The following is a 144,179-nucleotide window of genomic DNA, read 5'->3' on the forward strand; positions in this document are numbered from 1 at the left end:
TGATCGAGTAACCCGCGTGTTTCAACAATGAAACTCGCGCCACGGCATGATAATTTGATAATATGTTTTGGTAATGTTTAAAATGAAGGGAAACGCCTTATTGTGACAAAGCTGAACTCGCTCCGGCAACGTAACAGTTTTACTAGTAAGACTGTGTCATTCCAGGAGAATGAAGAAACGAAAAAACGGTCAACAATGAACGCCACCAACTGGAGTTTAGGGTTCATCCACTGGAGTTAGGTTACAATTTCAACTATCAAAATATCACCAAACAGGCAATGGTTTCGCTCAAATGTAGAAGCAATTTTCACCCGTCATACCTTAACGGGCGATTTTCTAGAAATGTAGTAAAAATATCTTTAAAGCTGATCTTAGCAGTTTGGAGACTTAAAATAAATCAATAAATGTCACTTTAAAATTCCAGCCTTAGTGGAATCTATCTTCACGTTGCTTTTAATTTTTTTAGGCTAAAAAACACTAAGAACATGCAAATAACCCAAAAAATTTGAAAGAGTAAAGTTAAAACAGCAGCATTAAAGAGCTTCATAATTGAAAATAAGTTAATTTGCATTTATTGCTTTTCAACTAAATTGGAGTTAATTATAGTAATATACACGATTAGAAATATTCATCTTCCGGAGTGTAAATGAAGCTTCTCTTTCAATAGAGTCTAGTTTTTTTTATATTCAATGTGTCGAGAAAATTTCTGGTTCTATGAAAACAAGAGACAAGAAAGACACAATAATTTTGCATGAAAATTTTGTACAACAACTTTAAAAGAAGTTGAAATACCATGTAAAACATTGTAGATACGCGTTTCGGAGTTTGCATTATAAAAGGAACCCTTTTACAATGCAATAAGATGAGAAGTTGTGGAGAGCAGGAATTTAAACTGCAAGTTTCGCTTTTCTTATGCACGAAACCTTTTCCTTGCATTATTTCAACTTTTAAATCGAATTTCTTCATATTTTCTTCACTTAGATTAGCAAGGTCAATCATCACTTATACTTTTAGTTTCTACAAAATTGAAGTTCAACAAAAAATACTAAGTTCGTAAAAAAAATTTTAAATTTATTTTACACAAAGGTTTTTGCACTATACCTTCCCTTATTTATTGCTAATAGCTTCGTAACAGATGAAAAGTTGTTTCTTATCACAGGGTGGTCAGCTGACCCTTTGACTCTCCCCTGGATCCTCCCTTGTTAAGAGCTGATTTCATTTTCCCTGAGCACCCTTAAATAAGCGAATTCGGCGTACAACATTAAATTCTCTGCTAAATCTGTTACTTCATTAATTTTTCTCCACAAAACTATCAATTAGTTCTAACCTGAAGCCCTTCAAAATGGCATTGTGAACACGATTTTCGACCCGGATGAATCATATGTCAAGCAATTTTATGCGGGCGCAAGGTCATGTGCAACATGGAAACATAATCAGGAGATCAACGAAATAATCCTACTGTCGGATAATGACTTTTGCAAAACATGTCAAACAATCTCTTAGAATTGTTAAATATTATTTTACGAATCTTGAATGCATGATGACTTTTGTAAACTATGCCATACAATATTTTGGTTTCATATTATTTTTTAAATCTCGGTCGTAATTAACCGAAACTTAGCATACCTAAAAAAAAATGAGGGATTAAATTTGATTTACACGATAGCGGCCGTTTAGTTTTATAATAGCTATTTTAGCCATCGAGAAAATGAGGTATACTATAATACTGTTACAAATTCTGTAAGAAGTAATTATTTTTATTGAGCAATGACGATTGCTTATTGTTCTCATTTGACTGTTTTTGACGTTCCTATCATTTTATTTTCCCACCGCCACCCTCCGCACCATCACCGTCGACGGGCTCCTCACGATGCTGCACCGACAGCATCGTGAGGAGCCCGTCTCCAGGTTTCATCCATGTCCTACACACACGCGCATACATACACAACTACACACACATACACGCACACACACACACATTAACCTAAACACACACACGCACACACACACATACACATCCCCCCCCACACACATTCATACACACAACTACCCACACACTTATGCCAGCACACAAGACACAAGCACACGCCTACACACACATACACATAACCCCTACACACAAACACATACCCCCACACACAAACACACACGCCTACATACACAAACTCTTGATTGCGAAAAACATAATTTGAATGTGTTAATGTCAAAATTCAATTTTTTTTTTTTTATTATTATTAATTTGTTGTAATCTGGCTAAATTTGGCGTTTATTCTATTATCTTTCATCTAAAATTGTCTTAGTAACGTAACCTGTAAATAGTTTCTTGTAATGAATATACAACTCCCTTACATTCGAATGAAGTATATGGTCCCTCCATTTCTGAATGATAAGATTTGTGAATGAATAAAAAGAAAACGAAAGGAAACTTTGGGAATCAACTGGAATATTTGAGATCTCTCTTTCGAGGTTTATAAATAGCCATGCCGCGTGTTCGAAGCCAGACTGGTCTGAGCCGTGGGCTGAAAAGTGTGTATTTGCCTTCGCGCTGTGTTTTCGCGTATTTCGATGTAAATACATGTGTGACCGTTGAGTTTACGGTGAATTGATATTTACCTACTTGCTATGGTTAATTTAGCAGTTGCTAACGATATTTCTTGTACATATAGTTGTAAATAAATCTCCCGTGTTTTCTCAAGAACTGTGTCGTCATTTTACGAATTTCTTGAAGTGGCTGAACTCGTAACAATATATTACTGTGAAAGACCGAAACTGGAGAAGGTGAACGAACACAGAGATACTTCTAACGCCAATACAAAACTATTTCGAAAATAAAAAATACGCCAAATTTAGCCAAGCGTAATTTCACGCTCTGTATTTTGAAGCTAAATTTGACATCGTGGAAAATGGGAGAAAAAAAGCTGTGGCATTTTTAAATATGATCATTGAATGTTTTCTTAGAAATTTTAATTTCAAAAGTCAAACATTCTAAATGATAAAAATCAAAGCAGTACACTTGTATACATCTCTTCTTTTTCTACCATTTTCTCTTCATCCTCAGAAAGTTAGTTTCAAAATAGGAATTGATCTTTAATAAGGTTTTCACTGTTTTCATACATTTCACACCTCCTAAATTGGTTTACCTCCTCTAAAGAATGACGATATTTCTACGTCTTGAAAAAAAAAAAAAAAGCCCTAGCTAGGAAGAAACTGCTTACACTTACACCCCTAATTTGCTCCGCCACGACGAAAAAAAAAAAAAAAAAACCGTTTCAGATATTTAAATTAAAAATATGGGCAATTAAAAGTGGTTTACAAAAAGCTCGCATAATATTACGCCAAGACGACCTCACGAGAAAGCTACTGTCTTACCACGGATTGTATTGGAAAGACAAACATCCATTTTACCAACCGGAAATGGTCGAATCTATTATTTTTTTACTGATGTCAGCTTTTGCAGAAGCAGAGTCTCATTCAAATGAGCGGAATACGTGCATCAAATTTTTACTTTTCCCACTTATAAACATAGATTCGTCTTATCTGGATGTTTGAAAATTCCATGCAATTTTCAGGGTTTGTGCTCAAAATGCACTTACGGAGGTGCTGAAAAAAAAGTCAACACTCATTTGAGGTGAGTGCAATGAAACTTTAGGTTGAAATTTTGAGTAAAAAGTTTTTTGTGATAAGAATACTTCTTGCCAAGAAAGTTTTAGAATAATGTAATCAGATTCGTCATTTAAATGGGATCGATTGCCCCCCCCCCCCCCCCACCTTCCCAAGGAATTGAAAATTAATGTTTTCAAAGTAGGCGTAGTTTTTGCTGTTTTCCAATAAAATCCGCAGAGTGCACCCTTTGCCCCCCCCCCCTCCCCCCGGAAAAAGTCAAAATGACGGGCCTGAATGTGATGTTAATGTTTTCTGAAAAGCAGCAACGCAAAGAAGATGCTGTCAAAAGTTCGAAATCGCAACAGTAACAAGAAAGCAACAACTTTAATACGTAAAGCGCAAAATTACGGACATCTTTTCTGCATTTGAATAAATTAAATACGACGTTTCGCGAACTGGTTTACATGAGTCATGAATGAAAGTGACTCATCTAAAAGCCTACAGATAATGTTTCGCAATCTGTAGCGAAGTTAGAGTAACCTTTGAATAACTACTCTCATTTTTGAGATCTTCCATAATAATTCACATTTCTCATTTCGTAAAGGTATCTCAAAATGCATAATAAGGAATAACTAAGCAGCTTAGGTGACAAACCTTTACAATGTGAACAAATCACATTTTACAACTCAAGTTTTCACTCTGTCGTTCTTTCGCATTTCTCAGGGATAAGTAGCGATAATTTGTAAATAAATTTTTCCCACCACCATTAAAATATTTTTTATTTATTTATTACCTATTTATTTATTTTATTTCTTAATTTATTAACTATTTTTGAAGCACATTTAAGCAGTATTTATTTTACCAAAAATTTGACAAGTAATTAATTGTGCAATGCATAATGCTTTGGTTTAAAACTTGGAAAAAAAATCAGAAAAATTCCACGCAAAAATCAGTTTTTTCGGTTTGTGAAACCTTATTTCATCACGATCAAAGAAAGAAAAGTTTTCAATACATTAAATTTACAATTAAAATAATTTATACTGATAATACTGACTTCAAAGACACAAACTGAAACTTCAATGTAGTTACAAGTCGGTCAAAAGCAACGCTGCACAGTCGGCCTGATTTTCGGGTGAAGGAGTCAAAATAGGAATTCTAAATCTATAAAATTTCAGGAGTCGGGGTCTATTATTTTCCCTGCGTTTCCTTAACTCTGTCTTGGTGACTAGTGTTTTCAGAAGAGTACGCGGGTAAATCCATTACATTAAAAATATAATTTCTAATACAGTCAACTCCCGACTTACACGAGGGATGCGTTCCAAGACACCTCGCGTAAGTCGGAATTTCGCGTTGTGGAACAAGGTATGTTTAATAATTTTTTATAAGCATACTCAATTGTTTCAGACGTTTGTAAACACCCCTTATATTGTTTCAAACCATTTATTAACTATATATTGCAGTATCTTTTACAAAGAACCAACTTTTTCTGCATTTTAGAAAAAGCGTTATTATTTGACATAAAATTTTGTAATTTAGCACAAAATCAATGATTAATGGGGAAGAGATACTTAAAATAAAACAGTATGGTACTTACAGTATGTACACTACAGCATTATTATAGCACTTAACAGTATAGATATAGTTAATATATTTATAATTTTAAAAATGAAGAAGGTTTATGCAACGCGATCAGAATGTTATCAGAATGTATTTTAGCATTCATATGTAAAATGAAAAAAAAAAAAGTTAAGAATCGGAGCGGTTATTTGTATAAACTAAAGCAAAGCTTTGTTTAGACTAATACAGTGGGTGAACTTCCGCTTTCAGTGATGCTAAAGGGATGAAAGTCCATTCACAAAACGAATATTTAGTGTCAACGAAGCCCATTCTAACTCTCTGCCGCTCTTTTCCGAAAAATTTCATGTTGCAGGCGAGTAATTTGTGTCCGCACAGAAAAATTCATTACTCATGATAAAAACTCGCGTTATAGCCATTTCGCGTAAGTCGGATCGTGTTGTAGCGGGATCCGACTGTATAGCACTATTTTGCTCGTTCTTTTGTCTTCAAAATTCCAAGCGAAATAGTATTTTACATGTTTACTAGAACATTTTATTTTTCTCATCACCAACATTTTCTGTTTTCTTTTGAACAAAATATAGCTGTATTATATAACCTTTTGAAGCATTTGTAACCAAATGTTTTATTTTAGTAACCTGAAAGACCAAAATATTATTTGTACATACATATTAAGCAGTGAAAAGCAAAGGACATTTACATTACAAGTTTTGAGTAAAACGCGTTTAAAGATAACGTCCTAGCAGTGGCGCAGCCAGAAAATTTTTCTGGGAGGGGTTTTCAAAATCAAAAATTGTTGATTTCTTTATCATTCATTTACAATGCGTAATCAAGGGCGCCCATATAGGGGGTAGGGGGGCTCAAGCCCCCCCTTAGAAATGAGAACTTCCTTGCTTTTAGTGCTTTTTTCTTCGCAAAAATGTATAAAAATTTCTTTTCCAGCCATTAATGACTAATATGAGCCAATCATGAATAAGTTATAAAAAAATGTCAAATTTTAACATCTTTAATCTGTACTAAAATCAGTTTCCATGGGGAAAATATTCTGCTAAATCATGGGGAAAATTTTTGAGCCCCCCCTTAAAATTTTGCATATGGGTGCTCTTGTGCGTAATTATTCAATATCAAAGAATTTCTACAGATTAGTAATTATTCATTCTAAGTAACTTCTTAAAAACAATTAATAATTCGTATTGATGTCACTATGAAACGAAGAAAGTGGGAAAAGCACAGAATATTTATTATTAGTTTTACTTTAATCTTATATTCATTTTTTGCGTGTTTTTCGCGAGATCACTTAAAAGCTCCTCCTAAAACACATTCATGTATTTTTGAATGTCAAATGCTAGCTACACTGTAAAAAAAATTCGGAAACGTTTCTGAGTATATCGTGCAGCTGCGGTTCATGAAATTTTCGAAAACGTTTCTGAGTATTTCGGAATTCTCTTTCTGAAATGTCCGGAAACGTGTCTGAGTATTTCGGAATCCTCTTTCTGTAATGTCCAGAAACGTGTCTGAGTATTTCGGAATCCTCTTTCCGTAATTTTCAGAAACGTTTCTGAGTATTTCGGAATCCTCTTTCCGTAATTTCCAGAAATGTTTCTGAGTATTCTGTGCAGCTGTGGTTCATGAAAGTTTCGAAAACGTTTCCGAGTATTTCGGAATTCTCCAAACAATTTTCAAAAACGTTTCCGAGAATTTCGGAATCCTTTTTCCGTGATTTTTTCTAAAATCTAATTCTTTATTATAGTATTGCATACCATATCAGTTTCAATTCTTTCATATCTAAGAGCAATAATACAAGCAATTTTAGAATCATTCGTGGATTTTTTTTTTTTTTTTTGGAATTTCTAATGACAAATAGCATGGTTAACAGCATAACATATGCACAGTTATAATTTTTTGAAAAATTATGAAATAATCTACTAGTTTCATTCCTAATCACAAAATCGTCGGGGAATTGGAGTGGGGGGTACCTTCTGAAAAGTGGGGATTGTTTGTTAAACAATCTTAAACTTCAGTTTTTCTCTCAATATTTTCAAGACAAAACTATCAACATATTGTATTTTTAATGCAGAATTTAAAAACATATCTTGTATCAAACTTGATAGTTTTTATCTTTGGATAAAATTTGACAGGACTTACCTACCCTTCGCGTTCCGGAATTCGTTCACCTCAAGTCAATTTATCTGACGAACAAAGTGTACCGAAAAGTACCAACAGAGAAATTGATGAATTTAAATATGACACCAAGTCCCTCTGCTGGAACCATTCGGGTTGATTCTTCTGTTCTTGCCCTTTTCCAGCTCATCACAAATATAAATACTTACTCAAAATAGGTTACTGATTTTATTTTTATAGTGTGCGCAAAATGCATTATATATTTTATTTATTAAAACATTGAACTCTATTACATGATTTTTCCATTTCATATATACGAGAATACCCCCCCCCCACACCATAAGAGTGATGGTGCACCCATAAAATGCTATGAAGCGCCCCCCCCCCCCTTGAAAAAGCAACATCATATACATTATAAATCAAAGAATCATATACATTATAAATCAAAGTATCATATAAATTATAAGTCAAATACTACTTTAATATGGTGTAAAAATACAAAATTATTTTATTAAGTCTTTTTTTTTTTTTTTGCTTTTGGTAAAATTGAGGCTCGTAAAACGAAAAAAATGAAGACACTTTTAAACACATATATGTATTTATTTGTTAAATAAATTAATACACATTTAACTAATTTAAAGCGTTTCGCTAATGCAAATATTCAAAGAGATATCGTCATTTAGATAATACTGAAGCACTATGTTCCTAATTACAAGAGATAGTTTTTTTTTTTACTTCATACAATCTAGCTACACTGTTTACAAGAGAATGAAAACATGCAACCTTAAAGACGAACTTTTAAACCTGACAATTTGCATATTATAACATTTAATTCATAATGCTTGATACATAAATGTTCAGCCAAATATTAACTGAGATTTCCACATAAAAACAAAGTACACAATAACACTTATTTAAATTTTTTTATAATCTTCAATTCATAAATTTTATAGAATATAACTAGACACACTTGCACTTTAAATATGTGTTCTATGTAATGTAAAATATTTTCAAATTGCAATAGTTCACAACGAAAAAATTATACTGAAGAAAATAGTTTTTTTTAACGAGATTTATATGAACTAAATCTCTTTAAAGTAATAGAGTTGCAAAGCGACTTACCTATTCGTCGGTGGTGGTCTTTTGCAGGCTTTGGTCACCAAAAAGGTGATTTTTATGACAGAATAAAATTCTGCCAACAAAAATTACCCATTTGGTAGAAAGAAGAAAAGTATCCAAGAAAAATTACCTACACAAGTTATGCGACGCAATGAAGTTACATGGCGTCCTCTCGGCAATTATTTGGTTTTTAATTTCAGTTTGTATTCCTTCCGCGAGCATGCGTCGAGAATTTGCACTTCGTACTTAAAAATAAGTGACATAGCTTCAAATTCAATCTCATGACGATACATATGCAAGAAAATATAAGACTTTAACATTATCTTCAGTGAATTCATGCGAGGAACAAAACTTCTACTAATCCCCTTGATGAGTGTTACTTCGCATACATGAGTCAGCAGTTGTTTTCATTGCGTGCTTTCGAAAGTTTCAGTTTAGATTTGCTGCTGAACTATAAAATTGCTGTGTCACCTGCGCATGCGTCGACTCTTACTTTCTTGCTAAACGGGAAACGTTTTTGATTATCGCAGAAAACTGCGGAGGGCGTACGAATCTGTGTATTACGGAAAACTTTTTTGTATATTCAGAGAGTTTTCCGAGATTTTTTACAGTGTAATAACGGTTTCTATCTTTCGATGAGAATTGGTTAAGAGCCTCAGAAAATCGGGTGCGGTAGGCTTCCTCTCACTAGATGTCCCTAAAAAGGAGTTGTGCAGAGATGGAAGTGCTGAGGGACCATGATACCCTGTAGAGCTTTATTGACACCATTTTAGCTATCTTATACCAAGGGGGACGTGGGGTGCTTATCATGAAATACAACTTTTGTATTTAAGAATTGAAAAGCAATTCCTGACTGCTTCCCGATTATTAAAAACAGTAAAATATTTTGTTGAAACCTATTCCGCTTGGAAAAGCTCAAATACTCTGCTTTTTCCCTTGATCTTAATGGAAGAAATGAATATGCTTGTGTTCTGGGAGGGGTTTTAACCCCAAAACCCCTCCCGTGGCTGCGCCACTGCGTCCTAGGTAGGCTTTCACTGATTTTTTTTCTAAATCATGCTATACAGCAGCACCTACCAGGGCTACTAGTTCTATCTCATGCCCCAAGACAGAGGAGAGGTTCTCCTACTATTTGTATCGGTTCTCTAAATATCGAATTTTGCCACTTACATATCCCTTTGCTTCTCACTGCCTCATATGTAATTCTACAACTCAAGCGAAATCCCAAAGTAAGTGATCAAAAGAGGGTTTAGATTACGTATTCACTATCTTTTTTTCTGGGGAGACGCTCGGGTCCTACTGACCCACGGGCCCAGGTGCCATGCAACGATGTGCGCGTCTTTGATAAGTTGAGTCATGATCTTGACAATTCTCACCTTTTTTGCAGGACTTTAGTGAAAAGGTGACGTGTTATTGCCACAGATGCCGATTTGAGTTGGAATACTATCACAAAACTACTACGAAAATAAACCAACTCAAGTCAACCGCTTTCATACGACCCCAAAGAGATATGTTGAGACAAAAGTCATCGCTCAACTTATAAGAAGCACCATCTATGTCGGAACCCTGATTAAAATACATGAAATTTCTACATACCTAAGAACACATCCCACGGCAGTAATCTCAAATCTTGAACACAGTAAATAAGAAAAATTATGTAATCCGGAAAAGTGGAACAGCCTAGGAGCACGTCTTCGAAAGGCACAAAAGAATCCTCCTCACTCGAACCAAGGTAAAGAATGCGATTAGGTCTGGACATTTACAAGGATCCATCCTCTCCCGAAAAGAGAATTTTCCGCGGAAAATACTTTTTAGCTGCATGGGCAGCAAATTCATTAAAAAAAAGTTACAATATTTTGATACACGAGTGTCAATATTGAAGAGTGACGTGAACGCACAAAAACGAATTTCGTCGCTGATAAGTGACGGATCGATTGTCTGTGATGATACTGATAAAAGATAAAACGATCGATTTTGTCAATGATAAAAGTTTGCATTACAGCATAACTTTCTAATGATCTTTTTTGCGACACTTCAGGATTCAATGGAGTGTAACATGTTCCTCTCAAACGTTTAATTTTTCATTGGCTGCTTTTAGAATTAATATTCATATATTAAGATCAATTTCAATTTGTGGATGTCGCGATCAAGAAATCATAAAGGGGAGTGTGGGGCAAAGTGAAATAGCAGAGCAAAGTGAAATGGCGAAGTATTTACTCTGCTTTTAGCGTCACGTCTGGTAATATTTTAACATGTAATAACACATGAAGTCCATTCTAGTCAGGAAAAAATTGCTCCTGAAAATCAAAGAATATGATAATACAAGCAATTTTCAAAAATTGATACGCATATTGCAATATTTTGTTGTAAATCAAAAATTATTTTTGCCATTATTAAATGATAAAGTTCTTGCTTTAACATTTTAATTACTAATTCAGACCTCCTAATACTCGGTGCATTTTATTTATTTTGTTACTATTAAAGTAATTTGTGTTTTAAATATGTTTTGCAATTAGTCAAGCGCAACGGGGCAAAGAGGATGGGGCAAAGTGAAATAGTTCATTTCGTTTACTCATTCAATCATTTACTACATTACTTACCTATTCATTTATTAACAAACTTATTTGCATTCCTATATTTCATAATTCACTTATTTGTTAATTCATTCGCTTTTTTTCTTATTCATTCCCTATTTTATTCTTTCATTTATTTTTCCTCACATGTTTATTAATTAATTCATTTATTTATTCGTTTATTGTTGAATTATCTTTTCGTTTTTTCATTCATTTCTTCATGTACTCATTTACTTGAACAAAAGTAATTTTTGCAATCCCATAGAAAGTATTTCAAAAGAGAAATATTTAATATTTCACTTTGCCCCATAAAAAAAAAGAATGAACATTTTCCACCTTTTTTTTTTTTTTTTTTTGAGAGCATAAATTTACTGCCAAAATAAAAAAGAACGTTTTTATGCAAGTTTTAATATAAAATAGATTGTTCTTTCTTTATGTATTGTAATTTTCAAAACAAAATTGCAATTTGTTCATTTTGAAAAAGCTAAGCCATCTTAACCATTTTACTTTACCCCACATTCCCCTATTTAGTTTATTTCATACTTTTTAGTGCGATCCAAGCTTATAGAAATGGTCTTTAGAATTAAAAAATATTTTTTATATTTTATTGTTTTCTTAATATTATCACAATTCGAGGTATTCATTATGACTCATCGTCCCGTCAACAAAATATATGGTTTCTATACCTGCAGCTGAAAACAAGAAGACCATTAGTGATCCGCCCCAATGATTTACAGGTTGCTTTCAAAATAATTTTCCAGAATTTCTTGTAAGGCTTGGCATCAGATTCAAAAATGCCAAATTTACGCTCATCAGTTGTTTAGAGGTTTTTCCAACGAACGTTTCCCAGACGTTTTCATGCTCCTAGAGGAATTTAAGTCTTCCTGTCTGATTTCGCTTATAAAAGGCTTTTCTCTGATCTTTCATCTACATTGAGATCTGCCTTATGCAGAAGTCAATCTCCATATCACCATCACTCAACTCCTAGTTGATGCATGGGAGATTTCATTCTCCATAAGGCATCAACCATGGCCGACGAGAGGCCATATCAGCCTAGGAGGCCCGGCTCGGCATCCGAATAGTATTTTATGGGCGGAGGTGCCCGAGACAAAAAAACAATAAGGAAGAGCATACTGTCCAACAACGGATTGTATGGAATTCTCAAACATCCAGATAAGACGAATCTATCTGAATAAGGGGGAAAAGTAAAAATTTGATGCGCGTATTCCGATTATTTGAATGAGACTTGGCTTCTGCAAAAGCTGATATCGCTAAAAAATAATTGATTTGTCAATTTCTGGCTGTAAAAGGGATGTTTGTCTTTCCATACAATCCATGGTCAGACAGTACTTATTGTTGATTATATATATATATATATATAAAAGGGTGGGTCGGAAAACAACTTTTTTTTTAGTTCGAAGATGGGTAGTGCGGAAAAGGTGCCATTGTTGGAGCAAAGTGCACAGAAAAATTTTGGATTTTTTTCTGACAATTTATTGATCTGCCGCAATTGGGTTGAAGTTTCGAAAAATGCTGTTTTTTCAAGTTTTTTGCCAAAATTAGTAAAAAAAAGTATGTTTCTATTTTCGATTATGAATTTCACGGAAAAGGTGCCATTGGTGTTACTAAACTGTCATAAAAATTTTGAGGTGCGTGGTGTAGCTCTTTCCTTTACCGCAAATAAGTAGAAGTTTACGTAATGTTCTGTTTTTTTTTTTTTTTTTTTTTTTATTTTTTTTTTACGTTTTCAATAAAAATTTTCAAAGAGTAAAAATTTTGTTTTCGCCATATTTTTCTTCCATAATTTATAATTTTATAGTTTTATCACATGTGATGCATTTTTAAATGCGTGGTGTGTTATAAATTAATTCCTTATAGCTGATGGCATGCGAAAACCTACTTGTGATCATCATTCCAGGTCACCTCTGTCATGTATTTCTACATTGGCAAAAGAAAAGGAAAACACATAACTGATAGTTGTGCAGCTATTTCAACTGGACTGTGTTCTCCAGAGTTACAAAAGAGCCAACCAGGGCCTATTACGTAGTCCAGTGGCTCACTGCTGCCTACAGAACTCTTTGCTCGCACTTAAGTACCTCGATACCCAAAGATGCCTTACGATGTCTCGCACTGTTCGTAATATGAATTGATTTGCATATATGATTCGCCTAAAGAAACGACCAGGGTACGCAAAAGGGATTTTAAAAAGTAAATAACATGGCCTTCCTCAAAATTCGCAACAATGCTACCACAACAATGGAAACTGACGAAAACCAAAGCATGAAAACATTGTGATGAATATTAATTAAATAAATAGATAACAATTAAAAGAAGAAACAAGGATCGAGAAATTCGAGTGTTTGAGGCTTAAGGTTCCAAAATCAAAATTCAGGTTAACTGAATACGACGATATGCTCAGTTTAGTTCCGAACCAATGTCAGTCAACCTCGAATCACGAAATGTCTTTCGTCACAAGAAACAGGAATAAACATAGTGTTACAAATTCTGTAAATAGTAATTATTGTAGGAACGTAACCTGTAAATAGTTTCCCGTAATGAATATACATCCCCTTTTTCATATGGCTAAAGTATACGACCCCTATTTCCTTTTTGTTCATTGATAAAATTTGATAACGGTCTACTACTTTACAGAAGCGTGTGGAATATTTGAGAAATTTCTTTTCGGTATATTTAAGCCGTTAGCGATGGATAAACAGTTAGTTTCGATTGAGGATTTCGAACTGAGAGTGTGTATTTGCTCTGTTTATAGCGAGGCATTTCGCTGTGTTGTTTTCGTATTTGGAAGTAAATACGTGTGTAAACGTTGAGTTGACGGTGTTGTGTGATAATTGCTTAATTGCTAAATTATTCATCAGCAATTAAGCAATTATCACACAACAATCCATTGCGCGAGTAATCACCATAAAAATAAAGTCCAAATTCAAAAAGTCTTTATGAAAAAAAATGTCCAAAGTCACACTTACTCCAAGAAAGTCCAGAAGAAGCCCCACGTTGGGCGCCAAATTGCAACGGATTCGGTCTTCCCCTTTCTTGAAATGAAAACACAGCTCTTGATAAAAACACAGGAAATTTATTTACACTATGTACAGGAAAGAGCGTCAACAACTGCTAAATTATTCATCAGCAATTAAGCAATTATCACACAACACCGTAAACTCAACGTTTACACACGTATTTACTTCCAAATACGAAAACAACACAGCGAAATGCCTCGCTATAAACAGAGCAAATACACACTCTCAGTTCGAAATCCTCAATCGAAACTAACTGTTTATCCATCGCTAACGGCTTAAATACACCGAAAAGAAATTTCTCAAATATTCCACACGCTTCTGTAAAGTAGTAGACCGTTATCAAATTTTATCAATGAACAAAAAGGAAATAGGGGTCGTATACTTTAGCCATATGAAAAAGGGGATGTATATTCATTACGGGAAACTATTTACAGGTTACGTTCCTACAATAATTACTATTTACAGAATTTGTAACAATAGTATCCGAAACAATTTTAGAAATTCAAGTCCTACGCCAGCTGTGTGTAATAGAAATACTGCTAAAATAGCACGGAATTTGCAGATGGCTACGAAGGAAAAGATACTTTTATTGTAGCAATACTGTAACAGAAGTAAAAGCACAAATGCAGGAATTCAACTCGAATAAATCTTTTATTACCTGAAACAATGTAAGATAAAGATTCTCTGTTGAAAGTATAAGCAGAAATTTTCTGTACATCCACACCATCTTAAGTTCTTTGTTGAGTTATGTGCTGTTTAACCTTAATTTTGAACGCAGCTGGAAAAGAATTTTGAAAGAGAAGATTTCAAATTTAAAATTTTATACGCAATAAGTAATTGATTTATGCCACACTACGCATTCAAAATTGCATCACATGTGATAAAACTATATAATTATGGCAAAAAAATATAGCGAAAACAAAATTTTTACTATTTGAGAAAATCTATTGAAAACGTTAAAATACTGAAAATTGCCAAAACTTCTATTCACTTGTAGAAAAGGAAACAGCTATATCACACACCCCAAAATATTTATGGGAGTTAGTGCCACCAATGGCACCTTTTCCGCGCAACTCATCATCGAAAATAGAAACATACTATTTTTACTAAAACATGAAAAAAAAAACAGCATTTTCCGAAACTTCAACCGAATTGCGGCAGATCAAAAAATTGTCAGAAAAAATTCAAATTTTTTCTGTGCACATTGCTCTACCAATATGGCACCTTTTCCGCACTACCCATCATCGAAATTTAAAAAAAGTTGTTTTTCGACCCACCCTAATATATATATATATATATATATATATATATATATATATATATATATATATATATATATATATATATATATATATACAGTAGACTCCCGATTATCCGCGAGCGGTTTATCCGCGGGGCGGATTATCCGCGAATCAATCAACAATCACGAACATGTATTTTCGCAGTAAAAAGCTAATACCAGTGGCTGTTTTTTTTTTTTTTTTTTTTTTTTTTTTTTTTTTGAAAAATTGTAAATTTACACTCAGTTGTTTTTGCTTGATTGATTGATTTGATTTAATTTTATTATTATTATTATTATTATTATTATTATTATTATTATTTTTGTGCGATCTTCATCGTACATACACTTGTTTGTTATTGATGTTAAGTTCGGTTGTGCAAAAATACTGTAACGGATTCGGTGCGACTTCCACTTTCTTGAAATGAAGACACAGTTCTTGATAAAAACACAGGAAATTTATTTACACTATGTACAGGAAAGATCATCAACAACTGCTAAATTATTCATCAGCAATTAAGCAATTATCACACAACACCGTAAACTCAACGTTTACACACGTATTTACTTCCAAATACGAAAACAACACAGCGAAATGCCTCGCTATAAACAGAGCAAATACACACTCTCAGTTCGAAATCCTCAATCGAAACTAAACTGTTTATCCATCGCTAACGGCTTATATATACCGAAAAGAAATCTCTCAAATATTCCAGAAAATGCTAGGACGTTCTACAACTACACTTCCATTGATAAAATCAGTGAATGAAATAAGAAAAAAAAGAATAGGGGGTTGTATACTTGAGCCATATGTTAAGGGGTTGTATATTCATTACGGGAAACTATTTACAGGTTACGTTACTACGATAATTACTATTTACAGGATTTGTAACATTGCCCCCTTCCTAAGGACTGCACGTCCCGGGCAGTACAATCCCCAGAAAGGGTGCCAAACTTCTATCACAAGTTCACAATTACACACATTAAATAATAGTTAACAGATACAGAAAACACAATAATAACAAGAAATATTACTAAACATTAAAAGCAAAAATTATCTACAACTTTTATGTTATCAACCATGGTTGTTTACGTAATACTCATGAACTATGGCCATAGTATGGGGCTAACCGATCATAATGTACAACCCTAGGTTTTGCATTAGGAGATTTTTGGATCCTCACTACGACGTCATTTAGTCGGTTAAGGACTTTGTAGGGTCCATCCCAATGCGACTGCAATTTGGGTGACAGACCAGTCTGGAGACTTACGCGTGGCGATGTCCACAGCAGTTTCAATCCAAATTCACGAGCCACATCTGTCCTAACGATTGTCACATTGGCTCCAGTGTCGACAATCAGTTTGCAAGGATTCCCATTTACATGGGCGTAAATGAAAAGTCCATCACTGCCACTACTAGAAGAGGAAATCTGCAGAGCTCTGGTGGTGGTGATTTCCTTCCCTCGCGTAGCTTGGCGAGCCGGACAACTCCTTCGCAGGTGTCCTTCACTACCGCATTTCCAGCACTTCTGCTCTTGTTTCTTTTGGGCTGTTATGCTGCTCAGATGTCTTGCCAAGTCACCGAGTTGTCTCTCGAGTTCAGCGAGGTGGGACGACCTGGAATCAGACTCATCAGCTTCCAGAGTTCGGATGGGATGGCGATCCACACGGGTTGCTTGCTGGGCGGCCTCCAACTTCATCGCATACACAACAGCAGAATTCAGGTCTTTGACATCCGCCATCCGTAGAGCTTTCTGGATTTCCGGATCTCGAACCCCGTCGATGTAATAGTTGAGTGCCAGGTTGTCTCGAACATCCGCAGGACAGTCGCAAAAAGCAAGATGAGACAGTCTCTCGATGTCCGCCGCTAGCTCTTGCAGGGTTTCCCCGGTTTTCTGGAAACGGGACTTCAACTGGAGTCGACTGAAATCTTTCTGGCACTTCTCACCGAAGCGAAGCTCCAACGCAGATGATGTGAGGGCGGCGAAATCCAGGCGCTGGCTGTCCGGAAGGGTCTGAAGAATGTCCGCTGCGTCACCTCTCAGGGATGCTGCAAGAGGCCTTGGTAGCAGACTCCCATCCGTTCGCTTCCGCCACTATCATGAATTGGGTCTTGTATACCTGCCACGAACTTTTCCCATCAAATGTGGCCAGTTTAATGGACAGTCGAGCAACAGATGTGGGAGCGCCAAACTGTACAGAACTGCTTTCCGCGGTCGCCAATCTCCGTTCCATGTCTTTAATTATTTCTTCCTTAAATGAAGTAAATTTCTTGTCTTCTTCTTCCAACTTATTTTCCACATTGGCGATACGCTCTTCCACAGTATCAAATTTTTCTTCCAGAGCATCAACTTTATCTCCCATGGCGGTTAGTTTATTCTCCATCATGGTTTTCATCGACGTTAGGTCACTTTTTATTTCATTTTGACTTGTAGTAATTTTAGCAGTTAAATCACTATTTAACTGTTCTTGGTTAGTCGCCAATTCATTTTTTAATTGTTCTTGGTTAGTCGCCATATCATTTTTTAATTGTTCTTGGTTAGTCGCCATATCATTTTTTACAGAGTTGATTGCGTCAAGAAGTTGTTTTAATTGTTCATCCATTGCGCGAGTAATCACCATAAAAATAAAGTCCAAATTCAAAAAGTCTTTATGAAAAAAAATGTCCAAAGTCACACTTACTCCAAGAAAGTCCAGAAGAAGCCCCACGTTGGGGGCCAAATTGCAACGGATTCGGTGCGACTTCCACTTTCTTGAAATGAAAACACAGCTCTTGATAAAAACACAGGAAATTTATTTACACTATGTACAGGAAAGAGCGTCAACAACTGCTAAATTATTCATCAGCAATTAAGCAATTATCACACAACACCGTAAACTCAACGTTTACACACGTATTTACTTCCAAATACGAAAACAACACAGCGAAATGCCTCGCTATAAACAGAGCAAATACACACTCTCAGTTCGAAATCCTCAATCGAAACTAACTGTTTATCCATCGCTAACGGCTTAAATACACCGAAAAGAAATTTCTCAAATATTCCACACGCTTCTGTAAAGTAGTAGACCGTTATCAAATTTTATCAATGAACAAAAAGGAAATAGGGGTCGTATACTTTAGCCATATGAAAAAGGGGATGTATATTCATTACGGGAAACTATTTACAGGTTACGTTCCTACAATAATTACTATTTACAGAATTTGTAACAATAGTATCCGAAACAATTTTAGAAATTCAAGTCCTACGCCAGCTGTGTGTAATAGAAATACTGCTAAAATAGCAGGGAATTTGCAGATGGCTACGAAGGAAAAGATACTTTTATTGTAGCAATACTGTAACAGAAGTAAAAGCACAAATGCAGGAATTCAACTCGAATAAATCTTTTATTACCTGAAACAATGTAAGATAAAGATTCTCTGTTGAAAGTATAAGCAGAAATTTTCTGTACATCCACACCATCTTAAGTTCTTTGTTGAGTTATGTGCTGTTTAACCTTAATTTTGAACGCAGCTGGAAAAGAATTTTGAAAGAGAAGATTTCAAATTTAAAATTTTATACGCAATAAGTAATTGATTTATGCCACACTACGCATTCAAAATTGCATCACATGTGATAAAACTATATAATTATGGCAAAAAAATATAGCGAAAACAAAATTTTTACTATTTGAGAAAATCTATTGAAAACGTTAAAATACTGAAAATTGCCAAAACTTCTATTCACTTGTAGAAAAGGAAACAGCTATATAACACACCCCAAAATATTTATGGGAGTTAGTGCCACCAATGGCACCTTTTCCGCGCAACTCATCATCGAAAATAGAAACATACTATTTTTACTAAAACATGAAAAAAAAACAGCATTTTCCGAAACTTCAGCCGAATTGCGGCAGATCAAAAAATTGTCAGAAAAAATTCAAATTTTTTCTGTGCACATTGCTCTACCAATATGGCACCTTTTCCGCACTACCCATCATCGAAATTTAAAAAAAGTTGTTTTCCGACCCACCCTAATATATATATATATATATATATATACATAAGGAACGGTTTTGTTTTCATTTTTCTTATGATATACTTCTCATCCAGTTAGGTGAAAATCTGGTTGTGCGCTGTTTTGGGCTTAATTTCCGCCTGATTATAGGGTTCAAACCATTTCATGATGTTCAATGACTTCTGCCGATGATCTCTGGTATTCTCGCACAGATTTTTCGTATTCATAATACTTAAACTCTTATTTTCTTCACTCAATGCTCGTTTGGCCCCTTGAACTTGACATTTTAATTAAATAAATACTTCCTACTACAATAAATGAAAATAACACAGGGGCACCCCAATGGAAGGCTACGGAAGTTCACAGTGACCTCATAAAAATTTCCTTATTCGGCAACTTTGTCTGACGACTCGGAAAAGTTATCATCATTCGGCAAAATTATCATTATTCGGCAAATTTTGGGTTCCATTCCGTAAATTGAGAATTTCTGTTCATAAGTTCGGGGCGCCCCCTGATAACACAATTGCGGTTCTTTGTCTGCAAAAATGCACAATGCCAAATTAACACGAAGAAAAATACAAAAATAGGAAAAAATATGAGTAAACAAAAGAAACGAATGTTTTAAAAAAATAGTAAACAAAACCTTTCAAATAAATATAGTAATAATCACACTGAAATACTATTTCTCAAGTTAAATCTATATTCCTCTCAGCAATGCATGCTGCCTTTTATAAAACATTACCATATGTATTCAATATTATTACTTTTTGCATTCTGGGTTACACTTTTAGAGACCTGCAGTCTTATAAAGAAAATATAAACAAGAATACACATCAAATATTAGAGACGAACGCTGCAAAAGGAAGTGATCCATAACTTTAAAGTAGTTACATCCAAGGGTCATATGAATTACATTCAAGTTCTGGCGACATGTCTAAATTAAACACATCAATCGAAAAATCGTTGAACTAGAACTGACACTTATACTCGGAAGAAGTACCTATGCATTTATTTCCTCAAAGAAGACGCCAGGGTAAGGCAGAAATACATAAAATACACCGCCAGCTGTCATTCCATCCGAGGACTGCAATCGGATGGAATGACTGAGCTGGCGGTGTACTTTATGTATTTCTGCCTTAGCTCTGACTACAGGACGGTAACTTACTGAAAATAATATGCGTTTCCTTCAACCTTCTGAGTTGAACCAAACCATTGTTTCGGTCACTCGTCTGGTGTGTGCTAATTTTATGTTACCTACCAGTTTGTTTGGCTATCTTGGCTCCCTTAAGAGGTTTTCCACCTCCAGCTCAGTCGCTTCTTATTCCGAGCCAATGAGTGCTAATAAGCACGAAGCTGCAGTCCTCGGATGGAATGACTGCGCTGGCGGTGTAGTTTATGTATCTCCATTTCATTTTAATGTTCTCGTTGAATGAGAAACAAGGTACATCAAGCAGTGGCTTACTAGAAAGTACTTGGAGATCATTTGGTGATTTTCAAAAAATTAAAATTAGGTGCAGAGGCTTGATAATAAAAAAAAAAAGTTTTAAAAATAATAAAAAATTGCATACTATTATGTTTAATAATTAGTATCATTTTTAGAAGTCGACCGTCCCTCTATTTTCTGAAACGTGTCAGTCTTACTTTTATATAGTTTGAGGTGCTTGTTCCAATTTTCAGATTTTATATTAACTGCTGAAATACAAGTGTTTCAAATTTTTCACAACTAAAGGATTGGGATAGTATCATATGAAAAATATGGAAAATAAATGAACGAAAGAAATCTTTTAACGCGGCGCTGTTTTTACATGCAAGACCGACACTGAATATGATTTTTAACCAAATTAAACTTTTTTTATTAAGTGGATCAGATTAAATTTCGAAAAATTTACATTTAGAATTTTAATAAGTATTACTGAATAACTACTCCATTGAAATAGTTTTTTAATCTATACACACATAAGACAAATCATTTAAAAGTAGATTGGAAGGATCAACAGTAGGGGCCTATTCAAATTCTACGGGGTTCCTTGACTGGTCAAAAAGGAATGGGCCCCGACTGTTGATCCTTTCATTTTGCATTTTGAATTTATGATTTGTCTTACGTGTGTATCGATTATAAAACTATTTCAATAAAGCAGGTATTCAGTAATACTTAATAAAATTCAGAACTACTGGGCTTATATTTTTTTCTTTTTAGTTGATTTATTTATTTATTTTTTATTTTTACGTAGTCGGGTTTTTTTGTTTTTATTTAATAATTATTTTTTATTTTACCCTTTTTAGTTAATTCTCATTGACTTAGTTATTATGATCATAAGACGGCAAATTTCACAATCTTGTCATTTTATTGAGAAAGTTATATCGTGAGGATTATTAAGCAACTTGCGGTGGTCGCTACTGATTATTAGTCGCTCTAGGGACCTTACTCGGCTTAAAGTTGCATATGCTTGACCTTTAGAAAAAATGCACGAACTTAAGTCAACCACAGCTATATTGACAGCGCGGAAAAGTCCTGTGAATAAAATCTTTCTCCCCAAACTAAAAAAGCACGTCTAGAGAGTACACGTCGCAAAACTCAGACCCCTGAATCACGACATAAATAAATGCAACATGTTAGAGATGAAAATCGAATTAGTAGACTTAGTAAACAAAACATTCAGGCAGTGAAAACGTTACCTGCATTTGTCGCACGCTGTGTACCACGCAAGTAGCGTGCGACACGATCCCGAACTGACAATATGGCGACTGGTTGTTGATATGGTGAATTTTGATTAATGTCATGTGTTTAGTGACACTCCCAAGTTAAGACAAATCGATTGACGTAAGATTTATCAAAATCGGTCAAGGGGTTTAGCCTGTACAACGCCACACAGGAACAAAGATACATGCATAGACTCATAAAACCATTACCCTCCTTTGCGTCGCGTACGCGCAGTCGGGTAAAAAGAGCTCAAATTCTAATTTTGAACCTGACTTTATTTCGCGAAACATAAGTTCTTCCTCTCCTGCAGCACTGTTTCATGAAAACATTAAAAAAAAAAAAAAACTAATGTAACATAACTGAAATGCATAAACTTGAAGAAATGAAAAAGAATGGGTGTGTGATGTAGTAACTGGTTAAGAGGAGCTTCCTTGCCACTCAGCCACGGGCACTTCAGTCTCATTTCAGCAGCCTGCATCTAGTTACCCCCGTGCGCACGCCACTGCAAGCAGCAACTGTACTGAAGACAGAACTATCATATTTCATGTCTACGTGATGCATGAAATCATCAAATACGTCAGTACTAGCCACCTGCGGCGACCAGTTGGTTCACCTTTTTACGCCATTACCCTTTCTATGCAAGCAGCCGCCTTCGGCGGCTCTTTGGCCTTGTCATTCACCTTTTTACGCCAAGATTGTCGCCTTTGTCGGTTGTTTATTATAAGTTGGCTGCGGCATTAATCAATCTATATCTATCTTTATCAATATGAATATGAATAAAATATTTTCTATATCTATCTCCAGTTCTGTTTTGTGCCATTCACCTTTCGACGCCAAGAATGCCGCCTGCGGCGGCTTCTATCTGCTTATACGACCTATCTCAAAATTTTTAATCCATCTCTATTTATTCTAACCGCCCATTCCCTAACAAAAACAAAGATTTAAAAAAAAATCTCTCTTGTGTTCCCAGTAGTGTGTAAAAAGTAGCATTTGCAAACGAAAAAAAAATCACTATTTTTATTGAATTAAATGCCCTTGCAGCGCCGGGTACCCGGTTAATAGTGAACAAATTTCATGCTTGCTCCAGAGAAGCCTTAGTTCAAAATTTTTATTATGATTGCTATTAATATTGCTGTTGTAAGGCAACGAATTTTGTAACAATGGGTTTTATATTTAATCATTTAATGGGCAAATTGCATGAAACTTACTGTTTTCCATAATTACTTTTTTAAACTACGTTTTTTAGAAATAAATTATAGCCTATATATCTTCCTGAGAATGTAGCTACCTATGGTGAAAAAATGGTTAAAATCGGTCTGAAGGTTACCTCGGAACACACTTATATACAGAAGTAGCCATTTATGTATATAGATTAGCTAAAACAAAGGAAAATTTTGATAACAGCAAGTTAGAGTAACCCATTTTTTCTCTTGTTCTAAATCTTCTAAACGATACAATATTAATATACGATGGCACTTCTCTAAAAGAAAGCTAAATAATATACATGGTTACCAAAGGACCACAAATTCACTTACCAGCAGCTTCCTTGAGCAGCTCCATGACATGAGGTTGGTCAGCCTTCTCAGCCAGATCCATGGCCGTCAAACCAGAGCTATCCTTGGCCAGCAAGTCAGCCTCGTGGTCCAGCAACACTCGAGCGATGTCCAAGTGTCCACTTTCAGCCGCAATGTGCAGCGCCGTCTACGAATTGAAACAAAACTTCGATGCATGTTACGTCAGTAACTCAGGCATTTTTTAATGGTAAAATATTGGTTTAATTCCTTTCGCGGAAATACAATCACGATCATTTTAATGATTCGTAAGCAAAGATGCTCCTTGGTAGGCTGGCTTTCACAGAAAGCCACACGACGTGATGGGCTGATCAGTAAGCCGTTGGACTCGCAACTACAGGATTATGGGTTAGATGCCAGCCGGTCGAAGATTCTCCGTGTTAACTAATGGTGACCCCTGACCGTAAAATCTCTGGTGGTCACAGAGTCCTCCACGTTCCCATTCCGAATCAATATTTTTGGGCTCCCCATCCAATCGGAAAAACCATGTGTAGTGGGAGGTACGGAGGATCGTGGACTAGAGTGTAGTGTAGTGGAAGTACGAATTCTAGATCTAGTAAACGTCGACATCAGCCGGTGAATAACAACATTCACAAATCAGAGGTATCGACGAAAGACGGAATACGTCCAGCGAAATTCCTCATTCTCCGATTACAGTCTGTCATGGAAAACACAGCCACAGTCGATGAACAAAGTACAAACCAAACGCTAAACTTATAAACTCTACAGAATCCTGCAAGTCAGTGGTCTCCAACCTACGGTCCGTGATCTGACTAACATGCTACTTTCATTGTTGTCAGTCAGTTAGTTACCTTGTCTTAACTTTTTTTTTTTAATAATCACCCAAGAAATATATTTTGGGAATCCAATTATACCATTAAATTCAGCCTGAAATGTACAAATAATCTAGGGGGAAACATATTTCGTACTATCTACATTTTGCGTTGTATGTTACAAAATACTTGTTGTTTTGCTGTAAAAGTGTCAGTCCCGTGGAATTGTTCTATTTTCAATAATCTCTATGCCTTGACACATTTTTACTTCAATACTTGTATTTTCACCTATAGATCTTTAGTACATTTCGGTAACTAATCCATATACAAGTCATGAGTAAAAACAGATGTGTACCGTATAAGCGGGGACTGAAGAGGGAAAAGACAGCCTAATTATGCCGCTTTCGTTTAGTGATGGGCATAATCGAGATCTTTTGATAATCGAGATCTCGGGAATCGAGTACTTCTGATAATCGAGTGATTGATAATCGAGATCTTTTTAAGTCGATCACTCGAGTGATTGATAATCGAGATCTTTTGAAATCGAGAACTCGAGCGATTGACTTCTCGAGATCTTCCGAATCGAGTACTCGAGCGATTGACTTCTCGAGATCTTCCGAATCGAGTACTCGAGCGATTGACTTCTCGAGATCTTTGAAATCGAGTACTCGAGCGATTGACTTCTCGAGATCTTTGAAATCGAGTACTCGAGCGATTGACTTCTCGAGATTTTTTGAATCGAGTACTCGAGCGATTGACTTCTCGAGATCTGTTGAATCGAGATCTCGAGATGTTTTAAATCGAGATCTCGAGATGTTTCAAATCGAGGTCTCGAGACGTTTGACTCAAATACTCGAGTAGTTCATTTTCTGAGCTTTTCCAAAATTGAGTTGATTGCTACGGGGGTGCCCACTAAAAGGGGGTGGGGCATGGCGCAGCCTGTGCAACTAAAATTTTTAGAGCCGGTTTTTTGAGAGGGTTTTTTAATCTCATTTTCGAAAGGGGGTAGGGGGTCCATGGCGCAGCCTGCGAAACCGAAATTTTTAGAAGCGGTTTTTTTAGAGTTTTTTATTTTTAATCTCATTTCGGGAGGGGGGGGGAGAGCTCTTTCTAGACGGATGCTCCGTAACATTTGAGAGGGTGCGCCATCGCCCTGCGAAAGGGGGGAGGTGGACTCCCTTGACTTCAGTTGAATTCCCGAGTTGTTTTGGCAGGGGTGCGCTCGAGATAGGAATGTGACATTTAGCCTACCATTTAGGGGTATAATAAGGGGTGAACCCTCCTGGCTTTTAGAAGTTTTAGGTTAAGTTGGGGGGGGGGGATTGACACCCCCTTTTTGAAGGGGAATCAATACCACTCCCCCCAAATTCCATGAAAAATTCTAGTTTTTACATTTAAGTGGGTCTAGTTTTTTGTTGTTTTCCGATAAAATTAGCAGATACACCTTTTGTCCCCTTACCCTCCGGTAAAGTTCGAAATGCAAGCTTGTTTCAGGGGGTCGATTCGATAGATTTTAGTCATCATTTTGGGGTCGCAATCCTTGAGGGATGCAGGTTCGACTAGATTCCCTGTTAACTTGTCAGAAACTAGATGCTCGGCCATTTGGGCGACTGAGTGATTTATTCGAACGGTTATGCATTTAAACTAATGATTTTCATTTATCACGTGATTATTTCGAATGGTTTCGGACTCTCAAACACGAAGTTAATAATGTAAACAAGTAGGGGAATAGTTGCTCTGCGCAAAAGTACTCATTCTTTCCTAGTTTATAGCTTTGCTTCTTTTTTTTTTTTTTTTTTTTGATGTTCTTGTTGAGAGTAGTTGAGTATATTTATCTGATTAATACATGAGGAGGCAGGGTAAAATATTTCTGATTGCGTTTTCCATAGGATTGGGATTTCCGACGCATTGAAAAGTGTACAAGTGTGGCTTGAAGTGCATTGAAGTTCATGATTATTTTTTTTCTTTCTTGATCCGCTCTTTTTTATTTTTCTTTTTCATTCGTCGACTTTAGGAATATGCAATAACAGTAAAAGTGTTGGGAGTGAAGTTGAAATGTTTTTGAGTGCATTAAAAAGAAATATTGAAGTTCGTCGTGTGGGATTAATTTTAGCTTCCACTCTTCGGCCCAATTTTTAAATAAAAATTACATTTTATACAGATTGTTTTTTTTTTTTTTTTTTTTTCGAAATTCCATACGCAAGATATTTGTGACTTCTTGTGTGCGTAGCATTTATTTTCGCGTGGGTAGTTAAATTTAAGTATTTTGCTTGTTTTACTCGCTTCTGTTTATGTCATATTCCTTATAGTTTCGTAAATGTTGATTAGTATATTATTTACTCAACTTCAGTCAATTAATGTGCTGATTTTATGGGTTTTTTTTTTTTTTTTTTTTGTAAAGTTGAGGCAAAACTGCTGAAAATGCTTAGGCTCGCAACGGTCCATTTCGGAACTTAAGGTTCCGTACCTACGTTTCATTTTCCGTGCGCTGGTCCTCAAATAGGTTAAAATTGATTGTCAAGTTTCTCTGTAAAGCAAATTACGTATTCGGTTTTCAAACTATCCGAGATACTCGATAACCGAGCATTCCACAACAAACAATATATTATACAAGAGAGAGCGCGGGGGAGGGGGGTAAATGGCGCAGACCGCGCCATTGAAGTTTTGAAGAGGAAAGGGTAACTTAAGCGGGCTTTAATTTATTTTAGGGGGTTCAACGTCACATTTGAGGGATGAGTGTCATCGTCATGGGGGGGGGGGGGGACACCACTGAATTATAAACACCTTGCGATTAAACATTTCATAAACGTTTCAACATGGCTGTCACAGCGTTAACAATCGCTTTAAAACGTTTACTCAACGAAGTGTGCTCTCTGAGTAACCCCATTAGAAAAAAAGCAGAAGCAAAAATTTGATTCAATAACTTTATAGAATGACAGGGGTGACACATTTGAGAAGCAATTATTTGATTCTAAAACCTTATAGAATGACAGGGGTGTCCGTCCGTCCCCTGTGCGAGCTTTTTATGACAACCCCCCCTCCCCCAAGAAACGATAATCCGAAAAAGGGCTAAGACTACATTAAATTTTCAATTACACGGTTTGTACCATACCGGTCAAGGGCGCACATATGCAAAATTTTAAGGGGGGGGGGACTCAGATATTCTCCCCATGGTTTAATAGGATATTTTCCCCATAGAAACCGATTTCAGTACAGATTAGAGTTCTTAAAATTTGACATTTTTAATAACTTATTGATTAATTGCTGGAGAAGAAATGATTTTACATTTTTGCAAAAAAAAAAAAAAGTACTAAAGGCAAGGATGTCCTAATTTCAAAGAAGGGGGAGGGGGCTTGAGCCCCCACTTGCCCCCCCCCCCCTATATGGAAGCCCTTGATACCGGTTTAATATATTTTTAAGTTTAACAACTCTCAAGTTTAAACCTGCTAGTGTCGCCCAACGACTTGCCCATATTATTATTATCCCTCACTTTTTAATAAAAATTGTACATACGTACGTATTTAATCTTAATAACTGTCAAGTTCAAAACAGTATGGAAAGCGTTTCTCTATCCTTTGCTTCAAGATTTCACCACTGGATCACACCAGGGTGTGATCCAGTGGTGAAAACCATTTGAAGGGGGGTGGGGGTCATGCTGAAGAAAGCCCTCCCCCATGAACGAAATTCCCGTTTTAAGTACGAAAAAATTCTGAAACTTTTTTGGGGGTCAATAAAAAGCCCCAAATCGGTCAGGAATAAGGCACATAATTGGGGATAAACGTTGCAAATTAATTTCATAAGCAATAAAACAAAGTAGTAGTTTAAATATTTTCTTTGAAAAATAATTAATGTATTGAAAAGATAAGATAGTGTCATCGTTTGCATTTTATGCATAAATTATTTGAACACAATGTGTATGGATTCTATTCTCGTGAGTTCAGGGGGGGGGGGGTCATGACCCCCACGACCCTCCATTGTATCCGCCACTCACACAACACTTGCCCCTCCATAAATCTGCTCATATGATAATTAACAATTTTCGTTCTAAAAATATCGTTCGATTATTAAGGAATCTCTCAATTATCGAAAATTCGAAGTCAAACATTCAACTATTACCCCATTCGAATAAAGCAAGAGAAAAGCAATCATTCGATTTTAAAAATCATTCCAAATCTATCCATTTCAAGAGCAAATAGCACCACCTATGAAGCTCTTCCCCCAAGAGCAATACCCTCCAAAGAGACAAAATCCCCTAAAAATTACAATCCCGCAGTTTACGTCAAAACTCCCCCCCCCCCCTCTTATTTGCACCCACAGAAATGAATTACACGAGAAGTTAACCACTTGTTTTATTAAGAAATAACTAAGTACCTTTGTGCCGAGAAGTAACATGAAATAACAAACGTTTTGTATCCCAAATATACAGAGTAATGCAGAAACGTATTTTGGAGTTTTTAAGGTACCCTTTTTTCAACAAAATAGTAAGCTTTTACATATAAGGGGCCATTCCTTTGTTACATATGGATGATTTTGGGCCATTTTTGACCCCTTCCCCCCATGTAAGGGTACGTAAGGTTTTTCAAACTCCTCCCCCTATTCTTAAGTAAGATTCCATTTCGTTTTTAGAAATAATGAAATAACTAATCTAATATCACTGGAATCGAAATTTAATTCACTATTATTAAATTAAACCTTTTTCCGTGAAGAAATATTTACTAAAAAGTTGGAATCTAGACTGAATGTGTTTTCGACATTTTTTTATATATGATGCGATAGTAGTTTAAAATAAAACATGCCATACATAGTGCAATTCTTTTATTATGTTTTACATAATTAATTCTTCGTAAAACAAATAAAAAAGTCATCCTAATACGTTTTTATTTTCCAGACGCAAATGAAACATCGGCTTGGAAAATACTGCTTAAGAATGCGTTTGAACCCCTCTCCCCCCCCCCCCCCCAAAGTATGCAGACATTTTTCCACCCCCACCCCCACGGGACCCTTACGTAATTAATGAATGGTCCGTAAAGACATCCAGTAATGTCCTTACATCCACAATCTCACTATTTTGTGTTGAAAAAAGGGTTCCTTGAAACCCCGAAACACGTGTCTGCAGTGATCTGTATATTTGGGCTGTAAAACGTTTGTTACTGCCTATTACACTTGTATCATTACCCAATCGTATAGTCGAAGGTGAACGTAAGGGGGAAGACGTCCCCTCAGGTTTTCAACTTAAGTATTCCCCCTTTTTACCTGAACTATAATTTTAATGCCTCTCAAGTTAGAACCTTATATAAGCGCCTCCAACCTTTACTTCCACCACCGGGAGACACAACACATGTCTCCCACAGACCCGTCCATGTGTTTATTCATTAACACCTTTCGCTCAAAACATATCATTAGACTACCAAGCATCCCCAAAGAATCATTTGATAATCTAGCATTCAACAGTATACATTCGATTATAACACTATTCGAATGAAACATTCGAAAGGCAATTATTTGATTGTAATACCATTTAGATCGCAAGGGGATCTATTCCTCAAGTGTGCTGGCACACTTTTCAAAATTAGGGATCCTCTCTCCCCCTCAAGAAGGACACTCCCTAAAAAAGCCTAACGTCCATTAGGAATTTCAATGGCTCAGTCTGCGCAATGACCCACCTCCCCTGTGGGTTCCTCAGCGCAGCTCGTCTTTCTGGGGGAAGGGTTAAAAGGTTTCAATGCAAATTTTTGCGGAAGACAGAAAAAAACCATGCTCATTCATAAGTAAAATCATTAACTTTTCAAAGCCAGCCCTTTGACTGCCTAAATGACGGATCCGCCCCTGCAACTAAAACACTTCAGAAGCAAGGGTGCTCACCCGCCCTGAGGTCAAGCCCCCGCCCCCCACCCTCAATATCGCAGAGACCTCCCCCCAACAAATGAGAAAAATACCCCTTAAAACACCCCCCCCCCCTAAAAATGTCAATAGCACAGTCTGAGCCATGACCCCCTCCCCCTCCATAGGTGGGCACCCTTGTCAGAAGTCAACTATATTGAGAGGTTCATTCGATTATCAAATCGATCGAAGAATAACACTGCTCGAGTGATTGACATCTCGAGAACTGAAGATCTCGAGAACTCAACATCTCGAGAACTCAACATCTCGAGAACTCAACATCTCGAGAACTCAACATCTCGAGAACTCAACATCTCGAGAACTTAACATCTCAAGAAGTTCAAAGCGAGAACTCGAGCAGTTGATCGCTCGAGAACTCGGAAAGTGACAATCGAGAGCTCGAGCAGTTGATCGCTCGAGTTCTCAGAAAGTGATAATCGAGAACTCGAGAAGTTCATCGCTCAAGAACTCGAGAAGTGATAATCGAGAACTCGAGATACGATAATCGAGAACTCGTGGTAATCGAGTTCTCGAATGATCTTGAATAATCGAGTGATTCGATTATGAGAACTCGATTATGCCCATCACTGCTTTCGTTCCATCCAACTTTCAGAAAATCTTTTAAAACCTTCTTTATTTCAAAGATCTTTCAAAAAATTCTATTACGCTTAATTAAATTGCACTCAAATCGCATACAACTATAATGATGAGCCTAAACTAAAAATAGCAAGACTAATTAGATAAGCTCGTGAAAACTGATCGATTCAGCAGAGGTTGGAAATTATCCTTCCAACAAAGTACACGGAGAAGAAAGAACAATGCGTATTGTTTGGCACTTTTCCATAAGTCAAAATATGTTTTGTAATTGGAAAAAAAGGGGGGAAAAAGGTTTGTTTCTTTTCATCAACTAAATTTCTCTCTAGTTTTCTAGAAAATGCTGTGAAAGATTGCTAGATTATTTTATAGGTCGACTACAGGAAAAACTAATACTGAGGGGGGGGGGGGCGAACAACTCTCAACTACAATCGCCATAGATTAAAATCTTCTTCAAAATTTCTGAGAGCAATTTTTTATACAAGGATATTGACATTAAAATGAACACTAATTTAGAATTCTGATAAGAATCCCCTATTTTTTCATAGTATGAATGACTTTACTAGCCCCCGTTTGAGCTATTGACACCAAAATTGAATCAGACCTGTACCTGTTAGGGGCAACATATGGACCAAATTTTGTTTGATTCCACCAGTTACTTTTTGGGGAATAGCAGGCACGCATAACTTAAGAAACGTTCCATTGCTCCACCCCCTTTGGAGGAATTCGCGCCAGAAACCAATGGGCAGAAGTTCACATAGCGGTAAATAGGTGTACCAAATTTCGTTCGATTCATGCGGTAGTTTTTGCTGTAGAGCGCGGCCACAAAAAACTGGTCACACACATACGTGACACACACATACACACATACAGACATTTTTTAAAAATGGTCGAAATGGACTCGGCACACCTCAAAACGTTCGAATCCGTAAAAATTAGAAATTCGAAAATATGTACGAATCTAATACTTTCTTCTATAAATAAAGTAGTATAAAGAAAGTGAAAATAGAATAAATCATATTTTCCAGTACACATTATTTTAAATAAATTGACACATTTCACGTGTCTCTAAGTGTTACTAGTGCGGATCCAGGGGGAAAGAATTCATGGGGGTAATAACCCTTCTTAAGCAATCAAATATGGCCTAAAATTGCATTTTTGGGACATATTTGGATAAAATCGCCCTATCCTATTTGCCGAAAATTGCACTCTGATTCCCGCCCCCTCCTTTCCGAAAATGATCCCTTCCAAAAGCAGAAACTGGATCCTCTCTTCCTATAGTGTAAAACAATATTCAAATTTTAAAAAAAAATCGGTTTTTTTTTCTCCCCTTGAGGTACAAGAAGAAGAAATGCACTGGAACAAAAACAACCTACAATTTAAGATACTTGCTAGAAATATTTAACGATTGACATTACATTTTCCTCAGAATATATATTATTTTTCAAGAGAAAGTATAAGCTGGAGACAATACTCTAAATCAGTGCTTCTCAACCTTTTCTACTTTGCGGCACACTTAAGAAATTTCTAGATCAACGGGGCACACTGAACTTAATTTCGCAATGGTAATATAGAAAAATGTTTTTATCATTCATTGGTAAAAAGACGGGGGGGGGGGGACTTTTTTCATATGAATAAAACAATTATAACAAACGTAGTACAGTAAAACCTGTAAAGTTTACCACCCTTGTAAGTTGACCACCTGTCTAAGTTGACCGCTATTTTCAGGCACAAAATTAGATCTATGTCATATAATTCAACTTCTGTAAGTTGACCACCTGTTTAAGTTGACCACTAAGAAAGTGCACCGCAAATGGTCAACTTACACAGGTTTCACTATTTAAATTTATTTAGAAAGCAGAAATACTTCGAATGTATTGAGGTTGATAATGAACAACAAAACTATAGCTATTTACAGAAAATTATGCTTCATATGTTTCAAAGCATTTCTGTCAAACATGTCATTAAAGTGCACACTGCAGTTAAACAATTTATCAAATAATGTTTCAAAGAAAGAAGCAAGCAAGAAATTAAAACCATGCACCTAACTTCCGTTTGACACTAATTTTCGCGAAGACGTTTGATACTCGGCTCTGCTGGAAAGAGCTACACGAAGTTCTTGATCCAGGCTCTTTAGAGATGATTTCTTACTGTTTTTTTATAAGTGCGATAGCTGAGAGGCTGAGTTCGCAAAATATGTAGTTGCAAATGGTAGTGAAACCTGTGTAAGTTGACCACTCGCGGTGCAGTATTATGGTGGTCAACTTAGACAGGTGGTCAACTTATGAAGGGCGGTAATGATTCTTTTTATTTTTTGTCATTTCTCTCATCATGTATTCATTTTTTGAGTAAATCACCCTTATTATTTCTGTTCAACTCACTTTCATTGTTTAACATGATTGAAAGTGAAACAATAATTAAAATACTATTCAAATAATTTTGTTATTTTTTCCCTGTTTTTAACTATATTAGACATTGTAGTTTTCGAAATTCCATGTGTGCCGGCTAATTTTCTCTTGCTCTCTCCATTTTCAATTAATTTTAATATAATATTTCATACTTTTTATTAATCTCAAGTTCAACTAACTTTCTTTTTCAAGCCTTTTCTGTACAACTTAGAGCACAAAGAGCAATAAGCGCGACTCTCCCAGTTCATAAAGGCAAAATTAAACTGTCCTATCTCTTAATCCATTAATCAGAAACATGTAACTTTACTCATTAGCAGGTCCAGATCAGCGTATCCGCAGTGCGAGGGGCTCGCGTCCTTAAAGGAGCTAACGGCCCTAAAAATTGAAGAAAAAAAAGAAAAAAATTAGCACTAAGACTTATTCACTTTACAAATAGACACTGCTGGCCACTAGAGAGGGGCTCTACATATTTTGTTTTAGGCCCAAAATGTATAGATCCGGTCCTGCTCTTTTTAGCACAATTCCTGTGTTGCCACAACATATTGCAAGTGAAAGAAAAGACTTTGAACTTTTCTACTGACACCTATTTTCATTGAACAGGGTACAAAAAGCTATCTCAAATGGAACAACAAATGAAAAACAAGTTTGGAGAATAAAGAGCAGCATAAGCTTTATACTGCTGTTTAGTTAGTAAAATGCTAGTTTGTCATCAGAGCATTAAAAACACTTTTGGAAAGCTAACAAAAAAAAAAAAGAAAAAAGGAAGAATAATAATAATTAATAAATAATAAAATAAAATAATTTGCTGAAAAAAGTTTAAAAAAAAAAAGTGGTCAACTTGCAAAGGGTTTTTTACAATACTCCAGACCAAATTTGGCGTACATTAGTGGTCAAGATAGACAGGTGGTCAAGATAGAGAGGTGGTCAAGTTACAGAGGTTTTCCTTCATTATATGAGATAGGACTAATTCCGTTCCTGACTAAAGCGGTCAACATAGACAGGTGGTCAACTTACAAGGGTGGTCAACTTTACAGGTTTTATTGTAGCAGCACATCAATAGCAAGACGAGAGATGGTGGGATACTCATTTTGAATCAGCAACCAAATTTCTTCCAGAGGCACTTCGCTCAACTTACGTTTAAGAATACGGTCGATCTTGAGATTCATAAATTCTTCTCGCGCCTTCAAAAAAAGATCTTTAACTGATGCATCCGCAGATGAAGAGAATGGAACGCGAATCAAGCCGTACTGTTCCATATTACAATTCTTGAAATAGTGCTGAAACTTGTCCTGAAGTATGACTAAATGTTCTGCCACTATAGTCAGCAGCTTTTCTTCTATGCCATTTTCTTCACATACCATGTTGACGGTCCTTTTGAACATGCCCAAGGAGCCACGAAGTATTACTTCTCTCCGCAGCTGAAGTTTTGATTTGAACCCGTTTGGCTTGTCCATATATGTAACCCGAATTCTCTCACTGTCCTTGCATTTTCCGATTCAATTCGTAAATGTTTTCAAAAATGTCAGCCATGTACGCTAGTTTTGCCACCCTATATTTATCTTGCAAAAAACTGGCGTACTGCATTTCGTTTTTTAAAATCAAAAATTGTCGTACCTCGTCCTTCAATTCAAAAACTCTTGCTAGTACCTCACCACGCGAAAGTCAGCGAATCTCTATATGAAGAAGTAGGGAGTGGTGATCTGCCCACATTTCTTCACAAAGTACGGAGAAAAGGCGAGAATTATGCGGCCTCGAATTTATGAAAATCACGATTTTCATCACGACTTCAGCCAAAGCTGACTTCAGCTCATCTGGTAAATTCTGCCATGAGATTTTCACGATGGAGGAAACTGTACGGTTTTAATTTCTATTTTACTACGTCTCAGAACCGAGCTTTGAGAAACTACGATAAAAAGAAATTAGTATCGGAACTGGAAAAGAGGAAAGCAAAAACTAAAGTTGGGGCTAAAATTCCTGGGGGAGAGGACGATACTCTCGTTTGCGAAAGGTTTAGAAAAAATTCTGTATAACTAGTTGATTTCTTGGAAGTTAAAATCCGTTTTCAAAAACTGAAAGTAATAGGATCACAAGAAGTTTAAAAGAGGTGGGGCAGCAAATAAATCCCGCCTCTCCCCTTATCGGGTATGTCTTATTGCACATGATCGACAGAGTGAATTGAGAAGTTACAGAACGATACAAACGCAATTTGGCCGTAACTTTAAAATAAAATACGTCAAGGCTCTTTCTTTTTGTATAACTACGAAAATACCGCGGCACACTGGGTTCCTTGTCGCGGCGCACCAGTGTGCCGCGGCACACTGGTTGCGAAGCCCTGCTCTAAATGACGGCAATAACTTTAAACCATAAGTCACCAACAAGAACATTTTTTAATAGTTGTTAATAAATTTTAAAAAAATTAAAGAAAAAAGTAAGAGCAACGAACCTTGTATTGTTCCTTTGCACCACAAGCTATGTTTGGATCGGCTGAAAAAAAAAAAAAAATCAATCATCAGTCTCAATCGAGAAAAGCATGAAAACTGCAATTACAAGCATCTTAAAAAACTGAAATACATATCCATTCAGAAAATAGTAAAACTATAAGAGATTATGGTTTTACTATTTTAAATAGCAAAACCATAATCTCATAAACCGTAATAGTAAAACAAGAAATAGTATTTTGAATAGTAAAACCATGATGTGGGCAGGCCCGCGCCAAGTCTGATCAAGTGATCAGCGTCGTCGTGCAAATCGCTTTTGAGCGCCTTTATGCCGTGGCGTTCGAGAAAAATCTAGTTAACACTTGGAGAAAGGTTTTTTTAGTCAAATACAATGTGGAAAAAATAGGTTTGAACTTTAATTAAAAGAAAAAAAAAACAATAAATATTTAATTGTGGAATACAGTAAACATTTTTACTTCATTTCTCGAAGTTATTTCAAGTTCAGTAGCTCAACTGATATGCTAATGCGTTTTGGAAAAAGAAAATATTCTAATATTAAAGTTAACGTCGCTCTAAATATCTCTCTAATCTCTAATTGATGAATAATTAATCAAACTTTTGTGCCTGTCAAAAGACAACAGAATACTGATTATATTTATAAATTGAAGCATAATAATATAGAAGACATTCCACCTTAAAAACTGAAATTTAAATGTTTTTCTGCAAAATAAGTTAATTTTAAAGTACGGAATCGTTAGAAAGGCATTAAATTTAATATCTAAAACATATACATTTTTCAAAGCTCTTTTTTAAATTTAATGCACAAATAGTTGAAGAAACGGGCGGGGGTTAGAGAATCAGGTAATTATGGTCAAGTCGTTATTTTATGGAACTAAAAAGTTATCCTATGGTCTAGAATATATAAGTGTTACGCACGAGTAAATAATATGCAAATGTGCTAAACAAATTTTTAAGTATGATAACATGAAGCAGTCGAATTACCACGAGCAGTAGTTAAAAATCACAAAAATACGTATTGCTCCAAGCAGTCCCTGCACAGTACAAAAAACTAGAATTTGAGTGAATAGAATTCTACGTAATTTCTCTACTTCTTATATAATGCAAGGATCAATCGAATTTGAAAACACTTTTTCCTCCATTTTTCATAAAAAAAACGTAATGATTTGTCAAAAAAATGATCTTACGACCTAAGGCAATTATTCCTTCTGGTAAGAAGCAACTTCAAAGCCAAAGCATGGGCTAAGAATGTCTAAAAACGTTTAAAAAATCAGAAATATAAACTTCTTAAAGGAGTTTTAGCAACATTGGATTTGAGGATATCTGGTCTGGATAGTTTTTTTTTTTTTTTTCCCCGCAAATCCGGAACATTCCGAAATGAAATCCTAGCTACGCCATTGATCACAGGACTTACAGTGGGTAGTAGCAAAGTTCTTGCGCCTCGTATGCTCAACCTGGTGTACAATAGACATAATGAAATAGCATTCATAGCTCCACATTACGAAGAAAAATATGAATGTATGGATTAATTAGCGTCACGTGTTTTTAGTGCAAAAGTTTGCACTTTTGAAAAGCATATTTAGACATAACAAGGCAATAATTTTTCCTGTTAGATACAGGAAGTGAGACGGATGGCTAGTTTCAATGAACAGATTAATATCGTCGCCACCTTTAGATTGAATGAAAGTTCACTTTTTTGGTCGGAGAATTATCTTACCCAATTGGCGCATTTTTGATCGGCAGAGCTCGGCGCCTTTTTGACTCTGGCGCCGACGTGCGCCACATGACTTTGCACATACAGACGGCACGGCCCTGGATGGGGGTTGAGCAATCAAAGATGGTTTACGTTTTTCCTTGCGACAGAGAAGTGCTGTTCCGCTCCTTTTTTAAAACCATCCCTTTATACGCTATCTCTTGGAAAAACAGCTGGGAGTTGTCAAGTCAGGCATGAGATAAAATCGGAATTTCTAAAGGAACCTATTTATTACTTTGAAAGTTTGATGGTGAAAACATAGTCACGAGTTTAAAATTTTGATGCGAAATGAAAGAGCGGGTTTTTTCTGCGTTAGGTGCAATTTGTTAGGAGCTTCTAAGTTAATTAAAACAGATTTCCTAAAGCTATTAACTGAGACTCGATCATCTAATACGAATTCCGGTTTCATTAATTACCATCTATCCACCACTCCCCTTCTCAACGCATAGAAGTTTAAAAATACTCAATGGTTCAAATTTTACCTTAATAGCAAGGTAATAGTATAGCAAGTAAAGTTCTAAATATTTTGACTGCTTGAATCGTCTGAACTGGCAGCTTACTAGTTCCATGGCAACGTGATCAGGCTGTAGGGCTAACGCATTGCGTATCACTCACTCGTTTCTCCATTGAATTTTTCGCATCATCTTTTACGGAGGGCTCACGAGTTTTCTCGTATTCCACGTACAGTAAAATCTCATTAAAGCGTAATATCGTCCGCACGCCACGTTAGCGACGATTTTTTCTCTCTAAAATGAGTTTTTGGTCGGCGTTGCCATGGCAGCAAGTCGAATTGTACGGGACCCGTCAACGTAACGAGAAGCTAGATATTTGGCTTCTGTACAGCTGGGAGTCGCATTTTATTCGTCTCCACAAGATGAGCAGGCTCTCTCTATTCGGTGAGAGTATTGTCACGTGCTTTACGTGCCTTCGCGATATATGTATGCCTCTCCCTTTTCGGAGAACGTAGGTGACGTGACGCGCGGACGATGTCGGAATTACGCTTAGGGATACAGGTCATCCGAATTAATAAATGCAAGGATAAAACAAAATAACTTATAAATCAAGCCAAGGTACACAAAACAAATTAGTTTGAAATTTGACGTCTTGAATTCAAATTATGTTTTTGAAAATCACGAATTGCGATAGGACCCCACTCGTTGGGTTTCTTGTTTCTACTAATGGCTTTTATCGCAACCATCATTTGAATTAAATACGTCAAAATTCAATTGAATGCCACGTGCTGGATGGATGCTGTGTGCTGGATACTGTTTTCGCATAAAAAGGATTGTGTAAAGTCGAGAAGGTCGTTTATAAATTCGATTCCGAGGCATATGGTTCTTGCATTGTAAGCATAGAAAAAAAGGCCGTTCATAAATGATTCGATTCCAAGGCACATGGACGACTGTATTATAAGTATAGAAAAATAAACTCTAAGAATGCGAACGCAGACGTCATTCAACGGTCAAGATAATCAATAAGCAATTCGTGATTGCCCCCCAAAAAAATTCTGTACACAGTAAACATTGTGTTTTGAGTTTAAAAGAATGAAATATAAAACTGCATGAGAGAAAATAACGGCCTACAAAAATACTTTATCGCGCTACCTTTTGCCTCTGATTTACACAGTATGTACATCTGGCTGTCCGGATCAAGCTAAGTCCGGTTTAATAGGGTCCGGTTTAATGAGAGTTTATTGCATGTCCATAACAAAACATTTATTTTGGCGAATGGAAAGAAACCATTTTCCACGATAAACTGAAGATACAGAGTTTGCGCTCATGGGAAAAAAGAGCGAATCTACATACTTATGTAAATTTTGTTTGGTTCCTCTTCATAGAGGGAAATGTTTCACTCAATACGATACCTTAAAAAACGTACTATTAACTTGTAGCTTTTAATTGTTAAATTGTTTTTACAAATAAAAATGTTAACATTCTTGAAAAACAACACCTAAAATGCATTACGATTTAGTAGTTACAATGACGCGTAGTTTGCCCGTTATTTAAATTATTGTAATGAGCAGCATATATGTCTTACATATTCTTGTGCGCTTCACAATGCGTCAAAACAGGCAAGAAAATAAGAAGTGAATTAATTATCTTCGTAAGAATAATTATTACAACACCAGCTGATTTTTAACAACGGTGTGACAAAGAAAAATCAACAACGGGGAACAATAGCGTTTTTATTTTTAACTATCCCAACCCGATGATGTACACTGTTCCTTTGGATTTGTCAGGGATCCAAAGGTGAAAAAGTAATCCTGCTGATACACACGATTTAGGAAGGTTGTCGCCTTCATTCGTTGATGAAAAAAAACGTGGGTTAACAGGTTGGGACTCCCACATATTTAAAGGATTCGTAGAACCGACAATAAAGAAAACGTACAAAGAAAAAAATAACTACTCCCTTCATTTGATCAATTCACTTGTACCTCTCTTTCGGGAAGTATTTTAAAGAGGTGGAGAATTATCGAGTTTTCTTATCCGCTAAACAAAAGTTATATACAACCAGGGTCGCAGAGAGCCAAGGTGGGCCCCTTGTCAGTTATGTCGCTGAGCTCTCCCCCCACCCCCACCCCCAAAAAAAAGAGGAAAGAAAAGTGGTAAGAAAAAAAGGGGAGATAAAAGAAAAGGGGGGGGGGGAGAAAAAAAATCAAAACTGCTTACTAGAAAGCAATGAACTCTATTTTAAGTGCCACAACAATAAATACCAAAAAAGTAAATTTTAGCTTATCTTTATGTTTTCTCTTATTCGGAGTCCCCCCCCCCTTTTTTTCTTTCTTCTTTTCTTTTTTTACTTTTTTTTCTTCTTTTTTTCTTTCGTTCTTTTTTCTTGCGTCACTGTCGCCGGGTCCCCACCCCCCAAGGCCCGGGTCCCTAGTTTCCGACTAGGCTCACATGGCCTCTCTTCGGGCCTGTATACAACTCAAGTCGCCCATCAAAGCCCGAAGAATCATTTGTTTCATTATTGTCCTACCTTTGTGAGGAGATCAATTAGCTCACTTAGACAGGGCCGCCGAGAGCCCGAGGCGGCCCTGTAAGTCTGGTTGGCGGGTCCCCTTCCATAGGGCCATTCCATGGAAAATGGTAATTTTGTCCCGCACCAGACGTTTCATACTTTTCATTAAAAATAATAATTTAAAAGGATAATGAACAAAATTTTGTCGTATTTCGAAATGCTCTTACCTTAATTTTCAGAAACTTTTTTGAGTATTTCGGAATCCTCTTACTGTAATTTCCAGAAATGTTTCTGAGTATTTAGGAATCCTCTTTCTGTAATTTTCAAAAACGCTTCTGAATATATTGTGCCGCTGCGGGTCATGAAATTTTCAAAAACGTTTCCGAGCATTACGGAATCCTCTTTGAAATTTTCGAAAACATTTTTAAATGTTTCGAAATCCTTTTTCTGAGATTTTATTTTACATCTAGATTATTATTTTGTACTATAGCAATTTTAATTGGTTCTTTTACATCAATCAGCAACAGCTATACAAACTTACAATTATAAAATAATTCTTTTTTTTTTTTTGTAACATCTTGTACGATTTTAGTTTGCAAATGTCAAATCATGGGGGGGGGGGGGAGGATTTCATGGTGGAATGCTGAAAGAACCAATTGAAGTTAATACAGTTAACATTACCAGTTAAGTTTTATTCAATATTAAACTCAATATTTCACTATTGAAATTCTAATGACAGCGTAATTAACAAGTAAAACAAACGCCGATTTTCAATTCATTGAAATCAGGGCTGTGGAGACGGAGTCGGACTGATTTTGGAGTAAAGGAGTCAGAGTCGTTGGAAAACACACTGGCCCTCCGACTCCGGGCTTTTTTTTTTCCTCTCTAATTTTCATTTACTGTCCTTATATTTTTACATTCTTAAAAAAGCTGACAAGAACTTGGTTCGATTTATGCATAACGACCTATTAATAAGAAAATAACTGTCATTGACCACTAGCTGACTTCCTTATTTATCGAACTTCCACTTTCTGTAATAGTTACTTCCGCCGCACAGTGGAGTATTTGACTGAAAATCCTGGCCAAAACTAGTTTGAAATTTTCACTCTTTTGAAGGCGACACCCTTGTGTGCGTTTCTGCGCTGTACGGCGAAGTTATCCCACTTATAGACACAAAAATTGGTATACAAGTTGTCTGAAATGTCTGATGTTACAATTTGAAACTCGATTTTTAAAATTTGAATTAGAAAATGAAATATTTAATATTTTATCCACGGTTTAGACTTTTGCATGTTTATGACCGTAAAAACGATCCAAGTAAACGTAGAAAAAAACCCAATGCATCACTAGATAGGAAAAATAATTTTCTTCAAGATTATGGTTTGTTTGAAGTTCTAACGTAATTAACCGAATTTCTAAGAATTTACAAAGGGAGGTCACTTTTTCGACTTTTTTCAATTCTTCAATCAATGTAAACTAAAATTCTTGCATCCAATATTCTAATAATGTTATGGCTCTGAAACTTTTTAAGGAAATAATATAAACACCTTATCTTCATTTACAGCGAAAACGGCGAAGTTATGTTCTTTCACTGATTTATAATGAATTTTTTTTCAATGAGTTGAAATAAAAATTTTCGATAATTTTCACTCGATCCGAAATAAATGCCACGGTTGGCTTTTTGCCAATAATGCTTAGGCAAGTGATAAGTTAACATGTTCGATGCGAATGGCTGTTTTCCTTTGAAGATATGTAATTAAATGCACTGATCGAGGGGGAAAAAAAGCAAAAAGCGGTTAAAAAATCCTAGTATTCTGTACAAAACACTAATTTGAAACCAAAAAAATAATCAATTTTATTCTTTTCGTTTGGTTTCAATCATTAAAACCCTGAGTTAATCATGCACAAAAAGAATTAAAGACAAGGGTTTCGGGGTTACAAAGAACCTTTTTTCTATTGAAAAAAATAAATAAATAAATGAACTAGGATATTATAACTGTAAAAACACTCGAAAATGGATATTCAAAAGCTCTTTGTTTTTGAATTGTATATATTTTACTCGTACCTTGGGTCGATCCTTAGTTTTACATCGCGTGATGTGTCCCGCTAAAAATTGTACGAACAAACTTGGAACTAAAATTTTATCTAACTTTAATTTCACAATGAGTAGGTAAAATGTCTTAAATATGGATAGCTCGCTAGCGTAGGAACGTTAACGCTAGCAAGTGTGGGGGGGGGGGGTATTTTCCCCCTTTTGCTATGTATAAGGGGAAAAGACCCCCTCCCCCGGCACATTATTTGCAGCAATGATCTGAAAAAATATAAATATTTATTTATTTTATCTAAAATCGATCTCAATTTTAAGGAAGAGCAAATTTTCTTAGCGAGATCACAAAATAATTTAATTTATTAACTCATTAACGTACATGAGAAAATTAACATAACTGAACGCAAACACATGTTTTAGGGTGCAATGAATCTCTTTAGCGATGCATAAAGGTAAGCGTTTTCAAAATTAATTGGATGATTCTCATTCCATAACTTACATCTTTACACATTGATGAAGCGGTTTCTCGTAACCATGAAACTCGTGTCTGAAATTTTATTGTTGTTTGTGCGCTCAAATATGTCGATCTTTTCATTCAGTAGTACTTATGATAACTGTTTTACAAATTTATTAAATCTTTGTAAGTAAATTCAGTTTAAAATCATGACTTGTCACAAAAAGATCGGATTATGCACTTTTTTAAAAAAAAAATGATTTAAAAAAAGGGCAGTTGTAGGCGGAAGATTTTTTTGCTGAAATTAGCACTAGAGACTTTGCCAAATACGATGCAACTTTCAAAACAGCCCGACCGAGCCCGACACCCATTTAAAAAGCTTTCTCTAGTTATAAATTAAGGCGAAAAGCCTTTAAAAATCTCACGTACCAAGTTTTCTTTATTTTTTTTCACAAAAAGAAAATAAAAATATTTACTTTGATTTATAATTAGCACTAAGCCCTGACATTTCTTTATATCGTAAAATTGGTTTGGTTCAATTCCATTCATTTAGAAAGCCACAAAAAAATCTACATTGAAACGTAATAATTAAGCTGAAACGTAACAAAAAAGCGAAAATTCCTTTAGAAATCTCATCTTTCACCGAGGCTATGAGCAATTGTATGTGACTCAAGTTTCCAAAACAGGTGCCGATCGATGCACCAGTTAGTCAACTATCATGGAATAAATTTTCATAAAAATCGGGTAAATTTTTAATTTTGGACTTTTGGCCAGGATTTTCAGTCAAATACTCCACTGTGCGCCGACCCGCTAGTTTGCTTATTTTTTAACTTTATTTAACTAATGGCAAATATCGGCAAATGGTTTTTGTAGCATAACATTTCAGAAATAACTTTCAAATAAAAATAATAATATATTTTTTACCTCGATCTCTGTTGTGAAATAGTTAAAAGAATGTATTCCATGAGCAAGTACGTTGGCTCGGGAAGAAACATCTGAGAGTATTCAGTAAATTCAGATAAGTGCTGGTGCGAAATCACGAATCCAAAAAATCCGAAAAAATATATTTGTTTTTACTTCCTTTTTTCAAAAGAGAAAGTATTGTATTCGCGAAAAAACTTTCACTCAAAAATCGGCCTTAATTTCCATTTTGCTCACCCCCGAATGAATGTTGAGTTTATTTTTCAACCCGACCACACGAGGATATATTAGTACCTCCTTCCACCTTCAACTCCTCAGAAATATGGATAGATCCTTTAAATTGTTTATCTTGTTTAGCGGGAAGTTTTTTGCTCACCAAGCAACCACTTTACTTTGAAAAGCTTCCCGCCCAACAGGATAAACAATTTAAAGGATTTATCCATATTTCTGAGGAGTTGAAGGTGGGAGGAGGTTCTAATGGTAGCAGGTGTGATGAAAGAGGAGAAGAGGGAAGATGAGAGTTTAGCAGATACGTACTTGGCGGGCAAACTAGATATCATAACTTTTTAAAAGTTTTCTTGGCGGCCAAATTTTTACAACAGGGTTGTTTTTGATGAGATATCACATCTTTTTGCATTGAAATTGTTACTTTGTCTGTATTTTTAGAATTGAGAACTTCAAGTCAGAAAATTTCAATTGAAACAATGCTGTTTTGTGTTTTTAAGGAACAGTGATGGCAAGCCTAATTTTACGTCAAGTTATTTTTTGGCCATTAGGATTCTATGTTCGTTTTGCGAGAATTGGGCCATTTAAATTTTATTGCAATCCTTGTATCCTCTCTGTTGCAAAGAAAACTTCTTGAGTAATAAAATACTATATTTTAAATTACATTGTTTTCGAGTATTTTACAATTTCACAATAAATTCTGATAGTTTCTTTATTTGACGGATTATTTACCATTTTCATGATAGTTTTTTTAAATGTTTTACAGCTTTCGGGGGATTTAAATCTAGCTTTTCACTTTTTATTTAATGAATTTTTTCTTAAATTGTGGACTATTTTACGTTTTATGGGATAATTTTAATTGTTTGGTGATTTATCTTTTTCTTGATAGAAGTCTTTGTCTTGTTTAATACCTAGTTTTGTTTAAAAGTTCATTTAAAAAACGAAATAACGCATGTTATCACCAAGCACAAAAAAAAAAAAAATAAATAAATAATAATAATAATTTGAACTTTGACATCTTGAATTCAAATTATGTTTTTCGCAATCACGAGTGTGTGTGTGTGTGTGTGTGTGTGTGTGTGTGTAGGCGTGTTTGTGTGTGGGGGGGGGGTAGTTGGGTGTATGTGTGTTTGTGTGGGGGTGGGTATGTGTATGTGTGAGTAGTTTTGTGTATGTGTAGGTGTGTGTATGTGTGTGTATGTGTAGGCGTTTGTATGCATGCGTGTGTGTATGTGTTTGTGTGTAAAGGTGTATGTGTGTAGGTCTATGTGTGTGTGTAGGTGTATGTGCAAGTGTAGGCAAGTAAGTGACGCAACCTGGGGACGGTTTTCGCTAGAGGAGCAGCATTGTGAGGCAGCCGGCCGACGGTGGTGTTGCAGAGGAAGGGGGGGGGGGGGGGAATAAGATCATAGGAATTCGAAAATGTCAAGTGAGAACAATAAGCAATCGTGATTGCTCAAAAAAAAGCCATTAAATATTTTAAATTTGAATGTGTCAGAAGATCTATACAACTGTACTCGACGTCAAATCGCGGATATCCCAAATTTGCCACAGCGACTCCGCATGATGCGCGCGGACTTAGCTCATTAAAAGTCTTGCTTAAATTAATAGCAAAAAATTTGTCTGTCAACAAACTACTGCAAAAACACGGATACCCGCACACGTATTTCATATATTTTCAATTCATAATGTGTTATGTTTGTGAAAAATGCATTAATTTAGAAAATAAGCAAACCAATAAATAACTGCTATTCTTCGCTCTCAATTATAAAGTTAGATGTATCATATCCATACGCGTATAGTTTTATATAATATGTCACGCAAAATATTCTAATGGTTTAACCCCAATTTCGCGCCGACATTTAAAATTTCTTCTCCCCTTAAATATATCAAAACTGAAAAGCAGGGGTAAGGAAATTTACCCCTGCTTTTGGTAAAACTTGGGGGAGGGGGAGAGCAGCATTCTAATCTCATTCATTAATTTATTTCTCTGCTTAAGTATAAACAAACGAAATGGAATCTTAAAACAGAAAGCCCAACGAGTCCGCGCGCATGCGCAGTCGCTGTGGCAAATTTGTGGTATCCGCCATTTAACGTCTAGTTGCAACTGTTGGATCCGTTTTATTAGTTTTGACTGAATTTCATTTCTAAAGACAACTTTTGAATAACTGTTAGATCTTAGATCTGTTCTATCCTTGCAATTGCAGTCAGAGATTGATAAACCCTATAAGCTGAGAGTAAGTGAATATGAATTTAGGGGAAATTAGTATTTTTCAAACTTTAATTACTCCGGCCCATGATGTCCCTGGGAGTTGAATTTTTGTATATGTCCTCAATGGCCCCCCAAGAATATGTATACATAAAATCATTACCATAGCCCCTCGGGGGGCTGCTACAGAACACCGGGAAGGTACGATTTGGGGGGGGGGGGGTAAAAACGAGGGGGAGGGTGATAAATCGCACAAATACACATCAGTAGGGCACAAGGAATGTGTGTGCGAAATTTCAGCTCGATTCCTCTTCTCCTTTGGGCTGTAGCCCTGTCAAAGAAAGCGAAAACTTTTTTTGAACAGCGATTTTCTAACTTAAATTCCTCCTCCCCCTGATGGTCCAGGGGATTGTATTTTGGTTTACGTTGTCAGGGGCCACTAGAGATTAAGTATACCAAAAATCAACTCCGGGGGTCTACATGGGGCTGAGATACAGAGGGTTGAAAAACCCCAAAAAACCCAACTTGTTCTGTCGTGTAAACTGTACTTAGTTGCGTTTATTTTCTTTCGTCTTTCTTTGCGGTGAATTTGCTTTTGTTGGCTGCTTACGTTTGGTTTCCTTGGCGGCCGGGACACTCCGGCGTCCCGTGATAGCATCATACTACAAGAGGTTGAGTTTGGATGCCCTGCATGCAAATAATTTTAAGTAACAAAGCTATATAATAAAACTAAATATATATATATATATATATATATATATATATATATATATATATATATATATATATATATATATATATATATATATATATAGTTATTATTATTATTATTATTATTTTTTGCTCTTGCATAAACATATTTACTACTTTCCTGTCGAATTTCGAGTCGATCGAAGCAGTACTTATCAATTTTTTCGCGTTTTATATCTCCGTGCTTATCTTTTGGCAGTGAGAGCAGGGTTGGTAAAAAAACCAAAAAAAACGGGGTTTTTTGGTATAAACCAGGTTTTTTGGTTTAAACCGGGTGTTTTTGGTTTAAATACTATTTGCGAGAAAAACAATTATTTTTCGGAAGGTAATTAAGGTTCCATGTAATTAACAGTTATTCAATAGTCACATTATACCTAATTTCTCGATTAATTAAAGAGATAAGAACAAAATCTTGTAACTAAATTAAATAATTAAAATAGCTTTCTGCGGGGAAATATTGATTGAAATGTTTGACTTGATTAACATATTAGTATGCATGTATATATAGACCCTTTATGATACGAAATACTTCAAGAAGTGGTTATGATGCGGGTTCAGATAAAATATAATAAAGATCCAAGAAAAAAACTTTATAAAACCAACATAATATGAATAATAATCGAATAAAGGTAAAAGTTATATTTCTAAGCATAATCTTTTCAAAAAAAACAATTTTCATATTTTTTCTTTCTGATCTTACATAAAGCTGATTTTTATATACACAATGTCGCAAATATTGAAGTAAAGCAAAATGTACAACAGTACATGATTGAACAGTCAAAAAATCGATTGCTGTTGTACTGACAAAGTTTTAAAAAAAAGTGCTGCTCTATATTCGACTCCGTTCTTATTTTGGAAAGACTTGGAAAAGATATCGACTATCGCTAAAACAAAGAACCAAATCAAAAATACAAAAATTGGTGTAACATGGCTTAAATTACAGCTTATTTACTGGCATACATGTTGCATCCAGCATTGAAGTTTAAAAAATATTAAATGCAAACTCTTAAGAACAAATAAATGTGTAGCAAATTCTATTTCAAGAAATTTTTTTTGGCAAAAACGTTATATCTTCTGCAACAGTGACTGAGTGGTGGAAAAGCCAGGAAGAAGAATTTGAAAAATGCAATGCAACCGTCTTTAAAAGTCTTCAACATTACTAAAACAAGCTTCAAAAAAGTGCAGTGCATATATTTTCGTCATTTAGATATCATTTATAACTCAAAAATTGATTAGGCTCTGGAAAAGCTTCAAAACTTGCTTTTTGTTCAAAGTACTAAATAACATAAAAATAATATTAATTTATAACGTAAAAGTTGCTATGTATTTATGCATATGTTATTGTGGTGTAAAGTTGATTTTATGTAATTGTAAAAAGATTTATACACATATTTCTGAAATGAGTTGAATACATTACATATACAGGGTGTCCGAAAAGTCCTCGACACATTACAATGGTATTTTAGGTTAAATGTGTCAAGGACTTTTCGGACACTCTGTATATTTATTTATACATGTAATTTTAGTTTTTGTTTGTAACAGATTAAAAATATTTTGCTTTAAACCAAAAGAACCGTTGTTTTCTCCAACAGTCTTTAGAAAAAAAATTCATTTAGTTGAAAGCTTTGAACAAAAAGACTAGCTTTGAAGCTTTTTCCAATCCTAATTTGTTTCTTATTCAATATGTGTGAGAGTAAGTTTGTACGAAATTTCAAGGCTGTATGTGGTATGGGGTCTCCTGGGCGCAGGTCCGCCACGGACTTCCTTCCAGAATTTCTTTGAAACCTTACTTTTATTTTACTATACAGAGCCATGGCATTTTTGCAAAGTCGTTGACATGCACTCAACTATTAAATCTTGGATATAAATTCCAATCAAAGCAAGAATGCGTTCAAAAAGTTCCATTACGATCTTCCGTACATGGATTTATTTATTCCCAAGATTAAAACAAAATAATTCTCTGAAATTTACCTCTTTCTATTCCTCAAAAAAAAAAAAAAAAAAAAAAAATCGCAGCATTCTCAAAATTTCTGTTTTCTCACAGAAAATTTCGGAAATAAATAAATTAAAAAAAAAAAAATAAACAAATACAAAGGGAAGGAGATTCTCAGAACATTGAATCTATTAAAGGAAATCCAATCGTCACGCTTGTTGAATGTCGGCAAACAATCAGGCAGAAAACAACTAATCGCAAGAACTGAATTATATTCTATTCGCCAGTTGACAAGCTTCACTTACGATTTAAAAGCAGTCGGTTGCGTCATGCGAGAAGGCTTCCGGCAAGACACCGTGAAGTAGAAAACGATCCGTACCCGAATAAGGTAATTAGGTTAAGGGTAACACTTCAATAGCTTCATTTTTTATTCTGCAGTACAAAATCACAAAGAAAAGAAGATTTATTGTCTAAAAGTAGCTGATGTTTTCCACGCGGAACATTTTATTTAAAAATAATACTCCAGAAACTCCAGTAAATGAGCACACATTCACACGATGCGATACTACAGTTAATTTTGTGCATAATAAAATATCTCATCAAAAACAACCCTGTTGTAAAAATTTCCCCGCCAAGAAAACCTATAACTTTTCCGCACAAAAAAGAAAACCTGCAAAGAAAACCCAAAAACTCTCAGCCATAAAAAGTTACGCTATCTAGTTTGCCCGCCAAGTATCTGCCAAACTATCATCCTCCCTCTTCTCCTTTTTCATCACAGCTACTTCCATTAGAACCTCCTCCCACCTTCAACTCCTCAGAAATATGGATAGATCTTTTAAATTGTTTATCTTGTTTGGCGGGAAGCTTTTTGGTTTAGGATGCAGGTTTTCTTTTTTGTGCGGAAAAGTTAAAGGTTTTCTTGGCGGCCAAATTTTTACAACAGGGTTGTTTTTGATGAGATATCACATCTTTTTGCATTGATATTATTACTTTGTCTGTATTTTTTAGAATTGAGAACTTCAAGTCAGAAAATTTTCAATTGAAACAACGCTGTTTTGTGTTTTTAAGGAACAACAATGGCTAGCCTAATTTTACGCTAAGTTATTTTCTGACTATTAAGATTCTATGTTCATTTTGCGAGAATTGGGCGGTTTAAATTTTATTGCAATCTTTGTATCCTCTCTGTTGCAAAGAAAACTTCTTGGATAATAAAATACTATATTTTAAATTATATTGTTTTCGAGTATTTTACAACTTCGCAATAAATTCTGATACAGTTCTCTTTATTTGACAGATTATTCAACATTTTTATGAAGGTTTCTTTAAATGTTTTACAGCTTGAGGACTATTTTAGTCTATCTTTTAACTTTTTCTTTAATTACACTTTTTCTTAAATCGTGGATTATTTTACGTTTTATGGGATAATTTTAATTGTTTGGTGATTTATCTTTTTCTTGATAGAAGTCTTTGTCTTGTTTAATACCTAGTTTTGTTTAAAAGTTCATTTAAAAAACGAAATAACGCATGTTATCACCAAGCAAAAAAAAAAAAAAAGCTAAGCCATTAAATATTTTAAATTTGAATTTGTCAGAAGATTTATACAACTTTACTCGATGTCAAATCGCAGATATCCCAAATTTGCCATAGCGACTCCGCATGATGCGCGCGGACTAAGCTCATTAAAAGTCTTGCTTAAATTAATTGCGAAAATTTTTTCATCTAACAAATTACTGCAAAGCACGGATATCCACACACGTATTTCATATATTTTCAATTCATTATGTGTTGTTTGTGAAAAATCCATTAATTTAGAAAATAAGCAAACCAATAAAAAAAGTGCTATTTTTCGCTTTCAATTAAAAAGTTATATGTGCCGTATTCATATGCGTACAGTTTCATACAATTTGTCACGTAAAATATTGTAATGGTTTAACCCCAGTTTCACGCCGACATTTAAAATTTCTTCCCTCCATAAATATATAAAAACTCAAAAACGGGGGAAGGAAATTTCGTATCGGCAAAACTTTGGGGGTGGGGGGGGGGGGGACAGCATTCTAATCTCATTCATTAATTTGTTTCTCCGCTTAAGTATAAACAAACATAGAATCTGAAAACAGAAAGCCCAGCGCGCATGCGCTGTCGCTGTGGCAAATTTGTGATATCCGCGATTTAACGTCTAGTTGCAACTGTTGGATATGTTTTAGTCTTGATTGAATTTCATTTCCTAAGACAACTTTAGAATAACTGTTAGATCTGTTCTAACCTTGCAATTGCAGTCCGAGATAAACAAACCCTATGAGCTGAGAGTAAGTACATAAGAATTTAGGGAAAATTAGTAATTTTCAAACTTCAATTACTCCGGCCTATGATGTCCCTGGGGGTTAAATTTTTATATATGTACTCATGGCCCCCCAAGAATATGTATACAAAAAATCCATTACCGTAGCCCCCCCCCCCCCGGGGGGCTGTGATAGAACCCCGGGAAGGTACAATTTGGAGGGTAAAAACGAGGGTGGAAGGGAAGGGGGTCAAATAGCACAAAAGGCACATCAGTAGGGCACAAGGAATGTGTGTGCGAAATTTCAGCTTGATTCCTTTTTTCGTCTGGGCTGTAGCCCTGTCAAAGAAAGCGAAAACTTTTTTGACCAGCGATTTTATAACTTTAATACCTCCTCCCCCTGATGGTCCAGGGGATTGTATTTTGGTTTACGGCGTCAGGGGCCACTAGAGATTGACTGTACCAAAAATCAACTCCGGGGGTCTTCATGGGGCTGAGATACAGAGGGGTGAAAAATCCAAAAAAAAACCCCAACTTGTTCTGTCGTGTAATCTTGTTCTTGGTCGCTTTTATTTTCTTTCGTCTTTGGCGGTGGATTTGCTTCTGTTAGCTGCTGACGTTTGGTTTCCTTGGCGGGGAGGGACGCTCCCGCGTCCCGTGATGCCAAGCAGAGTAGAACAAAAAAGGCGGCTCGTTACGGGGGGGGGGGCAACTATCCTCTCACTTTCAAAGGTAAAGGGGTCCCTTCAATTTTCTAAATTCGAATAGATCGAATAATAATAGTGTTGATCGAGTCATCGAGTCACGTGTCTAATGAAAGAAAAATGAACTTGATAAGTGTACGGGTATGTTTTATATTTTTCTCATGTTGTTATTTCATAAAATTAAATTGGAACTTTGAATTAGAAGGAGGGGATTTAATGTCCTGATTTTTGAGGCCGTGCCCGAAATTATTTGGAGAAGGTCTAAAAGCTTTGGGAGCTCTGCCCTACTCAGCCTCCCCCCCCCCCATCACAACTCCTTTGATACCCCACTTTTTGGTGGACCAGTCGCCTATAGAACATACTATAACTCCTGCTGAGACCAGAGATTAAAACGATGTGTATAAAGTTTCAACTACTTATTTTAATCGACAAGTGGGCATTAAAAATAATATTTTCAAAGAAATTAATTTGTTTAAATTTTTGTATTTTGGAAAGACTCACATCCATTGCAATGGATGTTAACGTCTAATGCCAATACGAATTTAATTTGTCCAGACAATTTGATGGTGGAAAAGGCGGATTTGATTGGTAGGTTAGATTGAGTTTTTTGGCACAAGAGCCTTAATAGGTTATACTGTGACAAGTGCATCTAAAGCATTTAATTCACTTTATTAGGTGAATCAACAATTTCAAATAGTATTATCTAACTAGAAAGTCGCCCGTCAAGGTATGACGGGTGAAAATTGCTTCTACATTTGAACGAAGCCATTGCCTGTTTGATGATATTTTGATACTTGAAATTGTAACCCTAACTCCAGTGGATTAACCCTAAACTCCTGTAGGTAGCGTTCACTGTTGACCATTTTTTTCATTTCTTCATTCCTCTAAAATGACACAGATTTACCTGTAAAATAGTTAAGTTACCGTATCCAGTTCAGCCTTGTCACAATAAAGCCTTTCCCTGCATGGTAAACATTACCAAAACATGTTATCAAAATTATCATAGCGTGGCGGCGCGAGTTTCATTGTTGAAACATGCGGGATAATCGACCATCGGCTATTATTTATAAGAGGATACTAATGTCGATGCAAACAATAAACGATATTTATTGATCATTTCAGGTAAATATAAAGAGTTTGACGGGACCTTATGCAATACGCAAGTCATTGAATCAACTCTGGTAACTAAACCAAGTAGCGTTATTTTCTGTTTCTCCAACGTTTCAGGTGGTAAACCTGCTGTGACGACATAGTAAACAAAGTACCAAACTTTTAGGATTGTGAGTGTTGTCAAAAAAGAAGAAAAACAACAAATATGAAACGACAAGAAACTAAGAGAGTTAACACAAATTACACGGACTAGTGGATAAACATCTTCACTCAACAGGAAGACAATAAAGTTAGCGGGGATTGTTACGTTTGGAACAAACTAATCGAATTATTTTCTTCAAGAAAATATGTCGAGGAAATAAGCTAAAAGATCAATTCAATTCTGTCATAAAATTTTAACAGGTGACGTTCACTTTCAAGAAATATGAAGTTTAATAAAATTTTCATGCAACTAGAAGTTTGAACACAACAAAACTTCTGGATTTGATGGCATTCCAATTTTTTCAAGTCCCAAATATCGATTCGTAAGCAACAGTAACAAAAACGACACGAGACGAATTAATAAATAATGGGGTCGTTTCCAACACTTTTTTTTTTTTAATGAAAGAACACGCTTAAAAACATAGGATCTAACCATTTTTTAAATAATTTGTTTACGTTTAACATTTTTAAAAAAATTACTTAAATCGGTGATCTTTCATTGTTTACATTTCTTGCCGATGACATCACAAATGATGAAATGTCATTCTGTGTTACCATTCACAGAGCAAAATATTTAATTCGCATCTTTACTCACGTGTATTGGCAACGATATGGTTGATAGCAAGCGTAGAGCGCAAATTTAATTCGTTGCTTGATTATCATAACGTGGAAACGCGGTACAAAGATGCGGCAAAGTGCATCATTTGTGACGTAATAAAGACCGCACCTTGTTTGAAAAATCGGACATTTTAAAAAATTAATTAAAAAATAACTGTTGGGAAAATAAAAGAATTTTCAGGGTCCATGTTTTTTTTTCTTTTTTTTTTGCTTATTCCATCAATTTCAGTAACTAAAAGTACTACTTTTGATTGAAGGAAACAACCCCATTAGCGACTCGGAAGACTCTCGAAAACTATAATCACCCTTTCGGGAGACAACTTAAAAACGCCATCCATTCGAAACCTTGATGTAACCGAAGTTATGAAAAATAACTATTCATCTAACGTAAAAATAAATAATGTGTACACCTACAAAGAATTTCGTTTGTTATCATATCAGACGACTTCCTTAATACAAACTACAGAAAAAAATTAGTTAACAATTGAGGTTGTGAGAAGCAAAGGGATGCAAGTAGCAAAATTCAAAATTTGGAGATAAAAAGTACAAATGTAAAATGAACTTCTCCTCTGTTTTCGGAAAAGAGATAGTGCTAGAAGCCTTAGTATAGCTATACAGCATGTCGACTGGGCAATGGTGGCTTGATCAATGGTGGCTTGTGACCCGAGGGTCCCGGGTTCGATCCCAGCCGGTCGAAGATCCACCGTCTTCATTAATAGTGACTAGGGGACGTTAAATATGGTCGTAGTCACACAGTCCTCCAAGTGAAACGATACCTCTCGGGGAGCGGGACCAGGGATTACTCGGTTTCTGGTTTGAATCAAAAAAAAAAAAATCATAGCTGTCTTCACGGTTTCATCCAACTGGTTAAATCACAAACAGTGATAGGTTCGGGGGACCCAGGAGTGAAAGGTATACAGCATGATTTAGAATTTTTTTCAACAAAAGCCTACCAAGGATTGGAACTTGAAACGTGTTTTTCTCAAAACATGAAAATGTCCACTATCGTGCTTCTCACTGTCTCAATTGTTCTTTCAAATAGAAAAATATGTTTCATATGCTACTCGTGGAAGCTACTATCATCTTTTGATGAAATAAAAATTCGAAGATACAGCTTACGACAGCGAGCTTACGGACTGTCCACAAATGATGTCACGCTTTGAGAGCGAAAGGGGGATTTGAAAAATTTTGAGTTTGTGACAAAGGGAGGGAGGAGTGACAAGAAGTATGACATCTTGCATTTTTTATGAATACATGCATTTTTTTATGAATACTTGTTTATGAAAAGTAGCTAGACATGTGATATGTGGAAAGGGGGGAGGGCAAAAATATTGAAAACAAACAGTGACATTGTTAATAGACAACGCCTTAGAGAAATAGAAAACACCAGTTTTGTTCATTTATTTTAGAAATATATACTAATATTATAAAGAGAGAGGGCGGATTTTTGTGTGTTTATATGTTCGAGGTAATCTTCGGAACCACTGCACCTATTTGAAAAATTCCTTCACTATATGAAAGGTGCTTTTTTACTGAGTAACATAGGCTATAATTCGAAAAAAATCCGATAAATAGTTATTTTTTTATTCCAATTTAGGCCCAAATTTCACAAATTCCCGACTATGGGAGTGAAAAATTATTTGCACATATTAATATTATATATCGTTGAAAAGGGTAGAATTTTCAGCGTTCTAAACAATTTGTTTCAATGCCCTAACTTAATTACGGCGGGAGTAATTGGCGTTTTTAGCCTGAACATTTTTAAGCTTAGCTGAAATTTAGGCACTACTTTCTTCATTAAATCTATCAATAAATAGTGAAGGAATTTTCCCAGCTTTCTTTTTGACAGCAATGGAAAAAGCGACATTTTTTACTCCAGATCTCTTTCGACCTATGGTCGAAAAAATTAGCTTCTATCTTCAAAGGAAAAAAGTTACAAGCGTTTTTAAATCAATTTCGAAATATGTCATTTTGATTCAAGCTGTCAACCATTTTATTTTCGCATTTCCACGGTTACGCTTTTTGAATCCATTGTTTACTTCCTTATTTTGCATTTAATTCCTCAAACTTACTTTATTTCATGTTTCCATGGTTACGATTTTAAAATCCACTTTTTTGTTTGTTTGGAGAAACATTTATTTTATTGCCAAAGAAAAAACATCCGCTTCATTCGCAAAAGAGCTGGGTTCCGGTATCGTGGTCGCTTGGCGCGTTAGGCGCTGAGCAGTTCAGTCTAGGATTATTGTTTTAAAGCAACCGTAAATGTAATTCAATGCGATTTGTTTTGAAAAAAAAGAAACTTTTGATTTGTTTATATCCGAATGAAATGTACGACATTATCTTTTTTTTTTCTGACGATATTTTTTGAATGTTCCACTGGAATTATTATTATTATTATTATTATTATTTTGTTTTTGTTTTTTCGTTAGACGGATGGATTATGATAGCGTGGTTGCTGGGCGAGTTTGGCGATAAAAAATAGAGTTGCTGAACTATTTTTACATTTAAAAGACATTATTTGATGTCTTTTTATTTTTTTTTATTTTTTGTTTATTTGGCGAAATGTTTTGAAGTAAAAACCGCTTCACTCGCTAAATAGAGTTTTAATGCAACTGTACATCTGATTTAATGATTTGACAAAAAGTTTTAAATTCCAAAGAAACTTTAAAAGTTTTTTTTTTTTTTGAAAAGGTGTGTACGCATTTTATGCAAAGAAAAATGATCAGTTCACATCAGAGGGGGAGGGAGAGTCAATTCTTTTTATTCAACGAACTTGCATTATTTTTAGCACGGGCATCGCTGTGCGGGTACTGCTTGTAAATAAATAAAAAAAGAAACTACTTTTGATAAGAATGTAATATTTTTAATTCAGTAGTCTGAAAATAAGATTTTTTATTTTTTTCGATTTCGATTAATTTTTCGGGAGACAACAAAAAAACGCGATATAATGAGGGGCGATGTAACGAGGAGTTACTGAATATAAATATTCTAAGTGGATAATTATTGGCAAGTTTATATAAGTATTCTCTCTCTCTCGCTAGAGCATATTTTACTCTTACCTCCTGCTTGAAGAAGTATTCTACAGCAAGTTGCGTTTTCATTGGTGGCAGCAGCGTGAAGAGCAGTTCGACCCTGCGAATCCTTTGCGTTTAAAAATTCAATCTGAAATAAAAAATACAGTTTCACATATTGAATGCACAAATTTAAATTTTAATGCGATTAATTCTGGATAAGTTTTAATTTGCTCAAACTACAAGCAAGTAAACGTAAGTTTTCATGAAACAATTTTCAACTTTTCCTTTTCCATTGATTTTAATTCTGCTGAAATTGCCTTTGCGGTACTAATTTTAATGTTAAGACGAAAAAATAACAATAAGATAAACACAACTTTTGAGATAAAATTCAGTAAATAAAAACTTATTATTCTCTTAAAGCATCAAACAGCATAAAAGGAGCTGGGAAGATTAATAAAAGGGACTTTCAGCGAGCGATATTTACCTATTCGTATCATCGTCTACTTTTCACTGGAAAAACACTAACATGATGTTTTTCCTCTTACATCAAGTGCATTAAATTCAAAATTTAAAAGCTTTTTACAACAATATTTACACACCGAAACTTCCTACTGCAACAGATTCATCAAAGCAAAAACGCATTGACGACGTGGCGTCACTTGTACCGCTTAATATTATTGCTGGCGCAATTTGCGCAGACAAATATTAACTACTTGTACAAAAAAAAAAAAAAAATGTGCGAACATGTATAATTTATCAACGAAATCTTATAATTTTTACAAAGAACGAAATAAAAACACAGTGCATTTGAATGAACTTCAAAACGTTCATTTACTCACATGCAATAATTATCTGAAGGATCCTAATCTTTTTAAATAATTTTAAATTTTTCAGTTGTTAAAGATGTTGTATTAACTTCGTAAAAAGCGAAAATAGGAACGAAATTTTCAAAAAACTTACACGTTTTGAAACAAAGCTGAAACTACGAATTTCTACCAAGAAAAAGGTGGCAGTGGAGAAAGGAAGAAAAAAATAGAAAGAGAAAAGAAGAAAAGTAAAAAACACTGAAGTGCAGTTGAAATTGTCTCCATTTGAACAAGTTATAAATCAGAAATAAATGCAGAGATTGGGGCGTTTAAAATGATTTGTAAGATGTTTTGAAATTAAAAGTGTACAAAGAGAAAATTCACTGCTAGCAAATAGAACAATAGCCTGCAAAATACAGAAGAACATTCAAGTCAAGGTCATTAGGCAAAAGGGAAAGTCAAAGATTTTGATCCAATATTGCTGTTAAAAAATACGATGATTTATTTTTTTTTCCCCTAATGAAAAAATTAAATACAAAACATCGTTCGACTCATAAAAATGTTTTCTCTTACTTTTAAACAATGGGGTGGTATCCTTCAATCAAAAGTAGTACTTTTAGTCACTGAAATTGATAGAATAAGTAAAAAAATAACTTGGAAGCAGAAAATACTTGCATTTTCCTAACCGTTATTTTTTAATTAATTTTTTTAAATGTCCGATTTTTCAAACAAGGCGTGGTCTTGATGACGTTATAAATGAACTTTGCCGCATCTTTCACCATGTTTCCACGTTATGATAATCAAGAAGCGAATTAAAATTGAGCTCTACGCTTGCTATCTACCATATTGTTGCCAATACACGTGAATAAAGATGATAACATTTGTGAATGGAATAAAAAGAAAATACGAGAAGCATTTCGAATTTTGTCGAAACTTCTCTAGGATTTATAAATAGCCTCCGCGAGTGATAAAGTTTTAGTTTTGCTTTTTTAAAACTGTCTGAGCCGTTAACTCTGTTATTGTGCCCTCGCAGTGTTTTCGCGTATTTGGATGTAAATATTAGGGCTCGACCGATGGCACTCTTTGGGCGATGGGCCGATGCCGATTGTTGGCCGATTGTTCAAAGGTGGCCGATGGTCGATTGCCGATTGTTTTCCTCCAAATGGCCGATTTCCGATGGCCGATGGCCGATGCCGTTGGCCGATGGCAAAAAAAAAAAGAAAATCTGACGGAAATAAATTGATAAGATTGTCAGGGATTTAAAGGATCAATTATTCATTTCACTTTACTTCCTTTCTACGAATAAGGACTTGTAATCAAAAAAAAAAAAAAATCAAATTCCTACCTAATTTCTATTTTACGATCACTCAATTTAAACTTCACAAGTTTTTTCGGCACACCTGTACACGCATATGTACCTAAGAACATATAGATGACCAAAATATCCATTTTGAACATCTCCTTAGTTAATTATCGCAAGTTCTCTTGTGATGTCTTCATACACGCAAACGTGCGTCACTCAGAAACGTTATGAAATAGTAAGTTGAAAACTCATACGTACGTAGTATGATCAAAAAGTTCGAGGACAAGCAGTATAAAGCCTTACAACGAATAGTTCACATTACCGAATAACATCTATCTACAAAATAATCACCTTGAAAGACTATGCACTTGTGCCAACGTTCGTATAGCTTTTAGAAGCACTCCTGGCAGCCATTTTTCGCAACCTCCTGTAAGGCCTCTTGCGCTGCCGCTTTCTTCGTCGTGGGGAAGAAGGCGACTTTCATGTCGAGGATGCACGGTTTGATTGATCACTGCTCTGATATGACAAACAAATAACATAACGTTTCGTCGGATTTAGCTCCGTGTGACTCTTACCTGTTCCCAGCAAAAAAAAAAAACATTTGCATGCACGCCGCTTTCTTCCGTCAGGAGAACAGAAAGCTGCATCATAGTAGGTTGCGAAAAAGGCTTCCAGGAGTGTTTCCAAAAGTTATATGAACACTGGCAGAAGTACATAGTCCCTCAAGGTGACCCTTTAAAGGTGGATGTGCTTCGGTAATGTGAACTATTCTGGGTAAAGTTTTATACAGCTTGTCCCCGAAATTTTGGATCGTACTACATACAATCTATATAGGATGTAGTTATGCTTCTTTTTTTTTTTTTTTTTGACTGTTGTATAATGGTAGAGAAAGAACAACAGCCAAAAAAAAAAAGAAAGGAAAAAAAGGAAGAAAAACAAAGACTGTTTAATAACCAACTGATTTGTTTTTTTTTTTTTAATTGAACACATAACTAAGATTTCAGCAATATTGTAATAATGTATGAATTATGTACACTATACATAGTTAAAAAACTTTAAATTATGTTGTCTAATCATTCAAAAAAAATTTAAGAATAAAAATATGAAACAGTCAACAAATTACGCAATTAAAGTGGAAAGATTGCACGTAGACATTTTTTAGTCATGAAATTAAACGATAAAGGTAAGAGATAAATTACAATATTAAATCATAATACGAATATTTTTGTACTTATTTAAAATTTATGAATGGAAAAATTTGCATTTTTCATAAAAGCTATAACAGTGATATAATTTTTTCTGAAAAAAGAAATAGCCATGAAAAGAGTGAGGTTCTTAAAACGCAGCTACAATAAACAAACTCGATATTTACTTCAAGTTAATGATAACTAAATACATATACGACTTGATCTTATGTTCGCACACACAATATTGAACCATTTGATTGTTTAAAATCTTTTATGAAGTACTACAAACAAGTTCAAATTAAATTTTTCAATTTAACAATAATTTGCTGAAATTTAAAAAATTGCTTAATAGGAAATCCTCGAAACTTTTCTATAACATATTATTAAAAATATGATGAAAACGAAAGTAACTCGTTCATTGATTTTATAAAAATACATGAAAATAGTTACATACAATAGAAAAAAATCGATCACTATAAATGATGCAAAAAAGATGGCGCATTACGAAATAAAGATGAAACAAGAATGAGAAATACGCAAAATGACATTTCTTGAGCAAAATAAATAATCGTTAAATATTTAAGAAATGCTTGAAACGACGAGGAAGGGGCGGGGGAGGGGGGGTCACCCGCTGATTTTAGAGTAACTCACAACATTAAACTTCGTTCCCAACTTCGGCCTCATTTGTTTAGTACCGAACCCGCTACCACCAACGCCTCGCAAGAGTTTTTGAGTCGACTTCAGCACTTCCGAAGAAAAAATTCAAAAGTCCCTTTGATTTCCGAATTATGTCACCATTCAAAACGTCTTTAATCAATTTCTTACATTAATGCTCTAAATTCTTCCTAAACAATAAATTAAGATAGAAAAAAAAAATCTCTAATTTTATGAATGGTGTTAGTTTTAAAAAAACTCGGAAGTGCAACTAGAGTAATTTCAGAAATAAAGGGGGGGGGGGAGGGCACGCAAGTGTTCTAAAAACTACCGTCGCACAGTGGAGTATTTGACTGAAAATCCAGGCCAAAAGTCCAAAATTAAAAATTTACCCGATTTTTATGAAAATTTATTCCATGATAGTTGACTAACTGGTGCATCGATCGGCACCTGTTTTTTAAACTTGAGTCACATACAATTGCTCATAGCCTTAGTGAAAGATGAGATTTCTATAAGAATTTTCGCTTTTTTGTTACGTTTCAGCTTAATTATTACGTTTCAATGTAGATTTTTTTGTGGCTTTCTAAATCATTGGAATTGAACCAAACCAATTTTACGGTATAAAAAAATGTCAGGGCTTAGTGCTAATTATAAATCAAAGTAAATATTTTTATTTTCTTTTAGTGAAAAAAATAAAGAAAACTTGGTACGTGAGATTTTTAAAGGCTTTTCGCCTTAATTTATAACTAGAGAAAGCTTTTTAAATGGGTGTCGGGCTTGGTCGGGCTGTTTTGAAAGTTGCATCGTATTTGGCAAAGTCTCTAGTGCTAATTTCAGCAAAAAAATCTTCCGCCTACAACTGCCCTTTTTTTAAATGATTTTTTTTAAAAAAAGTGCATAATCCGATCTTTTTGTGACAAGTCATGATTTTAAACTGAATTTACCTACAAAGATTTAATAAATTTGCAAAAAAGTTATCATAAGTACTACTGAATGAAAAGATCGACATATTTGAGCGCACAAACAACAATAAAATTTCAGACACGAGTTTCATGGTTATGAGAAACCGCTTCATCAATGTGTAAAGATGTAAGTTATGGAATGAGAATCATCCAATTAATTTCGAAAACGCTTACCTTTATGCATCGCTAAAGAGATTCACTGCACCCCTAAAACATGTGTTTGCGTTCAGTTATGTTAATTTTCTCATGTACATTAATGAGTTAATAAATTAAATTATTTTGTGATCTCGCTAAGAAAATTTGCTCTTCCTTAAAATTGAGATAGATTTTAGATAAAATAAATAAATATTTATATTTTTTCAGCTCATTGCTGAAAATAATGTGCCGGGAGAGGGGGTCTTTCCCCCTTATACGTAGCAAAAGGGGGGAAATACCCCCCCCCACACACACTTGCTAGCGTTAGGAGACAATTGTAATTGTCTCCTAACGTTCCTACGCTAGCGAGCTATCCATATTTAAGACATTTTACCTACTCATTGTGAAATTAAAGTTATATAAAATTTTAGTTCCAAATTTGTTCGTACAATTTTTAGCGGGACACATCACACGATGTAAAACTAAGGATCGACCCAAGGTACGAGTACAATATATACAATTCAAAAACAAAGAGCTTTTGAATATCCATTTTCGAGTGTTTTTACAGTTATAATATCCTAGTTCATTTATTTATTTTTTTTTTTTTCCAATAGAAAAAAGGTTCTTTGTAACCCCGAAACCCTTATCTTTAATTCTTTTTGTGCATGATTAACTCAGGGTTTTAGTAATTGAAACCAAACGAAAAGAATAAAATTGATTATTTTTTTGGTTTCAAATTAGTGTTTTGTACAGCATACTAGGATTTTTTTAACCGCTTTTTGCTCTTTCCCCCCCCCCCTCGAACAGTGCACTTAATTACACATCTTCAAAGGAAAACAGCAATTCGCATCGAACATGTTTACTTATCACTTGTCTAAGCATTATTGGCAAAGAGCCAACCGTGGCACTCATTTCGGATCGAGTGAAAATTATTGAAAATTTTTATTTCAACTCATTGAAAAAAAATTCATTATAAATCAGTGAAAGAACATAACTTCACCGTTTTCGCTGTAAATGAAGGTAAGGTGTTTATATTATTTCCTTAAAAAGTTTCAGAGCCATAACATTATTAGAATATTGGATGCAAGAATTTTAGTTTACATGGATTGAATAATTGAAAAAAGTCGAAAAAGTGACCTCCCTTTGTAAATTCTTAGAAATTCGGTTAATTACGTCAGAACTTCAAACAAACCATAATCTTGAAGAAAATTATTTTTCCTATCTAGTGATGCATTAGGTTTTTTTCTACGTTTACTAGGATCGTTTTTACGGTCGTAAACATGCAAAAGTCTAAACCGTGGATAAAATATTAAATATTTCATTATCTAATTCAAATTTTAAAAATCGAGTTTCAAATTGTAACATTAGACATTTCAGACAACTTGTATACCAAGTTTCATGTCTATAAGTGAGATAGCTTCGCCGTACAGCGCACAAACGCACACAAGGATGTCGTCTTCAGAAGGGCGAAAATTTCAAACTAGTTTTGGCCAGGATTTTCAGTCAAATACTCCACTGTGCGTCGGTTCAACTGGAATCTAACAAAATGCCACAAAAACCGGTTTCGCCATCTCATATTTGTTTCCATGGTCTCTAATTCGGCAACAAACACTATAACAAAAAAATCGACGCATCAAGAAGCAATCATCCGATAGCTTTGAAATTTTGTATTCATGAGTGTTTTGACCAGATGTGCAAATGATTAAAATTTGGTGTCCAATGAATGAATAGTTTGATCTCCAGCGCATCGAAACTGCGCATCCAGCAGATGTATATAAAGAGCAGTTCTTCAACAGTTGTTAAAACTTTCGGTTTGATTGCGATTCAGATTACCTTTCAACAATTAAAAAATGCCTCGTCGCATGGTTCGTGCTCATTACGAGCAACTGTCAGAGTTTAAACGAGGTCATATCATTGGATTGAAAGAGGCCGGTTGGTCAAATCGTGAATCGCTCATCATTTGAGTCGAAGCGATGCGACGATTCGAAGATGCTGGCAAGGATGGGTGGAAAATGGCAGAGTTCAGCGTCAGGATGGTAGCGGTCAACCTAGGGTGACAACAGATCGTGATGATAGAATGATTGTCCGATCAGCTGTCACAGCGCTTTCTTCATCTCTATGAACCATCAGACATTCAACCCAAACACCAGTGTCCATCATGACCATTTACAGACGGTTGGGACAACGAAATCTACGCTCGCGTCGACTGTTACGCCACCTGCCACTGACGCCTACACACTGCCGAGCCAGATTACAGTGGTTCATGGCTCGATCAGGTTGGAATGGTGCCGACTGGGGATGTATAGTCTTTAGCGACGAATGCAGCTTCCAACTGTGTCATGACGATCATCGAAGACGTGTTTGGAGACACCCAGGGCAGAGGAGGGATCCTGGTTTCACTTTTGCACGCCACACTGGCCCTCAGCAAGGCATTATGATCTGGGGCAGGGGCGTAGCTAGACCCGACTTTCGGGGGGGGGGGGTTTCTTCTTTTACATATATATATATATATATTTAGTATTAAAGAAATGAGAGGGAGGCGTATCTTACATACTTTGGAAAGGGGTGACCCTATTCCGATACTTGTGTCAAAAAAAACAAAAGCAAGGAATTTTTTATTTTTTTAATGTTGTAGAAAATTCAACTTTTTTTTCTTTTTCCTTTAATTTAAAGTGAAATTTTCTAGCATTCTCTTGTCAAAACCAGTCTTTCCAAATCAAGGGGAAATCAGATATCTGATGAGCGTGTTCCGTTCATTTCAGCGTGACTGCTTAATTTAGAGGCTAACACACATCTACAAAAGCTGGCATCCCTGAAAGCTAATAGATACTTCCATTTCTGCCTGTAAATTGGATGTTTGACTTTCAATCTCATCGGTGGTCGGACTATAAAGACTATTTTTACTAACTTGGTTTGCACTAAAAGTATGAAATAAAATAAAAAAAGACTTCTTGAATTATAACCCACAAAAAATAAAATTGCTTTTCATATCGTTATATTTATATGTTGCTTTTTATGTATTGACATTTATGCTAAATCTAAAGCAGTTAATAAAATTTGAGTAAAAAAAGTTAGGGAAGAAATATAGGCGGTAGAAAGTTATTCGCTCAAATGCATACCATCTGTTCTCCTCTCAAGTCTTTATTTTTAATTTTATTAGCCGCTTTAGAATTTACATAAATATCTATTTGAGAGTGCAACAGCAATTTTCGGGTATTATAAACAGAAGTCTTTTTTTTTTCTACTTTTTAATCCGAACCAAGCTCATAGAAATAATCTAGATTCATCTCGTTTTTAAACATTTTATTCATGTAATGCTATGCAGTTTTTCTTTTGAATTAAAATAAAATTACCTTCAGAAGGGTCCGATGGGACTGATGTTGCTTTGCAGACTGTACTTCGTTTTCTTCAGACGACGTTAACTTTCTCTTTTTAGAGCAATCCTTTTCGTCATTTTAATTTTTTTTTTTTTTTTTTTTTTTGGTTGAAAAAAGCTTGTTATCGGTCTTGTTCGCTTCATTATGCAACAACTTTCACTTAGAATGTACTATTTTAAACAGACTACGTTTCCAAAAGAATATGCAGTAAATACTGGATGAAAAATCAATGTGATTGCAATGGATACTCTGGTTAGCAAAGGTCGTTTTGACTATGACCTATGACAGGGCTTCGCAACCAGTGTGCCGCGGCACACTGGTGCGCCGCGACAAGGAACCCAGTGTGCCGCGGTATTTTCGTAGTTATACAAAAAGAAAGAGCCTTGACGTATTTTATTTTAAAGTTACGGCCAAATTGCGTTTGTATCGTTCTGTAACTTCTCAATTCACTCTGTCGATCATGTGCAATAAGACATACCCGATAAGGGGAGAGGCGGGATTTATTTGCTGCCCCACCTCTTTTAAACTTCTTGTGATCCTATTACTTTCAGTTTTTGAAAACGGATTTTAACTTCCAAGAAATCAACTAGTTATACAGAATTTTTTCTAAACCTTTCGCAAACGAGAGTATCGTCCTCTCCCCCAGGAATTTTAGCCCCAACTTTAGTTTTTGCTTTCCTCTTTTCCAGTTCCGATACTAATTTCTTTTTATCGTAGTTTCTCAAAGCTCGGTTCTGAGACGTAGTAAAATAGAAATTAAAACCGTACAGTTTCCTCCATCGTGAAAATCTCATGGCAGAATTTACCAGATGAGCTGAAGTCAGCTTTGGCTGAAGTCGTGATGAAAATCGTGATTTTCATAAATTCGAGGCCGCATAATTCTCGCCTTTTCTCCGTACTTTGTGAAGAAATGTGGGCAGATCACCACTCCCTACTTCTTCATATAGAGATTCGCTGACTTTCGCGTGGTGAGGTACTAGCAAGAGTTTTTGAATTGAAGGACGAGGTACGACAATTTTTGATTTTAAAAAACGAAATGCAGTACGCCAGTTTTTTGCAAGATAAATATAGGGTGGCAAAACTAGCGTACATGGCTGACATTTTTGAAAACATTTACGAATTGAATCGGAAAATGCAAGGACAGTGAGAGAATTCGGGTTACATATATGGACAAGCCAAACGGGTTCAAATCAAAACTTCAGCTGCGGAGAGAAGTAATACTTCGTGGCTCCTTGGGCATGTTCAAAAGGACCGTCAACATGGTATGTGAAGAAAATGGCATAGAAGAAAAGCTGCTGACTATAGTGGCAGAACATTTAGTCATACTTCAGGACAAGTTTCAGCACTATTTCAAGAATTGTAATATGGAACAGTACGGCTTGATTCGCGTTCCATTCTCTTCATCTGCGGATGCATCAGTTAAAGATCTTTTTTTGAAGGCGCGAGAAGAATTTATGAATCTCAAGATCGACCGTATTCTTAAACGTAAGTTGAGCGAAGTGCCTCTGGAAGAAATTTGGTTGCTGATTCAAAATGAGTATCCCACCATCTCTCGTCTTGCTATTGATGTGCTGCTACAATAAAACCTGTAAAGTTGACCACCCTTGTAAGTTGACCACCTGTCTATGTTGACCGCTTTAGTCAGGAACGGAATTAGTCCTATCTCATATAATGAAGGAAAACCTCTGTAACTTGACCACCTCTCTATCTTGACCACCTGTCTATCTTGACCACTAATGTACGCCAAATTTGGTCTGGAGTATTGTAAAAAACCCTTTGCAAGTTGACCACTTTTTTTTTTAAAACTTTTTTCAGCAAATTATTTTATTTTATTATTTATTAATTATTATTATTCTTCCTTTTTTCTTTTTTTTTTTTGTTAGCTTTCCAAAAGTGTTTTTAATGCTCTGATGACAAACTAGCATTTTACTAACTAAACAGCAGTATAAAGCTTATGCTGCTCTTTATTCTCCAAACTTGTTTTTCATTTGTTGTTCCATTTGAGATAGCTTTTTGTACCCTGTTCAATGAAAATAGGTGTCAGTAGAAAAGTTCAAAGTCTTTTCTTTCACTTGCAATATGTTGTGGCAACACAGGAATTGTGCTAAAAAGAGCAGGACCGGATCTATACATTTTGGGCCTAAAACAAAATATGTAGAGCCCCTCTCTAGTGGCCAGCAGTGTCTATTTGTAAAGTGAATAAGTCTTAGTGCTAATTTTTTTCTTTTTTTTCTTCAATTTTTAGGGCCGTTAGCTCCTTTAAGGACGCGAGCCCCTCGCACTGCGGATACGCTGATCTGGACCTGCTAATGAGTAAAGTTACATGTTTCTGATTAATGGATTAAGAGATAGGACAGTTTAATTTTGCCTTTATGAACTGGGAGAGTCGCGCTTATTGCTTGCTCTTTGTGCTCTAAGTTGTACAGAAAAGGCTTGAAAAAGAAAGTTAGTTGAACTTGAGATTAATAAAAAGTATGAAATATTATATTAAAATTAATTGAAAATGGAGAGAGCAAGAGAAAATTAGCCGGCACACATGGAATTTCGAAAACTACAATGTCTAATATAGTTAAAAACAGGGAAAAAATAACAAAATTATTTGAATAGTATTTTAATTATTGTTTCACTTTCAATCATGTTAAACAATGAAAGTGAGTTGAACAGAAATAATAAGGGTGATTTACTCAAAAAATGAATACATGATGAGAGAAATGACAAAAAATAAAAAGAATCATTACCGCCCTTCATAAGTTGACCACCTGTCTAAGTTGACCACCATAATACTGCACCGCGAGTGGTCAACTTACACAGGTTTCACTACCATTTGCAACTACATATTTTGCGAACTCAGCCTCTCAGCTATCGCACTTATAAAAAAACAGTAAGAAATCATCTCTAAAGAGCCTGGATCAAGAACTTCGTGTAGCTCTTTCCAGCAGAGCCGAGTATCAAACGTCTTCGCGAAAATTAGTGTCAAACGGAAGTTAGGTGCATGGTTTTAATTTCTTGCTTGCTTCTTTCTTTGAAACATTATTTGATAAATTGTTTAACTGCAGTGTGCACTTTAATGACATGTTTGACAGAAATGCTTTGAAACATATGAAGCATAATTTTCTGTAAATAGCTATAGTTTTGTTGTTCATTATCAACCTCAATACATTCGAAGTATTTCTGCTTTCTAAATAAATTTAAATAGTGAAACCTGTGTAAGTTGACCACTTGCGGTGCACTTTCTTAGTGGTCAACTTAAACAGGTGGTCAACTTACAGAAGTTGAATTATATGACATAGATCTAATTTTGTGCCTGAAAATAGCGGTCAACTTAGACAGGTGGTCAACTTACAAGGGTGGTCAACTTTACAGGTTTTACTGTACTACGTTTGTTATAATTGTTTTATTCATATGAAAAAAGTCCCCCCCCCCCCGTCTTTTTACCAATGAATGATAAAAACATTTTTCTATATTACCATTGCGAAATTAAGTTCAGTGTGCCCCGTTGATCTAGAAATTTCTTAAGTGTGCCGCAAAGTAGAAAAGGTTGAGAAGCACTGACCTATGACACACACGAGATCAGACCAACAAAAACCTCTATCGTCTCGAATTCCGGTTATGCTATCATTTTCGGATTCAAAGCCCAATGATCTTTAAAGCAGCAAACAAAAACATTTTCTTCAACTCAGAAACAGAGGAATTGTCTTCAAGAGCTGAGGAGGCAGTGGAAAAAAGGGAGAAATGCGTTCCACGAATAGGCTTTCCAGGAAGATTAACCAAAGGACAGTCGTTTCGCGCACTTTCTTGGAAGAAGAGTAAAGGGATGAAATTCACAGGTTTGAAATGTTAAGATGAACATTTCAATTTCATGTTTAAAGATCATTCAAGTTAAAAATTATTTCGCTCTGTTATCCGGATTAGTACTGTTCTTTGGTAGCTCTCTTTCTTAAAATTGTGATTCCTTAGAAAACCGAAATGATAGGAGTGAAAAGAAAGTATAAGTTTTTTTCAAGTGATGAAAAAAGGAAAATTGTAGAATACTGACCAAGTTAGATTTGCTGCAATTGCTAACCTCAAGAGCATAAATAATGAATCCAAAAAAAAAAAAAAAAAATCAGGGACCAAAAAGCAATAAAAGACTTCTTCTTGAAAAAGATATGCTTAAAGTTTCTTTTACTGTCAAAATGATTCCTTAAACTCTCAATAAAGCACTAAATAATGTAATAATAGAATAAATACCTAACAAAACTAATAAAGAGGAATTTTAATCAAGAGCCCACGTTATCTTTAGTATCGATTTCAAATTTTCACCATCATATTTCAAATTTCTATAAAAAGTCTCTTAAAGCCCCCGTATTTCAAAACGTCTTTATCTCGATTTTTTTTCTTTAATGTGAAATTCGAAATATACAGATTCGACTGTATGCAATATTCCCACTGCGCGGCTCATAAAATTAAACATATTTAACAATTTGCAGAATCAATGACAAACAAAGGCTGCATATACATGGATTTAACAAATCAATCTCATTTCTAAAGCGAAGTGTCAACTTTCACTCAATTATCAAAAAATTGTCGCAGCAGAGGAAGGCGTCTTTATGCTTGAGGGTCACACATGGAGCAGATTTTCAATGGCATTGGGGGGGGGGGGGAGAAATGAATTTTTGACCTTTGTTACTCAGGAAAAAGTCGTTCTGATTTTTTTCTTTCTCTTCCCTCCTTTTCTCTCTTTTTTTTTTGAGACTAACGTTTCGGGGGGGGGGGGGGGTTGTCCCCAAACCCCCCCCCCCCTTAGCTACGCCCCTGATCTGGGGTGCCATTTCTTTTGATAACTGGACCCCTTTGGTCGTAATTAGAGGTACACTTACTGCACAGTGGTACGTCGACGACATCCTAAGACCTGTTTTGTTGCAGTTCCTTTTGCAGTACCCTCGGTTGGTTTTCAGCAGGCCTATGCCAGATAACATACGGCACGTGTTGTTATGAACTGTTTGCAAGCTTGTCAAACTCTTCCGTGGCCTGCCAGATCGTCAGATCTCTCTCCCATTGAGCATGTCTGGGATATGATGGGATGGTGATTGCATCTGGCAAGGAATGTTGATAACCTCGTCCGACAGTTGGAACGCATTTGGTTGGAAATACCGCAGGACAACCTCCGGGAGCTTTATCGGTGTTTCCCACGTCGTGCTTCAGCTTATAATTATCTAGGCTAGAGGCGGGTCAATACCTTATTGGCCTTGTTACTGTAACTCTGACATAAATTATTCAATAGTTCTAAGAATTTAAACATTTACTATTCTGTGCATTGTCTTCCTATTCACCAATTTTTGTCTCAATCGGATCACTCCTTCTTGGTGCGTCGGTTTTTTTTGTTATAGAGTGTATCACCAAATGATCGTCAGTCTGAGACCCTATATTAGTTTTGTATTGAAATAGGTAATTAATAGTCTCAAAAAAATGAGTAAATAGGCTTTTTAGAACACTCGATCGAAAACAAAAAGGGAAGTACACAACTGGAACGTACGCACACCCCACATGCGAAATTTTAACATTCTACAGCTTACCATTTTTGAGTTATGACTTATGAGAGATACATGCGTACATCCAGCCGCAAGAAACGACGCAATAATTAACTTGTTTGGTACCTGAATGCAGTATTAAAAACTCTTTCAGGGTGGACTAAAATAGAAATTCATACTGAAGTTTAAGTAAACAATTTTATATGAAAACAATAACTCCCTTTACTTTGCATTAAAAAGTAAAACAGCAAAGGTCTTTTTTTTTTTTTTTTTTTCAAAAACATCGGCCAATTCCATCGGCTTTTCGATGTTTTTAAGGCCGATGGGCCGATGTTTCCTGCAAGTTAACATCGACAGCCGATGCCGATAGCTAAATTGTTGAACCATCGGCGCCGATGCATCGGTCGAATCCTAGTAAATACTTGTGTAACCGTTGAGTTTACGGTATTAATTAGTGTTCACTCTAGGAAAAAAAAGGGCAGGGTGCTGGCCTTTGAAAGGGGCACTTTTAAAAAAAAAGGGCACTATTTCAATGCGGTCCCACCCCCCACCCAAGACCAATGATGCACCACTCAAAAAGTCGTGAGCGCCCCCCCCCCAAAAAAAAAAATTAAGAGGAGAATTAACACTTAAAACACCTTGCAAAAATTCAAACAGTCTAGTCTGCACCATGATCAACCGCCCCCCCCCCCTCAAGCGCCGTCACCACTGACTTTAGTATTAAATATGATTTCATCCAGAAAACGCACTTGTCTGCAGAATAGAGTTAGCTCCCCCCCCCCCACACACACACACACAAATGCCAACTAAGCTAAGCACATTTTCCATACTCCATAGGAATATTTGGCAAAAATTGAAACTTGGCTTTGGGTGTTTTTCAACACTTTTCAGACCATAATTTTAACTACCTATAAGAGTTTTAAAAAAATTCTAGGCATTTCAAAACCCTTTGAATTTTAATTTAAGAAGAATAGTGTTTAATTACTGATCTCCCCTTTCTACCAAAGAAACTGCCTAGTAATGTGCATTGTGCCATTGAGTATTTTAGTACACTGTAAAAAAAATTCGGAAACGTTTCAGAGTATATCGTGCAGCTGCGGTTCATGAAATTTTCAAAAACGTTTCTGAGTATTTCGGAATCCTCTTTATGTAACGTCCAGAAACGTGTCTGAGTATTTCGAAATCCTCTTTCTATAATTTCCAGAAATGTTTCCGAGTATTTTGGAATCCTCTTTCTGTAATTTTCAGAAACGTTTCTGAGTATTTCGGAATCCTCTTTCCGTAATTTCCAGAAATGTTTCTGAGTATTCTGTGCAGCTGTGGTTCATGAAAGTTTCGAAAACGTTTCCGAGTATTTCGGAATTCTCCAAACAAATTTCAAAACGTTTCTGAGAATTTCGGAATCCTTTTTCCGTGATTTTTTTCTAAAAAATAATTCTTTACTATAGTATTGCATGCCATATCAGTTTCAATTCTTTCATATCTAAGAGCAATGAAACAAGCAATTTTAGAATCATACGTGGATTTTTTTTTTTTTTTTTTTTTCTGAATTTCTAATGACAAATAGCATGGTTAACAGCATAAAATATGCACAGTTATAAATTTTTGAAAATTTATGAAATAATATAGTAGTTTCATTCATATTCACAAAGTCGTCGGGGGAGGGAAGGGGAGTACTTTCTCAAAATTGGGATTGTTTGCTAAACAATATTAAACTTCAGTTTTTCTCTCAATATTTTCAAGACAAAATTATCAACATATTGTATTTTTAAAGCAGAACTTAAAAACATATCTTGTATCAAACTTGATAGCTTTTATTTTCGGATAAAATTTGACAGAACTTACCTACACTTTGCGTTCCGAAATTCGTTCACGTCAAGTCAATTTCTTTGACGAACAAAGTGTACCGAAAAGTACCAACAGAGAAATTGATGAATTTAAATATGACACCAAAGTCCCCCTGCTGGAACCATTCGGGTTTATTCTTCTGTTCTTGCCCTTTTCCAGTTTATCACAAATATAGATACTTAATCAAAATAGGTTACTGATTTTATTTTTAGAGTGTGCGCAAAATGCATTATATATTTTATTTATTAAAACATTGAACTCTATTACATGATTATTCCATTTCATATATACGAGAGTCCCCCCCCCCACACCATAAGAGTGATGGTGCATCCATAAAATGATATAAAGCGCCCCCCCCCCCCTTAAAAAAAGCAACCCCTTGAAAATGTCAATGGCACAGTCTGCGTGGTGAACGCCCCTCGTCTTCTCCCCATATGTGCATTGCATATTAATAACATAGTATTTAAAAAATGATCACTTTCACAACGATGACATGAAATAATATTACTTTTTATTTCGGCATGTAAATGCATCTGTTCCATTTTTGCCACTGACTCATTCCTCCTGACTGTCCTACATTAAACTAGTATATCCACGAAGGAAATGTTATTTTCGGAACAACTAATGTCAAGGAATTTTTTTATTGTTAACCACATTTAACAAAATGAATAAGCAGATGAATTAATTGCATAACCATGTTCTTACTAATAGATAATATGGTCATTTTCTAATGGTATAAATATTTTTAAATGAATGAATAAATTATAATAAAAAAAGATAATGCTGGCACATTTTTTGTGAAGTATATTACAATACTAGAAAATATTTGCATTACCATATTTTTAATGAATTAAACAATTGATTTTTTTTCTTTTTGAACCAAAATGTATCCAAGTATTTCGAAATAACTTTTCTGTGATTGCTTCTCAAATATAAATCTTATTTCTTTTGCGTAATTAATCAGTTTCAGTTGGTTACAACAAATAGTACACCGCGCACATAGGTATGTAGGATAACTTGAAATTAATTCGATAAACCCAAAAACAGTTACAATTTTAGCCTCATCAAATGCAAATCAACAAAATTATAAATGTATTTAACAACATGTTTTAAAATATTCATTAATACTTACAAGTGAACATGAGCGGAAGAAAATCTAAGTACCTCCATTACAACTGAATTAGTAATCCCAAGGGTTTCGTTTCATTAAGTATAAACACGGGTGTTGAAACTATTCACGCTTGAACACACAATATATATCTAATTATGGTCGCATTGGAAATTATAAAGAAGCAAATGGTTATTAACTAACTTAATTGCTGCGTACATCGTCTAAAAAATCAAGGGCAGTCCAAAATGCATAGGCGTAAAATTAGTTTCGACATATTTTACTACTCTCTAGACATGAAATAACAAGTAATCCAATGCTAAACAGTTGCTCACTGCAGCAACCATAGATAAAAAAAAATAAGTTCTCGTTATTTCCGACTCATTGGCGCCCGGGTTGGAAGGATGAAATAGGTTTCGAAGCGTTGCGTCATCACTTCCGCTCTAGATTTCTTGAAATAACAAAAAGCTTTCTGAATATTGAGGTATTCGCTATTGGATGAAGGATTCCTACTATTTCGGAAACGTTTCCGATATATCTAGAAACGTTTCCGAAATTTGTTACAGTGTAGACATCAAAATCGTGATAAGTGTAAATTCTCCTTTTTTCAATATACTACGCTTCAAATAGAGTAATTAACTTAAAATACTGTGTGCAGTGCTTCAAAATTCAGTGGTAGCAAGTTGCAAAACTAAAAAGACTTTATTTGAGCTATATTTCCTAGTCTTGGAATTGTTCAAATTCATAACACAAATGTGTTGGCAGATGTATGCACTCCTAAATGCAATACATAAGCAACTTGGGCCAAGCTAAGATTTTTATCTCAGACAATTTTTGTGAAAATTTAATATATCGGCATTTTAATTTTGTGATTGTTTTAAAAATCAATTGTATAATATTTATAAAGGAAAAAGAAACAGTGCAAGATCATTTTAGTTAGAAAAAAGCACAAGTATGTCAAAAGTATGCTTTTTATTGTGTCAATAAGTGTTTTAAATAATCTGTTATATGAATCACACATATAAAAAGATAATAAAAATTCTTAGAAAAAAGGAAAGAATTGAATGAACGCCCAGTCAATGCGATATTTTTCCATATCAAACGGTTTTTAGGGGGGGGGCTGGGGATGGGGGTTAAAAATCTAAGATAGTAAAAAAATACCCTTGCATTTTAGCCCAGTAAACTTTGTACTATGTTCTTCTTAGGGAACAATCAGAAAGTTAACTTTCCAGAAACAGATGTGAAAAGATTGCTACACAATCACTAGCAATGCGCTAAAATTAGCTAAGCCTAATTTCCACGTGCAAACGAAAAACGGACACAAAGGGCTGAAATGTTAGGAAAATGTCCTATTCCCTCTCATTGTTGATTCCCAGAAGATCAAGGATGGGAAGGTATGAAACAAAGATCTCTCCCTTCCCAGAGGACCCTACTCCTTCCCACAACCTGTCAAATACCCACCCTCAGTAGAAGGAAGAACATGCCTTTGTTTCCTACTGATAAGCCTGTTTGAATTCTACTATAAGAAATCTGGTGACTCCTTCGGAATTTTTCAACTTTTAAAAATTTTAAAAACATAATTCTGTAAACTGTTTGGAACATTAAAAGAAAAGGGGACAGGTTTCCCAAGTAATTTTTTAGCAATGCGACGTGTCCCTCCGCCTTTGAGTTAACTTTTGACTCTCCTTGCCTCTTAAAAGTTTCAACACAACTTCACAGAAGCAAAATTTTTTTCGAAAGAAAGATTCACACAAGCCTGTCCTTGAAACGTCACGCCCTCGTTTCAATCACTTATCCACATGAATCTGATTGGAATATATCTGAATGTTTTTAGCATTATTTTTTAAACTAAACATCAAAAATATTTTCATTATTTTAAAAATAATTACTATTGAAAACACTTGGATTTCGTATGTAGCTAGTGTACTAAAAAGTAAAAAAAGCAAATTTTTTGAATGACTAAACTTCTATCAAAAAGGGCCCTTTTATCTGAAAGCGCGGTGCTCCTTTTTGGTCTAAGGGAAACACTAGTTTCCTCTGGGCATTTTTTTCTAAAACCGAAATCAAGTTTAGGCTATAGTGCAAATAAAAGGGTTACGGGGCTCTCCCACGGAAATTTATAAAAGTGAAATTTTAAGCTATCTTTAGTATAACTTTTGTTCCCCTATCCCAAGAGCTTCTATTGTTTCTTCTTAGCTAACAACCTTTTTAAAAGCCTTAAATTCATTTCATCATGTAACGGATGCACAATGTGATTGCTGGTCTACGATTGAAATATCATCTATAGCAGATGGTGCCCAACCTACGGCCAGCGGACCACATGGGGCCTGAGAAACTTGTCTACGTGGCTGGTTGTTGTGTTACATGTTATGAAACGCAAAATTTATTCTGAAACATTTCAAACCTACTGATCATCTTCATTCGGCCTTATGAATGATAGTTGCAAAATTTAAAGCCAATCAGTCACGTATTGGTTTCTAAAAGATACAAAGTTCGTATCAATAAAATAAGCAAAGAAGTAATCATGGAAGCAAGTTTTTGTTTGTGATTGTCTTTCATTTTCCTTGTTTTTCCATTCTATTTAGAAAAAAATAATACATTTTATATTTGTTCTGGGTCGCGATATCCTTCTTAGTATGAGGTGTATCCTAAGGTAAAAATGAAAAAGGTTTGGCACCTTTTCCCGTTTTAGTTTATACACAATTTCGATTTGAATTGGAAAAGTAAGAATTTAAGCAATTGTTGGGCGGAAATTTGTTTGACAAAAAAGGGTCAACTTTTTAAGTTGCCCCCCCCCTAAGCAGTTGGCCCAGTCGGGGATCCCCGACTAGTCGACCTGCCCAGTCCGCCCCTGTATATATATATATATATATATATATATATATATATATATATATATATATATATATATATATATATTAAGGTGTGTCTTATAATGCACTTTTTAAAAAAGTTTTGAATTTCTTATGGGGCACCCCTTTAATTGCTTCCTTTTTATGAAAAAATACACACAAAAAAGTTTCATAGAATTTGAACATAATTTAGGGGGTGCTACCAGTGATTAAAATTACATTCATTTTGAAAAAAAATGGTGTAAAAATTAACTCTTGACATATTTTTAATCAACATGAAATTATGTTGGTTGGGTTTAACATATCACAAATACCTGTTTCTTATATGTACCAGAAAATAATAAGCATTTCATGGTTGTCATTTTATGTAATATAGTCAAAAAAGCATTTGAAAGTTCGGTAATGCCATTCATATCACAGGTTTACACTTTCGGTCTTTTACATTCAGCAACATTGTAATTTTTCTCTTTGTTACTTCCATGTGACAATACAAACTTGTCACTGATTGCTACTTATTATCCAGACTAAATAAATAAATTAAAAAAAAAATAAATAAAAAGAGAGAGAGAGTTGAAAAATTTTGCAGCAGTGGTAGCACCCTCTAAATATTATTCAAGTTTTATTTTTAATATATGAGAATTTTTTTTTCATCCAAAGGAACAAAATGAGAGGGTGCCTCATAAAAAAATAACACCTTTAAAAATAAGACGCACCCTAATATATATATTATCGGATCATTTACATTTGCGCCATTGGGACAAGCCATCACTTATTTGAATTTACCAAGCACCCTCAGATGTTTCCCGACTTGCTCAAGCGATTCATACATTCCTTTTACTATTTTATATAATTGAGATCCCCAAGGTAAAAAATATATTATTATTTTTATTTGAAAGTGATTACTTAGGAATAGGGCTGGGTGATATACTGATATATCGTCATATATCGATATATAACTATTACCACGGTAACGATATTTAGATTTCTATCCGTCCAATATATCGGTTGAAACGGAAATACGGGACATAATTACGAAGAAATTGAAATACTGACTCAAAAATGCAATCTTTGATAGTTCTGTGTGATGGGTGAGTGTTTGGAATTTCAAGAAATTATCTGCATTCTTCAATCAGTTATTTAATATTTATTTATAGTAAAAGGGGAAATTAAAGGGGTCGCCGAAGGTCAAGGTGGGCCCAATGTCAGTTTAGTCTCCGGATCCCATCCCCCTATAAAGATTTTAAAAGCGGGGCCCTTCTAAGGACCGTGCTCCAAGTTTCTGACAAGGCTGATATGGCCTTTCGTGGGCCCTGAAAAGTGAATGCGTATTGGTTTTAAAAGCATCTTATTGCAACAATTAAAAATAACCAATACGGTTCATAATTCTAATTAAACGTAAACCATTGATATTACGCTGAATAAAAGGTTTGCGAAATATACTGAACAGAAATGTTTGTATTAAAAAAGAAATGAAAAGCGAAAAAAACCTAATGAGATTAAATAAAATACAACGCCAGCTCAATCATTTCCATCAGAGCTGTCGTATCTCACTAAAGGGAGCGCAACTCATAGCTGAATGAAAATAGCTTTATCTTCGATAATAAGAGGGAAAATTTTTATTCCGTTCATAACACGAGGCACCACTTGAAACGGTTATCCAATTTATTGCGTTATCGCCGGGAAACCTTAAACTGAAACTTTTGAACATCTCCCCAGACATTACCGTTAATGCGCTGACATAGCGTTTTTTGCGAAAGTTGTACGCATTAACGTTAATGCGCTGACAAAGATTTGTTTGTGAAAGTTGTACGCATTAACGAAGATGGAATTGAGTTCTACCATGCACGGGCATGGGTTCTTTGTGAAAGTACTACGCATTTTCGGAAGAGTAACAAGTATCATGATTGAAAAAGCTGAGCTTGTCGACTGATGACATTTATTGGATGGTTTACCAAGATTCTCTAAGACCGTCGGATGAAGATAAAAAGTAAGCACAGTTTTAAAGCACTTTTTTTTATTTACTAATGTAACAAATGAATAATATACATAATTCCTGGATTTTAAAAATTATGAAAAATTTCATTGAAATAAAAAAGTCTTATAATTTATTTAAAAACGCCAAAAAAAAAAGTTTACTGCATTAATTTTTATAATATTCAGATTTTTTTCAAAAAATAAATAAATAAATAAAATTTTTAATTTTAATTTTTTGCCCCGAAAATATTTAAGTTACATATCAAATTGCAGTGCATTTATAGCTGCATTTTTTAAAGATTTATTATTAGTATGTTACATAATCTTACTCAGCTAAAAAGTAAAAAGTCTTAAAGCAAAAGCTATTAAATGACTAAAAACAAACTATTTAAGACATCAATACGAAATATAGTTCAAAGTACATTCAAATTATTGAGGCTGCTCAAATTGAAAGATTTAAACAAAATATTGAATTGAATATTTAAAACTTTTTCGTTGCGAAGCACTTTTGTCATGCATTGAGATATACCATTGAGCACACCCTCTCCCCCCCCCCCCCTCCCAGGAAAGTTTTGAATTAGAGAAATAATATTATATTTGGAATTTTGTTTTGTTGTTTTTCGATCCTTTGCACCCCCCTCCCTCCACAATATATCGATATATCGAAAATATCGATATTTGGAGAGCGATATATCGCTGTATTAAAATTCTGATATCGCCCAGTCCTAATATAAACCTAATCGTAAACATAATATTCACTCAGAAATGAGAGGGTCCAAAAATTTTTAGAAATTGTAGTTTTAACAAGAAGTTCCGTCTAGAACTATACGAGCCTACTTTCCCGTATACCCATACTACTTTCTAGTACCTGATCAATATTCTCAAAAATAGCTAAAATCGCAAATTGTTTCAAAAGGAATAAAGTATTCCTCACACATCTAAAAAAATTTAAAAAAAAAGCAGCACCTTTTAAACAAAGCAGCTAATACACTTTTTTCCCTTAAAAAAAATTCTTTAACAGCTTTCAAAACGAAAAAATAATAATTAAAATTAATAAGCTTATTAAAATAAATACATCATATCAACAAAAAAAAATCGTTTCTTTTTCCCCTGTTGCCAAAAATAATTTTTTAAATGAATTAATGCACTTACCAAAATAAATAAAAACAATAAAATGTCAACTTAAAGAAATACTTTTAATTGTCAAAAAAAAAAAACATCGTCTGCGCATATCGTTATGTAGAAACATAAATGACTTTGAGTTTACTCGCCGAAAACTGAATACCTAAATTAAAACTTTAGCGTGAAAATAAAAACAAATCATATCAACAATAATTATTTCACAGTGAAAACCATAGCTGCGGAGTCGGAGTCAATCTCATTTTGGGATAAAGGAGTCGGAGACGAATGTCCAAGAATCGGAGTCAGTCATTTGTCCTCCGTCTATAAATTTTTGCCTAAGCTACGAAGTCAGAGTCGAAGTCGGGGAGTCGGAGTCCGATTAATTATCGGCACAAGAGTCGGAGTCAGGTGCCTCTAAATTCTCAGAGTCGGAGTCTGGAGTTTGGCGTCAATAGCTATTTCTAACAAAATTTGTTTGAAATAAATCCGCCTTCAAGTACGGAATCTACATTGACTTTCAGTTTCCCCGTAGGCGCTAATGTTAAGTTTTTTTGAACTGTTCAAAATTGAACAAAAAATAGTTCAAATCAAAAAGTGAAATATGGGACTGAGGTGTCCTTGCCGAGATCTTTCGAACAAAAAAAAGTTTGTTCGAATCGGACTATTCATTCAAAAGTTATTAGGGGGGGGGGACAGACAGACAGACCGACAGACATTTTTCCCCATCTCAATACCCTACTTTCCAATTTTTAATTTTTCGATATTTATTTAATTATTTTATTTATTTTTGATTTTTTTTTTTTTTTTTTTTTTGCGACATTTTTAAGATGCAATTAAGCCTTCTTTCATGCTTTTTTCTTCTTTTTCTGACTTTTATTGGGAAAGTAGGCTAAAAATGCATTTTAGACTATTTTGGTTATGTTAGGGGGGGAAAGATTCAGGGACCCTTCCCCCATCCACTTTTCAAAATTGAAACTTTTAAAAATGCAATTATTATATCCGATTATGTTGGGGAGCTCTATCCCAGAAATTTCTTGAAATTGTAGTACTTACTATGCAATTTTAGCCGATTTTTGATGATGTAGGGAAAAGAGATTCAGGAGCTCCCCCTCGGAAAGTTTCTGAAATTTAGCAATTGAAACACGACTAAAATTAGCTACTAAAACGAAGTTTTTAGAGCATCTTTGGTAATGTTAATTTTAGGAAAGTTCGCGAATTCTTCCTCGGCATTTTCCAAAACTGAAATTCCAGAAATGCAATTGTAGATTATCTTCAATGATGTTATCAAGTAGTTTGAGTGCTCTCCCCCGAAAAGTTTTTCGACATTGAAGCCCCAAAATCGAAATTTTAGACGATATTAAGTTGAAGGTGATTCGGGGGGATCCCAGAAAAATGTTACAAATTAAGGTCCTAAAAACAAAAATTAGACAATCATTAAAGATGGATAGATTGCGTTTCTCGGGGAATTTAGTGGTTGCACTCTATTTGAAGTTTTTTGAACTTAATGTCCTAAATATGTAATTGTAGGCCATCTCTGGTTACGATATTGGAAAGGATGAGGCTTGGGAACTCTCCATCGAACTTCCCTTTCAAAATCAAAGTTTCAAAAATCCTCTTTAAAACTCCCTTTGGTAACATAAAATGAAGGGATAAATTTCGAGTTCCCTCCTTTCCCTTTCTTTGCTATGTCCCTACTTTTTTTTTTTTTTTTTTTTTTTGCGTGTGTGTCAATCATTGATATAAATATTGTGAAAACCATTCCCGAGCTTTTCTTCTACAAAACCATTTGAGTGCTTTCGTTTTAAATAATGAAATTTTTTATTTCCAGCCTGATAGTTTTATTTGTTTGAAGTACGAGCGTTTGCGGGCTCAATAAAAATACATTTAACATTTTTGATTGATTTGGTACCTTTAAGTGATACAGAAGTGACTCTCGCCAAGGGTGCAACAAGAAGAGGGACCGTAATTTACCAAGATTATTTCTAGAGACGTACCGAGTACTCGGCCTTTCACTACTTGGCCGAGTACCGAGTTACCGAGTACTCAGCCTTTCACTACTCGGCCGAGTTACCAATTATGTTTTAAGAAGAACCACCGACACACATATGATGAATTTTGACCTTATTGAAATAGTAGTATAGACCTCCTTGTCCATATAATAGTTTTTAAAACTAAATTCCTGCTGAAATTTAATTACGCATTATATATACAATTTTGTTTGTGTCAAAAATTTCACAAAAAAGAATTTTTTAAAATTAAAAATAAATAAATAAAAGGTATGATTAATCAAGTTGGAATTAGAACAAATTACAGTAAAATCCCTCTTTCTCCCGTCTTTTTCAGTGCATAACATGTGAGCTAAAGAATGTAAAGACATTCAACAAAAAAATCCGACTTTTGTCGGATGCCTTTAAATCTACGAGCCTCCATTTTGTGCATTGAAAAAGGAATTCCTTGTAATGCCAAAACACGTGTCTGCAGAGTTCCTGCACTGTGCTTTTAAGGTTGTTTTATTTCCTTTTATTTTTTAAGCAAAGATATTTTTACATTTTTTATAACTAATTTTTGTTTGTAGCAAAAATCCATTTTTAATATAAAAATTCCATGTTTTCTATACTTACCTTTTTTGCGTAATTTTTAATAAATAAGTTTAACTTTGGGGACATTAAAATAAAGATTTATTCCATTGAAGCATTACAAACTTCATTATTCTCAAAATTTAAATTTGACTTATAAATTTTAATTGTAAATGATTGCAGAATATAATGCTTGCTCTTTTTTATATAAATTTTAGTATCTGTCTTGGACAATATTCAATTTTTTGCAACTACTCGGTATTGGTTGAGTATCTGATCAGAATTTGGCCGAGTACCGAGTAGTTACCGAGTACTCGGTACGTTTCTAATTATTTCGTTAAATTATCCTGAGTTCAAAGTTAATTACTTTAATTATTTTTTCAAAGAAAATTAGTTACGATAGAGCTAGAAGGATAAAAGACGCAATCCGTAATGCCCCCCCCCCCCCGCAAAAAAAAAAAAAAAAAAAAAATTGCGTGCATGTCGCATTTTTTGTGTCTTCTTAATACTTCTACACTGGATTGTCTCCCCTTCTCTCGACAAAAACATTCAAGGTAGTATTAAATTTTGGCTTTAATTTCATAAATGCTCCGAGTGAGAGTCTTTGAAAACTCCTCCTATAACATTATCAAAGGTATATTTAAGGCTAAAAAAGCATTTTTGGCGCTTCAATTTCGAAAAGTTTCCAGAGAGGACCTTGAATCTCTCCTCCCTCTCAACATAACCTGAAATAGTCTAAAGGTGCGCTTTTCGAACTATAATTTCACAAATTGGGGGGGGGGGGGGGGGGTGAGAATCCTCCGTGGTTCCTTCTCTCTAAAATAGTCAAAGATGATCTACAACAGCGTTTTCAGAAACTCAAATGCAAAATTTGCCGGGGGAGGGAGCCGAACCTCTCATTCCCCAAAACCTACTTTGTCAAACATTGTCTAATGCTCCGTTTTTACAACTATAACTTCGAGATTTTTCTAAGGGGAGAAATCTCCGGATCCCCTTATTTCTAAAATATTTCACTGACGAATGTTTCATTATAAATTACTACATGTTATTTTCATTAATGAATTTTCATGAAACGTTGTAGGGGAGGGCGCCATCCTTGGAGTTCACCGGGGACGCTATAGATTCCTTAGGCACGCCACTGAGCATCTTAAATTTACACACGAACATCTTTATTTTTCTTTTATGAAAAGCATGATATTTCTTGATATTTTTACTAAGCGTTTCAATGAGCTTCATTCAAGAAAAAAAGGGGTAAAAATCAATTTTAAGGGTGTCAAAAAGAGTTCCCATTCAAATTTGGGATCTGAATTGATTTCGCGAAACATAGCCGTGCCGCACCGTTTCATGAAAACATTTTTTTTCAATCATCACATAAATAAAATGTGTATTCAGGAAGAAATGATGAAAGCTGATTTTGTGATGTGGAAGCTGAAGCTGGTTTGTAGAAGTTGCCTTGCCCGCCAGCCACAACCGAGTCGCCTCATTCTCATTTCATCCGCCTGCACGTAAACAGCAAAACATTATGGTGCTCCAGACTTAATCTTGTCTTTTTTTTTTTTTTTTGAGCTAATGGGGGTACCGCGGTACCCCTGGTGACCCCTGTGCGCACGCCTCTGACTGTAGTAAGTAAGAAATGTTGCAGTTCTCAAAACAGATGGAAAAATTAAGTTAATCACAAGAAAAAAAACCAACTCTTACTATTTCAGAAACAATTAGGACCATCAAAAAAAGAAAAAAATCTACAACATGACATACCATTTCACCATGCAACAGATCTTCCAAAAGCTCTGCATTTCCCCATAATGCAGCTTGATGCAATAAACGGCCTGGGAAATCTTCTTCATTTTCTTCAAGAGCCATAAATTTACTCCTAAAATGAGATGTTTTATAAATTTCTGAAACACTTATGTAAACAAAAAATACTTGTTTTCATACAATAGTTAAGTGAGCAATAAGTGAAACTAAAAGGACGAAATATTTCTTTAGGGAAGGCTGATAACATTGGAGAGAAAAAAATAGGTCTACAATATAACTGGGGATGATTTGGCATTGCAACTTCCATGTGTGTCAGAATCATATAATATTTTTCATTCCTTTGACTGTAAGGGGACCAGCACTATCAATAATAACATGCTGAAAGGTTGACAGTTTTTTTACATTTTTGTGTTTGTGCTGTAGGGGAGGGTGGGCCACAATGAGACACAGGCCACAATTAAACATTGTAAATTCAAAAATAAATACAATTCTGACAGCTACCACCACCTAGGAGAAGTAAACATAACCAAAACGCTTCCCAGAATTCCTAGTTCCATGCTGTTCTATGCTTTTGTTTTGTAGAAAAAAAAATTAGTTACTATTTGGACACACTGAAAGTTATTTGGATAATTTTAACGCATGGTTTATTTTAATGATATGAAGCAAAAAATTTTATTTTGTTGTTTGGGCCCCAATGAGATAAAATTTTGGGCCACAATGAGACGTCTCAAGTAGCAGAAAGCGAGTGTAAAACAACATAACTTGCCCCAAGTAGCAGTAAGCAAGTATAAAATATTTTCTACTTCTTGTTTTAGTTTACAAACAAGAAGTTCCGTCTAGAACTAGACGAGCCTACTTTCCCGTATACCCATACTACTTTCTAGTACCTGATCAATATTCTCAAAAATAGCTAAAATCGCAAATTTTTTCAAACATATTTTTTTTAAATATTTTAAGCTGATTTCTAGGAATAAAATATTCCTTACTTTTCTTCAAAAAAAACGAACAAATAAAATAGCAGCACCTTTTAAACAAAGCAGCTAATACACTTCTTTCCATTAAAAAATTTTTTTAACAGCGTTCAAAACGAAAAAATAATAATAATAAGTTCATTAAAATAAATACATCATATAAAAAAATCGTTTCTTTTTCCCCTGTTGCCAAAAATAATTTTTTAAACGAATTAATGCACTTACCAAAATAAAAAAAAAACAATAAAATGTCAACTTAAAGAAATAATTTTCATTGTCAAAAAAAAAAAATCGTCTGCGCATATTTTTCGAGTTTATTCACCGAAAACTAAATACCTAAATTAAAACTTTAGCGTGAAAATAAAAACAAATCATATCAACAATAATTATTTCACAGTTAAAACCACAGCAACGGAGTCGGAGTCGGAGTCAATCTCATTTTGGGATAAAAGAGTCGGAGTCGAATATCCAAGAATCGGAGTCAGTCATTTGTCCTCCGTGTATAAATGTTTGCCAAAGCTGCGAAGTCAGAGTCGAAGTCGGGGAGTCGGAGTCCGATTAATTGTCGGGAACAGGAGTCAGAGTCGGTGTCAGGTGCCCCTAAATTCTCGGAGTCGGGAGTAGGTCGTCAAGAGCTATTTCCAACAAAGTTTGTTTGAAGTAAATCCGCCTTTAAGTTCGGAATCTATATTGATTTTCAGTTTCCCCTTAGGCGCTAATGTTAAGAGATTTGAACTGTTCAAAATTGAACGAAAACTTGTTCAAATCAAAAAGATATTTTCGATACATGTTTTTTATCAAAAGTTTTTCCCTACAAAGTTTGTTTGAAGCCACTTCGCTTCTAAGTTCAAGATTTATTTTTGATTTGAATTTCCCCGTAGGCGCTAATGTTAAGTTTTTTTGAACTGTTCAAAATTGAACGAAAAATTGTTCAAATCAAAAAATGAATTATGGGAATGAGGTGTACTCGCTGAGATCTTTCGAACAAAAAAAAGTTTGTTCGAATCGGACTATTCATTCAAAAGTTATTAGGGGGGGACAGACAGACAGACCGACAGACAGACCGACAGACAGACAGACAGACCGACAGACAGACAGACCGACAGACATTTTTTCCCCATCTCAATACCCTACTTTCCAATTTTTAATTTTTCAATATTTATTTAATTATTTTACTTATTTTTGATTTTTTTTTTGTTTTTCGCGATATTTTTAAGATGCATTAAGCCTTCTTTCATGCTTTTTTTCTTCTTTTTCTGACTTTTACTGGGAAAGTAGGCTAAAAAGAAATCTCTACATAGTATAAAATGAAGTCCCCAAAAAGCGTCTGTCTGTTTGAACTCGCAAAACTCGAGAACTACCCGGCCGATTTTGCTGAAATTTTCACAATTTGTTTCTCTAAGTCCTACGAAGGTTTGCAGACCAGTTCGAAAACAATTCGATGAATAGTTCTTTTTTTTTTTATTCCAATTTAGGCCCAATTTTCAAATTCCCGAATATGGCGGTGAAAAATTACTTGCAATTAGTAATATTATATATCGTTGGAAAGGGAAGAATTTTCCGCGTTCTACGCAATTTGTTCCAACGCTCTAACTTAATTGCGGCGGGAGTTATTGACGTTTTTAGCTCGAATTTGTTTAGGCTTAGCTGAAATTTAGGCGCTACTTTCTTCATTAAATTTATCAATAAAAAGTGAAGGGATTGACCTACAGTTTTCTTTTTGACAGCATTGGATAGAGCTGCTTTTTTTACTCCAGATCTAACTCGACCTATGGTCGGAAGTTAAACTCTCTATCTCCATTAGAAAAAAAGTTACAAGCGAATTAAATGAAGTTCAAAAATCTGTTCACTATTCAAGTTTTTAACCATTTTATTTTGCGTTTCCACGGTAACGCTTTTTGAATCCATTATTTCCATCTTTCTCATTTTCAATTCTGAAACTTATTTTATTTTGTGTTTCCATGGTTACGCTTTTTAAATCCATCTTTCTTATTTTATTTTAATTTCTTAAAAGTATTTTAATATCTGTCGTCATTGTTTGGAGGGGAAATTTTGCATGCTGATTTTTTTTTCTTTTATTTATGCCTGATTGTTGAATATACGTCACTTGACACAATTTTTGTTTTCAAAATAGACCGAACAAAGCCGGGCAACGTAGCTAGTTTAACAATAAAAAATAAGCTTGGTTTTAAAATATTTATATATTTTTTAAACTAATTATTACAAATGACCTGGGACCTTAAAGAAGGGGATTTTATCTTAGATCATTTCCCTTTGAGTGGAAAAAGCTCAAGCTGACAATAAGTGAAACTAAAAGAAGGAAATATTTCTTTAGGGAAGGCAGATAACATTGGAGAAAAACAATTTGGTCTACAATATATTGGGGATGATTTGGCATTGCAACTTCCAGGTGTGTCAGAATCATATAATACTTTTCATTCCTTTGACTGTTAGGGGACCAGCACTATCAATAATAACATGCTGAAAGGTTGACAGTTTTTTTTACATTTTTGTGTTTGTGCTGTAGGGGAGGGTGGGCCACAATGAGACACAGGCCACAATTAGACATTGTAATTCTATAAATATGTATCTGTCATTACAAAGTGTTCTGATAATGAGGTAGAAATACAGTGCCCGAAGAGAGTTTTAACCCCTCTAAAAACAAACTCATGAATATAGATCACGATATTTCGAATATTAGCATCCAAGATATCCTGGGAAAACTGCCTCAGCCACGGGAGGGGTTTTGGGGTTAAAACCCCTCCCAGAACATAAGCACATTCATCTCCTCTGTTAAAACCAAGGGGGAAAAGCAGAGTATTTGAGCTTTTCCAAGCGGAATAGGTTTCAACAAAATATCTTATTGCGTTTAATGATCGGGAAGCAGTCAGAAATTACTTTTAAATTCTTAAAATTTAAAGTTATATTCTGTGTTTTTTCCCACTTCTTCGTTTCATACTGATATCAATATGAATTATTAATTGTTTTTAAGCAAGTACTTTGAATGAATAATTATTAATCTATAGAAATTCTTTGATATTGAATAATCACACATTGTAAATGAATGGGAAAGTGAGCAACAATTTTCGATTTTGAAAACCCCTCCCAGAAAAATTTTCTGGCTGCGCCGCTGCCTCAGCCAGATATCCATTCAGAAGGGAGAGTGCTTATAATGCAATTTCCAGAATCTATTAATACTGTTGAAAAACACTAAAATTTAACCTTTGCTTTTTTTTTTAATACTTTACTGAATTGTTTAAATGCAGTGCTAAAATGCTGTTGCAAAACGTTTTGTAATAACTGTGTACCGAATTAAGTTTCTTTAATAAACTAGCTAAAGGTACTTATTTTGCAAACTTTAAAGTAAAAATACAGTGATTATTCAACTGTCCCATTGTGGCCCTACTTAATGTCTCATAGTGGCTCATAACTGGGCCACAATGAGACACTTTTCATCAAATTTATAAAGCCTCATAACTTTTTTTTCTGACATTAAATGGGCTAAATTTGATGCAATATACTATAATTTGATACCTTTAATATAATCAAATATGTTTCTGTGCTTTAGAACTTACCAATATACGAAAAATGAAAAATATGTTTTTTGTCTCATTGTGGCCCACCCACCCCTATAATTGGACAGGTTTCTACAGTTTCATTGGAAATTCATTAAAAAATTTATCATAAAAACTAACATACACATCAATGTGTAAAATAATAACATTCAATGAAACATTTAGGGGAACATTGGTTTTTATTTCTTACTTTGAAGTAGGGGTGCACAACTTTTTTCAGTGAAGGGCTGTGAGATCTCAACGGTTTTTTGGCTCCCACGACGATTATGTCTTGTTTGGGGGACATTCTTGGAGATCACACACAACCATGAGTTATCCCATGGTCTTACACAAGATCCCTTTCAAGATTACGCAAAAGTTGTGGTCCGGAGTTTTCTTCGGGGGTCTGAAAAGCATCTGAGAGCAGAGATCATCATACCACGAGTCGGGGCTGAGCTCCGCAATTCTCTCAGGAACACAATGTTCCAAAAGTCTCGCTTGCAAAGCCATTAACATGAACTTTGCAATGAAGTTGATCCTCTGTGGATAATGTTACTACATTTACAAAAACAGTTAATTACTTGTACATAGCTGTATGCCATTAATCCAGATAAATAAAGGTTTTGTTATTATTTATGGTCTGGAATGTTACAGGGCCACTCCGAGCCGGGATATATAAAGTTTGGGCCCCGCTGCAACAAAATCTGCAGGGCCCCTCGGCAGAGGCCAGCGAAACAAATTTGCAACGTTATTAAGTCTCAGTGCTAGTTTTCTCCCCAATACTTTGGACCTTTGGACGTGCACTCTCCCTCTCTCCCCTTGCACTGTAGGGTCTGCGGGTACGCAGATCTAGGCCTGGGCTACTCACATCACAGGGGCACTAGTGGAGTGCCGCATGCACACCCGTCATTTAGGAGGTTCAGGAGGGGGCAACTGCTCCCTCAGCATAAAAAACAACTCCCTCAGCAGCAAAACATAAAGGAGGTTGCATGCAGTCTCAGGTCCACAAATTCTCGACCTCCTTCTACATTATAACAAAGTTTTTCCTTCTATTGAGTGCTTATTTTTTCAGGGGTGCCCCCTAAGGGGGGGGGGGGTCATGGCACAGAATGTGCCATTGAAATTTTGAAGAGGGTTTGTTTTAAGATGCAGTTTTCTCTTTTTGGGGGAAGGCTCTCAATTTGGGGGGATCTGTGTAATATTTGGGAATGGGGGGGGATGCCCTTGTTCTCGGAAGGAAAGGGCAATCCTGATTAATGGTTCATAAGTTCTTGTTTTCCAGTGGTTTCAAACACAGATTCAAGACCCAGAAAACGTTTATCTATGTTTACTCTTCACAAAAAAAAAATCTTACACAATACGAGATTGCTTACAAATTGCAAATTCAGACCCTGTTAGTTCAAATTCATTGATTTGATTGATTTTTTTTTTTTTAACTTGAGGAGCGATCCTCAAATTTCCATAACATTAATTTATTTCCCCACTCATGGGCAAGACCGTGTTATGTGTGTTATGTCACTGATTGAGTTCCTTTTTCTTTGCAATGCAACTTATGAATCATTTTTTTCCTCGATTACTTTGTTATTATAAAGATTACAGACTTTATTATAACAAAGTAAACATGTTTATTGTTTATGTGTAATTAATTCTATGTGTTTCATGTAAAGTGACTTTCAGTAACAAATATATATAAATAAATATGTTTTATTTTATTATTTTCTTTCCATTCTTCGAATAATCCGGATTTTCAATATTCAGGATTGGGTCGGATCCTAATTAATTCGAATTATCAGGGTTCTACTATATAATGGCGCAGTAAAAACATTAAGTTAAGAAATGAGTCAAATTCAATTTCTCCGCTATAGTAAAACAACCAGTTTTTATATTCACTTTACGTGGAGGAATCATACCATGTTTAAGGACCTCTTGCTAGTGCACTTAAAAGTGTTTTTAGCAACAATATGAAGAAAAAGAAGATATACTCAATTTATCTCTGAGATTTTGCTTTTAGCCCAATTATAGCTATTTCATACATAGGAGCCCAAAACACAAATGAAACTGTAGTCCTCTGAATGCTGTAAAAGAGCTGCTTGTATGCACTTGTTATACAATTCTTGATTCAGGTTTTCATTTATGAGATTGTTATGTATTTTCTAAACTTATGACAGTGATTTGATTGACAGATGCCGAGTTAAATTGGTTTTTACGCAATTTCCCTGATTTTATTATTATTATTTTTTTCCTATTCTTTCTTTTTTTATGCTACTCATTGCAGAAAAAAAAACATATTAGGTTTTTAAGCTATTATTAACTCAAAAAATATTGCACAGGAGGTTATCTGCACCCAGAATATATTCTTGAGGTGGATCACATGATGGAGGATACCTCAGAGTCAACATAACAAGCGCCGTAGCTAGAAACTCAAAAGGGGGTGTCCTGCCTAAAATCAACCAACTCTGATACTTAGAAATGTTCATTGAAGCAGACAATTTGATTTTAATTTTATATATGCAGTTAATTACATGCGTTAAATTGATTAGATGATGAAAAAAATATTCTAATTGGAATGGAATAACTCTAATTTTAATTATTGCAGATTAATTTTGGGCTTCAACTGGTCTGAACCTGGAGACCACTTTCTTTTCTATGCTGCTGAACAATGCCTTGAAGTACCGTTCCATATAATTTTGGAAGAAGTCAAGACAGACCCATAAACCTTCCCTGAATATGGTCTTACTGTAATCTTTATGTGTGTTTCTGCAGATAAACTTGTAATATATTTAAGAGTGTTATATCACTGAATTGCCCTCTTCGAGCCCTTCAAGGGGATACCTGACTTTTGAGACACATGTATTTGTTTTGTATGTACATGTATGTAGTTGTAAAGGTGTAATTGCTAGGTAGTACAACCATTTTGTCTCCCATACATATATTACCTAGTACATCATATTTTGTAAAATTTAAGTATTTATAAAGTACTGTGGGAGTGCCTACGACAAGATTCTGACTTTGGGGGTTGTTGGTTGGACTGCCCCTGGGATCTCGCGGTACTGATAGACTGGAAACGGTAGGAGCGGGAGATCCCAGGGAGAAAATGTCAAAAATGTAGTCTTTATGTCCATACACATAGTAAACAAGAACACAATCTTTTTAAGTGTGTGCATTTACCTATAAAAATAAATAATGATACATTTAAATTTCAAAAAGAAGAAGAAATTCATGGAACACACTAAAATTTTTCAATGAACACGAGAGGAGAAGTGCTGGCTTAGACTTAGCTTTGCTTACAAACAGTTCATCATTGCTTACAAATAGGATCTAGAAAAAAATATGAGTGAAGCATGTTTGAAATAAAAAATGCGTTTACTTTATATACCTTACAGACTACACATTCATTTACAATTGAACTTCGCAAGAATGCATTGGAAATGAATTTTTACCTATGTATGCAACAAATCAGATTTCTGCAATGCATGAAAGTTGAGGAAAAAAATACTTTTTCAGATTATTAGTAGGTTGTTTTGAAAACGTTGAAGAAATGTATGAAATGCAGTTAAGTGACACATTGTACGATTGCACTCGTGAGTTAAATTATTCCATAAGATTCACTTCCTGTGTCATATTGCAAAACATTTTATGGCAAAGTAATTGAAAAAGTCAACATCCAAGTGCGTCCAATTAAGTCCTTTAATTAGCAAGTTATAAGTATGTTTTTTTTTTTTTTTTTTTTTTTTTTCAAATTTGTAATAAATTTAACAGCTTCAGAAAGAAGCAAGGAAATCTAAAGGCGAGAATGCTCATGAAACAGCAAAGTGAATCTTATTGTACTCGAAAGAAAGAATTCAATATTTTAAGTTGATCGTATAACAAAACAAACGAAAGAAAAAAAATGCTCGAAATAAAATGAAAAATTTGTCTACTAATCAACCGGAAAATTTTAAAAGTTTTTTTTTCAATTATTAAACAAATAAAAAGAAAAATACAAACCTAATTAGAGAAAACTGTATCAACTACTTAAAACGAAGGAAACATATCAATTGCTACACATTTACATGATGCACATGTACTAACAGAACTTGAAAATGATTCACATTCAATCAAAATATTTTCACCGGTTTCAGTAACACACAATCAGTAAAATCCTATCTGGCAATATGTATTTTGATTTGACCAGCACAACAGAGAGATCATATTAAAGAGAGGAGAAGCTCACTAACCTCAAATGTTTATGTTACAGTTTAGTTTTAAATCTACTCATAGGCGGCAGATGCTGTATCTTTTGCATCTTCTGGAGTGGTATCAATGGAAATCAATATTGTCTGCCACAAGATTCTCCAGGAAGCAAAATCACATGATCAGCTTAGTGCCATCTGTATGGTTGAAACGTGGTAACTTGTCATCCATGCTGCCATCTAGTGGCTAACTATGAAAGGTAATTTCAATTGTAATTGAGGAGAAAAGTTGGTGCAATTAAACAACGGTCTAGGAAGATTGGGCGCCGAGAACATTGTGCCCAATGTTCTGGGCACCCAATGTTACAGGCGCCCAAAATGCTCGGTGCCCAATCTGCGTCGCAGCAATCTTCCTATTTCTGGGTTTAAGGGTGTGGCTTTGCTCCCCCTGGTTTTGGGGGAGGGGCAGGGCCGTATCCAGAGGGGGGGGGGCCTGACGGGCCCGCCCCCCCCCCCCCGAAATCTGAAATGTTTTGTACCGTAAAACAAGGGTTTTTTTTTTTAAATTCCTAATGTCAGAAAAGGAAAACAACAAAGTTTTTTTTTATTCTTAATTTTGCTACTATTCAAAATTTATAATATTTTGCAGAAATACAGAAAAAGCAGTTCTAGTTCTCATTAGCTTTTTCTTTCCCAATTCAATTCAGGGCAGTTCAGGGTTGAAGCAGGCCCTTTGTCAGTTCGGTAGACTTTTCAAGTCTACCGAACTGACTTCTGTGCACTTCCTCCTCCAGGGGCGTGCACAGAAATTTTGGGGCTGTCACAAATGCTTTTTTTGGGCCCCCTCCATATTGTTTACCCATATTTTCAACCCTAGGTTTAAAAATATTGGGCCCCATTTAAGCTCGGGCCCGGGCCAACAGGTGTCTCTTCTCCCTGCTGTGCAAGACCCTGCCCTCCCCCCCCTAAAACTCTTATAAAACTTACACTTTACTGATTTCGAGTCGGGGACTCCCCAAAGGCTGGGCCCCTAGTTTCCGATTAGGCGAGTATCTTGTTACCAAGATGTGCCAAATTCAGCTCCTTGATACATCCCGAGTAAAAAATGCAAAAAACACGATTCTCGCGTTTTTGTAGCATAATTTTCAAGATCATTTTTGTGACTGATATGTTTCTTGTCTTGCATTTATTTAATGCCGAATTCAGTATCATGGAAGTTCTTTTGTTATTGCTTGTTTTTTTTTTCTTACTTCTACGGCATACTGTTAATACCTTTAGTATGAGGGGAAAAAAAATAACACTTACTCTACTCTCTTTCATTTTCTGCACTACTTGTGATTGAAAAAAAAAGTTTGTTTCGAAAAATATTTCATTTATTTTTAACTTAAAACGGGTGTGTCTTACAAAGTTTCAATCATTTTGTAAGACTGTGCAATCAACTTTTGAAAAGTGTAAATAAAGAGCTTCAAATAATTTCAACTGTTCGATAGTCTTTGAAAATTATTTAAGTTTTTGAAATTCCTTGAAAAGTTCTTCAATTTTGTATCTAATCAATTTTATGTATCTTATCAAGAAAATAACGTATGAATTGTCCAAATGGCCAGAATATTACTCTTCCGTTCTTATTTTCTGAATGTCTACACCAATTCTTTTAAACTATTTTGTACAATTTTCATACTGTAGGGCATTTAATGAAAAAAAATGGGGATAAGGGGAGTGATCAAAAACAAACTTCACTAAAAGCCGATATGAGCAGATGACGAAGTGCTTCTCTTTTCTCCTCTCTCGTTTTTCCTCTCTGTCCATTGAGTTCCATGATTTGTCGAGCAAGCAATTATTATTTTGTTTGATCATAATTTGCAAAAGAATGTATAACTTTTAAAAGACTTTATTTGCCTAGTTTTTTTTTTTTCATATTTTTTTAGCCTCAATTACCTAATATAAGTCCTCAAAATACAGATTTTTTTTTCGAAAATTTCTCGGGGGAAAAACCCCCGGACTCCCTGAAATTATGGATGTTCTACATCCGACTTAAAGGGACACTCTCCTGTTATCCTTACCACTACAAGGTGAGTAAGAAAAATAATAAGAAATTAAAATAACAACGTCCAAACAGTGGAATCATTAAAAATCGAGACAAAAAGTCTTCTATGTTAACATTTTTATGTGTTTGTTGTGTCTATATATACTATATGTGTGTGTGTGTGTGTTAGGGCAATGTGCTAATCCGGGCCCCTCCCGAAAAAAATTTCTGGATACGGCCTTGGGGAGGGGGAGGGATTTTACTTTAATAAATTTTTGTTTAAAACTTTTCAATGCATTTAAAATAAATTTAAAAAAAATAATTTGAATTTTTGGCATCTTGAATTCAAATTATGTTTTTCACAATCACGAGCGTGTGTGTTTGTGTAGGCGCATGTGTCTGGGTGCGTAAGTGTATGTATGCATGTGTGTGAGTGAGTGTTGTGTACATGCGTGTGCGTGTAGGTGTTCGTGTGTGTGTGTGTGTAGGCGTTCGTGTGTGTGTCTGTGTAGGCGTTCGTGTGTGTGTGTAGGCGTTCGTGTGTCTGTGTAGGCGTTCGTGTGTGTGTGTGTGTAGGCGTTCGTGTGTGTGTGTGTAGGCGTTCGTGTGTGTGTGTGTAGGCGTTCGTGTGTGTGGGACATGGACGCCACCGCCCAGCAAAAGTGGATTTCGGGGGGACAGTGCTCAGGACCAGCCGCGCCGCCGCCGGTGGACGGTGGTGCTGCAGGCCTGGTCCAAGCTGAAAAAGGCACGGACGCCAAAAACGGTCAAGTGAGAACAATAAGCAATCGTGATTGCTCAATAATGTTTTAAGAAAATAAAAAAGAAATCAATTCATGTTAAGCAAAGGACAAATCAGGCGTGGATCCAGGATTCCGCTCAGGGGGAGGGGGGAAATTTTTTTTTTCAATTTTGGCGCCCCCCCCCTCCCATAAATTCAGAAAGGAAAAAAAATCACATTTTAATTTTTTGTCCACATTGTCTTTACTTTTAAAGTCAGATATTTATCCGCTTTGAAAGAAAAATGGGAAAATTAAAATATACTGATATATATAAGAAACAAAGAAATAATTAAAAACAAACAAACAAACAAACAAAACGTAATGGTTTTATGGTGGCGTTCCTAGCACTGGTGATTCCCGGGATAGGAATTTATAATGTACCCCTTCCCCGGCAAAAAAAAAAACGCGTCGTAAGTACACAAAGTAGCTATAATTTTCAAAGTCAACTTTTTTTCCCAATGGCTTCGGGGAAATTTTTTAAAAAAGAAGAAAAACTCGCATTGGACGACCTAAAAAATGGTGAGAATATTATTTAATCGTACTTACAAAAGTTGAAAGGATATTAAATAATAAGTGGTAATTTCGAAGTGGAGAAAATCTTGAAGAATGTACTGAAATTTATTGTGATAAAAGTAAACTAATGTGTATAACACATTTTTGATATAAACTATTGTTTTACCATCGGCTTAGTAACGATTAGAAAAATAGAAAGGGTAAAGGCAGATACAGACAGAAGGGGATGAGGACGTTCGTTCTTCTTCGAGGGACTCTCCACCGGAGATAATTCTACATTTTAGTTCAAAAATCGCAATTTTAGACTAAAAACACGATTGCATTCCATCTTTGATGATGTAAGGGGGATGTATAGAGTTTAGAACTCCTTCCAGGAAGTTGAAGTTCTAAGAGGATTGCAATTCAGGACTACCTTTGGTGGTATTAGAAAAAGGAGAGGTTTGATGGCCTACCTCCGGGTATATTTTTGAAAGCTGAAGTCTTAAAATCGCTATTGTTTACTATTCCACGTAATATTAAGTAACGAGATGGGGTTCAGGTGTAATTTTTTGTAAAAGTTCCGCGAATGCAATTTCAGACAATCTTCGGTGATACTGGGAAAAGAAAGGTTAGAGGGCTCTCCCTTGGAAATTTGTCAAAATTAAAATCCTAAAAACACAATAATTGTAGGATTTCTTTTATGGCGTTTGGGAAAAGGTTTGGGTCCGAAACTCTCTCTAGAACATTTTCCGCAATTGAAGTTTCAAAAACTGAGTTTTGGCCAATCTTCGGTGATGAAAGAAAGGAGAGAGGTTCGGCCCTTCCTTCGGACATTTTCTAACACTGTCTTCACTTCATACTCCAGGGTCTCGCATGCATGGTTTTACTGGTTGGATGGGACCCTGAAGACAGCTCTTTTTTTGATCCAGACCAAGAGCCGAGCAACCCCTGATCCAGCATCCCCAGAGGTACTGATTTGGAATGGGAACTTGGAGGACTTTGTGACCACGAACGTATTTAACATGCCCCAGTCACATTAACGAACATGGAGGATCTTCGACCGTCTGGCATCTTACCCGGGACTCCCCAGTAGTAACGAATCCAACGCCTTACCGATCAGGCTACCTCGGCTTCTGTGTTGTAAACCAGAATACGTAATAAAGTCGTTAGCTTTAAAATATCTTTTTCTTTAAAACCAAGTTAATCCTTTGCTTTAAATTCAAGGAATGCGTTAAATTTTCGTGAGATGATGAAAATTTGATAGTTATATTGCTTTTAAAAGTAAATAAGACTGACACTTTTGGATGCTGTAATTGACGCCATATTGAGCAACCTTTTAATTTAAGTTATTCAGAGAACATCTCAATTATTTCTCATTTATTAGCTAAGTACAGTTGCCATGATTTCAGGAAAAGAAACGATATCGTCTCCCCTGCCCTGCCAGTGAGATGTCCTCATTTTTAGTTTGAAAATCTTGGTCACGATACAATACTTTTTTGAAGTAAGCGATTTGTACTATTTGTAGAATAAATTAATACATAATTCACAATTATTACTAATCTAATAAAAATAATTGATAATTTCAATTTCTTTATACTATTTTTTTATGTAAATTGAATCCTTTACTGATATCTTCACTTGTCGACCGTCTTGACGTAGCCAATGTAGATTCATCATCATCTTTGATTTGAGATACGATTGCTTCATCCAATTCATTGGAGACAGCCGAAACTGAAAAAAACTCCTGCAAAGCTTTTGACTGCCTTTCATCCTCTTTTAAATGTCGTAATTTTCTTTTACGATTAAATGCGCCAGATGATTTTTTTGCCATTAGACATCATTTCAATTTTGAAAAAAAAAAAACAACTTTAAACGGCAAACTCTCACGTCGCAGCAAACATGCAATTGATTCGGATCACTCCATAGTTGCCAACCGCTAAAAAGTTTCTCCATTTACTCAAGTGAGAAAAATCAAATTAGCCGCTGAAAGAAACCTGTCAACGTATTCATCATTTCTGACCGCAACCTGATTTTATTCTGGAATCTAATCCCCACCTTTTAAAAGTGAAAAGTGCATTCTAATTTCTTTTCTATACTTTAGGGTTGTATTCTCCTTTTCACTCTAATAAGGGGCTTTTACTTCTCATTTGAGGGTCGCCCTCGCCGCCTAGAAGGATTTCGCCTTCTCCCATGATCTCTCCGATTCTCTCATAGGAGAAGCTTACAATGACCAACTCTCTTTTCCTGTTACTTCTCTAGTCCAGTTTTAAAATCTATTACTAGAAACTCCTACCAAAACGTTCCCAGAAGTATTCATTCTTTTACTGAAAGTATTTTAATCCTAAAGAAATATTCGTTCCGGTCTGAGCATGGCTGGATCTGAGTCTGAGTAGCTCAAAGTCACCCACAAAGTGTTCTAATAACAGGAGTTTAACCGTAAAATACTAACATACAATCAGGAGTCATTTAACATTTAGATTATATACTCCATAAGTTCAAGACCAAGAAAATGCGACGTGAAATCTGGGCGTCAGAAAAAGCATATGTAAATAAAGAAAAACATTTGAATATAGCGTTCCAAAAGGTAAGCAAGCGGTGAAATTATATTCAGATAATGTAAATTACTCAAGCCGAAGATAATTAAATGGAACACATAATTCACTTAATCATCCACCGTGGGGATGGAATTGAACCTTGATCGTGCGCAATGCACCCGATTCCAAAACTTCCCCCTAAATTTCGGGGAAACGCACTAATTTTGTAAATATTGCACCCCTAAGAGGCGCGGACGTGTCCGACTCCTGACAGGTAAAAAACCGGCACATGAGACAAATTAAGTTTCAGAATATCTTTCTTTCTTTTATACCAAATTCCAAAGTTTTCGGATACTGCGCCCCGAAGGCGGACGAGGATGCGCCCCACTGCACACAGGTTGAGAACTGGAGGATGAGAGAAATAAATTGTCCGAATATGTTTCTTTCTTTTTTACCCAATTCAAAAACTTTCCCTCTAAATTTTAGAGAGAGGACTTATAAGTTACGGATATTGCGCCCCCTAGGGGGACATGGACGCGCCCAACTCCACACACGTTGAGAACTGCTGAATAAGACAAGTACATTTTCTAAATATATATATCTTTCGCTTTTACCCAATTAAAAAACTTTCCCCCTAAATTTTAGAGAGAAGACTCTTATGTTGAGGATATTGCGCCCCCCTCCAATACTAGGCGGACGCGAGTGCGCAGGGCCCGATTACGATGTCGAGGGGCCCTTGGCCAAACCTTTTTTCAGGACCCCCTGTAGTCAAAAATTTACCGTTTTATTCATTAAAGCCATTTTAGCAATTAGCAAAAGCAATTGATGCGCCCCATTCCACACACGTTGAGAACTACTGAATACGACAAGTACATTTTCTAAATATCTAACTTTCCTTTTTACCCAATTCAAAAACTTTCCCTCTAAATTTTAGAGAGAAAACTCTTATGTTGCGGATATTGCGGCCCCTAGGCGGAAGCAGACGCACCCCACTTCACCCAGGTGGAGAACGGGGGAATGAGACAAATAAATTTTCCAAATATCTTTCTTTCATTTGTACCGAATTCCAAAACTTCCCTAAAACTTAGAAGGAAAGCTCATAATTGGCGCATGTTGCACCCCTTAACTGAACTTGGACACACCCCACGCGCAGGGGGGGGACTTATCACAGAGTTTAGGCTGTGTTGTGAAAAATGGTTGTCATCTAGATAATTTTTTAGAAGAATTATTTCTGAGTGTTTAGGATGTATGTTGCTTAGGCACCAGTAAGAAGGGCCCCCCCTTCCTACTGGCGCCCCCAAGATTTGTCCATGGGGGACAATTGCCCCCCCCCCTCAGGTCCACGCCTGGATGGCGGACGTTAAAGATCTGAAGTCCGCCGTATTGTATGACATGAAATTCGAAGCCGCCCAGAAAGCAACCCGTCTGGATCGCTATCCAATCCGGACTGGAAGCTGATGAGTCTGATTCCAGGTCGGTGATTTGGCAAGACATCTGAACAGCATAACAGCCCAAAAGAAACAAGAGTATAAGTGCTGGAAATGCGGTAGTGAAGGGCACCTGCGAAGGAGTTGTCCGGCTCGCCCTGCAAGCTGATTGTCGACACAGGAGCCTATGTGACTATCATTAGTACAGATGTGACTCGTGAATTTGGGGTTGAAACTTTTTTGGACATCGCCACGCGTAAGTCTCCAGACTGTGACAGGTGACAAATCGAGACTGAAGGTAATGAGGACTTGGAAATAGTGTTCGGGAATGCCACTTACCATCATACGGCATTCGTTGCTGACATCACGGACCCCTTCATTCTCGGATTGGGCTTCCTACGAAAATTTGACTTTACTATTGACTTCAAGACTAATGAGCTGCACTCGATGAGAGAAGACATAGCCATTTTCCATTCAGAGAATGACGTAAAATCCGCTCATCAAATAACTGCACAAAAGACTACCGTACTCTCTAGAAGAAAATCATTAATACCTAGCTTCATTGAAGAAAGCAATAGTTTCGATTTGGCCTCATAGAATACCCTAACCAAAGCAATAACCCAAAAGTAGTGCTGGTAGCATCTACGCTTGTAGACCTTTCTAAGGATGTAATTCCTGTGCGAGTCGTCAACGTGAGTGAAAAGCCAAGGGATATCCGGAAAGGTGAAGGGTTGGCAACTTGTACTCCAGTAAACTGCATCATTAGAAGAATCAATTCCCCTGAGACTGTGTCATCTGAGTCCTTGACATCGAAGTTGATTGGGAGTGCACCATTATCGAAAGATTAAAGAACTGCTGCGGAACAATTGGTGGACGACTTCAAGCATCTGTTTTCATCTATATCGGAGGATGTTGGCCGTACGAATTTAACGCAGCATAGGATCTACACTGGAGAACATCCGCCTATTAAGCAGCTTCCAAGACGACTACCGTTTGCCAAGGGAGGCTCTCCTGAAAGAGATGCAGGAGAATGACGTCATCGAACCCTCGTTCAGTCCTTGGGCCTCTCCCATCGTCTTGGTCCGAAAGAAAGATGGCTCCACCAGATTTTGTGTCGATTACCGACGGCTGAATGAAATCACCAAGAAAGACTGTTACCCTCTTCCACGAATAGACGACACCTTGGACACACTTTCCGGACACAAGTGGTTTTCGACACTGGACGTGAAGAGCGGCTACTGGCAGGTTGGGATACACCCTGATGACCAACAGAAGGCAGCATTTACAACTGGACAAGGCTTATGGCAGTTAAAAGTAATGCCCTTCGGCCTCTGCAATGCACCAGCTACGTTCGAGCGTCTTATGGAGACAGTGTTAAGAGAACTCTCCTGCGAATCCTGTCTGGTCTATTTAGACTATTTAGACTAGGTCTGCATCATCGTGGGACGCAGCTTCGAAGAACATCTGACTAATCTTAGGAAAGTGCTGCAAAAGCTTAAGGAAGCCAATCCGAAGTCAAGCCCGTCCAAATGTAATTTGCTCCGCCGAGAAGTGAACTATCTTGATTACATCATCTCTTCTGAGAGTGTACAAACCGATCCAGAAAAGGTATCTGAGGTCAAAAGTTGGAGTCGTCTCGAAAATGTCCATTAGCTCCGAAGTTTCCTGGGGCTCTGCTTGTACTACAGAAAGTTTCTGAAGGATTTTTCCAACATTGCACGACCTTTCATAAGCTGACGGAGAAGTCAAGTTTGAATGGTCCAAAGAATGCGAAGATGCATTTCTACGACTGAAGGAGGCTTAAACGTCAACGCCTATTCTCTTATATCCTCAGCCTGTAAAATCCTTCATCCTCGATACTGATGCGAGTCACGAGAGCATCGGGCTGTTTTATCTCAAGAAATAGACGGCAACGAACATTAGGGTGTCCCGTCCATATATGAGAAAAAAAAAATTTTGAGCTACACTATCACAAGAGGTGTCGAAATTTGCGAAATTTTTCACAGATCACGAAAAAGGTTAAAAAAAATGGAATTGCGTGTCATCTTGAGGGCTCTACCGCTCTTTGAAGTTTTGCATATTTTACATTTTTGACAGACCTAAACGATATGATTTAAAAAATACAAAAATAAAGTTTAGAAAGCATTTTATTTAAGAAACTAATGAAACAAAGCACAAGAAAACAAAATAAACAAACTACAGTTTATAAATAATGACAAAAGTTTAGAATTTAAACTTATTTTTGTGTCCATAATTTGGCATTTCTGCGTGAGATTGCAACCTGGGTCTAACGAAGCCATCTCTAGAAGTAGCGTTAGTAACACTTTGTAAAGCCTGTGTTATTAGTTTAACACATCTTTCCACAGATTGTGAGTGGCAAGGAAAGTCAACGATTTCCAAGCTATTATCTTTTGCCATAATTTGAAGGATCTCGTTAGAAATATGTCGAAGAACCGGTGGTGCTGTAACCTGACACTCTTGCCAGATAATTATTTCCGTATAATCTTTAGCAGAGAAGTTAATTTTTGGTGTTTTAAATATTCTGCGTTTAGTGCTACTTTCAGCTTCTCTAGCTTTTTTTATTCTTCGTAATACTAACTCCCGAATGTGTTCCCTATCATCAAATAACATACTGACCAGCAGGTTTTCTGGGTGCGCAAAAAAAGCATTTCTTTCGAAAACAGAATACACAACAGATTTCAAGTTTTCGGGTAAAAATCGAGAGTACACAATCATTTGAAAAAGATGTATGGCTGCTTCCTTAAAAGATGACTTTTGCTTGATTAAGAACCAAACTGGAGCGTACACTTTAACCACGTAGTTAACAAGTAATCGCAAATTTTCTGTTGGATTAAGAGTACTTACATAAAGTCTGAGTATACGATTAGCAGAAGTAAGCCATCTCGAGTGCGCCATTTTTCCAGGTTGGCGATTTGCCAGCTCAGGACTACAGAAACCAGTTGATACAGCTTGACAAATCTCATAAAGATATTTTTGATCCGTGCTTAGTTCATCAACCACATTTTTCGGCAAATTAGGCAAATTACCATCCACCGGGCAAAAAGACAATATCATTTTATTTTCACAACCAGCTAACTGTTTTCCAATAGGTCCGGAATATTCTTTAGGACCCAAAGTGCAACCATCTAAGGTCAAGAATAAATGACGAAGGGGTAATTCGTTGGCATGAAGCATACACACACACCATTGCAATGGTCTTTCCAAATACTCCTCTAAATATTGAATCACGCCACCCTTCCAACCGGTGTTTATTGCAGTTCCGTCACATCCAACGCAAATCACGTCTTTTAAATTCAAGCATTGACCTTCTAATAGAGCTGTAATCGAAGTTAGAATTGCATTAGAAGCAGTGCGTGTCCCAAATAAATTGATCCGGGTTCTGCTAAAATTGAGATGTGCTCTTCTAAAATTTCTTTGCGATGGTAACGAGCTCCTATTTTCTCATTTATCAAAGTCTTGTCTTTACGTCCATAAAAGTAAATGCTTTTTATAACAATACTTCCAATATCTTTGGAAGCTTCTTTCCGAGCGTTAGCTACAGCTCTGTGGATTTTGTTTTTATCAACAACTAGAGTTAAATCTTCTTTTGAAACCAAGCCGACATCAGCTAAAACTGCAGAAGCAACAGCAGCAGCAGATCGCGTCGACAAACCGTATCTATCACAGACCTTAGCAACTGTTGGCAAGATCAGTGTATTCCTATTTGTCGTTGAAGTTGATGGTGTCCCTGTAGAGGCCGTATTCGTCTCTGTTATGGGATACGTTTCTGGAGAAAATTCACGCATCGAATCGTCATCAAAATTTGCTGAGACAGAATCGTTATTTTCAGTAGAAGACTTTTTTGCTGCCCTTTCAAGTTTTCTCTGCTGTTGTTTCATTAATCTAGCTGTTTCTTTCATATCGACACCTCTTATCACCATTTTCCTGTCATTTCTTTGATCCAACAAGAAACTTCTCTCATTGATGAGAACTTTTTTAGGTTTTGAACACGAACAAGACTCAAATACAGGGCACTTACAAGCCGCAACGTCGATAAGCTTCTCAGATGACTCTAAAAAGCACTTCAGTTTATTTTCAAAACTATCACTTCATTTGTTTCTGGGGTATCGTTTCAAATTGACGTACTTTTCGAAGTAGAATTTTAATAATTGAATTACTCGTTCCTTAGTTACGATTGGAATTGAAGCTTTTGTCCAAATAATGTTGATTTTTTCAGAAACAATTGTATATATATCTGAACTGGAGGGTCCTTTCCATTATGCATACATTTCTGTTCGCTCCTGACAAATAAAATAAATTTTATGACGTCTTTTACAGTAGGTAGCTGCCGATCATCAAGTTCCTTGTAGGGTCCCAGTATAGCACAAGTAGTCTCACTACGTCTCGAACTCATTACTTAAAACTAACAGAATCGGCATATAACACTAACAATTGTAACTGTACTTTTAATAGCATTAAAATTACTTTGGCTACGAAGAAAACACCCGTGAGTCAAGCCAAGAAAGCCCTCGAAACAAGTAAAAGGAATTAGCAAGTTGAAACCAAACAAAGTCGAAGTCGTCAGTAACATATTGTTGCATGCAAATCGAGACGTGGCGCAAAGCTTCGTGGACGATTCTACTGCGGAAATGGGGGTTATTCCCATATAGGCATTTACAGTAGTAATCACCATATGTTTTTTTTTTTTTTCTGTTCGTGTTGATATTACGAATCACGATCTTTTTATTTCAGCTGTCGAGCTTTTATTTCACAGTAAATTTATAACTTTATTCACAGTACTTCTTTTTCAGTTGCCATAAAAATGACAATTTTTCAAAACTTTGACGATCGGTAGAGCCCTAAAGATATAGTTTTATTCTATTTTTTAAATTATTTTTGTAATTTACGATCGATTTCGCAAATTTTGAGAGTTCTTGCATTAAGAAAAACGGAAAAAAAATTTTTCGGGACACCCTAACGAACATGTCATCGCTTACTGGAGCAAATGCTTATCAAAGTCGGAACAAAATTACTGAATCACCAGTAAGGAGTTGTTGGCCATAGTTAAAGCTGTAGAACACTTCCATCATTACCACTACGGCCGAAAATTCTGCTTCGGACTGATCTTGTCTCGTTAACTTGACTTTTGAATTTCAAAAATCCGGAAGGCCAGATGGCCACGTGGATACAGAGGCTGCAGGAATATGACATGGAGATCAAGCATCGAAAAGCGTTGTCTCACAGTAATGCAGACGCTTTATCAAGAAGACCCTGTCCTGAGAACTGCCACTATTATTCCCGAATCGAGAAACAGTATGGAACGACTAACCCTACTGCTTATCAGGTAACAGTGTCTTCAACATCATCAGAACCTGATCCATGGAGTGACGACCAAGTTCGAAAAGATCAACTTGAAAACCTAGACATAAAACCAATTTTGGAGTTCATGAAAAGTGACAGTCGGCGTCCTAGCTGGCAGAACGTTTCCATCTTCAGTAATGCAACAAAAAGATACTGGGCTTTATGGAACTCACTCCATTTACGGATTGGCGTACTGTACCGAAAATGGGAATCTGACGATGGCAAAACATCTAGGCGGCAGTTACTATTTCCCTGATCAAGGATTTCAAATGTTCGGAAAGAAATTGCATAGTAGTGTGACTGGATTACACTTAGGCGTCTTGATAACCTTCAATAAACTCCGAGAGCGCTTTTTCTGGAGCAAGGCGAAGGATGACGTAAAGAAGTGGTGCCATTCTTGTGACGCCTGTGCTGCCCGTAAAGGACCGAAGAAAAGAAGCCGAGGGAAGCTACATCTGTACAACGTTGGAGCTCCTTTCGAACGAATCGGGATCGACATCCTGGGTCCTCTTTCTTTCTTTCTTCTTTCTTTCAACTGTTTTTTGAGGCTTCTGCTTCGCTACTTCGGCTTTGCCTCCAATAATCCACTGTTGTATAGACAATTAAACCAAAGAAAACCCAACGAAAAGAAAGCTAAAACCGACCACATTGACCAAGGAACCTGTAAACAGCGCGAACACGACGAAAAGCACAACCCTCAAGCCACAACACAGAGCCAAAGGAGAGAGGGGTACACCCAACGGCTTTCCTGAGCACCTCTCTGATTCTCGAAAGCCTGACATGATAGTAGAAAATGATCTGCAGAGTCCTTTACATTGCAAGAGGGGCACATTGTCGAATGAGACTTATTGATTTTGTAGAGGTTATCATAAGTCATTAGAGTCCTTGTCGTAAGTTTTGAGAATAGCACATCCCAATACCTGCTTTTGGCGATTAATCTATTATCTTTCGTGATAGAGGAAAGATGGTCAAAGTTGGCAGCATATTTTGAGTTCTCCCAAGTTGAATTACACTCTTTCCAAGTGTTTCTCTTAATAGTCTGAATAATATCACTGCACGAGACCCAATGAAGGATTAGGTTCAGGGAATACCCAAGATTAGCCAATTCATCAGCTCTCTCGTTTTCAGTAATCCCAAAATGAGCTGGTGTCCAGATGAACCAGATGTCCGACACCGATCCGACTCTGTTTTCAATAGCTTTCCTTATCATAAGCGATATCCAGGGAGATTTAACATGAACTGCTACCAGTGAGTTAAGCACAGATAGACTATCCGTTCGAATGATGTTCCTAACATTGTTTTTGCAGAGTCTAATGATGGCCAACCAAATGGTAAACACAGAATTTATAGATGGGACTCTACCCATAAGTTCTTCACCAGAATTAAAGTTTACAATCCCAATGGCGACTGAGTCACCTTTTTTTGAAGCGTCGGTGGCAATTATGTTGCAGTTAGAAAAGAGATGGTTCTTACATTCCAGAAATAGGCTTTTTATTGCGTCTGGAGGTAAATCTTTATTCTGAAAAGGAAGGTTATTGATATGAATTTTACATTTAATTCCTGCGCCAACCAGCTTATTCAAAAAAAAAGATTTGACTTGGGAAAACATTGAGATTTCTAAGAAGATTGGAGCATGAAATCGCCAGGGGGTGTTGATGTTTTCTAGCCGGACGGGATTCCATGATGAAGGAGGCTAAAAATTTTCCAATGGGCGACTCCTCTTTCAAACTAATCTGACGGATATAAAAGATACTCGCCAGCATATTGTGTCGCAATTGCAGTGGCATTTCACCAGCTTCCTTGAGTAAAATAGGTAAGGGAGTAAAAGAAGGTAGTCCTTTAGCGACCCAGAGGTAGGAGTGGAAGACCGTATCAATGATTTTCCTACTGGATTTATAGAAGATGAAACAAAAACGTGACATCCATAGTCCAACCTGCTACGTATGCACATATTACCGATCCTAAGTAAGTGGGCAGACCTGGCTCCCCATTTCCTGGAAGAAATGAATTTGAAAACATTGATATACTTGGTGGTTTTTTGCGCTATATGTTTAAAATAATCATAAAATGTAAGATTTTTCGAAAAATTAAGACCCAAAATTTTTATTTTATCAGCCCATGGGATATCAATGGCGTCAATTTTAAAGTTGATACTTGGTTTCAGTTTCTTGTTCGAAAAGTTTATAGCCTCACATTTGCTTGGAACAATTTTCATCTGCCATGTATTGCACTAATTTTGGATGTGAAAAAGGGCATCCTGCAGTCGACTCATGACTAGGTCTAAGTCTGGCCCGGAACAGTGCAGAAAGATATCATCGGCAAAGGTAATAAAATTAACATTAGCAGGGACACTGTCCTTCTAATCCTGGATATAAATTTGGAATAATAAAGGACTGAGAACAGCGCCCTGAGGGACACCTCTAAAGTGAGTTTTTTCCACAGAAAGAGCATCTCTCCATTTGACGTTGAAATTTCTGTCTGAAAGAAAATTATAGATCCATAAAGCTGCATTATTGCTAATTCCCATTCTCAACATCTTGAACATTAGTCCGTCGATCCAGACTAAGTCGTATGCTGCTTTTAAATCGAGGGCAATAAAAATGAAAAATTTTCTGAGGGATCGAGCTTCACAAATTTGGTGGTGTATTTGAGCTTGGATGATGTCACACCCTCTAAAGGGGAGAAACCCACACTGGTTATTAGGAAAATTTGAGAAATTGATAACAGATTTCATCATTCTCGCCAAAATCATACGTTCCATCGTTTTGGCGATAGTAGAGGTGAGAGAAATGGGTCTATATGATGCTAAATCATTCCGGTCTTTCCCTTTCTTAAACAAAGGGATGATCGTAGATTTTTTCCAGTTGTCTGGGCTATTACCAGAACTCCAGTTAAGATTAATTTCCTGCAGAAGTGTACGAAGATGGTTATTGTCAAGAAGCTTCAGAGCCTTGCCAGGTATACCATCGGGTCCAGGGGAGGTATTCCGAGCCTTGTTAATCGCGTTTTGGAGCTCTTCAAAGGAGAACGACTCATCAAAATTGTCGACTGAAGGGCCACTGAGGTCAAATGGAATCCCCATCTTAACTTTGGGTTTTTGAAGAGATATGGCGAAAGCATTAGCTTGAGCCACCGGAGTATAGAGTGATATGTTTCCAGAATTAAGGATAAAGTTTGACTTAATGTTGTCGGACGATCGGTTGGCCAGAGACTTTAAAATCTTAAAGATATTATTGCTTTTTACCGCTGCATCGCAAGTCTTGCCCCAGTACGCCCTTTTACTGCTCCAACAAACCTGACGCAATTTGGCAGCCAATTTTTTATAAACCATCCACTTTTCTCTAGAAAGCGTATTTTTAGCTATCCTTAAGGCTTTGCGTTTTTGGCCAAGATAATATCTACATTCAGCATTCCACCAAGGGGGGTTCCCGTGTGCTTTCTTTTGGTTATTTTTTTTACTTTTGTTAATAGCATCAGATATAACTTTTTGAATCAGAAAAGTGCCTGATGAGTCGACGCATTGGGGATTCTCCTTAATACTGCTAAGAAAAGTTTGCCAGTATGCATAAGTGTAGGTTTGGACTTGGTCCGTGTTAAAATTTGTAAACAGTTGGATGGGATGATGGTCACTATCAAACAGATCAGAGTGAATGTTTATATGCATGTCAGAAAAGATATCGACAGAGCATAAAGTTAAATCTAGAAGAGACCAGGGGCGTATCAAGAGGGGGGCCATGGGGGCCATGGCCCCTCCCAAAGCCTTGTGATTGTAGGAATTTTTTTAAGGAAAAAAAAGAAAAAAATATTGTGAGAAGATAACAAAATTTAACACATGTATTTTACTGAAAAGGAAGTATAGGTCTTAATTGGGAGATAACTTATATCCCTATCCTGAAAACAAAACTTTTATTTCCGAAATTTTTCTCCATTTTTGCATCATTTCTTGATTCCAACTCCAGACACTTGGACAATCTCTAAATACTGCGGTTCTCAGAGTATACCTATTGTTCACAAGACCAAAGAGAGCCTAAATTTTCGTTTTTATGGCTTTAATTTCGAAACTTTCCCATGCCCTTTCACAAATGCCTTGAAATGTAGCAAAAAATGCATTTTAAGTCTTTTATTTGGAAAAAATGTGGACGGAAATTAGCTTATCCAGCCCTTATCACTTAACTTGCTTAAAAGCAACTTAAATGAATTTTTTTGGGACTTCAATTACAAACGAGTTTTGATAGGACCCCCTCCCTCCCAAGTTTATATCGTGATGACAGCTTTAAAAGGAGGTTTTTTGAAAAAGCTCACGAATCTTCCATCCCTTTTTAAAATATGTATAAATATAGTTAAAAATCGAATTTTTAGAGCCTCAAAGGCAAAATATTTCCAGGAAGAAAGGATTCTAAGCACCTCCGCACCTTCTTAAGTGTAAGCAAACATTACCAAAAGGTGTATTTTTAGGCTGGACAGCTGAAGAGCTAGAAGAGCACCCCTCCTCTTCTAACTTCTCAATGTATAATGACAGAATATTTTTTTTCTAAGCTTTATTTTCAAAAAGTATTTTGAGGCCAGCGCCCGAAACCTGATCTTTCTCCGTACATCATCAAAAATAGACAAAATATGTTTTTAGTTTCCTAATTTTCAAAAATTATTCGTAAATTTAAATTTTGAAACATTTTCAAAGGGAGATTCCTAAATCCCCCCCCCTCACCTAATGTCTCGATACCCCGAAAATTGAGTTTTAAAACTTCATTTTAATAAAATTTCTGGGGAGTTATTAGGGTCAAATTTCCCAATAGACAGAGTAGGCAGCTGCCTAGGGCGGCAAGCTTTTCAGGGGCGGCAAATTTGCTATTATAATACACGTTTCTTGAATTAAATTGTTATTCTTGAAAGTAAAATATTAGCATTCTTTCATTTTCCGCAGAGACAATTTTTTCTTGTAATTTAACAATGATTACTTTCACACATCTTATGAAAGTCAAATGTTTTTCAATCACGGTATTTATGAATCGTCAGCAAAATTTGCCGAATAAAAAATTTTTTGGGAGATCACTGTGATCATTTCATCGGGGCGTCTCAGAATGTGAAATGCCATCATATCTTCATAAGTTTGACAGTTTGAATCTGGGGAACACTTTTTACGTTTTTTTTTTTTTTTTTTTTTTTTTTTTTTTTTTTTTTTTTTTTGAGTCAAGGATATTTTGCTTCTTTTAGGGGGGGGGGGGGGTGGCAGATTTCAAATTTGCCTAGGGGCGGCATGGAGCTAAATTCAGCCCTGGGGAGTTTGTTCAAAAATTTTGGATGGCCCCTCCCAAAACAATCGGCTGGATCCGCCACTGGAAGAGACCCAGTACTACCGTGGGAATAGTGTGTCGGTATATGTGTGTTAAGCAAGCAAATATTGTTATCAGTAATCCAATTTAAAACTTTGTCGGCATCAGAGGAATTGTGATTGCAACCCAGAGCATTATGATGGATATTAAAGTCTCCAAAGATGATAAATGGAGGGATCAACAATTTTTGAAAACTGCCGAGCCAATTAGAGTCCCATTTCCCTTTGGGCGAGTATAGGTTGAACATCTGTAAAGTCTTACTATTCTTCAAAAAAATTTTTATGCCAAAATAGCTTCAATGTCAGATGGAGGTAAATTCATATCGATACTTTTGTAGGGAATTTTATTGTTAATGGCAAATAAAATGCCGCCACCCGGGCGGTTAGGACGATCTAAACGATAAATGTTCTTGCAGGGGAGAGCAAAACTCCCTCCGATTTTTAAAAAGGTCTCTTGAATAACCAAGACTGAGGCATTAGAAAAAAAGATTTCGAAAACCAGGTGCCTTTGTTTAAGACGCTCCTCGCGTTCCACTGAACACAAGAAAAGGACATAGGAGAAAGAAAACCCGCAACAAAAAACAAACCCAAAAAAGGCCCTGGTACACCACAGGCCTACCGATTGGCCACATCCGCGGAGGAAACGTCATCATCCCCGGGAGTGCCGAGAAAGCTGTGTGAAGTCCCCAGAGGGGGTGCCATCAAAAAATTACCTTTAACTTTTGTTTTTTTACCTTTATGTTCAGAATCAGAACCAAACTTAATATCTAATTTATTATCGAAGTGTTCCATCGATTTGGCGATGGTGTGAGTAACATTATCCAATATGCTTTTATGGAGCTGCTCAAGAGAGCTCTCGAAAATCTTTTTCATAGCAGTGATAGTATCTTGTTGTGCTTCAGCTATTTTTTTCTCACAAACAAGGATAACTTGCTGAATTGCATCATTTAGGTCCTCTCTCGTGATGTTGTTAGACGTGCCATTTTTGGTGATTGTAGCACAACTAGTCATTTGATTAGCTCGAAACCTTCTTCTAGCTTCAGCCAATGTAAGTTGCTCCTGCGCCTTACACCGTAATATGCTCTCTTCCTTGATTCTAGCGGGACATTGATTGTAATTAGCCGGGTGGTCATTGTCACAATTGGTACAATGAGGAGGATTCATACAGGGCTCTTCCGAGTGATTCTGACCACAGTTCATGCACTTAGCTACCTCTTTGCAATTCTTCGTGGCGTGGTTGAATGCCTTACAAGATAGACATTGTCTAGGACGATCATAGATGGGATTGATTTTTTGACTAGTGAGCCAAACAACAATGGTTTTAGGTATATTTTTCCCAAAGATGTTGATTAGAATAGATTCAGTGGGTGATTTACCTTGACTACCCTTTACAAAAAATCTTCTTGTCTCTGCAACTTTTATGCAATTGGCCTCTTCCAATTCCTCTACCAGTTCGGTTAATGGAATTTCCGTTGATATGTTTCTTAATAAGAATTTGGAAGTATAATTTTCCATGTGCACTGTACTCTCGACCTCAATGCCTGCCAATTGAACAATATTTGCCGATTTAATAGCACAGTCTAGTTTATTTGTCTCCACTATCAGTTGGTTATTGCGAGTGAATTTGATTCTGTTGCCTGTACCATCCCTATCTTCAACCTGTTTTATTAGGTCGTCTTTCAGAATTTTAGGTTTATTTCGTGGTAAATTTTTCTGACCGACGGACGTAAAGAAAACGGGGAACGTAGTAGTGCCATTCTCCGCTGCGTATTGGCATTTCTGCTGAATGTTAGCCACCATAGTAATAGCAAACTCGTCACCAACATAGTCCACTTTCAGTCCTTCCTCGCATTCCATGGACCCCATGACAACCACGAGCAGACCACTCACCCCCCGAAACAAAAAACCCACAAAAACATGCAAAAAAAAACAAAACAAAGGGACTTACCTTAACCCGCAAAACAAGCCAACACCAACCACCTCAAAAACAGAAAACAACCACATACCTCACTGCCCTCAAACGGGTAATGCCTTGCCGACATCACAACACACCGCCATTTTCTTCCGAGTTGCGAAACAAAACCACAACAAGTCCAACAGCCACTGAAAACCCCAAAGAACACCGCAAAGACCAATTAAACTAACGACGAAAACCCAAGCAAGAAAACCAACAAACAAAGTCCGAGAGCAAAGGCCGAAGCAGCCTCTCGTCAACTCCTTTTGCTGTTTACCCTCAGACAGCCACAGCCTTCACGAGGTTCCCAGGCCTGGGTCCTCTACGAAGAACTGCTGATGAGAACAAATACATCCTTGTTTCCATCGACTATTTCACCAAATGGCCCGAAGCATACCCCATTCCAGATCAAATAGTTAAAACCGTAGCAGAGACTCTAGTCCAGCATTGGATCTCGAGATATGGAACACCTTTGCAGATTCATTCCGATCAAGGGAGGAATTTCGTCTCTGCTGTGTTTAAGGGGCTATGTCAAATTATCAGAATTGAGAAAACTAGGACAACACCACTACACCCACAATCTGACGGCATGGTGGAGAGATTTGACAGCACAATCCTGAATAATCTCTCGCTTATGGTCTCCAGAAATCAACAGGATTGGGACAAGAAGTTACCTTTGTTCCTGCTGGCCTGGCCTACCGCAGTGATGTCCACGAGACTACCGGATATGCCCTATCTCAGATGCTCTTCGGACGAGAGCTTCGGCTACCTTGTGATCTCATCTTCGGTCGCCCTCCAGATGCACCTTCATCACCTGAGGAGTACATCCAGGATCTCCAGGCCCGGTTGAAAGACGTTCATAACTTCGCACGGGAGCGAATTAACACCGAGGAGGAGAAGATAAAGACTTGATTAGACACAAGGTCCACTGGACATGAATTCCACGAAGGTGACAAGGTTTGGCTATGGAATCCCATCCGACGAAAAGGTCTTCTACTCAAATTGCTGTCGCATTAGGATGAACGTACAAATTCCTTAACCGACTGAATGACGTTGCAGTGAGGATCCAAAAATCACCTAACGCAAAACCTATTGTTGTACGTTATGATCGATTAGCCCCATACTATGGCCATAGTTCATGAACACTTATGTAAACAACCATGGTTGATAACATCAAAGTAATAAATAATTTTTGCTTTTAATGTTTAGTAATATTTCTTGTTATTATTGAGTTTTCTATGTCTGATTGGTTATTATTTAATGTGTGTATTTGTAAACTTGTGATATAAGTAGGCATTTTTTCTGGAGATTGTACTGCCCGGAACGTGCAGTCTTTAGGAAAGGGGCAGTGTTACACATTCTGTAAATAGTAATTACTTTTATGATTAATAAATTGTAATTTGGCTAAATTTTATCTTTCATCTAAAACTATCTTAGTAACCTAACCTGTAAATAGTTTCTTGTAATGTACATACAACCCCCTATCGACTGAAGTATACGGTTCCCCATTTCTGAACGATAAGATTTTTTAATGGAATAAAAAGAAAATATGAGAAATTTGTAGAACATTGTAGGATTTTCTGGATATTTCTTTGCAAGTATAAAAGCCAAAGCCGAATGGCATTTGGAGTAGAGTGAGTTTTGCTTGTGAATCGTATCAGCCGTGCGCTGGAGAACATGTATTTAGCTCTGTGCGTCTTAGCCTTTGCGCTGTGTTTTTGCGTATTTTGAAGTAAATACGTGTGTGACCGTTGTGTTAACGTTGTTAATTGATATTTGCTTAATTGCTGATGATTGATTTAGCAGTTGCTAACGATATTTCTTGTACATAGTTGTAAATAAATCTCCTGTTTTTTCTCAAGAACTGTGTCGTCATTTAAAGAATTTCTTGAAGTGGCTGAACTCGTAACAATATGTATTTTCGAAAACTCGCTTCAAGGTGCACACCGCCATGCTACAAACTAACTTCGTGCCATATTTCATGAAAATCTGCCTAACGATCTAGGCCTTATGCGCGTCACAGAGATCCAGACAGAGAGACTTTCAGTTTTATTATTAGTAAGGATTAGCAATGTTTTAAGGTTACTCCCTATTTTAGACTGGTGAGTCGAGGAGTCCAAACAAGGACGAAACTGTATTCTCTGGTTGGGATAACCAGGCTGTTGTTGTATTGCATGTAGTTCTGCCTTAACCCTGACTTTGGGGCGGTAACTTACTGCTTAATATCATCCAAGATTATCTTAAAATTTTATTTTTGAAACTTCTATATCTAAAACTTTCTGAGAAAAAGATCCTAAAATACCATTCCTTCCCCTAACATCATCAAAGGTGGCCTATAATTGAGATTTTTAAGCATCAATTTTGAAAAAGTTCCGGGAGAAAAGCTTCTAAACCTCATCCCTGCTCCTAACAATGCCAAAAATGGCCTACACTTACATTTTTATGACCTTAATTTCGAAAAATGAATACGGGACAACCAGCAAACCTGCTCTCCCCAACATATCTGAAGATAATCGAAAATTGTGATATCAAGACTACAAGTTCGAAAATTTTCCGATGGTGAACCCCCGGACCCCCTTATTAATGAGAAAATATTGTATTTTATTGGTAGGTTCATGTTGTTAATGTCCTTTTCCGCGTTTATGTGACTATTTTCCTGATTTATGCCTAATATATATTTATATTAGCGCTCATATTCTAGTAATAAGTACAATTTTCTGCATTGCTCATATTAGTGTATCATTCCATATTTACTAAAATCAATAGAAGATTCTCATAATATTCACATTTATTTTTTTACATAAGCATAATTTGAGTAACATACAGAAATTTACACAAAAAATATACAAAGTACAAGATCTCCTTTTTTTGAGCAATCACAATTGTTTATTGTTCTCACTTGACCGTCCTTGATGTTGTGGTTCCTTTTTCAGCTTGGACCAGGGGCCTCTGCAGCACCACCGCCCACCGTCCTCTGCAGGCGGCACGGCTGCTCCGGTCGTGAACTATCCGCTCCTCCTGGTCGGAAGCGTCCATGTCCTACACACACGCACGCTCACACACATACAAACACACAACTTCACACACATGAACTCACACACGCCTACGTGCATACACACAGGTCTACGCATACACACAGGTCTACGCACACACACAAGCCTACACACACACACAATCCCACACACACACACAATCCTACACACACACAAGCCTACACACACACAAACCTACACACACACACAACTATGCACACGTAACCGGCCAGGAATAGGGGCAGGCTTGGGAGGACAGGAGCCGTTTCTAGAAACAATAACTCCAATGAGTAGGGTCCTGTCTCAGTTCGTGATTGCAAAAAACATAATTTGGATTCAAAATTTCAGAATTCAAATGATTATTATTATTTTTTTTTTTTTTTTTAAAGCGATGCTGTGTTTTTAAATCCGAAACAAACCAAAAAAGCTTTACAAAAAAAACTTCCTTTTCGAAACAAAGCTGCCTGTAAAAGAAATAGTTATAGAAAATTTTAGCATTCTAGAAATTTTTAAAATTTAATTCAACAGCTTTTGAACATAAAAAGGATGTAGGTTTTCAGAAATTAGTCCCCCCCCCCCCTCTCTAAGTTTAGTCCTGAGTGCGCAACTGCTCACAAATACAAAAAAACTGTACAATATTTTTATAATTGAAAAATAACAAAAAAAAAAAAAAAACTTTTAACAGCTAATTTGATTGTACTCCGTATGGGCAAGGGAGGATATGAGAGATGATCGATTAAGGAATATTTCATTTTCAATTTAAATGGAGAGAATGCAGAATTTTCATTCAATTCAATATTGCCGCAATCAGGATTAATACATTTTAACTAGAAGACCCGACAGACGTTGTTCTGTTCAAACTTTGTAAATTGAAAAGTTAAAACAATTCAATCAACTATCAAGTATTTGAATCGTTTTGTTGAAAAAAATAAGTAAAAAGAAAATGATTTAAGCTGTGCTTGGTGTCAGACTGCGTTTATTTATTACAACTTGATTTATCTAATGCCTACTGAGCAGTTGTTTTTATTAACTATTTTTTCTTCTGGACTTGATGGCTTGTTCTTCAGCCATACTCAAAGGATAAAAAGCATCCTCACATATTAAGTAAAAAACTAACTACACTGTTAAAACCAGGGGTTCCAGACGAGAGAATATATTCCCCCTAAGGTGAAGGCATGGTACCGAAGGGTGCCATACTAGCCAGGAAACGCAGCAGGGGTGCGAAAACAGCAGGCAATCGCAGAATGAATCGTTACGCATGCGCGTTGACTTCGACATTCATTCAACCACTTCAATATAGCGGACGCAGGATAAGTAGCTCGATGTTACGTTCACATTGAATTAAGTAACATATTGGATTAAAACTCTTCTAGGATTAAAAGTTTCAAGGATTCATCTCCAAAATAACAAGTAAGTACAGCTTTTGATCACTTTGTAGCTTTCAGGGCTTTCAAACATAGTTAAAAGTGTTTTTAAAAGTACGTTTACTGGTTTTTATTGTTTAACGGTTACTGTAGTGCTATCTCCAACATTCAAACCGATACTAAAAATATCTATCATTATTTTCTTGAGTACTCGATAAGCAGTAAGATAATAATCAACAAGTGAGATGAAATAATGAAAAAAATGATTCTTGTGCTTCGTAGATTATAAAACAGAATAACAAGCGGAAAAAAATGAACTAAAAAATAAAACTCGTTCCGTCTAGTTTTTTTTTTTTTTTTTTTCATTCAAGTGTTTGAATCATTTCCTGTTAGCGGTTATCTAATTGGTGTTATTTTGTGAAGCCGATAATATAGCGTCAGAAATCTCTTTTGGTTTTTAAAAGTGGCGAAAAAATTTTTGTCTTTAAATTTAAATATATTTGTAACAGCTCTTTGATACCAAGTAAAGGGGGTAGATATTTATTGTTTTATTTATTTTTAATATTACTGAAAAAAAAATCATCAATACGCAGAATTTTGACACGTTTTTAACGGCCCCAGAGTTGTTGTTTTCATTATTATTATTTATTTTATTAGTTTAAAGAAAAGGATAAAAATTTCACTGGTCCGTAATTCTTTTCATTTGCTTTTATCTGTCGTGGGTCAAAAGAGGATGAGAAACACTGAGTTAGAGCACGATCAGATGAATTAAAGCAACTTTTCTTAACTATGTTGAAAACTCTGAAATATGATCAAATGCTGTAATTACAAGTTTTAATCTTTTCCAGTGCTTAATTCAATGTGAAAAATGTCTAAAACGTAGAATATCATGAATCAAAACTAGATATATGTAAAAAAAAAGAACAACTACACAACTGTATTCAAAAACACACACAATACAGAAGAGGGGGGAGTAGGATCTACAGTAGAAATCAGTAAGGGTGCCATTTTTCTCTCAGAAGGTTCTTTCTGGTCACCCCAGCTGCCTATCTTTTAGAAGGTGCCTGTTTTTCACCCAAATAAGAGGTGCCATTTCGGCTCCATATTGGGTGCCGCTGGTGAACAAGCTTTTCACCCCTGAAAGGTGCCAAACGCAACCTGTAGTTTTAACAGTGTACCCATTTAGAACAGACGGGAAATCCCGCTGCAACATCCCCCATATGAAAAAGAATAAAACAATCGAAAGGATATCGTTTAAAATAATAATAAAGGTAAAAACAGTTCTATGAATAAGCCGAAATCACTCATCCCCTACCCCCACTCCCGATGTAAAAAAATACATTCTTCAACTAAAATGACTAAACACTCTTTAAAACGAAAATCAGTTCTTTGCAGTTTGAAATCTTTCGCCAAATAAACAAAAAATACAATAAATTACATTAGCAGTAGCTGTAAAATGTAAACAAATGATCACGCGCAACTCTACTGTTTATAGCCAAAGTCGCCAAGCCACCACGTTACTGTAATCCAGCCGGTCAGTGAGCGAAGCGAACTCCGATCGATTAGCGGTCAGATCTTTTGAACGAAAACTTTTAAAACTTCATATATTGCCTAATTTGTTCTTTCCACCAAAGATCAAGATCTTCCACTGCACTGATCTTTTGTGTACAGAACTACCCTATTGTAGTTCATCTGGACGAAGATAAAATTTGTTTCGTCTTTAAACTCCATCATCTTTTCCTTTAATAATGTACTGATTAGTTTGATAATCCTTAAAGTATTCTTGACATTGGTTCCTAAACTCAGATGGATTTGAGCCGAGAAACAAATGTTGCTAGGCACGGTACTTTTTGATCATTTAGTTAGGAAAACCTAAAGCACCGATCCGTTCACATGGTTCAACTACGACGACAGAACATACGTTTTGCGTGAACCTTCCAGTACTTTATATACTTTACAATATATCTCGGGACCTAAAATCGTTGCTTTCAAGAGAGAAATGAAGGCTTCTCTCTCTCTCTCTCGGTAGAAAATTTCATTACAAACAGCAGAGCTGGCTTTCTTATTGTCCTTTGGCAACGGGTTAAATATTTATTTCAGTTCTCGCTCAACAATACGTTAAAATAAATATCAACCATTTGAGAGATACAACCATCCAATGTTTGAATTAATTAACTCATTAACAAAAACGTTTCCGATTCTTTCCATCGCGCTTCGAAACTATGCTTGCCACAATTTAATTACACACAAAAAATTTGATCAAAATCGGTCCAGCCGTTTAAAAGCCTTATGGTGACAAACGTCCGCACAGAAGATTTTTATATATTAAGATAATATTACAAACTTCACCAAGGGCGTATATACGGGAGAGGCTGAGGGGGCACTGATCCCTCGCAAAATCAGGGGGAAAAAGTTTAAATAAAGGTTGTTATTATTATTTGTTTCAGTTTGCTTACAAATAATTTCCACACTTTTAGCTTCAAAAAATGAATAAATAAATAATGATAGCAGGGATGCTCACCTGGGGGGGGGGGAACCATGGCGCAGACTGGTCCATTGAAATTTTTAGAGGGGAGGGTCTGAGGAGTATTTTTCTCATTTGTAGGGGTCTGTTGCTTTTGGGGTGGTCTTCGCGGAATTTAGGGGGGTGCGCTCTTGCTCTAAGGGGGGCACCCCTGATGATAGTGATGGCACCTGACCGTGGATTCAGAGCTGAATTTGCATAGGAGCTCACGGAGACGGTGCACTTCTTTCCTATTTTATGCAGACTTCAGCATTTTAGGCGAAATCCCGGCTATTAATGCCTAAAAATAAGTTGTGATGACAATAGAGCTTTTGAATTCTGTTTTATTGCTCACTAGTGGTGCCCGCACGGCTTTGCTAATAGTTGAAAATTAAAAGGTCATTCGGTTCGTCTGTAGATTTAAAAATAATGGATGACGAATTTCTCGCCAATTGTCTATGTTCATTCGCTCTCCCATTCCACGTCATGATAATTTCGTAATTTACTCGTCTATCTTACATGGGCGCCCATATGCAAAATTGTAAGGGGGGGGGGGCTCAGATATTTTAACCATGGTTTAGCATATTTTCCCTATGAAAACCAATTTCAGGACAGATTAGAGTCATTAAAATTGGACATTTTTGATTACTTATTCATTAATGGCTGGAGAAGAAATATTTTTACATTTTTGCAAAAAAAAAAAAAAAAACTAAAAACAAGGAAGTTCTAATTTTTAAGAAGGAGGGGGGGCTCGAGCCCCCCTATATGGGTGCCCTTGTTATCTTATAATATTTTTGCTCCGGAAAGTGTTCTTAAGATTGAAATAGAAAAAGAACAAAATCGAATTTTCGAAAAATCGCTTCGAGGTGCACACTCCTATGCTACAAACTAACTTTGTGCCAAATTTCATGAAAATCGGCCGAACGGTCTAGGCGCTATGCGCGTCACAGACATCCAGACAGAGAGACTTAGAACTTTATTATTAGTAAAGATTGATAAGATCACTTAGGTTGCGCAAAAGTAGTACACAATGTAACTTAGCTGAAAAACTCTACTGCACAAAAGTAAACTTTTAACTTAGTAGCTCTTGTCTTAGCTGCTTCTTAGCTTCAGCTTTGTGGTTGTAAGTAGTAGATCATTTCTCTGTTTACTTAATAAAAGTAAGATAAATAAATAAAAAAAAACTAACAAGTGTACACCAATTTGTCAATCAGAAAAAAAAAAAAAAAAAAAGCTAACAAGATTTCCGCAACTTGGTGCCAACGTTTCTCTTTTGATGTCATTAAACGCCGGAGTATCCATGCAGTATATGGAAATAAAAATAGAGTCTTTTTTTTTTTTCCTTCCGCTTCTCTCCCCGGTGTAAAATAATTGATCATTTAACTGGGAAGTTGAGTGAGATGTTTCAGCTGTCTTTCTAACAAAACACCTGATTGTAATATACTGGCTGCTCACCAAACTTTACGATTCTGATACCTGAAAGGGAGACGTCAACTTTTCATGTTTTATCTTGTCATGGGAAATATTTCCTTTGGGCTTTGTTACGCCGCGCCGCGCGGCAAAATAACGCTAGTTGTTATCCTTGGCCCGTTCAAGTCATACCGGGGCCCTGGCTTATGAGGGCCCGCAATCTTCTCTTTTTGCACACCATCATTTCCATAGTAGCGTTATGAAGGGGGATAGAGGGTTATTATCTCTCACATAAGGAAAAAAAAAATCACAGAACAATCTCATTCAAAAATGGTCGTTTCCAAAATTTTAAAAGTATTTTTTTCTGAAAGAGCATACTTAAAAACATACGTTATGACCATTTTTTAAATGATTTGTTTAAGTTTAATATTAAAAAAAAAAATATTTAAATTGGTGCGCTTTCATTGTTTACGATTCTATCGTGTGACATCACAAATGATGAAATGCCATTCAGTGTTACCATTCACGGTCCAAAATATTTAATTCGCATCTTTACTTTCGTGTATTGGCAACGATAGGGTTGATAGCAAGCGCAGAGCGCAATTTTAATTCGCTTCATGATTATCATAACGTGGAAACGCAGTGAAAAATGCGCCAAAGAGCATCATTTGTGACGTCATAAAGACCACGCCTTGTTTTCAAAATCGGACATTTTAAAAAATTAATTTACTCATTCTATCAATTTCAGTGACTAAAAGTAGTACTTTTGACTGAAGAAACAACACCATTCCTTTACGAAAAAATACAATTTCTATAATCTCTACCGCTCTACCTATCGATCTATTATATCTATCTATCCCAGAATGCCCAACTGGGAGGGGGTGAGGGGTATTTTTCTCACTTTTACGGGGGCTCTTGCTTTGGGGGGTATCTTTTCGACATTTAGAGGGGTGCGCCTTTGCTCTTAGGCGGGCGCACCCTCTCTATCCACCTATTTATATTTATCTATCAATCCACCTATCTTTCTATTTATACCTCTCTTTTTATATCTATCTATTTATGTATACCTAAATATTTATGTGTCTTCCTATTATCTATCTGTACATCGATCTATTTGTAACTGTGTTATTTACTTCGATCATTCTCTTTCTCTCTTTATATCCATCTATCAACCTATTTATGCATCTGTCTACTATCTATCTACTGTATACCAATATATTTATAATTGTCTATTTATTTACTTCTGTCACTCTCTTAATCTCTATATATCTTTCTATTTACTTATTTATGAATCTATTAGGGATGTGTCGTTCATCAACGAACGGTTCAAAAAGAGCGAATCCTTAAAATGAACAGATCCGTTCGTTCACGTAAAAAATTAACGACCGTTCTTTTGTACGGTGAGCAGTTTGGAACATCGTATTGATGCACTTGTAATAAAATCGCTTTCTTTAAATATTTTTTTAATTACATTCATCTTTAAATTTTGAACTTTCAATAATTCTCTAATTTATCCTTTTTAGTTGCAGTACAATCTATACATTTCGAACATTTTTACTTTCTGCTTTATTCATCGCTAGTGGTACCCGAGCGGTCATCTGGGGCCTCACATAAAATACTTGATGAAACAAATATGCGAAAAACTTGAATAAATACATCAATTAAAAATGGAAAAAAATCATCACAAAGGCAAAATAACGTGTGGTATTACAAACAGGGGCGCCCCGAAGGGAAACCACGGGAGGTCACTCTGACCTCCTAAAGATTTTCTCATCGGGCAAATTTTGTCAGACGATTCGACAAAATTATCATCATTTGACAAAATTTGGAGCTCTATTCACCAATCTTATCATTATTCAACAAAATTTGAAGTTCCATTCGGCAAATTGAGAATTTCCAACCTCCCAAAAATTTAAAGTCGGGACGCCCCTGATTTCAAAAGTTGTTTCTTTGAAACTTTGACCAAACACACTGGCAAACACCAAGACTAAGATATCCATCCATACAGATATAAATTGTCGCCAAACTAGGGAATAGTTGATTTACAATGTAAAAAATAAATAAAAAATTAATTTGAATTCTGAAATTTTGAATTCAAATTATGTTTTTCGCAATCACGAACTGAGACAGGATCCTACTCATTGGAGTTATTGTTTCTAGAAACAGCTCCTGTGCCCCCCCCCCCCCCCCGCCCAAGCCTGCCTCTCCTCCTGGGCGGTTTCGTGTGCATAGTTGTGTGTGTAAGTGTGTAGGTTTGTGTGTGTGCGTAGACCTGTGTGCCTACGTATGCACGTAGGCACGTGTGTGTGTGTGCGTGTGTAGGACATGGACGCCTGCGACCAGGAGAAGCGGATAGCTCAGGACCGGAGCAGCCGCGCTGCTCCGCCTGCAGAGGACGGTGGGTGGTGGTGCTGAAGAGGCTTCTGATCCAAGCTGAAAAAGGCACGGAACATCAAAAACGGTCAAATAAGAACAATAAGCAATCGTGATTGCTCAAAAAAAATTGTTTCACTGCTAAAAACACCTGAATATCTTACCCTTTTTCTCTAATACATGAAAATTAAGCGATAATTTCATTGTTGAAGCGTCAATTCAGTCGTAATGTTTTTAAAACAAATAATCTTCTAGGACAAAAAAGTTATTATTGCAGTCATGTCAACAATTCATTAGCTATGCAAGAGACGCAACAATACTTTTTTTATTAGACATTCCTTAATTCACACACCGATCGATCATAATTATTTTCAGATTTTAATATTTACCACATTTAATAGTTAAAGGGCAACTATTTTCAGCTCAAGAAACCTACAAATAGCATTACTGATCTAATTCGTACGAAGAATGGAGATATTAAGTAGAGAGATTTTAACATAACTTTTTTCAACTCATATATTGCAGAAAACTGATAATTGTACTAACAATAATGACAAAAAATATTTTTCAAAATAAAGAACAAATTTTTTATTCTAGAACCTTGAAATTATGTTCGATATCAGGATTAAAACCAACTGTTATTTCTTCCCAAAGTTATTCATAACAATATTTTGTAGGAGAACATTGAAGTCCAAACCAGAAAATATATTTAATAAATTCGCAGCATTCAAGCAAGTAACCATGGATAGAAATTCATTCCATCCACGCATACGCTATACTTCCGCAATCAATAAGAATAACTCCTTTCCATGCGAAAATATTCATTGCAGCTCGCAGGACACAAACAAGGTCTCCAAAGACGAACTAAAAAATTTTGCTGTTCTCTGTGGCTTTTCCAACGCAAAACAACAAATCAGTGGCAAAAATATCATTCTCTCAAAATCTAATCACAGATCTAGAGAGATTGACCCAATAAAATTTAACTTCAAACATTCCTCACAATGCGAAAATATTTCAGAAGTAGCTGAAAGTCCAAACTGCATTATACGTGGAGTCATCCCAGCTAGGGGAAATGATTTTTGCAAATCGCCAATAAGTCAAAAACAGTTGCCACGTGATTTTGAACGTTCAGGTTCTACGAAAGATGTGAAAGATGCTAATTATCACCACAGGTTAGTGAAAGATAGTAAACCATCACAAAATCTAGAAAATTTAAATTTGCCAGAAGTGAGAGAAACTTCCGAGGAGCTTTTTAAAGATTATACTACCCTGGAGGGAGAAGAGACGTGTTCCAATTCACTTATAACATCGAGAAAAAGAGTGCGAGATATCAAAATAAAATAACATGTAATGAAAAAATGAAGTGTCGCATACCTATAGAATACACTCACACTCATAACAATATAGCAAAAGATGGTTTACAGAGAAACATAAAAACCGACAATTTATCAACGGTATCAAAAAATACAGCAGAGCATTTTAGAGGAAACATTCCCTTAATAGAAAAAGAAGCACTAATAAGATCTATATTTAGACGACAAAACAAAATTCATAATGGACACGAACCAATGCTTTATGATGATGAATTGATTTATCGGGAATATATGAAAAATCTTTCAATTCACAACGAATTTCTGAAAGACACTGGCAAAGTAACTAACGAGCTTAAATATCACGCAAGCCGTATTAAACAGACAGAGAGTCAGTTTGATAGCAATTTGGAACGATACGTACGCAACACACCTTCAATGAAAGCAACTAACGAATTTCCTGAAATGCTAGATAGAAAATCGAATGCCTATTTTGATGATTTAAAATATTGTCGCGGTAATAATTTTCACAATTTAGAGCAATCATTGAACAACAGCATGAAAGTAGGGAATGCAACACCAAATATCAGGGGAAAGTCCTTTTACCGTAGTAGAGCTTTAATTTCGAATAATCCAAATGTCACCAGCGGTTTCTCTGTGGCAGACCAACATTCTCCTCACCAGATTGGGCAGTTGAGTAATGACGGAAGGACACCTGCTTCTGAAAAACGGAATCTACACGACGCATCAAAAATATTCATTTCAAACAGATTTGATGTTAGTTCAAGAAAAAATGTTTGCGATAATGACAAAAATAAATCACGGATGAGAAAGAGAAAACGAAGAGGAGAAAAAAACTTAAGCTATGGAGGAATGAAGCAAAGACAAATACATGTTAGTACTAATCTGTCAGATTTTTCAAATCATGCAACCGTTATTTCTGACCAATCGGGAACAGAAGAAGTAGTTACATGTTTTACAGAAAATTCGAAAGATTACAGCAACGAAGATTTCTTCAGATATGGGACAAATATTGTCAATATAGAAGAGAATTCTCCCAAAGAACGGCATAACTTTCCAGAAGCAGCAAACACTGCGAATAAAACAGTAATTCCGGTAAATGTGAATAATTTCACGTCTAAAGAGTGTGATAGTGAAAACGGAACGAATCGTCAAAATAACATATTTAGGCCTATGTACTTAACTCAAAAGGATATGAACTGCGTCCAAAAACTCTGTGATTATATGAAACACGAAATCTCCGAAGGAATAGCAGAATCTTTGAAAAGGTCACCCGATAGATTTGTAAATAATCTTAAATTTAAAGCACACACTATCAAAGAATTTGAAGATTTCGGAACGAATACCACTCCTAAAAGATATTTAAAAGATGCATCAACAAGAAATAGAGATTTTATGAGAAATATGTCCGAAAATGACTCTGAAAGTTCGTGGAGAATAAAACCGATAGAAATGAGCTCAAAATACAGAACTGAGAGATTTGATTTCCCAAGCATACTGTGCAGCAGACGATCGTAAGTCTCAGGAAAATTTTGAACGTACTACAGAGCAATTAAATAGTGCTACAAGTTCGCAAAAAATAATGAAATCTAGATGTCCAGAGTTACATTCCGAAAAAATGTGAAATTAGAACGCTACAGAAAGAGCTGAAAAGTTCAGTGAATAATATAAATATGACGTCCAGTTCTCCTAAGGTAAATGCTCGAGAAAAGTTAGATAAATTCAACCATGGAGCTACAGTGGCATATTTCCTTTACGGTCGACGCCTAATAAAGTGAATGTTAAGAGGGACGAAATTAAACAATTTAACCTAAGAAGTAAAAAATATATCTTTGGATGACACAAAAGATTTGGGGCAAGCAAAGATTTCAGAATCTAACTCAGAAATTAGAAATAGTGAACTAAAAAAAGAATTGAAGCCTCTCGTCCATAGCCTAAGTCCAGCTGTGGATGAACAAAAAATAAACACCAAAGAAAAACTGGCGAAATTTAACTTAGGCAGTTCTGTTTATTGTGCGCTGTACGCCAGATCAAACTTGAGTGAAAAAGATGGTAATAAAGCAACAGAAATAGTTCCTCCTGCCATAGAAGAAAAGTCATCAGATTCAAAAGAACATACATCATCGCCACAATGGTTTAAATAGAGATGATGAACGTTCAACAAAAAAGTTTACTGGCATCTGAAACTGAAAAAGAAGATTGTGAAATAAATGACCTGCGAATGGAGACAAACTCCTGCATAAATAGAATCGATCAAAATATAGATGAATCCAAGGCGAATCAAGAGAAAAATTAACAAAATTCAACTTCGGGGACTCTATGACACTTGCAATCTATGGAAGGTCAGATTTAAGAGAAAAACCTTTTAAATGCAATGGAAACGAGTTAGAAACGCGAGGAAAACAACTGAAGACCGGGTCGGAAAATGTATTACAAGCTGCAGATTGCAGAATGATTTCAGGGAAAGATTCGAATGCTGTTGTACTCGCAGAAACACGTACGGATGAAAATTTCGCGAACTCTTGCATTTTCGCTAAGCCTTTGCAACCGTACCCGTTTCCCATCTGGGCTGGTGAGGAGACTGTAAATGTGGGGAAATCTATGACAGAGTACGAATACGAGAGCTATGGAAAAGCTCAACCAGATCAGAAGGTGCCTCAGAATCATAACTCGTCTTCTGGAGGAATAAATTTCACCAACTATTACATGCTGCCTACTGGACAAATAATATTTGATCCTATGCGTCGTTCACAGCAATTTTTCCCACTTCCAAGTTTCTTTCCACCGACTTATATACCTCCATATACAGGCAATAATATTTCTACAGGCGTGCCATCAATGCCTTATTTACCACTGCAGCCAGCTCTGCAAGAAAATACTCCTCAGCCGATAAGCAATGAAATACTGTTAACTGATAATGCATCATCTGCGAGTCCTGCTAAAAATGTTACACTTTCGAAGAAACAGCCCTCTGAGCAAGCACTTAAAATAAATGCTGTGGCATCTTTATCAGGAAAAGACATGGCTCAAGTTTTGTACCATAAAGAAACAATCAAGAGAAACGCGTCCAGCACAGACCATTTTATGACCACGAATAAGACATTTTTCAAACTCCCTATCAGAGAAGAAGATGAGTCTACTGCCCTTACGTCATTTCGTCAACGAAAGCCAGCAGTAGGCATAGTCCCAGGTTTGGAAAGATAAACTGAAAGATTCCGTGAATTGGTAGTGAGTTATCCAGAAGATTTGGAAATTCCTCATTTGAACTCTAAACTTTAAAAAAAATAATATTATTCTGATATTTGACTTTTATATATAGTGTTACGAAGCAATAAACCTTCATTGAAATTAGCTTTTGGTTTTGCATCAACTTGTGCCATTCACATAGATTTCTATCGTGACGTCCCTTGCGGATATTAAACGTCACTGTGGGTACTTAAGCAGACAAAAATCCAATTTTCTGGCGTTCATTAACCCAGTGATTATCTTTCTCTATTGAAGAAGATCACTTATACATATTTGACCCCTAAAAGTAAATTGAAAATGAATATTTACCTTGAAAGCAAATAAGAGGGGAAGTAATTATTTAATTGCTGAATACTTTATATAAAGTCATTCAATATAATTTAGGAACTATGATATGTTGCGGTTACTATCATTTTGGTAAACATTTTTTGACTGGAAGGTTTTTGGTGCAACAGTTTACACTAGGACTGGGAGATATCAGAAGTTTAATATCGCGATATATCGCTATCCAAATATCGATATTTTCGATATATCGTCAAAATTTGGGGGAAGGGGTTGCAAAGGATTGAAAAACAGCAAAAAACATTTCCAAATATAATAAATACAATTATTTCTCTAATTCAAAACTTTCCTGGGGGGCAGGGCCGATCCTAGGATGTCGGCCGCCCGCGTGCAAAGACCTAATATGCCGCCCCTCAAGAGTAATTTGCATATTTTGACTAATCTTTAACGTCCATATAAACTTTCTTCAAATTTCTATTCTAAGTTCTAATTCTAAAGAAAAGATGAAGAATGATGAACTTATAAGAAGGAAGAAAAGCTTTATAGTAAGAAACTGCTTAGGTACAATTTTTATCTTTGAAGAAATTAATAGATGCCAAAATTTACCAGTCGTAAAATCGCATTTTATAGTCTGTCTTCGGTGACATCAGAGGAAGGACGGAGGAGGGGGGGGGGGGGGGTTGCTCCGAGAAGATTATCGAAATTGGCGTATAAAAAATAATTTTAGTTCATCTTTGGTTGTGTTCAGTTGCAAGGACAAAAGAGTCGGGTATATTCAAGGTGCATGGAGAAATGTTCAAAATTGACGTCAAATATAGCAATTTAAGGAATTTTTTCGAGACTTCAGGGGAAAGTAATGTTGGAGTTCTTTCCTAAAATTCTTTCAAAATTGAAATCAATTTGAAGCTATTTTTGATGAGAGTAGCTTAGGAAAGATCGGTGTTCTTCCCGAAAATTTTCCGAAACTGAAGTTTTAAACACGCAGTTTTGGGTTACCTTTGTTGACGTTGCTAGAAAGAGGGAGATTCAACCGTCTCCCATCGAAAGTTTTGGAAATTGAAGTTTAAAACGCAAATTTAGGCTGTCTTTGCTTACGGTAGGGGATCTGGCAGCCTTCCTCCGAGAGTTTATCGGCACTATTGTTTCAAAAACCCATTTTTAACTATATTTGAAAACGATAGGGGTAACGTGAAAATGTTCTGAACCGAAATATTTTTCGAAACTAAAATCCATTATGGGCTATTTTTGGGAAGGAAGGGTTTTGGGGATCCCAAGCGGATATTTCTAAAAGCGCAATTATATATACTATCTTTGGTGACGTTAACGAAACTGGGAAGCTTCGGCGGATCTTTTGGATATTTTTCGATATTAATATCTAAAAAATACAACTATTGACTTTTGCCCACTTCACCTCGACCATTGATGGGTATGCTCTAGCGCCGTAAAATGTTACATAAGCCAGGCAGTTCTAATCCAAAATTTCTTAGAAATTAAAGTCCCAAAATTGTATTTTAGGCCTTGTTTGAGTACGATGAGACTCAGAGCGGGCGGGGGTTCAGTGTGCCCTCACGAACTGTTTTTTGAAACAGAAGTCAATTTCACGCTAGTTTAGGCAGGAAGGATTCTGTGGCTCCACGGAACCGTCTAAAAACGAAATTTTGAGGTGTATAGTGATTGGGCTGGAGAAAAGGGAGATCCGGATTCAGTCTCCGAAAGTTCTTGAAACTGATGTTTGAAAAACGCAATTTTAGTTTGTTTTTTAGTACGTAAAGTGAGAAGTGGTGGGATTAGAGGCTTCTCCAAAGACGCTAATTGAGACTGTCTTTGGTAGTAATTTTTGGGAATGGATTTCGGGGCCGATCATCGCAAAAATTTCGAAAAAGAAATCCGAAAAATGTCATTTAGCAATTTTTGATGACATTAGGAAAAGCTGTCCTCTGAAAACACATTTTGGATTTTAGAGTCAACATTTTTAGGTTATGTTTGATTAAGTTAAGGTGGAAGGGGTGAATCAGAGATTTCATTGGGTCCTTAAGATCTGTGGTTCAACCTGCGAAATTTTCCAAAATTTAAGTCCTAGAAACGCAATTTTAGGCCTTCTTTAGTCTCGTCAAGGAGGTCATGACATCCTTTTGGATCTTCATTTTGGAGCTACATTTAAATTTACTTCCCGGTGCAAGAGCCCTGTCCTCCTACTTGATCAGAAACCGGGCAGCATATAAGCTACCTTTACTCCTGTTCGGTCATAGGAATATTTCAAGCCCTCTCATTGGCTTATTCTAGTGTCAATCAAAGCTTCAAAGCTGTGACGCCACTGTTAATGTTGCTAGTCGTCTTTCGCAGTGTGTTTCTTGTTTGTAATCTGCTAAATACGAATAAGCATTTGCAAATGAGATCTTTAATTGAATGTTGCTGACAAAAACGACATTTTTATTTCCAATCAATTTCATCCTTTGCAAAACAAATGAGAGCTGCCTTTGAGAAACTATGCTTCGAAATAAAAATAGGTGGCGCTATCTTTAAGCAAAAAATGCATGTTTTACTACAACGTTTTAATTTAAAATGAAATAATTTTTTAAATAATACCTACGGTAAATTATTTTGTTAATTAAAAAACAAATTCCGCAATTTTTCATATTCTTGAAGATATTTAATGCAATTTAAACTTAAATATAAAGAAATGATTACCCTTTAAGTTAATAACAAATACTTCTTGTGAATAATTTTATACATGCTAATTTCTAATATAATTTGCTCTTGTGCCAGTAAATAAATTGTTTATCGTATAACTTTTCTTTCTCGTTGCTATATCTATTGTTTCATACTGTATCTGGCTGATATATTATGTACATTTGTTTTACAATATTTACTTTATTTTTATGTGAGTTTAATATGAATAAATTATGATTAGTTCCCTGTTAATTTTCAAGTACATGTGACTGGACTAGAAAGTCAGAGTATTATTAAAATAATAATTCTACCACACCATATGAAGAGAAATTACATTTTCATAAAACAGTTGCAAAACGATTCAGAACCAAAGAAGTTTTGTAACATTTACACATACATACACACCCACACACACTTTTATTAATAAAAAATGTACATCAAGGGAAAAAAATGCAAATTATGAAAGTGTGCTCACCCTAATTTTCAACTTCTCAAACTCTACGAGAAACACAGAATTGTAAAACAGCTTGTTTCAAAGACAACTTAAGTTTGACACTTTTCAAAAAAAAAAAAAAAAAAAAATCACAAGATTTTAAATTCAAAATTTTTTTAAATATTTTAAAAATTTTTCAACGAATGTATAATATTTAATGTATTTCAATGATTACATTCAAATGGTTTCAGAGCTATCCATTCACGAAGGTTTTATCAGCAATACAGCAAAAAAAAAAAAAAAATAAGGAAAACTTTTTTGCTAATTTTGTAGAAAATATTTAGCAGCTGCTGATCTCTTCATGGGCCTAGTCTGAAATATTTAGTTGTATTTATTACAACACAATAAAAGTCATATACTGATTTCAAAATTTTCAAAATTGTCTCAAAAATGGTTAAGTTTTCAATTTTTAGATTTTTGTGAAACTTTTTTCCCCCAAATGTATTTAAGTTAAATAGTAAATGAAACTGCATGAAATTCTCTTGAATTGCCTCATTAACCGTGTGTGATAATTTTTTTTCAAAATAATAAATGAATTTAAGGTGTCAAAGGGTGCGATTTTTGAAAGTTTGACTTGAAAGTGATTTTACTTGAAATAACATCATATAATTTTGCATTAAGAAACATTGCTTTTTAACGTTATTTTCGATTATTTCATTCAAGGGTTTAAACTACCTGTTCCTTTTTACATAACTTTAAATATTATGAAGAATATTAAAAGATAACGAATTCGCTGTTTAATTTTAAAAACTTATATTGAGAATTAGTTGACAAATGAGCTTAATTGAACTCCAATAATACCTTCTTCAAAAGCGCCATTTTCTGCTTAAAGATAATGCTATTTATTCGTTTAATTGTGCATTTTACATAATTTTTTTAAAAGCAGAGCATTATTTTATTTTATGAGTTATGAAATTTGTATGAGACAAGAAGGATATGCTCGCCAAACTCACTCAATATTCAATTGGAAGTCTTATTTTCGGATGCTAACTCATATTCAAAAGAAATTAGCTAGAAATAAACTGGCAAAGGAGAAAATTATGTTAGAAATTATTATGTATTAAATTATTCACTAGAAGTATTTATTATTAACTTAAATAGTAATGGTTTAAACAGCTCTTCTTTAACAAGAGCTGTTTAAATTGCGTTAAATATCATTAAGAATATGAAAAATTGCGAAATTCGCTTCTCCATCAAAAAAAAAAAAAAAAAAAGTTTACCGTGAGAATTATTTCAAAAATAACTTCAAATTAAATTAAAACAATGTCGTAAAGCATGCATTTTTTGCTTAAAGATGGCGCCACCTATTTTTATTTCGAAGCATATCTGAAAGGCCGCTTTCATTTGTTTTGCAAAGGATGAAATTGATTGGAAATAATAATGCTATTTTTGTCAGCAACATTCAATTAAAGATCTCATTTGCAAATGCTTATTCGTATTAAGCAGATTACAAACGGGAAAACACTGCGAGAGACGACTAGCAACATTGCAGTACGTCACAGCTTTGAAGCTTTGATTGACACTCGAATAAGCCAATGAGAGGGCCTGAAATTTTCCTATGCCCGAACAGGAGTAAAGGTAGCTTATATGCAACCGGGCAGTTCACTTGGGATCTTAATAATTAGAAAAAATTGCCGTAAAGGGGGAAAATTACAAAATTTTAGTTTGTCATTCAAATATGTTTGACTCTCAGGGGAGTCGCAATTTTCCACTTTCTCTCCACGCATCCACGATTGTTGAACAAAGAATTTGTTGTTTGAAATGCTTGCGAGAGTATCTAATGAGTATAGCTTTTTTTTTCTTTATATAAATAAAACATGTCTTCATTGTTTAGGTCTGTAAAAGTTGGGGGGGGGGGGGGGGGGCATGAACATTAGTGGCCGCCCTCGGTGCTCCTTTTAGAAGACACCCTTTCATGCTTCAGAAGGGGGGCCATTTCCCTCATTTCTACTCCCCTGTATCCATGCCTGATTACCGGTTTTGTCACAAATTTTGTAACCAAATGAAGCATGTGTGTAAAGAGTAGATATTAATGGACAATCAACCGAAAAAATGTTCCCTAACACTGTTTCATATATTTTTCTTAAAGTATGCTATGCTGTCGGGAAATCGACACTTGCTTTTATAACTGAACATTTAAAATTCAGCATATTTATTCGACTTATTATAAGTTACCTTGTGAGAAATTCTTGAGGAATTCTGTTTGATTATGAGAACTATATGATGCTGCCCGCGGCCGCCCCTTGCTTTGGCCGCCCTTGTGCGGTGCACACCCTGCACACCTGCTAGGATCGGCCCTGCTAGGGGGGGGGGGGGGTATGCAAATGGTATAGCTCAATGCATGACAAAAAAGGTTCGCAACGAAAAGTTTTAAATATTCAATTCAATGTTTTGTTTAAATCTTTCAATTTGAGCAGTCTCAATAATTTGAATGTACTTTGAACTATACTTCGTATTGACGCCTTAAATAGTTTATTTTTAGTCATTTAGTAGCTCTTGCTTTAAGACTTTTTAGTTATACTAATAATAAATCTTTAAAGAATGCAGCTATAAATTTTGGAAACTATCACACCATACACCCATTAAGCTCACAGAACTATGAAATATACTTTTGATTTATATGTCACTAGCTCTTTGATGGTTTTGAACGTCTTATCACGCCCTAGTGAGCATGTTTCAAAAGCATTTTACAGTTTACGCTTATTTTTCTGATGCTAAATGTTCGTTGTCAAATGATCAGAGGCGCAGGGCGGTAGCTAGGCATTGATAGAAGGTAGGAACTTGGTTTACATGGCAAGTTACTTCAAAAAAAAAAAAGTAAATAAATAAAATAAAGAAATAAAATAATAATAATAATAATAATGTGGAGGAAATTCACACACCTTACTCATGACCCAGGAACGTCAGAAGGCTAGCTGCCTTTCCGACGTTGCACGGTCTACCTCAAAAATAAAAATATTGTCTAGTGACATATAATTAACAATCGCGATTAAAAAAGAAAGATAAAAAAATAGCACAAACATTTCCCGTCAATTTGTAGAAAGTACAATTTTGTGACTCAAAATTTAAATTGGGACACCATTGGATTTTTCCGTAATCATTCTGGATTTTCTGGCGAAACCCCCCAAGGTGGTCCCTATACACCCCATTTTGATGAGAAAAAACTCATGTGAATTCCTGAGCATCAAAGGACCGCTGCGCCATGTTTGGAACAAAAATCGACGAAAACTGGATTTACATAAGAAAAACCCCTCGTATGGTGTATTCGCACCCTCCCCCCCTTTCCTCATAGATAGGGAAAAACTCCTATGGCAATTCCTGACCATCAAAGAACCTTTGTGCCAAATTTGGCAAAGATCCAACGAAAACTGGATTTGTAATTTGTAATAAAGAACTCCCCTGTGGGAGGATGACAATTGACTTCTCAGAAACACGAAACTTTGGTGTTGTCACACCAACTTCAAACTTATTTTCAGCAAAGAAGAAATATAGATATAGTTTCAAAGCTATTCGTACAAAGCTGTATACCGCTGCACTTAGTGAAAAATTTGCTCCAGACGCATATGTACCCATCTTGTCCAGCAACATAGTACTCTATCTTCATTAAAATTTTATAGGGAAAATATAATTAAAGATCTGTTGGGGAAATATTTCATTTTATAAACTCTTAAATTCACTTGAAGTGTCATCGACCCCCCCCCCCTACCAGATGTGTGTCACCCGGAGACTTTGCAAGAAAACCTCTCTCTCTAACATTACAACTTTCAAAAATTGAATTAACAAGATTTTGATCAGTATGAATTTGTTAAGTAATAACAGAAAAGCATATTAATCTTCCTCATTTTTTTAAAATGGTGTTTTTGAATACTCTCACTTTAAAAATACTGAATTTCCAACGTTTGGAACGTTTTCCAAGGTTTACAAAAAAAAAAAAAAAAAAAAAACGGAGTCAGAGTAGGACGTTTTAAAATCCGGGGGTCAGAGTCGGCCGTCTTCCCTTCGACTCCGCAGACCTGGTAATAACACTTTAAAAAATAATTAAATGTAACAATTATTCATTAACAGTAATGCAAAGTACTTACCGCTAAAAGTAAAAAATAAAATGAGAAGTAGCGAAGCAACAAAACAATGTCATGCGACGTAGGGACTTTAGGCGTAGCAAGCCAGAAAGATGTTTACTGAAAATAGCCGAAGGCAAGTTGAAGAAGACAAGGAAGGGTGCAACGACAAGTAATGATTTGTAACGTTTCTTTTGCAACTGATTGTCAACGTTTCAAGTTTAAGAAATGTGCAACGTTATGTAACGTTTCACAATTATATATTTTGTTCCGAATCGTTAAAACAACGTGTTGACACGTTGCCTGGAAAACAGTAACAAACTGTCAACCGAGCGCAACATGATAACACGTGGAGTTAATGTTCCCAAGTAACACTGAAACGTTACGTCATCGTTACATCACGTTGCAATTAGTTGAAACATCGTTACCGTTTCCCACACAACGTGATATCACGTTGCTTTATCGATTCGTTACAAAAAGCGTAATTTTGAAACGTTACATCACGTTGCAAATTTCTTAAATTTGTAACGTTGACAAACAGTTGCAAAAGAAACGTTACTTATCGTTACTTTTCGTTGCACCTTACCTCGTCTTCGGCAACCTCCGAATCCTAGTGGCCATTTTCAGTTAACTACTTCTGGCTTGCTATGCCGCCATTGTTTGCAGCTTCGCAATCGCGATCTCTCATCACTTTTAGCGGTAAGAACTTTGTATTATTGTTAGTGTATTATTGTTGATATACTTATTTAATTTTAAAAAAAGTGTTATTACACATTTTTATGATGTTAATGAACCGCCGTTGTTCGGAGTTTGAGTATTTTTCCCACCGTACTTTTATTTATAATACTGTTTGAAAGAATAATGTTAGATGTTTTTATTTGAGTATTTATTCATTGATTTTCTAAAAAGATGATGAAGCTTGGGGATATGTTCCATTAATAAGCTATAAAAGCGATAAATGATACCATTTTTTACTCATTTAATCGGCTTTTTGCAGAATGATTTTGACGAAATAATTGTAGCAATTTTTTGAAAAAAATTTTGTCATGTAACTGAAATTATCTTTAGTAATAATACTTCAAATTTTTGTTAAAGCACTGATGTAAGAGGACTTTTTCAAAACTTTCATGCCTTTCGAAAAATATTTCTGGAGTTCTTTAGTAATAATAATAATTATTTTTTCAAGGATTTATTTATGAAAAAAGTTTTTATTTAATTTGCAGTAATATCGTTAATTTTGACTATTAATAGAACTCTAATTGATGTAAATTCGGCTATGCTATGTTATGCTCTGTTTATTTTTAAATGTCAGGAGTGCTCTTACAAAATATTGTGAATGAAGCAACAGTGTGAGAATACTCGAACGCCTTTAAACGGAATGAGACATTTTATAAATTGAAAAAAAGAAAAAAAAAAAAAAACAAATATTTTCTAAAAGTATATTAAGACTAATTGCATTAACAAAAAATACAGAATACTTGCTGTATCAGAAATTAAGGGTTCAATGAACCCACCTCCATTCTTACCAAGGAAAAAAAAAACTTTATTCAAGCTTTGAAAAAAAAAATATTAATACAACGTTTAAAAGCAACGTGACGTAACGTGATAAATAAAGGTTGATGTAACGCTTCAAAAATCGTTGATGTAACGTTACTGAAACCGTTGATGTAACGGTACTAAAACCGTTGCTTTTGCGTTTTGCAACGAGACATATTTTCGCTCTATCAACGTTACCAGTAACGTGATGTCAACGATTCAGAGCAACGTGATGTAACGTGATTTATGTTACTTGGATTTCAGTGTTACTTGGGAAGTTAAATGAACCGGTTGTGTCACATCGTGGATAAGAGTGCAACTTTCAGTGCCTGTTCAGAGTCACAACTGACTACAACTGTATTTGTGTCGAGGACTGCATACAAAGTGCCTTGCCTCCATTATTTTATATACCGATAGATGGCAGAACCATCACCGGATCGAACAGTTAATGAGAATTTAGAACTAGTCCAGGAGCTAATAGCTACCTGGTGCTATAGCACCCTCAGAGGTATCGTTTCACTTGGAGGACATTGAGACCACGAGCATACTTAACGTCTCCCAGTCCCCTTTAATGACGAGGGTGGGTCTTCGACCATCGAGGTTCGAATCCAGGACCCTCCGGCCCCGAATCCGACACTCTACCGATCGGGCTACCACGGCCCTGTAGCGATGTGAGTAATACAATGACTCGAGGCGGATACAAACCAGACATGTTTATTAGACTACGGACGATCACACACTACGCGGGCAGTAACCGTCGACTGTGTAGAGACACAACTGGCACATGCGCAATAGGCACGAGTGTGACGTATGCGATATCTTCCCCTGTAAAAATAAAAAAAACACAGAACATACAATATTACAAGAAACAATTAAAGAGAGTTCATAAGTCCAGTCTATTAGGTGGCCTGACAATGCGGCCCGATTTGGTTTGGACAAGTTTGGGAGAAAGTTCGGAGAGTTTTGTTGGTGATGTGTGTCTTAGAGCTGGTGAAGTTACTGGAGGTGGGGACGATGAATGGACTTCTGCAGGTGACTTGTCGAACTTAAAGTCAACAAAACTTTTATGGGAAACAGGAAGGTCTGCTAATGTTGGGGCTACTTGAATAGTGTTTCGCCGGAATACTTGCTCTCCACTTTTAATGATAGCGAATCTTGGATTAACCATTTTTCCTACCTCTCCTCCGATCCATCTATGATCTTTTTGCACTCTGACGTGATCAACAGGACTGATTGTATAAGCGGGATCTTTTGTATGTCGATTAGCGAATTCTGTCTTTTTCATCCGTGCTGCTTCCAGTAATGCAGACGCATTTTCAACAACTTTTGGCATTAGAGCTTCTTTAGTAGTGGGCAGAAGTGATCTGGTTTTTCTGCTCATTAAGCGTTGATTGGTGGACATGAGATTGTTTTCTCTTAGGGTGTTACGAATATTTAGCAGAGCTAAAGCAATGTCTGTGTTATTTTTATAACATTTTTGAAGAACAGTTTTTGCTGCTTGAACAGCTCTTTCTGCTAAGCCATTCGATTGAGCATGATATGGACTGGAGATTTCTCTTTTTATATCCCAGTCTTTTAGAAATGCTTTGAAAGGTCTGGAAGAAAATTGGGGTCCATTATCTGATTCCAAGACTTCGGGAATTCCGTGTACAGAAAACCACCTTTTTAACACTTTTATGCAGTCATAAGAAGTAGGACTTTTCAATTTTTGAAAGTCGTAGAACCCGGAATAACTATCTGCGATAACAATATATATTTTTTTATTAAACTCGAAAAGATCTGAACCAACCCTTTGAAATGGGTATTCAGGTATAGGCTTCATCAAAACCGGTTCTTTTTGTTTGTTTGGTTGATGTGACTGACAAATCGTACACTTTTTAATCATTTCTTCAATGTCATGGCACATCATGTACCAATAAAAAGATTCTCTTGCTTTTCGAAGTGAGCTTTGGATACCCATGTGCCCCTGATGAAGTTGATTTAGCAATTTATTCTGCAAAGATTTTGGTACAACCAGTGGTTGGAAAAACTACATTTTTTTTGTTGCGAACTACAACTACAACTACTTTTTTCAAAATGTAGCATCTACAAACTACTTTTGAAATTTAGTCGCTACTTCGCTACTTTCCAAAAAATAAGTAGTAAATACAAAGCATACACAATAGGTTGTCCCTCAGAAAACGAAAGTCAATTTTTCAAGTCGCATACACTCTTGTATTTTTCCTCTTGTGTCAAAAAAATCGTGAAAAAAGCCTCATATAAATTGCACAACGGTAACCTGTGCCGACTTGCACCTGAAAGTGTAAAACAGTACTTGTATGCTAGGCCAAATCAAAAAAAGAAAAAAAAAAAAACTTTTTTTAGAAACGCGAAATTTCTGTTGATAAAACGTTGTCCCTGTACCCAACACCCCACATGTACCACAAGAACATTTATTCAAATTAAAAAACATTTTGATATGCCACACTTGACCTAAAATTTGTAATTTTATTTAAAAAATTGTTTTTTTTTTTTTTTTTTTTTTTCAGTTATCTTTCAAAAAATTACATACAAATTTAAATAGAATATCAAGTTCAAAAATTACTGGCGAACACATTTACAGATCAACAATTACAAACGAATAATAAAAACATAATATATTTTAAATGAAAAATTTAACTCAACCTGGAAAAAATCCATATCTTTGAGTACTATGTGGGAGACTTAAAAATTGCAGGAAAACAAAAATTTATATTTAACGCTAATTACCTACTTTTCTACTTTACTGTTTATATTTTTCAGCATGATAAATTCGTAAAATCTTACATATCTGAAAATATGTATCAAAAACTTAATTGTTTGAAGAAAATTACAAATGTTAGGCCACGTGTGAGATATCTAAATGATTTTTAATTTGAATAAATATTTTTGTGGTGCACATGTGGGGTATAGGAGCAACGTTTTATCAACAGAAATTTTGAGTTTCTAAAAAAACATTTTATTTTAATATGGCCTAGCACTACACAAGTGCTGATTCACTCTTTCAGACATAATCGGCATTTGTTGCCGTTGTTCAAATAATATGTATATATATATATATATATATATATATATATATATATATATATATATATATATATATATATATATATATATATATATATATATATATATATATATATATATGTATATATATATATATATATATATATATATATTTTTTTTTTTTTTTTTTTTTTTTTTTTTGACGTAAAAGGATAAAATATAAGAGAGTGTGCGACTTGAAAAATCAACTTTCGATTTTTTTTTCGGGGGGGGGGACACCCCAATACACAAACACACCGTAAGAGGATTGAACAAAAAAAGATTGATAAATTAGCTCATCAAAAGACACTAAGAAAAATGTCCGTTATCATACTCTCATACATGTAATGCTCGCATTTATTGTATGTCCTCCAGAACAGTTCAATTTCATCCTTTTCTATAAGAGTTTCAGTAGCTTCTTTTTATTTGGTAAATACTGTCGAAAATTTAAGCCTCACTAAAATATTTTTGTTTTTCAATCTTCGGTCTGTTCACATCAAATTCACCAAATTTTCAACTCGCGAAATCAACGATATCTTCATTTTCGCGAAAATAAGTGCGTTTTTCAATATAAATATTGGTGAAATAAGAAAATTACGACGGTAAACTAATGGCGGCGAACAGATAGAACGTATGGCGTCAAAATGAAATGCCTGAGGTCAGCTCGTATTTTTATGAGTCTTATTTCTCATTGCATCCGCTGCTGTACTTGTGTAAAATTTGCGCAAGTCAAATTCGTTTGAACCTTGATTTTTTCTTTTTTTTTCAGTTTATTTAAAAGTAGTTTCCAGAAATCGTTACAAACTAACATTTTTTTGTAGTTAACTACTCATTACACTACTTCTTTTAAAAAGTAGCGCGCTACACTACAAACTACTCAAAAATGTAGCTACTACAGTAGCGTCGCTACTTGTAGCGCGCTACTTCCAACCACTGGGTACAACTATTCTTTCACCTTTGAAAATTAGTTCATCATATCGAGATAGTTCCTCTCTAAAGTTCCAGTACTTTTGCAACTCTGGTGGCACCCTAGCTTTTTCATCAGGCCATCCAAACTCGATAATTTTTTAAGTTCATTTAATTCAAAGTCATTTTCTGTCTCAGTTTTAAAATCTGTTAATGCCTTTTCAGACATAGGCATTACGATATGTACTACGTAAGTATCATTATCATCATTATCACCTTCAGTTTCTAGACAATCTCGACTTCATACGTCTGCAACAGGAATGGATTTACCCTCTTTGTAAATTATTTTAGGGTTATATTGTAAGATATCGTAGAAAATTCTTTGAAGCCGTGGTGGGCCCTGATTAATTGTTTTTTTTTTTTTTTTCAATAATTTCTAACGGTTTGTGATCAGTTTCAATTGTTACTTCTTTCCCACAAATGTACTGGTGGAATTTTTCGCACCCAAATAAAATGGCTAACGCCTCTTTTTCAATTTGGGGGTAATTTCTTTGAGTTTTTGTCAAAGATTTAGTGGCATAAGCGATTGGTTTACTATTTTGACTTAACACTGCACCGAGTGCTGATAAACTCGCATCAACGGTTACAGTAACTGAGTCATTAACATTATAATAACGTAATACAGGTGCAGACGATACTAGTTTTTTTATTTTAATGAATGCATCATTTTGTTCTCTAGCCCATTCCCACACAATGTCTTTCTCTAAAAGTTTTCTGAATGGTTCGGTAACATGCGAAAAATTTGGAAGAAATTTTCCCAGATAATTTGCCATCCCGAGCCCTAGTAGCACAAAAAACCGAACGACGTAGAAAAACTTTCAAAAACAATATAGAACTATATTTTCCCCGACGTCGAACTACTTAAAAACTTGCCACTTCCGTTACGTTCACGAATATCGGCCATGAACATTCAGGAATAACAGTCCTGAATATTCAGAAATAACGGTTCTAAAACCGATCGACGTAGAAAAATTTTCAAAAACTACATAGAACTATATTTTAACCGACGTCGAACTACGTAAATACTTGCCACTTCCGTTACGTTCACGAATATCGGCCCTGAACATTCAGTAGTAACGGTTCTATATCGTCGCCCTAATTGATGACGATATGAGGATTGCTATGAGGCGACAATATGTCATTTTTTTTAGATACAATAATTTATAAATAAAGAGTTTTTACACTTCTTTCAAAACATATTCATCATAATTGCGGTTGATGTTATTAAGTAAGAAGGTTTTGTACTATTGCTCGGCACAAGCATGCAATTTCATACATCAGATGCATTTGTGTTCAAGATACATGAAGCTCAAGCATTTTCCCGATTTCATTCATGTGAAACAGTGCTTTCTATTTACGTACTTAAAGTACAATGAAATATTAAGAAAAAGCCCTTTAAAAAAGGAGAAAATAAACTTTTTAACCCAATATTGAAAGAAAATTGGCCTTTTTCTAAAATTCTTAAATGAAAAAAAAATTAAGTAAATAATTAAAATTTAATAAGTAATAATAAATAAAATAGGATTAAATAAGACGGTTAAAATCTTTCACGTTTTGTAAATATGATGGCTTTTTGCAGCACAAATTTCAGAAATAATTTCTGCCCAACATATTTTTTTGTCAGAAAATAAAAAAATAGTAAAAATAAAGCTTTCTTACAGTAAAAAAAGTCAACCTCAAATTCCAATAAATACAAAATAATCATTAAATATATTTTACTAATTATACATAAATCACCATAATATACCTATAAATGACATCTTCAATAAAACAATAACCACATCAGTAAAAACAGTAGAAATAACAGAAAAATAAGAGTATACTTAAGTTTTTCTAAGCATGAGCCTACAACCTTAAAACTGAAATTGTACTTTTTCAGCAATGCCTTTTAGTAGCAATTTTTAAAAGCATTAACAAAGGAATGCAGGTTAAGGCTCTTAGATTTTCTTTCATGCAAGGCATGAAATTACTAAGTAGTTTCTCAGCTTTTGGGGATCAAGTTGTTATTCAAGAGTCAGACTACTCGTAGCAAAATACAATATCTTGCCTAAATAAAGAGTAGAAGCAAAACTATTTCTTAAAATATTTATTAAAAACAAATTAAACAGAACTGGTTTACATAGTATATACAGGAAACACTGCATCAGCTGTAAATATATGAAGTCAATTAAACACACTCAGGTAAAGACCAGAGCAACAAAATCTAATCATCCATTCACCATAGAGCATTGGGATTGTTCGCAGCACTCAATCCTTTCCACACATGAACACTTCAGAATACTTAACCAAATCTTGTTTTCACGTATTGAAATAGCATAGGGAGCACAAGCTGAAAAACATATAAGAATTAAAAACATTAAACATTTTTTTACTGTACAAAATAATAAACCATCAATTTTTGACTGTATACCGAGTAAGAACAATCTGTTTTTAGATAGTCACAGGGGAGAATTGAATTAGTCATGTTGATTGTACCAGTAATGTAATGTTAAAATTGCAAAAAATGCACTTTACTTTGAAATAGTATGAATGGCTCAGCCAAGGGGTTTTGGAGTCAAACCTCCCGAATAGAACTCGCAATTTCAACACATATTGCAGGGTTTAGTTTTTACCACGACATGGGGAAAACTAGGTTTTTTGCAGGTAGAAACTGTGGTGAAAAACCTAGAAAATATTGTCAGCCTGCTTAATCAGGCAACGGTTGAATGAATACCCTGTTTATATGAATAAAACCTCTAAACCTCTTGGTACCGAATATTTCTCCACAGAAGCAATGTTAAAGATCCCCACTTAATCGAATAATTTCCCCCAATAATCAAATAATATTGATCAGCTTTTGTTAATATTTTTGTTGAGAAAAATTTTGAATCGACTAGATATAAGCTAAGAACAGCTATTGATGTAAAAATGTAAAATAATATTTTTCGCTATCAACAGGACAGGAAGCATTCATTTTCCATCAAAACAACTCTTCTGATCCATCTAATTTCTTTTGTCGTTGCTATTACAAAAAAAAAAAGCGCAGCTGAAAAATTTAATAACAAAAAGAAATATACACATTTCAGACAGTAATAAATTGATAAATACAGTACGTTCTTAATGTCACGAAATCGAAGGAACAGTAAATATATATAGGTAGTTTTCGACATAACAAGGTCATAACCATAATAAAATAATATTATTCTAAAAATCAGTCACGATCACTAAAAATAAGTGGAAA

At 35.6% G+C, this 144,179-nt stretch overlaps 1 protein-coding gene and 1 long non-coding RNA gene across 2 annotated transcripts in view; both read right to left on the minus strand.

Moving 5' to 3' along the window:
* Positions 1-23,531: 23,531 nt before the first annotated feature.
* LOC129224781 (uncharacterized) lies at positions 23,532-92,640 on the minus strand. Its single transcript, XM_054859329.1, has 5 exons — positions 92,546-92,640; positions 84,034-84,148; positions 56,910-57,012; positions 35,674-35,714; positions 23,532-23,705 (listed from the first exon to the last, which is right to left on the minus strand). Exons 2-5 carry the CDS (start codon positions 84,136-84,138, stop codon positions 23,532-23,534), a joined length of 423 nt encoding a protein of 140 aa, XP_054715304.1. The 5' UTR covers positions 84,139-84,148; positions 92,546-92,640.
* Positions 92,641-142,912: 50,272 nt separating this feature from the next.
* The window catches only part of LOC129224483 (uncharacterized), an 8,829-nt gene continuing 7,562 nt past the window's right edge, over positions 142,913-144,179 (minus strand). Inside the window, exon 3 of the long non-coding RNA XR_008580695.1 lies at positions 142,913-143,288. This is a non-coding gene — a long non-coding RNA (uncharacterized LOC129224483). The remainder of the gene's footprint in view (positions 143,289-144,179) is intronic.

The sequence above is a fragment of the Uloborus diversus genome, chromosome 6 (genome assembly GCF_026930045.1).
Source record: "Uloborus diversus isolate 005 chromosome 6, Udiv.v.3.1, whole genome shotgun sequence".
Classification (NCBI taxonomy): Eukaryota; Metazoa; Arthropoda; class Arachnida; order Araneae; family Uloboridae; genus Uloborus; species Uloborus diversus.

Bases quoted from the DNA above. Each gene is read 5' to 3' on its own strand.
- LOC129224781 (XM_054859329.1), bottom strand. From the start codon at position 84,138: ATGGCTCTTGAAGAAAATGAAGAAGATTTCCCAGGCCGTTTATTGCAT. The intron at 57,013-84,033 runs GTATGTCATGTT...TTTTTATTTCAG, and splicing joins ATCTGTTGCATGGTGAAATG to ATTGAATTTTTAAACGCAAA. The intron at 23,706-35,673 runs GTTCGTTGCTCT...TTCAATTCGTAG, and splicing joins GTGCAAAGGAACAATACAAG to ACGGCGCTGCACATTGCGGC.